This window comes from Glandiceps talaboti, chromosome 6, assembly GCF_964340395.1.
Source record: "Glandiceps talaboti chromosome 6, keGlaTala1.1, whole genome shotgun sequence".
NCBI classification, from domain to species: domain Eukaryota; kingdom Metazoa; phylum Hemichordata; class Enteropneusta; family Spengelidae; genus Glandiceps; species Glandiceps talaboti.
The window spans coordinates 10,601,581-10,720,815 of NC_135554.1; the positions used below are offsets into that span (position 1 = coordinate 10,601,581).

At 34.7% G+C, this 119,235-nt stretch overlaps 4 protein-coding genes across 4 annotated transcripts in view; 2 read left to right on the top strand and 2 right to left on the bottom strand.

Annotated features, from left to right (window-relative positions):
* LOC144436821 (receptor-type tyrosine-protein phosphatase T-like) overlaps positions 1-940 on the bottom strand; it is an 18,720-nt gene extending 17,780 nt beyond the window's left edge. Inside the window, exon 1 of the mRNA XM_078125680.1 lies at positions 592-940. Within this exon, the coding sequence (XP_077981806.1) occupies positions 592-940 (349 nt within the window). The remainder of the gene's footprint in view (positions 1-591) is intronic.
* A 2,191-nt stretch (positions 941-3,131) lies between these two features.
* Positions 3,132-5,951, top strand: LOC144436822 (uncharacterized). The gene has a single exon (XM_078125681.1). The coding sequence runs from the start codon at positions 3,132-3,134 to the stop codon at positions 5,949-5,951; it is 2,820 nt and encodes a 939-aa protein (XP_077981807.1).
* A 23,577-nt stretch (positions 5,952-29,528) lies between these two features.
* LOC144436823 (receptor-type tyrosine-protein phosphatase T-like) lies at positions 29,529-79,554 on the bottom strand. The gene is made up of 35 exons (XM_078125682.1): positions 79,203-79,554; positions 76,236-76,493; positions 71,140-71,271; positions 69,885-70,031; positions 68,757-68,885; positions 66,157-66,312; positions 65,413-65,709; positions 64,308-64,637; positions 62,937-63,007; positions 62,164-62,416; positions 61,124-61,347; positions 60,743-60,812; positions 58,715-58,821; positions 57,902-58,097; positions 57,001-57,130; positions 56,449-56,701; positions 55,904-55,949; positions 54,717-54,828; positions 53,990-54,138; positions 52,634-53,034; positions 52,121-52,208; positions 50,910-50,986; positions 49,396-49,432; positions 47,876-47,973; positions 38,569-38,688; positions 37,992-38,143; positions 37,165-37,300; positions 35,758-35,907; positions 34,820-34,919; positions 33,909-33,988; positions 32,748-32,882; positions 31,470-31,586; positions 31,046-31,203; positions 30,638-30,773; positions 29,529-30,074 (listed from the first exon to the last, which is right to left on the bottom strand). Exons 1-35 carry the CDS (start codon positions 79,552-79,554, stop codon positions 30,000-30,002), a joined length of 5,472 nt encoding a protein of 1,823 aa, XP_077981808.1. The 3' UTR covers positions 29,529-29,999.
* Positions 79,555-87,789: 8,235 nt separating this feature from the next.
* LOC144436824 (receptor-type tyrosine-protein phosphatase F-like) lies at positions 87,790-118,684 on the top strand. The gene is made up of 29 exons (XM_078125683.1): positions 87,790-87,865; positions 98,714-99,025; positions 99,809-100,060; positions 100,581-100,712; positions 102,613-102,759; positions 103,286-103,414; positions 104,392-104,547; positions 105,335-105,625; positions 106,092-106,421; positions 107,219-107,289; positions 108,438-108,690; positions 109,096-109,319; positions 109,969-110,038; positions 110,357-110,463; positions 110,853-111,048; positions 111,536-111,665; positions 111,920-112,172; positions 112,865-112,910; positions 113,188-113,299; positions 113,550-113,638; positions 114,810-114,922; positions 115,334-115,477; positions 115,665-115,764; positions 116,228-116,307; positions 116,672-116,806; positions 117,038-117,154; positions 117,301-117,458; positions 117,940-118,075; positions 118,604-118,684. The coding sequence occupies exons 1-29, from the start codon at positions 87,790-87,792 to the stop codon at positions 118,682-118,684; spliced, it is 4,440 nt and encodes a 1,479-aa protein (XP_077981809.1).
* Positions 118,685-119,235: the final 551 nt, after the last annotated feature.

Here is a 119,235-nt window from a genome sequence, read left to right on the forward strand (position 1 = left end):
GAAGCTGTACTAGCTGTAAATAGAGTATTATTTCTCTATCAGACAACCAGCAACAACATATTGACTGACAACTGTTAAAATGCCCAAATGACATTTTAGTTAATTAGGTGTTGATTTTATGCATAAATAGTACAATAATAGGTTACAATCATGATAATATTAGGAGCTTTGATTTTAGGGTACGGACCCAAAAATCTATTTGGCTGAATTTATTGTAATATATGCTGTGCACAGCTACTTAAATATGTTGACCCACAGTTGAATCAACACTGTTCAGGATGTAAATACTACTACTACTAAATAGTTTTTTTTTAAACTTTCCGGTTGCAGCTATATAAGAAATTAGATATGAAACTCTGTGTCTTAATCAACACGTTGATTTAAGCTATAAGTATATTATGTTGATTTAAGCTATCATATGTCAACATGAATCTATGTATCAGCGAGGAATTTCAAAATAGTGGAGGAATGCTTTAACTGAGGTCCATATCATTTGAAATATATTAGCACTTGATTCACAAACAGCAACATCATTTCTTGTGTTACAAATTTTAAATCCATTGTCAAAGTGGCTGAATCCACAATACTAACCATCACACAAAGTGGTTTCTGTTTGAATGTGTTTGATATCTTCTTCCATTTGCCCTTGGATTTTGACCGCCACTGCGAAATCATAACTAGTCGACCACAACAGTCCAGAAACAATTGTGTTGTAACTTGCTACTTCTGGATCTTGTACTGTGATATCTGGATGTCGAGTCCAATCATCATCTTCTGTCTGTTTGGAATACACTCTGTAAGCTTCTACTGGTCCATAACCAACATCAATTGATTTATCCCACTTCCGCCATTGTACAGTTGCTTGAGTAGCTTCAACCTCAACAGTTGGTAAATAATCTTGTGAAAATGTTGGCAGAACTAAGGTAAATAAAAATGACATATTACCAAGGTGATGTTTAGATAAAAATACTAACAAAAGTCATAGCACGCCATCATATTATTATGACGGAACTGCCATAACATGCGTCATGAGTGCAAGTGTGGGGAGGGTATGTAGGAGGCCATTTAGAGCCATACAATTACAAATCATACATATTTACAGGGATCAGCGAGCATTGACTGATTGATTGAATGATTGGTTGGTTGATTGATTGATTGATTGATTGATTGATTGATTGATTGATTGATTGATTGATTGATTGATTGAGTTGGTGAAATAAAACTTATTTTGTGTGTGATATTGATCAATTGACTCAGACATTTATTTTTATGGTGATATACAACTTTTTTTCTTCTTTCCCTGCTATTTTTTCTTTCTTTATTGACTAAATAAAGACACCTTGTCCATTCTTCTCCTCTTATCTAAATTAAAACACCCCTAATCTCATAATTAGCTGGGTTCAGTTACCACTTACAGACTAATTTTCGTGGTAACTGAGCCCAGGTAATTATGAGATTATGGGTGTTTTAATTTAGATAATAGGAGAGGAATGGACACGGTGTCTTTATTTAGTCGATAATGAGAATTATGTCCTATCACAACAAAATAAGTTTTACTTCACCACAAAATTAACCATTCAATCGATCAATATTAAATCAATCAATAAATTGATCGATCGATCAATCAATCGATTACATGATCACTGACCCCTGTGATACATTATTGAAAGTCACAGAGTACTGAAAAATTGTCCTGAATTCCCGAATGTGACTAATTACATTAAATGGCTATGTTGATTATTGTATAACCTATAGAGAGGCATTAAGGCAGACACACACATTCGCTTGCCTATCAACATCAAATCAGGTTCTAATCGCACATTCTTTAGCTTTTACCCAACTGCAGTCCACACTCTTAAAACGAATTAAATTAAGTTACGTTCTCTGAGAGCGCACCAATCTGTTGTTATTAGTTCTCTAGACTCTATGTTATTACAGCTATTAATATTGCGTTTTGTAAGTTTTTCATTGCCCGAAAATATATACACATTGTATATATATATATATATATATATATATATATATATATATATATATATATATATATATATATATATATATATATATATACATACATACATACATACATACATACATACATACATACATACATACATACATGATGAGTTGTCTGATGATCACACAATGTGTGAAACTCCGAGTTACAACCAAGAAAGAGTTCCAGTACTACCAAAAGTATTACGCTCTGTCACTGCGGTATAGAGCACTGTCTTAGCAGATTGATACTCACCGAGTTATATATATATATATATATATATATATATATATATATATATATATATATATATATATATATATATATATATATATATATATATATATATATATATATATAACTCGGTGAGTATCAATCTGCTAAGACTGTGCTCTTTACCGCAGTGGCAGAGCAATATAGTTTTGGTAGTTCTGGAACTCTTTCTTGGTTGTAACTCGGAGTTTCACGCATAGTGCGATCACCAGACAACTTTGTTGTAAATACATAATGTAATAATATACTCAATCATTTGTGTAATTAATGACTGTATATATGAGATGCGCTTTGATGCTGCACTCAAATTTTGCTCTACAGTTTTTGCCGATTTTTCTGCTAAAACTTACTTTTGGAACAGATTTTGATCAACCACACTGCCTATGAATATACTGTCTTTGGAAAAGCGGTTTCTAGAAGAAGTTTTATTCATTGCTTTGGAAGATTTGAACGCATTTTTGGATTCTCTGACCATTTCTTGGAATCTCCTGGTACATCACCCCCATTTAGGATGCAAGGTATGCCTTTACTGTCTTACAACAGATTCATGTTGACCAGCATTAGAAACAATGTAATCAACAATTCACTATTGTCTAGAGTGGATGCCAACACCTGGAAGAAACTCAACTCTCTTAATATATGCAAGACCTTAAATACCAAGAGAGGATGTGCTGCTGGACAATATCACAAACGTGCCATCCCAGTCAGAATAACAACCCGACATCTGCCACAAGTACATACATCAACCAATCAAGGAGCACGATATAGAAATCTTGTGAAGATTACCTCTTCATTTAGTGTCAAGCCAACTACACACAAAATAAATTGTTTGAAAAGCTGTCTTCTCAACTGCAGGTCAATCATGAATAAAACACTACAGATTACTGACTTTGTAACTGAAAACAAGTTTGATCTGGTACTACTGACTGAAACTTGGCTAACTGGAAATGAAACTGACCATTTCGCCATGGGTGAGGTCACTCCAAATGGCTATAAGCTACTCCACACTCCAAGATTGAAACGTACAGGTGGTGGTGTTGCAATGCTGTACAGAGACAATCTCAAGGTCACCAAAGTTCAACAACAACAGAGTTTCAAGTCTTTTGAATATATGGAATCTCTACTGAAATCTCCCTCTGATCAATGCCGGCTAATTGTTGTATATCGTCCCCCACCATCAACTAAGAATAAATCAACAACCTCCTCATTTCTTGAAGAATTCACTGATTTTCTGTCAACCAAATGTGTATCACCTGGTAAACTTTTGATAACAGGCGATTTCAACCTACACCTAGATGATGAAAACAACAGGGATACATGCCAGTTCAAAAACATGCTGGATTCTGTGAATCTTACTCAACATGTACAACAAGCAACTCACCAACGAGGACACATGCTGGACTTAGTCATCACAAGAACATCAGAGAACACTGTTGAAGACATTAAAATATCAGATCCAGTAATATCAGATCATTTTGCCGTATCATTTAAAATACCTGTCACCAAACCAAAGCCTACGAGAAAGATATTATCATCGAGAAAAATAACAGACATCAGTATTGAAGATGTTTGTACAGATATACAAAATTCACCATTGATCACTCGACCTTCTTCCGTCCTTACGTCACTTATTGACCAGTATGATGAATCGCTACGTAATATCCTTGATACCCATGCACCTATACGTCAACGAACTGTCATTATGAGACCAAACATAAAATGGTATAATGATGAAATAAGAGATGCAAAACGTAAGAGGGGACTGGCAGAGCGGAACTGGAGGAGGACAAAACTAACGATTCATCGCCAGATATATAAATCACAGTGTCTTACAGTCAACCAGTTAATTCACAGCGCTAAAATCAACTACTATTGCCATATCATTCAGGAAAATGGAAACAACCAGAAAGCCCTGTTTAATGTAGTTAATAAGCTGCTCCATAAATCAAAGGAAATGCAACTACCTTCACATACATCAACTGAAGAAATTGCTGAACGTTTCTCAAATTTCTTTGTGGATAAAATTAAGACAATACGAGTAAATCTACAAAATCAAGCATGTGGTAATTGCACAACCAACCAAAGTACAAACGATGCATCTACAAAGCTAGCCATCTTTGAACCCACTAATGAAGATGAACTGAGAAAAATAATCACAAGATCACCAAATAAAAGTTGCAATCTCAATCCAATACCAACGTCAATTCTCAAACAAGTTCTTGATGATCTACTACCATCCCTTGTCAACATTGTCAACTTATCACTCTCTACTGGATGTGTACCTGACAAGTTAAAAACTGCCATAGTCAAGCCACTACTAAAGAAACAAAATCTTGATCCAGAAATAATGAAGAACTACAGACCAGTATCCAACCTCTCATTCCTGTCGAAAACAATTGAGAAAGTCGTTGCGACGAGGATCAATGATCATCTACACTCTAACAAGTTAGATGAACCCATGCAATCTGCTTACAAGACACACCACAGTACAGAAACAGCACTTCTCCGGGTACAAAATGACATTCTTTCAGCACTTGACAATGGTAAAATCGTGATGATGGTACTGCTTGATCTCTCTGCAGCTTTCGATACTGTAGACCATTCTATCCTTATCTCTCGGCTACAAAATCATATGGGTATTACAGGAACTGCACTATCATGGATCGAGTCATACCTCAGAAATCGTCAACAGACAGTACAAGTAAATGATACATCATCAAAATGTCACACTCTCCAGTATGGTGTTCCCCAGGGATCAGTACTTGGCCCGATTCTGTTTACAATTTACACATCTCCACTTGGTGACTTACTAAGAGAGAACAACATAGATTTTCATTTCTATGCAGATGACTCCACACTCTATCTGTGTTTCAAGTTAAAAGACATGGACAATAACATATTGCGTATGGAACACTGTGTACTATGTATCCAAAGATGGATGAATGAAAACCTGCTGAAACTAAATCCGGATAAAACAGAGTTACTTTTCTTTGGTTCAAGTAAAAATATCAGTAAACTTGATAAACCAACCATGAAAATTGGAGGAATCCAGTTACAGTCATCCACTGCAGTTAGAAACCTTGGAACAACTCTTGACAGCCGAATGTCCATGGAAAATCAAGTCAACCAAGTCTGCAAGGCCGCATATTATCATTTAAGAAACATCAGTAAAATAACACCATATCTCTCTGAAGATGCAGTAAAGATGTTAATTCATGCATTTGTAACATCCAGACTTGACTATTGCAATGCCCTTTTACATGGTACACCACTCAAGTATCTGTGGAAATTACAGTGTGTTCAAAATACATGTGCGCGATTAATCACCAGGACCAAGAAGACAAACCACATAACACCCGTACTGTTCAAACTTCACTGGCTTCCAATACAGCAACGAATTAAGTTCAAGCTTCTTCTGATTACGTTCAAGGCACTGCATGGCTTAGCACCGCCATATCTATCAAATCTACTCAATCAGTATGAGCCTGTACGTGAACTTCGGTCAAAGGACAAATTTCTTCTCACAATTAACCCAGCTCAACATACTTATGGAAAACGTGCGTTTGTTACTGCTGCACCAGAACTATGGAATAAATTACCACAGGAAATCAAACAATGTCAAACAGTGTCATCTTTTAAAGGGAGTATCAAGACTTACCTTTTTAGAGAAGCGTATTTCTAAGCGTATTATCTGAACTAAAACTTATTTTTGATTTTTTTAGACATAAGGAACATTTGTGGAACATTTTCTTTTCCATTGCATAATTTAGACTTTGTGTATTTTATGGAAAGTTTCTTTTTTTTTCTTTTTTTTTTAAATATATTTTGTGAAGCGCCTCTGAACAATTTTTATTTTTGGATTTTGGCGCTATACAAATGTTTACTTTATCTTTATCTTATCTTATCTTTAAGTAATTATTCTAAATCTCAAAACTGCAAACTTCAAATTCCATTTGATTAGGTACATACGCCATCCACTACAAAGCGCACGTGTTCTATAAAGCCTGTTGATGTAACTAATTTGTAATTTTAATGTGTCATTTGCATAGTTAATGGTTTTCTGTAATATAAGGCAATAGCTTAAGTATTCCAGCTTCAAATTTCAAACAGTTTCAGATGTCATTATTAAATTGCCAATTAAGAGGTATAATCATGTATGGTAGCTATAGCTCAGATTTTTGAATTCCAACAATTGATGTACATGGGAGCAAAAATCTGAAGGCTTTCGGCCCTTTCGGCTCCCCAACCGTACATTCTGTTTGTCAATAAATTTAATTCATACATGTAAGAAATTGTATGCAAATATAAGAGCTGTTTTATTTCAACTTACCTCCTTGGCATTCATTAGTAGTTAAAGAAAACCATCCTGGAGCACATTCTCCATTTGGACATGCACCTGTATTCTTATTACATGCTGCATTGTCTTTACAGTGACAGTTGTAGTTACACAGTTCACCATACATACCAGCAGTACAGGTACGAGGTACTGAAAAGAAAAGAAAGTAATATAATGAAATATTGACTCACAGCTAAAAACAAAACAGTAGGTGGATAAATGCTTAGACAAAAAAGTGTTTGTTTCCGATAACAGACTTGAGAAAATAGGGCAGGTAGGTAGGTCGGGATTTTATTTTGTTTTAGTTTACTTTAAATTTTAAAAAAGAAAATATTTCGACCCCAAGATAATATAACTCCTCGGTCACTACTTTCTAGAGAGTTTGATGAGGTGTGGAAATTAGTAAATGGAGACAATTATAAGTTAACACGTAATATGAAAACTGTACGGTTATAGCCTTAACATACCAGTAGTTTCTCTCTGGAATACGGTTTTTTAAAGACGTTACCATATATGAAGCAGATGCATGAAAGTGTACACGAAAGTAAAGGTAAAGATAAATTGTGACATTTATTTTACCTTTTTTCATACAAGAAATGTTTAGGGTTGGCGGCTTAAACTACGCTCGGTCGGGTTATTTTTTTTATTTGGCATTATTTCCATCTTCATCCATTCCAGAATTGTTAATAATACACACTCTTCGGAACAATCACGTAAACTTACTTTCATGAGATTTTGATTTTGAATGAATATACATACAGTGAATGCTACAGAAACTTAACTGTAATAGTGACCTTTGGTGATAATGATGACATATATAGGTTAGGAAACATTTAGAGATGACAGGTTGCTAATTTATACATGTCGGTAGCTAGACATCTGCTAATGCTGGGTTTGTATGTCAGCATTAAGCAGACAATAATAACTCTTTCCTAAACCAGCGAACATGCGCACCCCTTCTAACCTCAATTAAGGGTTAACTTGTTTGCTACCTATTATACTAAATGTTGCTGCTTTGTTTTGTTTGCTATAATGTGCTGGGTACGTGGATTGATACGGCAGTTAACACGCCAACAGATACTAAGTAATGTCAATGTTTAATTTGATTCCAGACACGAACTGTACTCGGTTCATAGGCCAAGGAGTCTAATTTATTTGGTCGGTATGACTGCGTTCTCAGTCTGAGATCCAATATTTTTCGAAATTCAGGTAATAGATCAAATTAATCAAACAAATAATGAGGCCGTTGGCCCTCGATAATGATAACATCTCATTGTTACTCGCGATCCTGAAGTCGGGTTTTTAAAGATAAATAAGAAAAATCGCGGTTTTTTTAACTGCACCATTCAGAAAATTGCTTAGAAGGAAAGACAGACAGACAGACAGACAGACAGACAGACAGACAGACAGACAGACAGACAGACAGACAGACAGACAGACAGACAGACAGACAGACAGTATAACGATACAATCCAATACATTGGGAAAAAAGGGTGATGTTAACCTTTTCCAAACCATTTATGACAGCAGCGTCAACCATATGTAATACAAAATTGTACAATATATACGCTTTTTCATCCCGAAGCTTATCTGTGTCATTCAGCGGATACCTTCAGAGTTATAGAATGATATATACCTTAATACTTACTATAGCAATAGGTTCCACTCCATCCATTCTCACAGGTACTACCAGCTGAACATCCTTTGGCTTTATTACATCCTGATATACAGTGACATGTCTGTGTACATCCAGCACCATACATACCAGAAGGACAGACTGTGTGTGGTAAATGGTATTTAAATGTACAATCAAATAATCAATATTAACAATTAGAAGAAATTAATAGTTATTTAATTACAATAATGGTTATAATAAGGACATCATTGTACACAATGTCAGGTTATATGCTGAGCCGACGATACATTTACTCCACAACAATGTCTTTACATAGTCTTGGCACAAAAACTGATCATAACACAGACTTTGTTTTCATATCTTCTCAATCTGGTTATTTCTGAATGAATTTATCGACGAAAACTTAAATGCCTGTACAAGAGTATCTGTTCAAAACTTTATAAAACGTGACATTTCTTTTCATTGTCAATAGACGTTGGCTCGGTCGTTTACTCAATATGTAGGTAGACGAAAGAAGTAGTTGAGTGTCTTACGGGTTTCACAGTTGCTTGCAGTTAATGACGTAGCACAGGAACATCCATAGGGATCACCAGTACAGATACTTGATGCTTTACATTTTAGGGTATCGCCATTTATCGCTGAACATTCTCTACCACAGTCAGCTCCAAATTCATTTACACCACATGCTATATAATTGAATGAAAAATTAATTAGAACGATATATACCACTATAAGAAATTATGAAAGAAATAATACATTTTGAACAATGGATTTTGACTCAAATCATTGTATTGAGGAAAGTTATCAATATAGGGTTTGGTGAGACTAGAAAGGGTCTTTGATTGTAGACTACTAAATATATATTCGGAAGGTGAATTTGCTTATATGCTGTGAAAATAATGGTCGAACGAGAGCGAGCTCATAACTTGTGGCATATATACAAATTTCACCTCCCGGACATATATCTACAAGGAAAGACTAATTAGACTAAAATCTTTCAAAGTGGACGGCACAGCCATTGTTAGATAACATGAACATGATGAAACAGCTCTATATCTCTTTAAAGCGTACATTACGACAGAAGGTTATAGAGTTTGAACATTAACCAATATTACAGGGCTTATCATGGGGGATATGTTGCAAAATATTTCATACCTTGTTAACCAATCAAATTGTGTGTACCACATTTAATAAGTACGTTATATTCCATATCAACCTTATCAGGAGTTGACAGTGACTTCTTCGACTGTTATGTGTATACGTGCATGTTATATTTCATTTGGTAACGTTTAGAAATTGTAATCAATGGAACTCAAACCCAAGCTATCCATCACACTATGACATTTCATATATCTGTCAGGTCGGCGATTTTCACTTGCAAACCTATTCAATCATATGTGTCATATATCTGCTTTTACGTCTGGCATAATAATGTCACGTGACAAAACGATGATCGATGTCCCATGAAGTGTGTAATAATGTACGCCAATTATGAACATATAGTTCCACCTTACACAGAGGAGATAAATTATTATGACATGAAATTATATAAGGGGCAATTAAAGATGAATTAATATGGAGTACAAACACCTGTGAGACGTCTTAATAATCTGCAAAATGGTTGACAAAAATTAGTGATTCTTAATTCCTGTACTCACTCACTCACTAACTCACTCACTCACTCACTCACTCACTCACTCACTCACTCACTCACAGATACTTATATTCAGGATAAAAAAATAATGCAAAAGATCTCAGCTTTTTTCGGTGGATTCATATTCTATAAATTGAAATCTTGAAAGACGTAGACAATAGTAGTTCACTTACCAGTTTGACAGTTACCTCCCTTGAATCCAGGTGGACATATACACCCACCCGTGTCAGCATTGCACATTCCTCCATTGTAACAGGTTGGACATGCTGTCTGACAGCCTACACCGTATTTACCATTTGGACACCCTGAAACAAGACATTTCAAAGGGTAAGCTTATGTATTGTTGACTTAAAATATCATATGCGTTCCATAAATGTTTATAATATCAGATACGAACTTTAAAGGTTCTCAAAGGTGTTAAACTATTTGTGGAATGTTACATTGCATCATTCCATTCCCATTCCATTCCGTGTTTCCGAATATGTCAAATTTTAATTGCAAAAGGATTATAAATTGATACATGTCTAACAATGTCGATGTCAAATATTATTACATGGATATCTTTAAACTAACTTGACCGTTGACTCAGAAAATTTCAGAATGATGACATAAACAATCTATGTTTATATCTTGATTGAATAGTGACGTTACAAGTACTACTCCTTAAATGCTACAATAATAATTGATACTTAAAAATAACTGCACATGTACATAAAGCCTATATCTACGTACGTACTAGTCTATCTGCTAGACCTCGGATGTTCTTCCGATACAATACGACACACGACCGAACATCGCTATCGAGGATGGAACATCCAAGGTCTAGCAAATGTCATCATGATATAAATAACTGCCCATCAGAGAACCGCATTAGCGACAAGCACAAACAGAGGACAATAGCTAATTTTTCAGGCATATTCATCTTAAGGAGGGGGTTGTAAAAATAACCACCAATGCGTTAACTGACATGTGTGAATGACAACGTCTACACACTCATCAAACTCACAATTACCATAAACCGATAAGACATAGTAATGACGTAAGTGTGTTTGTCAACACCTGCATGCCGAGATTGAATATATTAAATTATATATATATATATATATATGCATACATGGCCCAACCCACCGCTTAATGTAATCTCAATGGAATGTCCGGTCTGAAAATGACATTTGCTAGACTGTTCGGGAAAGCCCGAACGTCTAGCAGCAAGACTCCGTACGTACGTACGTACGTACGTACGTACGTACATACATACACACATGTAACCAGCTATGTTCAGGTGTTTACCTAATATGTCTTGCCTGATAATACCTTTAGAAAGAATTGTTATCCGAAACGTCGGTCTATTTATTCGGACTGTCTCACAATTCCCTTACGCATTTCTACATACATACATACATACATACATACATACATACATACATACATACATACATACATACATACATACAATCAATGTATCTATGACATGAATTTCGATAGATCGTACGGATTTCATGCATGTGTCATTTGATTATGAAGTTATCTTGAAAAAACAGACATACCTCTGACGATGAGTCTCATGAAACCGCTTTTCCCATTTTGCCGTTGAGTCTGATCTTTATAACATTCGTAGACTCCTCCATCACTGATCTTAGCAAATGTTATTGTTACACTTTTAAGACCATTCCATTCTGGTTTGTCATTGCCATTATGTTTCCATTTCAACAATGACAGCTGTATGCTTGTTGTCATGGTTATTGTTACATCGTCTCCCAAACTGACTGTCATAGTTGTTTTCACCGGTTTTATTTCAGCTTAACGATAAATCATAATAACAAGCAAATAATTATGACCTAGAAATATTCCGGACTCTAACCAAAGCGACAGAACTCAATTAAGACAATAATATGAAGATACTAATATATGTTCATTACATTCATGCACTTAAATACCCAATTACTAGTTCACTCATTTCACATACAAGTATCGAGTTGTCTTCTGTTCACAAGGTTCTCAAAAAAATATAGGAAAGTTAATTGTAGTTGCTTATATGCTGTCGCGCTTATATGCTAGCCCTTTCACTCCTGGGCTACGTAGTATTATCTGTATCAGGCTTCAGTCATGTTGAAGCTACTTTTTTGTTTATAATAATGTTCATACATGTAGTTACACGTCAGGTTAGTCTTTATCTCCACAATCACAAAGTGCAAACATAAAGTATTTCACATCTCCTTATTAGTTTCGTTCACTATCGTATGGCTTGCAGTAGGCGACGCATTCATTCATTCATCCATTCATTCATTTCTTTGTTCTTTAATTCGTTCGTTTGTTCAATCAATCATTCTTGCACTTCCTCATCACATACATACATACATACATACATACATACATACATACATACATACATACATACATACATATGTGCGGATTGATTAAAATAATAATAACTCGGTTAATTGTTCAATTAATTATTATATTAATCAATTCAATTAATGCTTGTTAATTACAAATTTCGGCAATTTTATTACATTTTTTCTGAAATTTATTACAAATATCGGCAATTTTTATTACATTTGTCGTTCATAGAAATTATTACAAATTTCGGCAATTATTACAAATGTAGGTTTTATTACATGAAAAACGTAATTTTTTTTTTACAAATATCGGCGTTATTACAAATTTCGGCAATTATTACAAATTAATGTCGGTTGTACAACGCGTCAAACAGGTTAAGATGAAAATGTGATCGCGGATCACTTTTAATTCGCGAATATTAGTACATTAAGATCTACTACCCTTTATTTCATTGAACGAGGTTTTTGATGAAAAGGTCCTTGTTTAAAATGTTTCTTTTGTATTATCAATACAAGTGAACAGTGTCTAGTCATTATTATAATATATAAATTATTGCATAATACAAAAGCATATATACATCCTTACCCGCATTTGCCACCATCACAGTTTGTATTCGTTCTGTTTCTCCATCATTAGCAGTGGCTTCACAATAATACACACCAGGTTGTTCAGCACCTCCACCCAGGTGAAGTCTTCTACCGTAATCATTGAAGTCTTCGTAATGACTGTTAGTAGGCAACTCAATTCCTGTCCCTGTATCCACAACTCGACCAAATGTAAAATCTATATCTACGGTTGATACAGCATTGCCTGATGAGTATCCACCAATGTCTCGACTTGAGCCACCAGGTATTGCTCGGAAATTGTAAACACTGATGTCCAGTCTGGCAGCTGTAAATTAAAGACACACATACATTTTGTAATATCATTCAAACAATTTACTACAAAGAAGTCATTTTATATATTTCTTCGAGTGGTTATTTGGGGCTGTATAATCATCAAGGATGATAATAAACTCGTCTGTATTACTACTATTATTTATAGCATTAATAGCCCTTTGGGACTGATTATTTCTAATATTTAGCACTTGATTTGTGAATACATGCATGGGGGTAAAGATTGTATATGCATAACGCAAATGTAATGAAATCCATTTGGAAATGAATAAATAAGTAAATAAACAAATAAATAAATAAATAAATAAACAAATAAATGAATAAATCACGTCGTCTAGAGCAAAAAGACATTGCCAATGCCAACTTCTACTTCTACTTCTATACTGTGTAAACATCCGATAGGATTATCATCACACAGGCGTAACGCTGGTGGCGTCCTTCAGTTCTCACCCGTGTTCAGGTGAGCACGATATATGACTCGAGATGAGATCGGTGATATCAATACTAGAGAGGGCAGATTTGAAACTGTCTATCGTCTTTGCTTGTTGAATGGATAATGGTAAGAGATTCCATTCTGGAATTGTCCGAGGAATAAGTGAATATTTATAACAGTTTTTCCTAGCGATGATCGATATGAAAGAAGAACCAGGTACACTTCCCCTAGGAGCACGTGATGACGATGCTGGTAGTTTATCATCTTGAAAAGCAAGTAGATTATTTGTAGCTTTGTATAGAAAAGTTGGCCAAATTGGTACATTCCATTGTCTGGCTCGACAACAAAGTTCACTAACAGTGCTTCTTATCAAAGGGTCAGCCCCCGGGGAGAAACTAACTAACTAACTAACTAAATAAATAAATAACTAACTCACTCACTCACTCACTCACTAACTAACTAACTAACTAACTAACTAACTAACTAACTAACTAAATAACTAACTAACTAACTCACTCACTCACTCACTCACTCACTCACTCACTCACGCACGCACTCACTCACTCACTCACTCACTCACTCACTCACTCACTCACTCACTCACTCACTCACTAATCATTAACTAACAAACAGATGTTTGTGTGTTTTGTATTCTCATCTTTTTCTAGAGCTTTTCATTTTTAGGAGCCTGTATTTTAATGGGACGTGCTCCGGTTTGTATTCCATTGAATGAATGAATGAATGAATGAATGAATGGATGAATGAATGAAAATAAATAAATAAATAAATAAATAAATAAATAAATAAATAAATAAATAAATAAATAAATAAATAAATAAATAAATAAATAGACTGACTGACTGACTGACTGACTGACTGATTGATAGACTCACTCACCCACGCTTTATTCTATTCGTCACGCTGAAAGAGGTAGCAAAGTATTTATGTGTAACCTAGACATTCACAAAGCCTTTGATTCGATATGGTGGAATGGTCTATATCACAAATTGTACACTCTGGGAATAAATTCAAAACTTTGGAGAATCTTACAAAATGTGTTCTAAGGACAAACACGTCAAATCAACATCGACACGTCAGGTGAATATCGAATATTTCAGGGTGTACGACAAGGAAGTATTCTTTCAACAACTCTTTTCCTAACTTATGCAAACGACCTTTTCGTTCAACTAGAGAACAGTGGGGTCGGATGTTACATCTATTCGCTATTCTTTTGGTTCGCCTGCTTTAGCAAAATGCTTAATATTGTATGCAACTACTGTTCAATTTGGAGACTAAAAACTCTCAACCACAAAATGTAGATTATTAGCTTTTGGAGAAACAACAAGATAACACGTACGCTATCACTCATCGAAACTTGTCCTTGAACAATTGCCCTCTTATAGTACAGAAGTTGACTCAATTACAGTTGTCGGCATGCAAATTGCAAGTATATTATCGTCGATGGAACGAACACTCACTCTCGTTTGCAAAAAAAGCCAGGTGTGTGATAAAATCGTTACACTGTGTCGGTATTGGACCATATGGTCAAGATTAATCAAATCATCAGTACTGAAGTTTGGAAACGTATATGCCTCCCAGCAGCCTTTCATACCTGTCAACTTTGGACTCCTGCCAAAATTATTCATGGTTCACCCCCCCCCCCCAAAAAAAAAAAAAAACTCCGAGGGATCTAACTCTAACCGCCGCAGGTTTGATATCAATTGAGGCATACTGACAATTGCAAACTGCGATGGTTTGGAACTCTATGTAATTGTGATAATTTCTCAGCCAGGAAACATATTTTTATAAAGACTTTTTGAATTCAAGCTGTCATCAGTAAAGAAATGTTTGGGCTTTATACCCAATATTATGGATTTCTTTCTAAATACGGATTGTTTTGTTTTTTAGATGAATTCTGTACAAATGGTTATCTCCCCCCCCCCCCCCCCCAAGCTATTTGGAAAATTATTGTAAACGATGCTATATACGAGAAAGAGTACAATCTTTGGAGAGAAAGACTTGTAACTAGAGATGAATTGCTCCTCTTCTCTCAGTTACATAAACAATTATCGCCATTTCATTTGTATTCTTATTCATCTAACAACATCATGTCGCCAAACATCCATATCCAGAGATTATCTCAGGACAACTCTTTTCAACGAACTCCGTGTACACAATTCTGTGATTTTTTTCAACTTAAACGAGTCTGATTTCATAACCAGAATTTTAGGAGATGCCTTTTTGCGACGATAATTTGCAGCGATCTGAGTGACAAATACTTCTAGATGTTATTTTTCAACTTTATGCATATGTGCCTTGACTTCTAGTGTCGAACCCATTTGAACCGTGGATATTGTAATTATTTGTAATTATTTATATTTTTCCTCTGATTTGTGTAGTTTTTTATTTTGTGTTTATGTAACTCATCTCTTCACGAGGAATAAAGGAACAACACCATCAAGAACAACTGACTGACTGACTGACTGACTGACTGACTGACTCACCCACCCACCCACCCACCCACTCACTCACTCACTCACTCACTCACTCACTCACTCACTCACTCACTCACTCACTCACGCACTCACTCACTCAATCACTCACTAAATAAAGAAAACAAATACCAAAGCGCTACATGTTTGTAGCGTAGGAACATCAGTATCACCATAAATATTAACAGAACAATGTTACATCTACAAATAGTACATGTAATCCAGTATTTACAGGAATCACTGAAGTATAATGGTTTAGTGAGAGGCGTCATTTCACCAACAGGCAATCATATGTACGTACATTAATTGAAGCGTCAGTAAAGCCTACAGGTCAGGTCTGTACAATAGTATATCTATATATGACATATTAATAAATTATATAATTATGGGTCAAAAAGACTTCAATAACAGTTTGAGTCTATCCCTATTCATAACAAGCATCATCCTACTTCCATTCTATTCAAATATCTACAAATGTCACGACAGGTTACCACTGTGATTTATTAGTATTTAACTTTGTTTCCTTTTGAATGCGTTGTTATGGTTACCATTTCGTAAGGAAACAGCATACCCGTGAAGTTTTGACTTTCCCTTCCATATTTTATATGGCCTAATTAGCTTACATTGTTATTATTATTATTAGAAATCAACACGTTGTTCAAAAGTAGATTAGAATGAAAGCGTTTTAGAAAAAAAGATAAAAAAAATATTCAGTATAAATGTTATTAATATGGATGAGTTTTTGCTTGAGTTATTGTTGTTGTTTTGTCTACTTTTAAAAAAAAAACACCTTGCCAATTACAAGCGATTATTGTTAACTTAATTATCATGATCAATCACCATCAATTTTAATATACTTATACAATACATATACACAGCTATAGTACGTGGCAATGACAGTCACATGCCATACATAAGCTTACCGATCGCGATTGGGAATTCTATTGGCCTAAATCTCAACTTTGTTTCAGACAGTTTATATACTATTAGTATGTTAAAATTGGACCAGCTATACCCACTTCTACTCGCCCAACTGAATCATGATATGTGCAGTATACTTTGACCATCAACTTCTGAATCACAAATAGTGAATGGTGTGATGTTACAGTGGTAAAAAGTAGTAACATCCGCCATCGTCGATTTGACCTCGTCGGGTCAAGGATACATAGAGGTAAATAGGACGCGGCCTGTCTATTCATTGTATACGTACCGTATCGACAACCAACACTTATTGTTGTCAACCTCAAACCATAGTGTATGGAGTCATGAACGTGTGTAATCTATTCAAAATGTAGAGGGTGTTGGTACGTAGGTCGCTTAAATTCGTCAATACAGGACAGCTTAATACGGGTCGAGAAATATAATACCCGGTACGTATAGGGATAGAATGGTCTCCACAAGAGGCGATAGGAGCCTAGAATGCTTGAAGAGTGATAATGATGATATAATTGCCGAATTATCCCAGGGACTTATCAAACAGTGGATTTAGGTATAAGTTCAGATAAGGACGTTGTGTGTAATCTATGGCTCGACTGAATGAGACCACAAATGCTCGGCGGAAACCAGTTATGTTTAGTGATTTCCAAAAGCCGTTTCATATGAAACTGACATTATTTTATATGTTCTATTGACCTACAGCATCTTTGAAATCTATATAGGGCTAATACTTTCTCTTAGTGTTCAGTTACGAGACAAATTCTGTATCGTTTTCAACCTTCGTGAACAAGGAAGTAACTTTGAAAGAAATGGTGACCATGGCTCAGTACAAACCGTAAAATCGATTTGCAACCTTTCATGTCCCAGTTTTTATGTATGAATTGGAAAAAAAGCAACAACAGTATGACCTATAATAATGTACAACTCTTCTATACTTACCTACGTCAGCGATTCCTAAAATGACGAGCACTGCCAACGCTACACTTGAACTTTCCATGTCAAAATTTCTCAATGCGGTGGCCCACAGGCAAACATCTAATTTACATTGTATCACGTGATTAGAAGTTTCACTTCATGCGTCATCGCGGCGTGAGTCTACGACTTAATCGTCAAGCTTGCTTCGATACGCACGCTTTGTACACTGTAAAGTGGAGTTCGTCGGGAAACCAGTCTAAACTGTCGTAACGTTATACTATGCTTTTGTCTCTGTCTGTCTGTCTGTCTGTCTGTCTGTCTGTCTGTCTGTCTGTCTGTCTGTCTGTCTGTCTGTCTGTCTGCCTGTCTGTCTATGTATGTCTAGTCTATGTCTATCTGTCTATATGTTTGTCTGTCTGTCTGTCTGTCTGTCTGTCTGTCTGTCTATCTGTCCGTCCGTCCGTCCGTCTGTCTGTCCGTCTATGTATGTGTCTGTCTGTATGTCTATCTGTATGTCTGTCTGCCTGTCTGTCTTTGTCTAGTCTATGTCTATATGTCTATATGTCTGTCTGTCTGTCTGTCTGTCTGTCAGTCAGTCAGTCAGTCAGTCAGTCAGTCAGTCAGTCAGTCTCTCTCTCTCTCTCTCTCTCTCTCTCTCTCTCTCTCTCTCTCTCTCTCTCTCTCTCTCTCTCTCTCTCTCTCTCTCTCTCTCTCTCACTTTGTCTATGAACAACATATCTCAAAAACCACTCCATAAATTCTAACGAAACTTTCGCAACATCTTCCCGATGGCAATAACAAAAATTGCTTAGCTCGGTTTTGGTAATTTGTTTGTATATATTACTGAGTCAATTGCATAGTTAAAATATTTAAGTAAACTTCAAATTCCATATTATCATTTCGGTAAAAGTACATTGACTATAAAAAGACATACGTGTCCTGTAAAAATTGTAGCTTTTCATTCAAATGATTAATTTGCATAGTTAATTATTCTCAATTAGGTAATATCGTAAGAACGTAATCTTCAAATTTCACATAGTTATGTGCAAAGGTGCATGTAATTGACAGTACCTCGGTATGCTAACTATTTCGGACAACCACAGTATAGTCTTGTCCGTATTAAATCCATCTGTAACATCATACAATTACGGTAAAGTTTTATATATGTGTTCTTTTTTCCTGATAGTACGAAAAAAAGTGTCTTTTCCAATTATCCACCATGATCTTCTGTTTTGCTGGTCATTATTGTCACGGTTATATAATATATATACACACATATATATATATATATATATATATATATATATATATATATATATATATATATATATAGTTTTGGTAGTACTGGAACTCTTTCTTGGGTGTAACTCGGAGTTTCACGCATATATGCGTGAAACTCCGAGTTACACCCAAGAAAGAGTTCCAGTACTACCAAAACTATTACGCTCTGCCACTGCGGTATAGAGCACTGTCTTAGCAGATTGATACTCACCGAGTTATATATATATATATATATATATATATATATATATATATATATATATATATATATATATATATATATATATATATGTATATATATTATATATATTATATATATTTTGCTTAGTTGTAACTCACGCTCAATGCGTTCATCAAACAACTATCAAAACACATAGAGACGAGTTCCAGATATATAAACACACACACACACACACACACACACACACACACATATATATATATATATATATATATAATATGTGTGTATATATATGTCTGTGTGTGTGTGTGTGTGTGTGTATGTGTGTATGTGTGTATGTATGTGTGAGAGTGACGTGATGATATTGCGGTCGTGTGGGACACATGTGGTACACATTTACACATACAAAGCATGTTACATATATCTCCTGTATTCAAACGTGACGGTCACACCGTCATTGACACCGTGACCCCAGACGTTCCCGCCCCACTTTTTTTTGTTTTACTCCTGCAGGCAATATGACAGCGCCCCAATAAATAACCACAGATTCCATTTTGACCAAAACCCAATACCCCAATTTTAAGGTAAGTTTTTAGAAAACTCCCATTTTAGACCAAAATACATAATCACCGATATGAAAATGTCAACCAGCGAATTAGCGGGAGGAAATTCCGTCCCGGATATTCCGAACTAGTCGTGAATTTATTATGTGGTTCCTTCCAGGACCTCATTTTAGACCAAAAAATATTGTGTAAAGTGGACAGCATTTATCCCGGCATTTTAAACTCCTTATCTCTAAACATACAGTACCCATTTTAGACCTAACGGCGAACAACCAATCACAATGGGCGGCACATACGCATACACAATAGACGGCAGTAGCCCCCCCCCCCCCAGCTATTTAACAATCAGCAGTCTATATTAGTATTTAAATTAAAGCGAGCATTAAAGAGTATACACAAAAATGGTACACACATACACATACACGCACACATTCACAATCACTCACTCACTCACTCACTCACTCACTCACTCACACAGACAAATACACGGACAAACACCGACAGACAGACGCAAGCATGCACGCGCGCACACACACACACACACACACACACACACACACACATGTACTGCAATCCTGTGATGTTAACATACCGTTGATAAACTCATTAAAAAATAACACCTTGGTAACTTACTCAACTTTGAAATAGTGTGGCCAGTGCACGGTCTAACATGTATTCTACCATTTTGAAGATTTCAAGCAATAAGCAATACAGATACGTGCATTAAAAAACAGACATACACGTGACTGAACTTTACCTTTTTTCATTTTAAAGGTTTTTTTATACGTATAGGAATATACAAGAGGATATCACAATTACAACCGTGACAATATTTGCATACAATAATCCTGCAGTTGCTATCACTACTCTAAATATTATTTAAATTTATTTACATAATATACAAAACAAATCATCCTGCTGCAGTGACATGACATCTTACTTCCCGGTTCAAAGGCTATGGCTATAATTATATAAGTGGAATTATTTGACGGGACAGAGGAGATAATATAGTTATTATATTTCGTGAATGGTCCGGGATAGCTTCATTGGTTGATCTTGCTTATGCCATCAAATAACACCAGTAGTGATATTTAGTTAGGTTTGGAGTAGACCCGAGCTCGTCCCCCGAGCTGCTACGGGGATTAGATTGAGGTTCGCCGTTGAGGGCTTCAGCAAATACCATGTACATAGATATATATAGTGACACTCGTAACCGCAAGTCGTATTACATTAGTAATAGTCCTACATTTTCTATGAGAATGGCTAACGAATTCTATATAACTTTGGAGTGAGCATCAGTTTTCCACCAGTGATTTTGTTTTGTTTTGTTTTTTGAATATTTTGCCTGTGTATACTAATGAACTGTTTATTAGTATCTACGATGGTTTCCTTTTAATGACTCCATGGAGACTGAGCCTTATTCTCCCAAGCTACATTCACCAATTATCCATACCTTGCATCTGCATAAATGTAAAGCCATGCTTTGATGTATCATATATATGGTTATTTCGCACTAGTTTTTCTGTCGTTTTGAAGTTTCATGAGATTGGCAGTGAACACTACCACGTTATTGATCAAACAGTAGTACGTTATGGTACCTTCGGTTATATTATCTGATAAGTTCTCCTTTGGTGAAGCTATGGACGTTTCATGTTAATTTGAATACAATATTTACTCTTAGTACACTTAGTTTGATGTGTTCCCTTGTGTTGTAAGGTCAATGTCCACAGTGTTGTGAAGCCACATTTGGTGAAATGTAAACTTGTACTTCCGTCATGTCATGTCAGGTCTGTTTACTAAACACACCCTCAGGTATGTCCTTGCATAGTTCAAAGTAGGTTTTCTGACGTCTGCAGCCACGCAACTAAACCGGTGTCATTGCATGGAGCTTTGCTATAAATAAATCAATGGAAACGAAAAGAGAAGTAACGTATTCAGAGTGTATGTATATGCCAGGGATTGTCATGCAATATGGCATATGATAATTTATGTCTTCCCTCCGTCACACGGAATGAATAATTAATACCGATATTCACTTACATTTGTAAAAATAGACTTTGTGAAAAGGTTTAAACAGCTGATGTTACTCTTTTCGATGGGAAATATTTGTCTTTTGGGTGCAAAATTCGGTAGAACATAGTCATTGTCCGATATATTAACTTGGCAGTTTAGTCATGATCTACCCGTACTCTGAAATTGAAGCATATGGCGAGACAACAAAGATCCAATGTTAGCAGAAATGAACTGTGAATTCATCCTATTCACCGTAATGCATATAATATGCTATTTGACCGTGGACTATTTTTTTTTGATACACGACAGTCCGTCCAAATTATCATAAATGTATTGCAATAAAACATTATTTTACACATGAGTTCATTACACAGTTGTGTACATATAACGGTGTGATGTAAGTTTACAAAAATTGTAGTCAGCAACAGAGAGGGCGTACTCATTTGCTAGACTGATACACGCATACAGGGGCATGTATTATTGCTTAGATTGCCGTTTTCTTTGGAAAATATCGTACGAATCCTGCTGCTACAAATGTATCAATCTCTATACTCTCTTCCCCTTACAGGTAGGAATATATAGTCAAAAGATTGTTATATTTATTATGTAGACCCGGAAAACAACAATCTATGAAATATTACACGCCCCTATGCACACACACACACACACCCCTAGCCTGAAAGACCAAGTCCTTGTTTTCGCTTAGTAATATGCTCATGGGTAGCGAGTGGTTACATCAGTGCAAAGACCATGCGAACGACTGACCCTTTCAAGTTTCAAGCTAAGGCCCCAAAAAATATATCTGGTTCTGGTCAGCGCGCGTGCCCTGAATACCCTCGCGTCGATCCTTTTTTTCCGATAATTTTTGCTTTCCCGTTCCTTATTTATTCCTGATATCAGGAGAACAAGCAGCTGAACTCTACCCTACATGTACGAAGCCTAAACTGCTTCGAAGAAAAAGGAAGTTTTTCAAGAGATATATATGACAGAACAGAGTATGTAAAGTGTCAAAAAATGTGTATTTACTAATTTGCAAAAAAAAAAAAAAAAAAAAAAAAAAAAATTAGGAAATAAAAAAAAAAAAATTCGCGTCGTCGCACCACTTTAGAAAGTTTACCCTGACCATCAACCAGATATATATTTTTTAGGCCTAACAAATCCACGTATTGCGTCAAATGCAACAGCGCCCCCAACGACCTTTAATATAGAATACGTGCATTTGTCTTTCTCATAGTTACCTTTTTCGTCCGAGGGAAAAGCAAGTTTATCGAACGTCAACAATTCATTTCAATAGTCTGTAGTTTCATGTAAACAATATAATGTGAACATTTCAGGAAAAGAAAAAATATGTGTGAGCGTAACAAATGAACAGGTCGTGGAACCACCAAATTTGATTAAGTAAATTTTATTTCTTGTTTAATACTTTAAATATATCTATATATATGAACTGATTATCCTTAAGTCATGACTTTGTGCTTTCAGTAAATATATGTACTACATTTTGTAGTAAAGAAAGTCATAAAAATATGTTTTATACCATAAGAAAACATGACTTTTTTCAAGGTGGATATAATCAGAAATATATCGAAACTACATTTCAAGCCACTCTATTATGTTCTTTATTTCTGACAGAAATTTGATGAATAAAATGTCTTTAATACATACATTCACATTCCATTGATATATAGAGAGCTGGTAAAATAACAATGGTTGGCAAACCCTGGATTAGCACATACCTGCAGGACAGTGGGCCAATGCAGCCTAAGAGCAAATGACCAATCTGACATTCAATTTTTACAAATAAAAATATCACCAAATATTGCCTGTTTGCATCATATTGACATACAGCTGGTAAACCAACAAAAAACAACAGACACAACCATCTTAATCCTGATAAGCTTATTTCACTGACACCACATACGGCTTCATCAATTAAATACTTTGTTTGCCATCCTTGAATTTCACTAAAACCTACGAGGCAGACACAGAAAAAGACAAACACTGAGAAAATTTTTAACTTTTTTTTTTAGAAATATGTGTCGTTATTCGGAAGATACCTGAATGGTCTTTCCATTTACAATACTATGAAATATGGCCTTGCACGTATATTTTGAGCAAAAAACGAAAATATTTTTCTTCAAAATCTACTGACAAAGCTACATCAATTCGAATGCTGCGGGTGGTAAACAAAGAATTTAAATTGATTGGTGCCTCATGTGTTTTCAAACTAGTCTATTTGAGTGATATGGATAGCAAATCTATATGACCTAGGACTTTGTCCACTGAATTGCATCATATACACTTCTATTATCAGATTAAGTCTAGCACAGTGACTTGATTAGATCTCAGCCCCCTAACTATTTTTAGTGGTCTGAGATTAGATGTAGGAGTTCATTAACCTGCACACACTAATGAGTGAGTTGTAATAACATTTTAATCTCTCCTGCCTTTCAAAATAAAGAGGTACCAAAACGCTAATCTCCCCTGCCTTTCAAAATACAAAGGTACCAATACGCTAATCTCCCCTGGCTTTCAAAATACAAAGGTACCAATATGCTAATCTCCCCTGCCTTTCAAGAGGTATGCATTAAGATGTTAATTATTTGGAAGACAGATTTAATCATTTCTTTTGTACTCTATGTCTTTTAACCCAATTTATTTAATTGAAAAGTAAAAACTTGGAAGTGCAAAATCTTACCATATCCGTATTATCTCTAAAGTCTACAATAAAATATCGGCATATGAGAAAAATGTACAGAAAATATATATAATATATGAGTGCTTTTAATACCCTGTTTACTTATGTGAAAGAGAGGCAAACAATCTTCTTGTGAAAACTACTGTCAATACAGCAATCATGACCTTTGACCCCTTATATAAACCCTCATGTATATCTACAAGGTCTTCATGATAGGATCAACATAAACAGTGTAGTGACTGTTAGAAATTTCAGTTTCCTTTTGTTGTTGGAACAATAATTCAATACAAATCAAAATAAGTTGGATCACTTCAGGTAAAAGTATCCCCATACCATGGAAGCAGACTTACTGAAGTACCAGTACTACACACTGTGTTACATATACATGTACATTACATTCCAGGCCTATACTATAGCCCCAGGAATAGCTTAACCCCAATACTCTATTTCAGCTATCCTACCTGTAGTCTAGTTCCTAAAGGACACACTACGATTACTATGATCATCTCCACTTACATTAACTGCCATTTTGATGTTAGAAATGTTCACGAAAATTCAAAAACATTAAAACGTCAGTTACGATAGCTGAAATAATGTAGTCGAATATCAAGACGACAGCTAGGCTAACATTGTTAGGAGGCAATAAATTGTAATAGTGGCAAATCTGAATAAAGATATTCATTACCACAACATTCAGCGTTCAACATTAAGAAACATTTTATATATTTTTTTAAGTTTAGTCTGACAGACATTACTCCACCATTCAGTATCTAGTAAAATTGATACATGCACTGACTTGGTTTGGTATTAATTACTGTAATGTGATACAAAGAACACAAATTATAACTGTGTCTCCTGAGTACAAATGTTCCAAAATGTAAATAAAAGGATGTAAAAATGCATAAGATTGATATTAACAATTGAGGAAAATTACCATAACGTCGATGTTTTCGATACAAAACTGATCAAATTAAATGAATGAAAAGTAGAACCAATTATTGGATTATACTTTGGTGCTTGTATCAATTCTGATTATTTCTCATTTAAACAACAGAAGAAATGTTTAAGTTAATATCTGGATACTTGGGATGTGTTATCCTAACAAGACATCATCATGGAATCTGTAGCAATTTAGTCCTAGATATCACTACAAAGCATAATTTTGGAAATACAAAGTCTTACAGTTCTGACAAAATTAACATGAAAGTAGCAAATGACAAGTAACATAACTTGAATATGTGAATACTTATTAACATTTGTAGCATCCTACAACACTATTGGAATCTGTAGCGTATAGGAAGTCCAAGCTAAATGCTAATCATAGACCTATGTGCTAATGAATAAAGACAGCTATCAATATGCACTTACTATCTGGCTCTGCGGGAACTAGTAAATTGTCTACTAGTGCCCAAATAAGGCCAGGCAATAAGTGTTTTGTAGCATCACATTCTTAAGCACATATTCATTCCATGGTCAAAGCAAATCACTAGTAGGCCTTCCAGGCTATATGAATAGTGCCCTAGGGAACACAGAATACAACCAGTGCCTTGATTTATGCAAATTGAGGTCACTATAGGTCATTAAACTATACAACAGGAGATGATCTAAGCCAATCACTGAAGATTGTATGAAAATAATGTGTTATTAATAAAATTAATCATACAATTTCATTAAAATTGTATTAATTATTGTCTCGAAATTTATTGTATGAAAACCAAATCACAATCTATACTACTGATCTACTTAAGAATTCCATTACTGAAACTTCAAGTTTCACTTTTATTTGAGAAAATATAGAGTTTCAGTCAAGTTGATTTTGTAATATACATAGAAATTTCATTTCTTCTGTTCCCTACTTTAATACCTCAGTAACCATATTGTGCTACTACTGTCAGAACTGTCAGAAATATTGATATTGTAGTTATTAATTTCATCAAAATATGCAACAACACCTTACTAAGTAATATTAATGGAAGACTTCTTGTTTTTTTTTTACTGAACTTTGAAAGAGTAAATACTTTATGTTTGATTGTACAGAATTTCACAATAAACCTTATTCTACTGAAGATAAAACAATACAAATTCATGTAAACATTGTCAGTTTATCAAATCTCATACTTGAATTTAGGTGTGTTCACAAGTGCCACTTACTTTTGTGGATTGCACAGAAAAGATTGCATTATTATTATTAGCACACATTTCATTGAAATAGTCGATGGGTTCACAATGTGTATAGTATGGTGGATATCTCAAGTAACAAAATAACTTAATTGGATATGTGCAAGAAAAATGGTCAATTGCATTCCATTAATCCGTAGAGTTAGCTCTCTCACAGTAGTGTTAGCTCTCTCACAGAGATGTATGTGGGCTACAATTCACGATTTAAAACACCACTTCTGTTTAACATTGAAAATCAACATACTCATAGTGATCTTGCACATAACTGTATTGCTTTAATATAATCTGAAATTTTAAAGGGTGAAATAACTTCGTTTTTTCCAATTATTGCTGTAATGAATTCACAATCATGAGGTATTGACAACAGACTTAAAAGCTGACTAACTACTTCAGAATGGAGTTGACCACTAATTTGAACGTAATATTTGTAATTATTTTATTTTAACACTTTTCAGTGAATACATTATTGGTTGGCAGATGATAAAATAAAAAAAAATCTACTTGTTGCAGCTAGTGCAGCTTTAAGTCCTGAACTTTTGATCCATGTCAAATTGCACTGGAGTATCACTAATAGGTGACTGCCAAAAACTTACATTCAACATTGCCATGTGACTTTATTTATTACATAGCATATTGCACTATGGTGTGTTGTCACCATAGCTAAGTTTTCATTTGAATATTTTCATTTAATATCTTTTTAATAATGTGTTTACAAAAATACTGACTTGGAGGTTTATTTTTTATTTGACTATTAATTTTTTCCTCATTAATTTATTACTCAAACAGTGGCAGAATTCATATTGCAAACAAGTTATTATCAAATTATATTATCAATAATCTAAAGTATCAGCAATTTGACATTAGAGAGGTTTAGATACATGTCATAACGTATACACATACGGAAGTAATATCGCACATGCGTACAGGTACTGACGAGTACAAAGTTGTGTTTCGTTACGCGTTCAGAACACGAACGTGAAAGACAGTGGAATGTGCACGCACATGTTGACATCTTCTGTCCAAAAGGCCACACACATGACTTGTTTTCTAAACATGTTGGTATCTTTGCCATTTTCTCCACAAATACCCAAACGAAAAACCGAACTATTAGTTTACAGTCATGCTTTCTAACTTTGATATAAAAAATATGACATTTAATAGGAGAGAAATGACAAAAACATGTATATACAGTTATGTGTAGACTGCCATTTTGACGTAGCATCGTCTGATACAGAACACGTGGGTTGCCTCAAATCACGTGACTATGACACTACCCGTATAGAAGACAGTGTCACACAAATTCACGCATCTAAACCTCTCTATTATTCCCCAATATGTCTCTTTGGGTTTGCCATAGACTGTCGACAGTCACTCGCGCCTTTTTTTCCTACATTTTATCAGCCCGGCGCAACACCACTATAATCACATACTCGATATCAGTATGCGTAGTATTACGCCAGATCGGAACGCGGCAACGACTTAAGTTTAGATAAAACGTAGGGAAAAAAGGTGCGAGCGACTGCCAACAGTCTAGGTCTGCCAAGGAACATACCGATATGTCAAGATGAGTTGAAAGATGAGTGAATAACAAAACCTTTTAAGGTTGCTCACATTTTCCACCTCAGTGACTGAAGAGAAAAACATTGGGAAATGATATATATAGCCACTAGCATAATTTATGAAAATTTGGAAAAAATAATGATGATTTTAAACTCAATCTGAGTACTGCAATATATCAATTATGTAGCTCCATGACATGACATTGAACAAACAAGTGCACGGATGTGGCTTGTGTAAAAGTATTATAATTCGATATTACAATTAATGTATTCCCAAATATTAATCTTTGTTCTGGCAAGGAAAATATGAGTGAGTTGTGGACAATATATTGAGTTTGTCAAGTACTCATACATGTATTTCAAGCACTGTAGAACAAGTGACATGCACACAGGTTATAATGGCATACAAAATGACCAGGGTATATAATCCATATTTTCTGTTCAAAGACAATAACTTGGGTTGTGCATGGTGTAATCCATAACACGTTTCAGCACACTTGGATTTAATATATTACAGTTTTGGATATGATATGTCAACTTAATAAAAATTAGGCATGGAGGTTAAAAGGAAACATTCAATTTAATTGATAAATATATGCTTTTTTATCCTACACTATATCTCCTTTGATGAAATATCCATGCAAATATGTGATATTCTCGCTACAGAAATTGTTTATTTATAATATAGGTTTTGGAAGGCAGTATTTTGTTGCTAGATGGGACAAGTATGTAGACAACAATGTTAGTCTATACCACAACACTCATTCAACATATGCATAGAGTATTCACAATATCTCTAAATTTCATATAAAAATCAATCTATTTTGATTAACGATCAGCTGTATTTGGTCAGACTTTTTTCACATTATCAACTTACGACAAACTTTTTAAAAATATATTTATCCAGTTTAGACCGAGTGTTTTGGGATAATTTCAATTCATTATGTTTTTATTTTTTTTATCCCATGAGTTTAGTGTTTTGATTGTACATAATTGTGTACGTTAATTCATTACCTAATTACAATTTTTTTTTCATTACAAAATTATAAATTTAAAAGTGCAATTGATAAAATCTAAGATACAGTTGCATAGTTTAAGTTTTAAATGATATGTATCCGACTTTATGTAAATATACATTCAATTTGTCAACCAATAAACAAAATGACATGCAAGTTTAGAACTTGATCATTCCGATACAGAAATCAATGTTACAGTACAAAAAAAGTTTCATGTGCCTAAGGGCAAGCATAAGTCCATTTTAGCAATAATAATTTCATCAATTTGTTATGTACTCTTGATAATTTTAACATTTGCATACATCCTAGTCAGACCCTTCAGTTATAAATGAGACAGTCTTGCAAAGCTGTATTCAATATTTTAAGGGAGTGACAAATTATGCAAAATAGTGTGCATAAGGAATGAACGATGCAACATCGTAGAAGACAACTTTGCTGACTTTCTCTTTTTATTGTTGAAAGTGAAGGGATTGTGGCTCTGGTCTGCATACTGTTATCTACCTCAAAGGGAGTTCTTCTTCTTTATCTTCTCTTCATTGTCAGGATTGTCTAGATATGAAATTTGTACACATCATTTCTGATCACTGGAATTGTAATGGTTGGTTACTGGAAATTTGCGTATGTGTCAAAAGATTCAAAGTAGTCCAGGACAATCTCATAGCACAACCTGTATTGATCCTGTAATCAAATAAAAGGCTACAGTGTAAGAACGGAGAGGCACACAAACAGGAAAACAGACACAGACAGACAGACAGACAGACAGACAGACAGACACAGACACACACACACACACACACACACACACACTGAGATTACATGTACCTAATCTGACACTTGTGAGAATAAGGTTGAACATTGTCTATAAACTCAAAAACATAATTCAATGTGCCTAGTGACTGTAATCAACATACACTTGTAGCTTATCTTCACCCTAATAATTGAATGTTTACTTACAAAAGCAAAAATTAGTTAGCATTGCAATCACCTTCCCCAACCCCACCCCACCCCTATCCATTCTATGCCATGTACAGCTTGATCACTGACAGATCATATGTCATTCAGCAAACAGTAGAAAGACCAAAAACAAGTTTTTATATTATTTGAACATAAAATGAAAGTACCAAAATTCCAACAACTGACTTATTGGAGCCTGTGAATAAAAATCTGAGATTCACATTTCTGGCATACATCATATCATAATCTTTTGAAATGTTAATACTTTGAACTTAATATCCACTTACTTTTGTTTCCACCATATATGGTCTGCTGGCTCTGAGTGTCTTGACAGCTTGGAATACATCCACTATTTGTTCTACTTTGATTCTGTCACATGCTGACACTGCAGCACAGTATACACCACTACGACCAATACCATTTCTACAATAAACAAGTTTTGAGATCCTTAATAGATATTGTCAATTTTCTGACATGCATTGAGTTTCTCAAATAATTTAAAAAATCTATTTGACGTTATCAGCAAACTAGTAATTAATAAAACAAGAAAGCACAAAAAAGTTATTGTATATGAATAATCACTGTATGGCCACACATGATTGACCGGTATGATGCAGGTAAACATTTATTGGTACCATAGGGGCTCTGCAGATAACAATTGTTCACAAGGATTCAATTTGCAAAAATGTACTTACATGCAGTGTACTGTTACAGGTCCATTTCCTGTTTGTTGTTGCCATTTCTCAACCATCGTCATGATCTCTATGAATACACCTTTCTGTTTTGGCATGTTCTGGTCAGCAGGCCAACCTGTCACCTGATACTGCTGAATAGTACGAGTCTTGCCTCTATGCTGGAATGTGTCAATTTATGGGATAGAACTAATCTATTTAGCATTTCTTAGTATATCTATCAACAGTACAATTGTCAAATAACTGAAAGCCGTGTGAGTTCCATTATATTAACTTCATATGATTACATTGTGTAAAAACAAAATTCAAGTAATTTCCATTAGGTTATAACGCAAGCAGTTCAGAGTTTTTAGCATTATCAAATAATATAATGTAAATCATTTGATCTACCAAGCTGATGATTATTTTGGTCAAAAATTTAACTTACATCAGTGAGTTGTAGGGTCCTGATGATAAGGTTCCCTTTCACATCTCTGCTCAACATATCAATTTTGAATGGTCCAATATTCATGGCATCATCTTCAGGCCAGTACTTTCCGATACTCTATATTAAAAATGATCAGAAAGATATTTGATGAATATTTTACTTAGGACATAAATGGTATTGTTAAAAGTGTGCAAAGTTAATGCTGGTCTGTTGGTCCTAGACCAACACATGTCACTAAAGGACCAACAGTTTTGCAATTACAACAACAACTTGTTTGTGCTTATGGCCGATAAAAATTTGGAGTTAATGAATAACATTTATTGGACACCTCCAAATTTTACCAACACGAATTTGATCTTCTGTTACCTGTTTTATGTTTACTCGTTTGTTTGTAAGTCAAATTGTCCTGTTATGAGTGAGAGCATTGTTTTGACATAGCATACAACATACAACAATTACTACATTAATATGTTAGAACACAATGTGGTTGGTTGAATTTCTCATGAGCATGACAATCTTTATATCTACATTGTGTATACATGTATAATACATTGTGAATAACAGTTTCTAAAGAAATATGTACATGCAGATGAAATAAATTATTGTGGATATGAAACTATTTGTTGTCATCTCTTATTAATTATAGCAAAAGACAACATCTTGAATTATATTAAAATTCGCAATCATTTGATCTTTAGGGGGGGGGGGGTTAGCTGTAGATGTGATGTGATAAACTGCAGTTTGACATTAAAACCCAGCAGCTTTTGCTACCTATCAGGCCTAATGAAGAGCAGTCATTTACCAATGATTTCACACTCTGATTTTTAACATTTGCAATTATTTGAAGTAGAAGCCAAATATCTAGGAAAGAACTTTTCTACTTTAACTCAAGACACTTCACACAAAATCTGCAAGTGTAATGAGAATCAATTTCTCCACATGGAATATATACACTCTTCATTGTGTACGGTCATGACATAAAAAGTTATGGAAAGGACTTTGGTATTGCACTAATTACTGAAGGCACGAAACATATGTAATATTTTTAAGTTTGTAAACATTTTACAACGCCAATGGTATACAGATACAGGCATCACAAATTCATGTAAAACATTAGTTCTCCTACAAGAAATTGCTTAATTTTGACAATTGATAATGCATAATCCTTAGTGTTGTACATGTATATAGAAAACATAGCATTATACAAACAACCACTTGGTGCACATTTGAAGTAACAAGAGACCGACTCAAAGACATTTAATTATACTAATAACTTACCGTGTCATTGGAGTCCATATCATTCAACATAACTATGGAGTATGATTTGTAATCATACACCATCCTCCAAAAGTCAATCACTGTGTTTGGCATTGGCATTTGAGTCACCAGGAAGGCATTCTTTTGAATGTAAGCCTGTAAAAAGATTAATGCAATAAGTATTCTTGAAATGTGCATTTCTAGAGACTGGGGTCAAAGAAATACATGTTTGGTCATCATAAAGTCTCAATATGGAGTCTGATAGTACACAGAGTATCATACATGTACAATCTTAAAATCTCAATATGGTGTCTGGTAGTACACAGAGTATCATATATGTACAATCTTAAAATCTCAATATGGAGTCTGATAGTACACAGAGTATCATATATGTACAATCTTAAAATCTCAATATGGAGTCTGATAGTACACAGAGTATCATACATGTACAATCTTAAAATCTCAATATGGAGTCTGATAGTACACAGAGAATCATATATGCACAATCTTAAAATCTCAATATGGTGTCTAGCTGGTAGTACATAGAGTATCATACATGTACAATCTTAAAATCTCAATATGGTGTCTGGTAGTACATAGAGTATCATACATGTACAATCTTAAAATCTCAATATGGTGTCTGATAGTACACAGAGTATCATACATGTACAATCTTAAAATCTCAATATGGAGTCTGATAGTACACAGAGTATCATATATGTACAATCTTAAAATCTCAATATGGAGTCTGATAGTACACAGAGTATCATATATGTACAATCTTAAAATCTCAAAGTAGTACATCGAGTATCAACAAATATTTGATTACAAGAATCAACAAATTTTTAAAAAGAATAATTGCTTTCAAAATTGTACAGTCACATATTATATTTGCAATGGCTTCTATAATAATATGCTCTCAAGATTTGCAGGCCTTGAACTTGCTGTATGATCCAATGCCAGATATTGCTTCAAATCTAGTGAGAAATAGTGGTTTTCAGTTCCATAGCTTTCTATCACTTTTGGTTACAGTTTTTAATAATATTTGAATAAACAGGCTGGTTTTAAAATGTTTTTTTTTTTTTTTTTAAGTCTGACAGATTTGTGAATTTTATTTTTGCAGGTACTAACAACAGTTTTATCTGATAGATGTATGTATGAAATAATTAGTAATGTACTTACACTGACAAAGCTAGCATTGATATAACCATTGGAACCAGGCTCATTCACAGCAGTCATTAGATGTGGACGTTGCTTATTAACTGGATATATACAACAAGAAGATTATATACTTTAAAATTATAAATCAAGATGTATTCTGTCTATATATTGTAATTCTGTATCTCTTCATTGGGAAAAAAACCTGATTAATTCATATATTTATCATGATGGTGTGGTCTTAGTAAGTTTGTCTCCCAAGAAGTCATGTGAAGTCCAACCCTACTGAGTTCAAACAGGAGGAAACGACTAGTCTCGTAGTAATTTGACCTCCGATCTGTGCTTTGAGAGGTTGCTGAATAATGCTGAGTGTGATGACAGTATCTCCAGGCTAGCACTCTCAGTAGCAACAGTTGATCACTTTTACAGTAAGAAGAATTGTTCTAGGATTTAGCACTGAACAAGAGAAAACTGGTTAGGAGTATCTAGGGAAAACCTGTGTTGTTTGTTAGAGTCAAACTGAATGATACTCTTCACACTTATAGCATGAAAAATTTAATGTCACTATTACCAGGGTTCTAACCCCCAACCCACAGTGGTAAGAGGACAATGGTTAAACCAGTTATAGCTACCAACAACACTCTTGAAAGTACATGTACATGAATTGCACATAAATACTGATTATAATATTTGAAAATAATTGTTTTGCAGACATTACCTTCACACTCTGTTGATTTGTAATTGCCAAATATTTCCTTCTCATGAATCCGTGAAAATACATATTAATTATAATGGACTAGGACTTAAGGTGTTCTGTTACTGCTTGTCATTGACTCAAAAGTGGCAAGACCCCCTAGGTACATGTATATTGTTACTCTTATTCTGCTCAATATGAATGTATAAAGTAATGAAGAATCCATTATGTTTTGACTTACATGGTAAAACGTCAGGGAATCTGTTCTTGTCAGAATTCTCAGATGATGAACCATTAGCACATTCATCTTGTCTTGGTACACGACTAACCTTACGTAGATTCTGTTAGAAATTCAAAACATTATGAATTAGCACAAATTAGACATTGCTGCCTGGAACACAGCTATCTGTAAATACATGTAAATCCATTTCCCTGGGTTTCTTTTTCTTTACTTTTTGTTGTTGAATTTAGGGATCATAGATGAGGATGACTACCATCACAGACAAATTGACACATTGGATGTATACCCTCAGTTTTACATTCTTGGTGTTTTATCTGTACATGTGTATTGTCTTTTATTACTTTTGATGTTTGCCTGGTGCCGAGATGAATTTCCATGTTTTTTATGGACAATAAAGTATATCTAATCTAATCTAATCTAATCTAAACACCTGCTATAACGTTTTGATCAAAATGGTGGTGAAAGTGTGGTCTGCAAATATGTACCAAGTACTGTGAAACCATATTCTTTGAACATAATACTACATGTTTTTTTCAGTTTGATCAACACCTGGTGTCATGTACGTAGTACCTGCAAATTTGATCTTTATACCTTGTAGCAAGTATTTCATATTTATGTTTTCCTCCAGTTGTCTAAAAAATCATATGTAAGCAATAGACAATATATCTAACATGATAAATGTATACAGAAAATCATAAAGCCCTTCTCAACTTTTTCTTAACACTATGAATAGCAAATTAATGGTATATTCAATTGACTATTTTCAATCCATATTATGTAACGATGATGTCAAAAATATGGTATTTGATGAGTTCACAGTTAACCAATACAGCACTACATAATAAAATCCTGAAAACTAAACAGAAACCTGTAATAAGTTAACCCTGTAGTATTAAATGCATTCACATGTGTAGTTTGCCTATAATTAATATACTTGCCTCCCATTCAACTTCAAGAGGAGTGGTTTTAGTTTCCTTGTCCACTTTAAATAACTTGCCAAACACTTGTCTAAAATCTGTGGCTGGTATTGCTGTACTACCACAGACAGTTGCTTCCATCAGTGCAGTATGGATGAACTCATACTGATCCTACGGGGAAAAAAGGTTTTATATTAAATATATGAATATAAACCTTGCTAGCCAGAGCTAATGAAAAAAATCCATCGTTTTATCTTTGTTTGTGTTTATTTATTTATTTATCTTTCATATACAGAGAATCATTTCAGTGCAAAAGCAGTGTTCTTCCAATGATTTCTGTTGTACAAGATGTACAGACAAACAAACACAAAAAAAACGACAAACACTAAAAAAAAGAAAATGGGGTAAAAGGTAAGAAAACATTCAACAGCAAAAAGTGCAATAAAATGCAACAGTTAAAATAGATTTTAAATTAGAAATTTAGAACTAGATTTCAATGAGTAGTAACAAGCTAAAACTGACGAAAAAATGAGAGTGCATATGAGACCATACACATACATGTATACCGCCATCATAAATCTCATGATTGACTGAAACTACACCACAGTGTTTGCTATAATGAATTCCATGCAAATTCAGTATGTAGATTACTGGAAAATTCCATTTGAAACTTGTATTTGTAGAAACTGCTGTAGTTCAGATCATAGATGAGTCATATAATAAGGATATTCTCAGTATCGAAAGTTAAGTCATTTCAATAACATAACTTTTGGTTTAGCTATCATACAACATGTGTAACTTAGGAAGGAAGTGTGCACTCCATTACAGATAATTGATCATTTCTCAAAATATGAGCAATACATGTAAACAAGGATAGAAAGTCATTTTCCTCATATGAGTTAAAACTTGCATGTATAATTAAGGCCCCAAAAAATAGTTTGGTTCTGATTACCCGGCCCCCACCTAGTTTTTCACGCCAACGCTACATTTTTTGTTATGTATTCAAGAAAAAAATAATAAAATCACGAAAATTGTGAAGTCTCATAAAAAATAGTGGATGCGGAAACTGACATCAACTTATAAAGACAATATAAAACTGTTTTTCCAATCTGTAATGGCTGTACATCTGATGAGAAGAAACCAATAACACAGAGACCATATAGAAAACAACAGAAAACATAACTATCTGAACAAGACACTCACATATGGAAAAAAAATCTCATAAAAAAAAAGTAAATTAAAAAACCTACCTACCCCACCTAATCTAAAATTGAGTGTTATCGGAACTACACAGTTTTTTTGTTAGGCCTAAAAGTGTACCTTGTACTTCTTTACAACATTCAGAAGAAATGCAAATAAGAAGTTTTGTGTATCTCAGTCAATTCTCTTTTAGCAGCAGCTCAGTCTGACATATACCGGTATGCCTACCTCTACTTGAACAAAGTGCATCCTATTCTCTCTGGCCTTTTTCACAAAGTTAAAGATGTCAACCTTTCCTTCTTCTTTAGCCATTTGTAACATGACATCAATAGCTATGAAGGTACCAGTACGACCAACACCAGCACTATACATAAGAAAATTTGTTGCATTAAATATTATGTAAAGCCTTCAATGAAGTGATAGACGGATTTTATCACAAGACACAAAAATTGCATAATTAGATGTTATACCCCAATTATATTTTTCTTCGTTCAGCCAAGAAAAATATGAGTGACCTATGGGGCCTTTGTCACTACAAGTCGATAGACACATAATAATAACCCTGAGGTCATCATGAGTATTTTCTGGCTAATGAAGAAAAATATTGGAGAATAACATAATTATACCAGCGCCAGTAATATCAGTGAAAAATAGGGAAAAGTAATGATAATTTTGAACATTTTGACTCATACTTTGAACACGGCAGAACCAGTGACATAAGACGTGTTGTTGTGACATAGACACACGTTGTCATGACGTAGAACGACCAGAATAAATATTCCATATTTTTTATTCAACTTGGCCCTTGCATGGTATAGCACATGTAAAAATACAGATGTTATAGTCTACTGAGCTTACATGAATCAAAACCTCTTAAATTTGCTTCATTGCCAATCACAAAAATTTTCATCAAGACCTGTTTTAAACAATTTTTGGTACACTTAAATTGTAGTTGGAATCATCCTACATCATTTAACAAACACGTCTACAACTTTTGTTCAAAACTTTTGGATGAATTAAATTTCAAGGGAGACACTTGCTGTAATATTACATACCTGCAATGAATAAGTGGTGGCCCTGCATCCTCTTGGAGACTGTTTTTGAAATGTTCAAGAACATCAAGCACAGCTGTAGCATATATGGGAACTCCCATGTCTGGCCATACAGTAAAATGGAACTGCTTCACAACACGGCAATCAGTATTCTCCTGAAATGATATTTATGAGAGAAAAGATGCAGGAAATTTGCTTCATTAAATTTTGCATCTATAGAAGTATATGATGTTAGTCACTGACAGACTATTTTCTTAGATTCTCTTCTCTCACTTCAACACATGACAAGACATGGTTAGAAACTTGCAGATTTGTACAAAATAACACTAAGGACTACATGTAGTGGTCCCACACACAAAAACACCCATGGTGGCTACATATGCCTATTTTTGATTAGCTTTCAATCAGAACCACACCTACTGGTCTTTTTAAAGTTTAGACTTAACAGCTGTGTGTAAAAAGTGTAAAAACCAATGTGTGAGTTCCATAACACTAGTAACAGCATGAGGTATACAATTATCAAACAAACAGCTTTATAGACATGACAAGAATAGAAGTATTCAAGAATACATGTACTAACCATCTGAATATGAAAAGTTCTGATATTATAGTTGGCAAACATTTCAGTTTTCTCCAGAGACACGTAAATATCTCCATACCAAGTACCATCTTTCTCAGGCCAATACTGATGACATTTCACCTGTGATGAGAAAGAATATGATGTATTTCATTTGATAATGTTGCTATGTGAAGGATTTATAATCTGCATAATTATGTATTGTATGCTTCCACAGAAATTTGATGTTACATGTACATGTAGGCCATTGTGCCGGTATGAGTCTGTAACAAGGGGTATAAGCATAAATATGTACTATTATACCGATACACTTCTCATCTGGCTATGAGGGCGGATTCAACAATGAAGGTTGTTTTACGTAGCAACTATTTCAGGAGGCTGCATGAAAGCTGTGGGAAATATTTGCTACATAACAGCGACAAGGACTCTATAACATCTACTACTACAAGGCCACGCAATAGTTGTTTTATAACACATCACATCCTCACGCATATATTCTGTCCATAGTTGAAGCAAATCTCTGATAAGACTTTCGTGCTACATGTATGTGATTATTGTCCTATGGAAAATAGAATGTGAATAGTATTCCCATATGCAAATTAAGGTCGCTATGGGTCAACAATACAAGCTACAAAATCTAAGCCAACCACTGAAGGTTTTATGAATATGCTGTGTTATAATATTTTATCTTATATCATACAAGTCTTTACCTACATATGGTATGATGTAATGCACTTATATCTTGTGTATGTATATGGGAGAACAATGTACCACATGATTGGAGTTGATCAATATTACATGTAGATGTTGATGTATATAGACTGAAAGAGTAAACAAACTATAAATTATAATAGACTACCCCAATATAATTCCTCAATATTCTTCTTTGTTCAATCAAGGAAAGTATGAATGACCTACGATGGCCTTGTTACTACGAGTCGTTAGTTGTAGTTACTTGTTAAAAGTGTGAAATTTTACGCCAGCACATACAGGAAATTGTAAATTTGCAAGTAGTACTACTAATTACAATGTATTACTAACATGTAGCACAATGCAAATATTATAGTTCACACCTGTTACTTTAAGTCAATTGACAACAGTTCAAACACTCAGAGCTTATAAAAGTGATGTAGCCTTGGTGGGACATTATGTTTTTGACACAAACATATTTCAACTCTAAACTACACTGTAACAATAACAGAGACACAATAAACACAGCAGGATCCTTTACCCAATCACATTGAACACTGATAAGCATTGCTACTTCACAGTGCAGTAAAAACCAGACCTCTAATCAAAAACATTACACATGGACTTGATGATTTTAAGTCTGCAATTGGTTTTCTAACTGATATAATCAACATTTCATCTTTACTACATCTACATCCCCACTGTGCATGGCACCTAATAGTATGTAATTGCTTCTTTTGCATTAGAAGTTGTCGGGGGTGGGGGTGGGGTGGGGGTGGGGGGGGGGGGTGGGGGGTGGAATATATTATGAGCAACACCAAGCCTACATCATGTTAGCTGTATAGTCAATTCACAATTCAATGCTCCATGGTGGTGTCGAGTGCATGTAATCTGACTGTATTTGCTATATATATAGTTTACACATTTCCTGTTTCCCAAACCAGACTGGATTACATGTATCTAATGCAGCAATGAGATAATAGTATGAACATGTGAAGACAGGTATACATTAAAAGTATTATTGTGATGTGGTGACATTATTAGCAGCATAAGTGATAGCCGTCATGTGGTATATAGTTTATTTATAGCCATGAAGGATTATGGTTCAGTCTAAGGTAAATAAGAGTCATGTAGCATATTATAATTTAGTGCTGTAATTTTTTGTTGTCTGTGTTACCTGTTTCTTTCCAATTCAAAAGCCAATAAATATATTATTATCATTACTTTGTAGACCAAACCCCCAAACCAAAAACCTCCACATGCCTACATTTCTGTTAACTTCTAGTGTTTTCACTTTCACACATTACAGACCAAGTGTGATTACACACATGTGTATCAGCATCAACAAGCCACAAGTATCACATGTAACCTACATGTACTGAGTCATGTTGTACATGACACATATAGTTGAAACTTATTTGGCCACTGTCATAATTAGATGAAAGTGACAGATATGGCATGTCTATTTGTAGAATGTGACAGTGTTCAAACTATTTGGAATAGCTTAATTTCTGTAAGGGGTATTTCATTAGAGACCCCATAAACGTTTACTGCAAAAGAAATTATTCTAGGAGCTTAAGTACACGTTAACCCTGTTTTTTCAATACTGCTAAATCAGTTAATTAATGATTATTGGAAAAAATCTATTTACTAGACTAGTATGAGTGCAAGTTAAAGTGAGCACTCCCCCTCTTCTTTCAATTTACAACAGTTACACAGTTCAATGCTCTATGGTGGTGTTGAGTGTCATTTGACAGTATTTGCTATATATATATATATACACATTTCCTGTTTCCCAAGCCAGACTGGATTATATGTATCTATTGCAGCAATGAGATAATAGCGTGAACATGTGAAGGCAGGTATCGTAACATAACAGTATCAGTGTGATGTGTTGACATTATTAGCAGCATAAGTGATAGCCGTCATGTGGTATATAGTTTATTTATAGCCATGAAGGATTATGGTTCAGTCTAAGGGAATTGAGATTCATGCACAGGGTGCTCAGGCTCAGTTAGTTTTAAATACATACATACATACATACATACATACATACATACATAAATACATACATACATACATAAATACATACATACATATATACATACATACATAAATACATACATACATACATACATACATACATACATAAATACATACATACATACATACATACATACATACATACATACATACATACATACATACATATATACATACATACATACATACATACATACATACATACATACATACATACATACAAACATACATACATACATACAAACAAACAAGCAAACAAAAAAAATAAAAAAATAAAGTAAACAAACAAACAAACAAATAAATAGATAAATAAACACAAACAAACAAACAAACAAACAAACTACCCGACACATGAGTAGATACATACATGAATAAACGACAACAAACCAATGAACAAACACTGCCCCCCCCCCCCCCCCCTTGGGTTATTTGCATTTGTGACCATTTCGGAAGGGGGGGGGGGGGCAGTGTTTGTTCGTTGTCGTTTATTCATGTATGTATCTACTCATGTGTCGGGTAGTTTGTTTGTTTGTTTGTGTTTATTTATTTATTTATTTGTTTGTTTGTTTACTTGGTTTTTTTTGTTTACTTGTATGTATGTATGTATGTATGTATGTATGTATGTATGTATGTATGTATGTATGTATGTATGTATGTATGTATATTTGTATGTATGTATGTATGTATGTATGTATGTATGTATGTATGTATGTATGTATGTATGTATGTATGTATGTATGTATGTATGTATGTATGTAATGTATTTAAAACTAACTGAGCCTGAGCACCCTGTGATTCATGTAGCATATTATAATTTAGTGCTGTAATTTTTTGTAGTCTGTTACCTGTTTCTTTCTGATTTAATTAAAAGCCAATAAATATTATTATTATCATTACTTTGTAGACCAAACCCCCAAACCAAAATCCTCACATGCCTACATTTCTGTTTAAATTCTAGTGTTTTCACTTTAACCACACATTACAGACTGAGTGTGATTACACAATGTACATCAGCATCAACAAGCCACAAGTATCACCCATCTAGTGTATGTAACCTACTACATGTTTTACTTGACACATATAGTTTCAGGTTGAGTCTCTGTGTCTGTCTTAGCTTGTGGAAACTAATCTTGGCCACTGTCATAACTAGAGGAAAGTGACAGCTATTGCATATCTATTTGTAGAATACGACAGTGTTCAAACAATTTGGAATAGCTTTATTTCTCTAAGGGGTATTTCATTAGAGACCCCACAAATGTTTACTACAAAACAAATCATAAAGAGACCCTATTTTTTGCAATAATGTTAAATCATTTAATGATTATCGAAAAAAAAATTATGACTGCAAGTTACAGCAAGAACTCCCTTCTTTAAATATACTAATCACGAACATTAGGGATGCTAAAAAACTCATTGTCTCAAGCAATTTCCAAAAAAATACAACATATTAGAACAATTTGTGGAATAATTTTGATGTATAACTTTTGGTTCTTTTCTCTTTTTTTTATGAACTGGGGGATTGTTTCTTCTTTTTTGGTAAATGTTATCACTTTCTACAATGTATAAACTTACAATAAAAACAATTAAGTTAAAAATAACAAAAATAACAAAACATATGGCATATTTATAAATTGAAACTATACATGTACAGGGGTCATGAACTGAATGTTACTACACAGAACAAGCTGACCTCTCAATGTATCATGCTATTTGTGGACTTCCTTGTGACTATTTATTCAGTACACAGGGGCATGTAACCTTGTTTGTATTATGTTATGAATACATGTAACGTTGCTAATTTTACTCCATCTTGTTTGGGTGGATAAATAAAAATACCATTATGACACCATGCTGCTTCTATATATATATGTATAAAACTAATGAATGTATGCAGGGGAACACACAGATAAATAAAATACCATTACTATTCTGCTTCTATAAATGTATAAATTGAATTAATGTATGGGGGGGGGGGGGGGCGCAGATAAATAACATTCCACTATAAAACCAATGAATATACTGAGGGGGGGGGGGGGGAACACATATAATATAAAATAAATACCGCTACAATGCTGCTTCTATGTATGTACAAAACAAATGAATATACTGGGGAGGGGGGGACACATGAATAAAATACCACTACTATGCTGTCACACACATGTCAGTATGGCGGGGGGGGGGGGAGAATACACAGTGCACTCATTTGTTGCAACATATTAAAATCCATTACTCATATGCACATGAATCCTATTATCCAAGCAGATTATGTGTCAATGTGATTCAGTGTGATACTAAAAGCATGATGACCCATCATTTGCTGGAAAAGTATAGGTCATACTAAAAGTTGAAATACAATACAATTGCCCCTGACTGCTCTAGGGTGACTCAAAGTGCTGACATTTATTTCACACGATATCAGATTACTATTTTAATGGTATGTTGAATAAATACTGTTGACAGGATTTGTGATCTATGCTGTACTTTTGTAAAGAAATCACTGGAGGATAACAAGGGTTTTGTTTACACATTGTACATTTTTGTATCCTATTGAATAACAAGTTTTGCAACAAACACTATATTAAAGATAATGGCAGTGTTATCATTGTGCTAGTAGCAAGTACATGTAGTCAATAAAATGGTGACTACTCTAGAAAATGTAATGTTTCTGGTGCAACTTCAAACTGGTACAGATCTTGCCTTTATATCAATATAACATGGACTTGTAACAACTTGAAACAGTTACAGAATGAGTATATTCAACAATGTTCTGTAAATCTTTTAAATATGACCATTTTTCTGCGGGGAGCCCATAATTAGTTTAGAGAGAGCGCACATCCCTTAAGTATGTTATCTGGATTTCACATCACTATTAAGGATGGAGACCACACAAAACTAGAAAAAATTACAAAATTAACTTTTTGGGGGAAATGACTACCAACCATCTCAGCTATCATTGTATGCAACCTAAATGAATGTTGCACTTCTCAATCTTGAGATATGGGAAGAAATAAAAAACCAAAACAAATGCACATGGCTTTACAACCATTTGCACACTTTATTATAATATAGCGGGAAGTGTCAAGTACTAGGCAGCTCATTAGCATACATTTGACGAAATGTGTCAAGTACTTGTCAACTCATTTACATAAACTTGCTGATAGAGTAGTCTCAGACCAGTAAAAGAATTGCTATGGTCATGGGGTATGTGGTACAGTGTACCACAAGTATGAATAACAAGAGGACATCCTTCCAGTGTCAAAAAAGAGTTGCCCAATAATGTAATGAGCTCTCTCTCTCTCTCTCTCTCTCTCTCTCTCTCTCTCTCTCTCTCTCTCTCTCTCTCTCTCTCTCTCTCTCTCTCTCTCTCTCTCTCTCTCTTTTCAAGATATTGCTTATAACCGATTGTCTACTCAAAACTATTTAAATGGTGAAAACATTTCTCAATTTTAATGAAATTTTATTGTGCATAAAGGAATGTATTACGATAGGTGTCAAAATGCAAGTGAAAGTCAGCTTTGTTATAGTTTAGCACAGATGGTCTTTGCGAAGTCTTCCATTGATAAAACAAAGGCATCCTACAACAAAGAATGGTGGAAAGGTGTAATTGGAACCACAACATCAAATTTTAAACAAAAAAGGAAAAAAAAGTATTTATCAGCTGATTTATCAGCAACGCGTCGATCCTCTGGGGAATCCATTTTTGCTATCTAGGCGAAGTAATTATGCATAGCCTCGGTTTACAAAACATACTCGTCCTTGCGGTACAGTAGTAGTGATTATGTTTCAGCGAGTGAAGTCAAAACACACGATTTGGAAGTTATCTTTTCGTGAACCACATGCAAAAATAACGCACCATTCGTATCTCTCCCGTTATCTAGTAGTCTGTCTGCTAGACCTCGGATGTTCTTCCGATACAATACGATACACGACCTAACATCGCTATCGAGGATGTTCGGGCAAGCCCTCACTGCGAATTTCGTTCGCTTATACGAAAGAAAGCCCGAACGTCTACTAGTCTAGCAGTACTAGTTATCTAGTACAGATCAACAGATCGTTTCCATGTAAACATATACCGTCTCGTGTTGTTCATCGACACTACTTCACTTAGGTGACACTAAATAAAAAGTCACCGAAACGAACATCATTCCCAATTATTGAATTCTAATAAATAATCCGTTTTACGGGTACATGTCCTCAAAAATCTACGATTTTCAATGGCGCTATACAGATTTTCAGTATCGAACGCCAAGTCCCCCCCCCCCTTCCCTTCGTAGCACGCAGTACGTGTCATCACGCTACAGTCTTCGACATTCCAAATACGAAGTCGTCGTATACGCGTAGTAGAGCGAAGCTGTCGGAAAACTATCCCTCTTGAAAACTATGTACTCGCTTTATTTCATTTTCTTTTAATTGAGTTCATTACCAACCACAAATTGACATGAGGTGGTTTCGTCTTCTTTCTAAACACGGCCCGTGCTCACTGAAGCCCTCCCGTGGTGCCGTCTCGTCTCCGACTATTTTTGTTTTTGTCAAAAAAAATTAACATGCCGAAGAGCTAGAGACATGAGAGAGCTATATGGCTAGACATGTCTAACGTTTGCGTTTTGCATTGACGTGGAAGCGCGATGTGTTCAAATCATAGACCCTCCACCCATGGTTAAATGTACTGTGTATGCTGTGTCCAGATGAACCGGCGCAGTAATTTTCCTGGTAGACACAACAATGAAATTGCGACGATAGTGGTGCGTCTTTTGACGTTGATTTCGACACAGATACATGTTATGTATCAAAATAAAAACAATCGAATCTGAGTACGATGCTTCAAAGCAAAACATAGTACATGTACAATCGCGACCGGACTATGCATTGTTACTCCAAGAAAATACCATCATACTAAATATGTTTTATGAAGCTAACTAGCTTCTTTATTAGTTAAAATACCACTCTCAAAGCAATTGGTATATTTTCCGTCCTTTTAATGTTCACACAAGTGGGGAACTCCTCTAAATTGAACGAGAACCCAGGGAACATTTACCCTCTCACCGGAAACCACTACGTTTATTTTACATAAAACCTGAGACCGCTATATAACGTAGCTTGACACTCTGCTTTCCATAAAAGGAAGAAGGCTCCGCCCTCAATTCTTTCGCAAACATATGCAAATGAGGAAGTTAATTTTTAACCCCAATAGCCAAAATCGCATGTCGAATAGTGGGCGTTGGCTACATTTGAACTGACAGATTTCATATTTTTTGGCCAATAGAATGGTCATAACATGGAAAAAACAAATTTTCGAAGGTGATAAAGGATGTGACACTTACAACTTTTCTGTAAGGAATGTGTTAAACGTTTTTTGTTTGTCTCAACTCACAACACATGTTTTTGTTACTTTCTCAAGTTTACATTTTGTAAAGAATTGCGTTACTTTGTGGAAATTAGCAACCTCAAAGAGTACCCGACAATAACAAACACAGTAGGATCTTATTCACCACGTCAGTGGCTCCAAAACCGTGTCTCAGATTTGTGATTGCTTCTTTTGTTCGAAAGTAAGACGGATTTAAATGAGACATATATGGTTTATTTGGACACTATTTATTATTATTTATATATCTTCGTAACAAAAACAGACAGGACAAATCTGAGACACGGTTTTGTAGCCACTGACGTGGTGATAAACATTGTGCGTCGTTTTCTATTGTTGGTCGAAATTTGAAGGAGCTAATTTTTGTTGAACGAAAAATGCAAATTATCACGTATGTAGAGGTCACGTGACCGGAAGTACATAAAACCAAATTTTATTAATTTCATTGTAAAGAGTGGATCAAGAGCTTTCAGAAAATGTATAGTTATGGATGTGTGTAATCATTACTTTCTTAACTGCAAACCAATATCAACAAGGGAAATTTTGTGTGGTCTAATACCTTAAGACAGTGTATGAAAATCTATTAAAATTTTACCAGGTGTTTTTAGCTTAAATATTACAAGTTCCCAAGCCTTCACAAGAACACTGCTCTAATTTAGTCACATACTGTGGAAGCTCAATGTTAGAATACATCGGAAGGACACTATATTAAGTTTAATGATTATACCACATATGTGATGGGAATATAGCAGAGAGAAGAATGCTGTGGTAGTACAGCCAGTCTGAAAACTTCTTTTGGCATTTCCATGCATGAATGAGGAAATGACGGCGTGGGTGTACATCATAGATTAAGAAAATACAGAAGGAAGTCATAACAGTGAATCAACCTTTGGGGTTATAATTAGCATATTAACCATTTGAAGCCTATTTTTATTTGGGAAGCTTATATGGAATATTACGCAGTAGTCATGCAGGTATTAATGAGAGGAAATACCAAAAATAGTAGCCTTTTAGAAACTCTACAGTACACCTAGACACTGATTAAAGTGCAACAGAAAACTTTGTCATATCCTACACATTGGGATGATTACATGCATGTGTACACTATTCAATACACTGAGTCATGTAATCAAGCTACGACTTAATAGTTACATCCTGAAGCGGAGAAAAATGACAAAACGTCATCTAATAGTAAACACTTCTTAGAATTCTTACCTTGCCATTTTCAACTAAATTTGTAGCCATCAGAATAGAAGTGATATTCTTTTGCCATATCATTCTCCATAAATCATCAACAGTCAGAGGATTTGGTCCTGGATAGAAAAAAATTTAGGTGACTGAGTAATAATTTTTAACAATTAGCTAACATAGATATAGAAAAAAATGGCCCCCAAGAAAACAATTATAATTGTATTTAATTTGTATGGTTCCACTGATAAGACAATGATAATGTATGGATACGGGATTGAAACCCTAGCCTTCACGTACAGATACTCTCACATAGTCATACAATATATATATCAAAAGTACTGTATGAATGAAAACTTGCAATGTCATACATTTTGTATCAGGGGTCACATTAGACATTAAGCTGAAAGCTATTTCCGGACTTCCCATTTACCCTTCTCTTGTTACCATTACTTTATTTTACCACTCTTTCCTGTATGTTTGGGTAAATAAACCACTGTTACAACAAGATATCATGATCATACAAACATGGATCTGAAGTTCTTTCATGTCACTTGCTGCATAACAAAGATATCACTATTTTATGTTAACTAATTTAATAGCAAGCTCAAGTTTTGAAATTGGTGGTTATGTGTGACAATTCGTCACTGTATTTTCTGTCAGTTTACCATTGCTTGTTCCACATAATTCTCCTAGCCCTGATAACTATAGCTATATTTAAAGAGGGGTCTGTCTTTGAAATGTGTGTTTGTTTGTGTGTGTGAGGAGGGGGGGGGGGGGGGGGGTGTTTTAGGAACCTTTTCTACAGGGACAAGTTTAAAGTGGCCATATGGATGAGGATTGTGTATTTATTTTGGATTTCTAATTTCTAATTCAATTTTATCATGGTGTCCTACTTGAAAAATCAACATATGCAGTGTCCCCCTTGTTTGTAACTCAATAAACTGCAAAAGCCTAACAAAAAAACTGTGTAAAATATTTGTTATTGTATGTACGTGTACAATGTACAATGACAAACTTTTAACACGTTTTTTAGCTTTTTGCAATGTATTGAGTTACAAACACAGACTTAGTCAATGTTGTTTCACATTCCTTTTTCAAGTAGGAAGAGAAGTAGACTGTCGATAGTCGCTCGCACCATTTTTTCCTACGTTATCAGTATGCGATTATAGTAGTATTGTGTCGAATCGGAGCATGGCGACGACTTAAGTTAAGATAAAACATAGGAAAAAAAGGCGCGAGTGACTGTCGACAGTCTAGGAGAGAAGATCAAATAGTTTTATAGAATAAAAATCCACTACATCTTCATCCATATGGCCATATTAACTTACATGTATGTTAAACCCAATATAGATAATGATATCAGAACATCAAAACCAGCTATTAGTATTAGGTTTAATGACAGCAAAATTCAATCAATTCTGACTTTTGTGAAAGATTGATTTAAAGTTAACCCTATAAAGGTTGACACCTTCTTTTTAGTGTGCAATTATATAAATTTATAAGGAACAAAGTCCTTGAAAGGTTAAAAGGAGTGTAATAATTACCTTGAGTAGCGATGTAAGCCTTTTCTTTCTTGTAACCCTTGAGAAATGAAAGTGATAGAATTTGTGAGTAAAATGTTGTATAACATGTCCTTAAAAGTACAGAATGAGTGTTTCACAGTAGTAATTACATAGAATAATCTCAAAATATAGGACTGAATTACTGTTGCAAACATTAGGACATCAAATCCAGGTTGGTTGTAAATGTGGATCAAGATTACTATTTCATATTTTAGTGCAGTCAAAATCAAATCAAATCAAATCAATTCAATTTAATTTAATATAATTTTTTATTTTATTTTATTCAATTTAATTCAATTCAAATCAATTCAAATCAATTCAATAATTCAATTCAATTCAATTCAATTCAATTCAAATCAATTCAATTCAAAAACGTCCATTACATGAAAAACAAATACCTATACATGAAAAGAATGCTATCCACAGACAACACATATCAAAACTGATACAGTAGGAGTAACTGATGACACAATGAAGTGATAGTAGGGGAATTATCATAAAATCAAATCAAATATCTGAAACATATCTGAAATACTCATAACATGAATCTCTTTTATCTGATCTTGTGATTTTGTGTTCTTATTTCCTGGTTGCATATGTGTATTTGTGTGACGAATAAAAAGACACAATATTAGCTGTAATCAAGTACAAAATACAGATTGAATCTTTGGCTAATTTTGCAACTGAGTGGTCTTTTTTAAGAAGTTTGAATTAAAATCAATGGCACTGTGAATATTCTAAAGAATATTTTAAGTACATCCACAAAGCAAGCACACATAAATTTTTACAACTAGAAAATTGCAATATAAATAGCATTATACTATATCATACATTGAATTAAAAGATTCATTCTGCCTTCAACAGTTTCGAAAGCAGTTTGAAAACTTACCTTTTTATATTTCATATGTTTTACCTTATAAGTATTTTCCTAATATCGGGATATTTTTAAGTCTTTCAAATAGCGTATTTGTGTTGCTTTTATGTATTTTTTTGGCATTTCCTGTCAATTGTACAGTGCATTGTGACTATTTTTTTTGGCATTTCCTGTCAATTGTACAGTGCATTGTGACTATTTTTCTAATGTAATCCACTTTACGACTGTCAACATCAGACAAACAGCACCTGTTACAAAATAGGGAAGTAAACAACTGATAGACTTATATCACATCATCATTTGATAGGAACAGCTGTAAGGTCTCTTTACATAATACTTCACATTCAAAAAACAAATTAGAAGTTCCCAAGGCATTTCATGCACAGATAAAGAGGCCCTAAAACTGTTCCTATGAAACCATGAAATGGAATACTCCTGTTCCACTGCTGTGTCAAGTGTTATAAATTCAATATATTTGTTTACTTTCCTTGTTTCTGTTTGTCCAAAGTCTGGTGTCTGGCAGTAGTATAAGAAATAAAGATTACGATTAAGGTTAGGATTATTTTTTTTTTTAATTTGTTATTAGCCCCATAGATATTATTTTGTAAACTTTTAAACTTACATCAATGTAGCTGGCATTAATGTAGTCAGAATTTGGGTCACCTTCCTTTGGTTCCAACACTACTCTTGAATGGTCATCTGTACAATGGTAAGCAAAACAGAAAAAGAAAAATTATTAGTTGTCAAAAGCCATGTTCAGGAAAGTTAATAATATCACTATAACACAAGCAAATATTATCATCAAGATAAACTTTATAAATAATAAACAGTCTCCCATTTCTAGGTAAAAGGGGGTGTTAATCTAGCCCTCTGGTGATTTCAGAGAACTTTGAAGTGAACTCAATTAATACTACATTTGTATGTATGTTATTTGTATGTATGTAAGTATGTATGTATGTATGTATGTATGTACATGTATGTATGTATGTATGTATGTATGTATGTATGTATGTATGTATGTATGCACGCACGCACACACGTACGTATGTACGTACGTACGTATGTACGTACGTACGTATGTGATTCTAACTGGTGACAATATATTGTATAGAATCCTAAACTCAAAACACAATGATTTCACATCTAGTTTCTACAAACAACAAAGTCCCATCATCATGAAGGAATTTCTCCTGGTTCCTGACATCAAAAATGGTATTTGGTCTCTGGACTGTCTTGTGAGCAAATTCTAGCAATAACACTGGCATTAATCATTAATTCAGCCATATATTAGGATAGTGTAGTGACCATTGAGGAATGTGAGAATAAACAATAGATAACGATAATAATTAAATAAAATAAATGTAATATTCATCATTGTAAATCACAGCCTCTTTTACAACACAGTCCAAAATGCTCTGTCTTGACATTTCGTAGTGTCATGGAATATATACAATATCAGCTATTATATCAAGAATGTGTGATATCATATATTAATAATCATTCATTGATAAATAGAAGTCTTAGTCTAATAGACATTTCATTTGAAAATTTACATTTATTGTCATATTATTAAATGTTATCCCTAACAGTTTTCTTTGTTCAGCCAAGGAAAAGACGATTTGACCTAATTGAAGATTAACGAGCAACTGTCGTAATGAAGTAACCAATTACAATTGCTTGTCAGTTTGTGATGGATTACTACTGACATGGACTGTACAGCATTTCCAAAGCAGGAGGTTTAGCTAGATTTTCGGTAAAATTTGTCTGTTTGACTATACGTGCGAAGATAGTGATTGTAGAAAATGTCAACAGGCTTAGGACTAGACTACTTACATGCAAGAATGTTACGGAATCTGTTCTTCTTTACATTCTCTGGTATCTTGGCAGCATCAACTGATTTAATCTGGCCTTGTGGTAATGCCTGGAATAAACAAATTAAAAATTATTGGTTAAACTTTCTACAACATTGATCACAGAATTTCTAGGAATATCTGAAAAGAGAACTGATGTACCAGAATCCTATGTGATTTGAGTGCAAGTATTGTGTACACTCATATATGGAGTTCTGTTATTTCCATATTTCATATTTACCTACAATAGTATATATATGAATAAAACAGTCACATCCACATGATTTCACGTACATGTATGCATTGATTGCACTCTCTCATTTGCATACAGATACAGGTAATCAATATTATTTATTGTATTGCTCTCCAGTATAAATACCTAGCGTATGAACATGTTACATAAGTCATAATCTAAAATAACCATTAAATTTTATAATATAAAATAGTTTTTTTTTAATTCAAGTTATGGTGATTTTCACACTATTTTTTCTTTTACCTTGTATTCAGTCTTAAACTCATCAGCACCTCTCTTCTTCATGATATACTCAGACAGATCCTCTACCTTAATAACATGTTCAGTGTCTTGTATTCCAGTTGGTTTGGGGGCAGGTTCAGGTTTGGCAGACCTTCCTTGTTGAGAATCTTGCAGAGGTTTGACAGTCAAAGTTGGCTTTCCTGACTGAGGTTTAGCAGCAACATTAGGTTTTCCAGTAACTGATTTTCTGAACTTTGGTGGCTTTTCTTGATCTGGTATTTCAACAACAATGTTTTCACTTGATGTTGGCTCCGGTTGAAGGTTGGTAGCTCCATTTGTTCTACTTTTCTTATCTGTCTTAAGTTCATTGACATTGGCATAGGGTTGTGCATCATCACTCTCATTCAGTTTGGAGTTCATATCTAAAGTAAACAAACAAAATACAGTGTACAAGGTATGTGGTAGAGTGAATGTATTTAGCAATAAGAAATTTTACAATATTACTGTTTACACGAAAATTTCTATTGTTATCAAATGGACATGATCTGGATCTTGTACATAAACAGTTATGTACTTTTTGTTATCTTATATTTCAGAACGAAAACTCCCTTACATGTAATGATGTGCACCTTAATGAAACATGTCGATTAAGCACCAGTAATCACTGGCAGAACTCATATGTTATAGGCTGGTATAACATCATATTAATATATGAAATCTTTTCACATTTTTCGCATGTCTTTCTATTCAAAGTGCTTGATGCTGATTCAAGTTAAAATAAGACTAAGCAGGCATTATGCACTGAAAGGGCTGCAATGGGTGGTTATGCTCCCCGGGTAGTTGAGGAAGACTAAAGGGCCATTGTGTCATTCTGATCCAAGCCAGGGGTAATAATTGTAAAGCTTGGGAAAGCGCTATATAAGAACCCAACAACACTATTATTATTATTATTAACTTTAAATCATACATGTATTGTCATCTCAGCCAACAAAAGTTCCAAGTATTTCTTTGATAATTCCCTTCACTCAATTTTGTACACATTTATTTCAAACCCTACAGCAAAATTAACTTTTGAAATGCCGTTGCTTTAGATCATAGCTGGTCATTCGTTCTTCACCAATTACGGTCATACACCCAAACTTTGTACAATGCAGTTTGGAAATAACATGATGTGATGTATTTTAATGCAATTCAGGGCATGCATCCTCATTAAACCAATACTTGATTAAATGTATTGATTACAGAAGTATTTAATGTGCATTAAATTATGGAAAACATGTTCAGTTCGAGCACATGTAACTTTAAGCAAAATCAGCATGAGTACATATGATAAATGGTGGTATATAAAAATGAGAGACGGTGGTATTTCTTTCTTACCTTCCTGTGTATTGTAGTATACGTTCTGATATCCTGAGTCACCAGTAGTTTGTGGATAGCCAGAGTCACTTGTGTTTTGGTCATTGAACTCTTCCTGGTGAAGATGACCATTACCCTTAGAGTCTTTTGTGTGTTGGAAGCCATTATATCTAAAATAGATGAAAAGCGAAACAAAGATTGTTATCTGGCTATTTTAACATTTGTTCACACTAGGACTACCATTCTGTGATATTCACACCAAGGTATAATTCACATACATGCAAATCATGAACAAACCAATGTGAGTAATGGAAACATAATATTCACAGCAGGGCAATTTTTTTTCCATATCAGTCATCAATATCATGTTAAATCAATCAATCAATCAATCCAATTTATATAGTGCCAATCTCTACAGGAATGTCCTGTTCAGTAGAACTAAATGGTAGCACAACATACATGTAGGCGTTGGTAAACAAATAAGCTTTCACTTTTGTTTTGACATGTACAAATACATGCACCAAACTTAAACCATTCAGTTCATGATTCAGTTGATATGCGAGTTAAAACCCACATGGCACATCAAAACATACAAATTACTAAATATGTTAAACAATTCTTTCCAAATAATTCACTGTGTTAATGCCATTAGTTTCAGCATATGTATCTCTCTTTTTCTATAGTGTTTACTTATTAGAATAAGTTCATAGCTATTGGTGCTTCTGATTACATTTGTATCCTATCTTACCTTCGGAGAAAGAAGATTGCTACGATAATGATAGCACAAAGTAGCAACGCCCCAATAACTCCTCCAACTATGGCTCCTGTTGATGAACCTGGTTGATCAGTAGATCTATCAGCTAAATGCACACACAAACAAAAATGTGAGATTAGATGGAACAATTACAAGTTTTCTCAAATTAACAGCTGAATATATTTCTGTATGTAGTAGCTTAAACTTTAACACAAGATAAATCCTAGACTAATTCTGACAGTAGATGTACATATTTTAACACTTACTTCGTTAAGTTTCAAGTCAAATGGTGAATATTTTTCTATGATACAGAAATCTCAGATGTATATGCTATGTTAGCAGGAGACAGGGAACAAATTATAATATCACACATGTATGTATTGTAACTAGGTAAAGTGGAAGAAACTAAATTAAGCATTGTAACTCTACTTTTCAAATAAACTGCAGGAAGAAAATTGTTTTCAAAGTACATGTAGTTGTTCATTCACCATATATAAAGTAATTGTACAGAAAAAATATTTATTTAGTAAATCACTATGAGATGAATAGTATTAAAGTGGCCATATGGATGAGGATTGGGTATTTATTTTGGATGTTTAAATTATAAACTTAAACAAATTTATCATGACTTCCTACTTGACAAGTCAATGTGAAACAACATGAAACAAGTATGTGTAAAAAGTATATTGTACGGGGGGGGGGGGGGGGGGGGGGTATATGTACAATAACAAACATTTTACACATTTATTAATCTTTTGCAATTTATTGACTTACAAACAAGGATTTTGTATATGTTGTCTCACAATGATTTTTCAAGTAGGAAGCCATTTCAAAATCATTTTATACATTAAAAATCCAAAATAAATACCCAATCCTCGGCCATGGATGTATACATTCCCTTATGAAAATTAAATAATGCGGCACTGAGCACAGCATTTAACTAGTTCGCAAAATGAGCTAGGCCGTATCAAGCAGACAATTTCAGAAGTATGTATTTGTTATGTATATTATACAGCTGTATACATGATAAATTTCCTAAATTACGATGTAAAAGTCTTTCCATTATACCGAACCATCCAAAATACCTTGTAAAAAATTTCAGAATTACATTGCATAAAACAAATTTCGACAAATGTATGTAGTGTAGAGTTTTACAACAAACATATTAAGCATATTATTACCTGGAATTTGTGTGTTTGGTGTGCTATCTAACGAATACGAAGTTTCCTTGAAAGAAAGAAAACATCAAAATATTACATTATTAATAATATGATAAAAGTGAGCATTGTCCAATATGTTCATCATAGATTTACAAGTATATGAGATTTGATCAAAGTCATATACATGTATATAATTATATATATTGAAATTCTGCAATTTTTTAAAATGTCACTGCTGCAACTAAATATGAAATATTGTGAGACAGATACGCTCAGGATTGTGACATCTGATGATTTAGTAAATATTTGTATGTTACTCAACTGTTAACATAACACCCATGGTTCTGACGTAACATCACATGGTCCTAAGAATGTCAAGAGCGTTTAGATTGTCAAGATGCTAGATTCAAATCCACATTGCTGTTTTGTGTCAGTTTCCTGTCCCTCTCTTCCGTGATGTTTACAATACTTATAGACACCATGCAATTTATTTTAAAGTTTCATCTCTTAAATGACTGGTGAAATATGGAAAACATGGAATTATCAATTTACTCAAAGCTTCTTACCCCAGAAATATCACTTGCAAATCCATAATAAATATAATAGAGTCTTCCTGGTGTCAGTGGTGCATTGAGATAACCACCATACACACCACCATCTCCAATTATAAAAGTCAGTGGTAAGTCTTCCAGTGGAATAGATGCAGTGATGTAGTATGGCACATTACTATCATTATAACTGGATAGTTGGTCAGGATCTACTTCTCGTTTCCTTCTCCTTGCAGACGGCTCATCGTACTCGGCAACAATAATGTAATCACTGAAAATGAATGTTTGTATTGCACAATTATTAACAATCCCGAACTTAAAACAATTCAATGTGATATTAATGTTTGTGGCCAGGGTATGGACATTGCTATCACGGCTGTGCAGCAAAAGAGCCCAACTTTAGACAGGCCTGTAAGCCATACTATCAAGTTTCATTATTATCATATACTGAGGTTAAATCATGCAACACGTATGATTATCAAACACATAGATATATCATAAATGTAGATATATTTACAAAAGGATATGCACAGCTTAGTGCGACATTAAAAAGTTAGACAAGATACTTACAGAGGAGTAGAATCACTTGATAGAGAAGACTCTTCTGAAAGTTGTGGCAGCGTAACCGCAGCAGTTGTGTCAGTAAAAGAAGTTGGTTGATTGTGGTCTTCTGTGTAGGACAGTTCTTCTGACACATCAACTGCAATGTAAAGATTGCAATGTTCTTTCATATTTTGACTTACATGAACAGAAGCTCACACAGAAGTTATGTTTTTGACTATACCTAGGTAAATTTAAAGCCATGTGCATTTGTTTTTGTTTTTCATTCCTTCTGATATCTCAAGATTGAGAAGTGCTACATTCATTTGGGTTTCATACAATGATAGCTCAGATGGTTGGAAGTCATTTCCCCCAAAAAAAATTAATTTTGTAATTTTTTCTAGTTTTTGCGTGGTCTCAAACCTTAATGGTGATTTTCCCAACTTGTAATTTTTTGTGTACAAGAAATACCCCTCTGGTAGAAAGAGGATTAATTAATGCACGCCTACAATGGCATTAACAATTCTCTTCTGGAATGGAAAGGTTTAATATTAAGTAACTCATCAATGCATGTCATAAATGATAGTCTGGCAGTTCTTACATTTCACAGCAGTCCGGCTATATGCATGAACATGTTAATTTTACCCTTTTCTCACTTTCCACCTCTTTGCACACATTTTGTGATGTAAGCTTTGACCCCATCATTCCAAACTTTTGATAACTGTTCCTGCTTTTACTACACATGCTCACCTGATGCTATAATTCATCACTTTGTCACAAATTTGAAACCTATTTTTATTTTCATATTTTTCATATCATTATATTTTTTTGTTAATCAATCCACTTTCCTTTTTTGTAATAGTCATGATGTCCATCTAGTATGTCTAAAATGTTACTGCACGTACACAAGCAAAGTCTTTTTTATCCATACCTGTAAAAGTTGTACCAGTAACTACTGTATTAGGTTCTCCAAATCCTTTGGAAGTACTTGCATTCACTTTTATCTCATATGTGGTTCCTGCACTTAAGTCTGTGAGTGTGTAGGTAAATATGTCTCCATCAAAAAGAAAAGACTTAGAATCTGCCTTGGTATTTGTGAAGACAGAATCCCCAGATATATATTCCACCTGAAAGCAAAATGAGTCATGTCATTTCTGTAATTATAATTTTACAAATTAATCAATACATAATTATAACTAAGTACAAAAATGGCTGGAATTTCCAGACTACCGGTAGTTGTGCATCTGTTATATTCTTATTAGTATTGTCTAATTGTGTAAACCTTGTGATTCCTTTGACCTGACATGTGATCAATAATCTACACAGGCGCCATATCAAATTTTGGCACCCAGGGTACAAGTGTTTCAGTGACCCCAACAACTGAATGAATTCTTTTGATACAAGAAACTTTTTCAGAAATTGTAAAATCTTTGATAATGCCTTAAACATTTGGACAGATGTATATATGACATCAGATTATGAAGCAGCTGACTGAAATCATTCCTATTCACTGATGAACAGCAAGTAGATAAGATTTTAAATCTCCATGGTTACTTCTAATTGTGGAGGATTATGAGAAATTTTGATGATTTGCTTGATGAATTTTCTTGACCCATTCATTAAATTACCATTTGACAATAGTTGTAATTGCAATTATAAAGAAATGAATTGTGTGGTAAAAAATAGTACAAAGATCATATATCAAAAGGTATGAACCAACAAGTGTCACTATGGTATCACCTACCCCATAGTGTTTAATGTCACCACTAAATACTGCAGGTTCTGTCCATGACACTTCCATGCTATTTTCTGTAATCTTGCTGACGATAACAGTTTCAGGCATACCAGGGACTAAATAAGAGAATAATATAAAGACAGAAACAACATTTGATCTTTGCATTAATGCGATGTCATACTTTGAACAACCAAAATATTTATTACTAGTACAACTGCTGACATCAAAGCATTGACAAATGGAACCAGTTGCAAACAGGGAAAGTACACAAATGAATTGGATTATATAACACTTGGAAGTTGGAACAGCATGTTGGAAGTATGGAGACATTTGTATAGCCTCTTCACGTGTACATATAATAGTTCACATACACAAACAAATTTGAGGTTACCCTGCCTTTTCTTGTACACATAAAGAGGCCATAAAACTGTTTGTATCAATGCATGAAATGTAACCATACAAGTCTTTGTTGTTCCAACATGTTGTGCCAATTAGTGTTATTAATCCAATTCAGTTGTTTACTTTTCCTGTTTGTTACTGGTTCTGTTCATCAATGCTTCAATGTTGGCAGTTGTAGAGTAAACATAAAGAAGAAAGATATAACCAGTGTTTATTCAGGACACTGCCGGAGCAAACTCCTACAAATCAATGCTATCCACCACTGCCTTCAATGTCAGTCACTTTTGCTCTAGCGATCACAAAGTTTACATCATATTGTTCACTACCTTCTTTAACTGCACACAACATTCAGGGTGTCAATAATAATCAATTATTGAATAGAATATATTGAAATTCAGAAATATATTCCATTACATTGTGATTATATTCAATTACACCAAAATCACATACCGGTATACATGACTGTATACAAATCTAGTAGTTGTATGTGTAGTTGTATGTAGGTTCCAGTACCTGTACATACAATGTACTTGAAGTTCCCAAAAATATTTCTATTAATATGGAAATTTCACCAAACAGAAAAATTTATTCATATGTTAATTGTTTATGAACAAATTTGCCCTTAAATACAATTTTTAGCATTAGCATTTGCATGCTATGGTCTTGTGATGAATCCAATATGGCCCCTACTGATGCAGCATTGCCTATCACCCTTATACAAGGCATAGTTGTTTGGTTGTTGCTGTAGGTGTGGATATGGTTTCTATGCTGTGGATGTGGCCATTGTTTCTATGCTGTGGGTGTGGCCATGGTTTCTATGCTGTGGATGTGGCCATGGTTTCTATGCTGTGGGTGTGGCCATGGTTTCTATACTGTGGGTGTGACCATGGTTGATATGCTGTGGGTGTGGCCATGGTTTCTATGCTGTGGATGTGGCCATGGCTTCTATGCTGTGGGTGTGGCCATGGTTTCTATGCTGTGGCCCATGGTTTCTATGCTCTTTACCATTGTAAAAAGATAGTCATCTAGCTGTTGCTATGGGTGTACTCTTTACTGCGAGCCATAGTTGTGTCCATGTTTTGAATGTGTGCTGTGTCTACCATGTGCAACCACTGTTGTCGTCTAAAATACTAGGATACTGTCATTTGCCCATTTCTATGGAGGTTTTTCTTCTTTCTAGACATATCTATATGAATTTAGTTTTTATTGTTATGTTCAATTGACTTCCAATAACTGGCATCTGTGAACTTGAAAGTTCAATTTGCTGTTGCTATGGTCCTGCACTTGGTTGCTAGATACATTGTGTATATCTGTGTCCATTCTGTTAATGTTTGTTCAATTGTGTACCATGCATTCATCACTGTTGTTAGACAGAAAAATACTTTTTCTGTTAGACAGAAAAATACTTTATCCAGTGCCTACAGCACTACTGAACATTATAGTTCAGCTGCACTAAAAACATGGTAATTCATCTCTGGCACCAAACAAATACTGTACAAAATACAAAGGCAATACAAAATATAATATTACATAATAGTGAACAATTAATAAAATATTTGACAATCATGGATGAGTAACATTCACAAGTATCTTACTCTTAAATACATTGCCTAAATTAATTGGTTTAAAGCATCTTACTTGTTGACATAGTTGTTGCCATAGTTGCTTCACTGTATTCTCCAAGTCCAGCTCCTGTGACAGCCCCAACCTATTTGACATCAAGACCATAAATTTAATTTAACAACATGAATACTATTATTATAAGAAGAAAAATGTGAAAATCTCTTTTAAAAAATGATGGGTTAGTCAGAAGATGCGGAAAAAGTGTACATTTTGGCAATGCTTTTATTTCATAATAATTGTAATTTTAAAAGTCTGGGTGCCTTAGGAATAAAAAAATTCAAAGTTTAATCAAAGCACACAATGAACTATCAATGTAAGTGCACTTCAAGCTAGCCTACATGTGTCAGTTGATGAATTCTTTCAAAATCAAAATGAAAAGTCAAATAGATGGTTTACCTGGACATAATAAGATTCTTCATATTGTAGACCATGAATTCTATATATATTGATGTCTTGTAGATTATCAGTTACATTTATCATTTCATTGTTCTCATCTTCTACTTTCCAGTATTTGATGATATACTGGTTTATCACTCCATTTACTGGTTCAGGTATCAACCATTGGACATCTATGGTAGATGCTTGAGCATCCAATGTAACATTTCTTGGTTCTGAAGGTACTATTATCAAAGAGATAAAGAAATAATGTAATTAACAATGCTCTTTCTTAGCAATGAAACAGGGTTATGTCAACTAGAAATTAACATTTATAATTTTATCATTGTTTCTAAATATCTTGTTTCTAATACCAAACATCATTAACAATCTTAAAGTGGCCATAAGGATGACAAAGTGGTATTTATTTTAGATTTTTAATTCTTATGACAACTCTACTATGTTTACCTAATTGAAAAAAACCCAGTGTGAAACAGCATCGACAAAATCCATGACTGTTTGTAACTCCATAATTTACAAACAGCTAAAAAGAGCATAAAAGGTTTGTAATTATACGTACAATAACAACAACTTTAAACATTTCAAAAATACAACAAGGATTTAGTATATGATATTTCATTGTTTTCTCAAGTATAACTGTATAGTTGAGTTGTTTTATAAATCAAATAGCTAAAATAAATACTCCTTTGTCATCCACATGATATGGCCACTTTAATTTCAAGATGCAACACCCCCCCCCCCAACCCTGACCCCCTGTAACCCCCCACCCCCATCCCCATCCATTACAATGAGGGTTAATAACCTAATCATTTCTTATATCAATCCAGATACCCACGGTTGGGAATGCAATGAGAAATACTTACAATTATGGTGATATCATATCTTCCCTTCAACATTCTACTAACTAAGGTAGATTACAATGACTTAATTATTTGACATGCACTTAAAATACACAAAGTAAATTATATGTATGAGAATACAACTTATCAAGCAATCACAATCTGCTACAGGTACAGAGACATCATTACTTCACTACTTACCATCCTCATCTGTTCTTTCTGTTTCAGGTGAACTCCATGGACTTTGTTCATCTTTGTTGTTGAATAAGATTTCTATTTCATATTCAGTGTAAGCTAACAATCCATCTATGCGAAAGGAAGTTGCAGTACCAATATTTCCTGTGGTCATCTCATAATCATCTCTACTATTTGCCTTTTTGTATCTGATTACAAAGCTTTCAATGTATCCATCTGTACCTCCATAGTTACATTTGATCTCGGGTGATGAAGGCACCTATATAAAAGGATAACAAATGAATTAAACGCAAGGACATGTAACTATTACTACTTAACTTATACCTTAATTAAGTGTGTAATTAAGTTAACAATATATCTGTGTCAAAGGATCAAGATTTACCACCAATTTTGTATTGCTCCTCATAATTATCAGCACAATTTGCCTTTCTGATATCTGACTTCAAAGCTCTTACAATGAGTAACACTGAAGTAAAGCACTTTCTCTATGTGCTACACTCATTTACAGCATTCACAGCAAGTGTAAAAGTATACTTTTTCAATTGGTATATTTACAAGCCTAGCATGTGGCCTTTCTAATGTGGTCAATAAGCAAATGAACCAGTATACTTTTAGTTACACTTGATATGGATGCTATAAACGATAGTGGTACATACAGATAATGCTTTACTTTGGTGTTATGGGTTGTAATGTATCCATCTGTTTCTCCATGGTTACATTGATCTCAAATTCACATAAACTATATAATCATTCTCAGTGTTTTGAAATGATTAACCTACCTTAATATTAAACTGTATTGCATTGGGACTTAATGCATTGGTACTGGTAATAGTAGGTCCTTCTGTTGGCTCTACAATGAAAAACAATTAAAATACAATACAAATTAATACATACATTGCCATTAAGTATGTACATGTACAGTTCTATATTTTTAACTTTGACAATATTATTTGCTATTCTTTTCAAAACAATGCAACAGACAAACGGCAATACATGTATGTGTGTGACACTGTGTACTCATGTATGTATATTGACCAATGTGCAAAATGGGGACAATTTGTTTAAATTAAAAAACATTTCTACTCACAAAATCAAAAAAAAAAATTGGGATTCTCTTCCAAGTAATGTTTTGACTCTGTGAGTAGAAATGTAATTATTTAAATTTACTTTGGCTCATAAAATAGTGAACACAAAAGAATGACATATCTAAATTCTTATCCCATTGGCTTTAGAATTACATTCTTGTCTAAAAGAAATACCCAAACACTGTTCTGAACTTCAAGAAAATATACAATGTACATGATGTCATGTACTTATTTGTTCACCTCTGTTATTCAAAGCAGTTCTATTTATTTATTTTCCATACATGTACAAATTATGTTGATGGGCAATTAATTAATTACTCTGGTCAGTGATTCTAACCTCTATATTATTATTATTTAATATTCATAGTTGTGTCCATCAAAAATGTACAATCACATGTATGGTGAACAGGTTTGGAATTTCATTATGCAAGCCTCCCTATCATAAAACATTTACATGTATTTCTGCAAGTGAAACACACTGCTACACTTTTAGTGAATACAGTATGGTGAAAAACAGCAACAATAAGAATTGTAACAGCAACAAATTTACTGTTAAAAAGTAACAATGCAAGAAATGCTCTGAGAACTAAATAATGAAATTATAATAAACAATTTGTCTTGTCAAAAAGTATGCATACAATGTAGACCATGATGAGTCCCTGCATTGAGACTGTTTCTCTAAATTGTCATAATCTTCAACTTTACTAGTATTTGTAAGTAGATTTTTGTCTGATTGTCGATTTTGATGTATGAGGGCCTCAATGGAAAGAAGCCAACCCTGCAACGCTCTGCATTGTTTAATGCTTATTGAGATATTTTATAAAGATATTTTATAATTATAACACTAAATTATTAATTAAATATAAATTTTTCAACTAAGTAGCCAACAGAAATAGCCTGTCTGGTCTCATCATTTTCCTTTACATCTGCAAGTTTGTTTTGATACTGACATACAATGTACATGTATACCATTTGGACACATGTATCCTTCAAAGTAAAATGTGTCATCTTGACTTTCAAAAGTAGTTATTATATATTTTGCAATCGTTTTAATTCTGTACTTACCATCACATAATGTAATCTCTGTTATATATGCGTCTTTGCTTCCTTCTCCATTTGGTCCTGGTCTCTTGACAGTCACTGTGAAATCATAACTAGTTGACCACTGTAGTCCAGTAATGGTGGTACTGTAACTTGTCTTACTAGGGTCTTGTACAGTGAAATCTTCATGCAAAGTCCAGTCATTTTCTCCTGTCTGTTTGTAATAGACTGTGTAAGCTTCTACTGGTCCATCACCAATGTCAGTTGATTCATCCCATTTCTGCCAGCTGATAGTTGCTTCAGTAGCTTCAACCATGACAGTTGGAGTATTGGTAGACGCAAACCTTGGCAGGTCTAATATACATACAGTGAGATATGATATTTAGTAATATTTTATTTTATTATAGGAAGTTTTGTCAACAAAGGTGAATTTTGGCAAGTCTATTTAATAATATGTTATTTTTAAACAAACACACACACACACACACACATACATACCGTATACATACATTTTATCATATACCTATTACACTAAAATGAATCTCAGTTCAGTTGTGCTAAAAACAGAATACCAGTGACCACACATATATTTGTAATAACAGGCACAAATGTAATAATATGCCATATTCTGGTTATTACTGAATTTGTGGCCATTTCTCAGGTAAGTGCCACAAGATCTGGCAAAGTAAGGGCTAAAATTTTTGTCATGGCAGCTGGTTGCATGGAGCAATGAATGGAATGTGTGTTTTGATTACTGGTAGTCTCTGATGAAATAGTATTGTGGGAACAACATACAGAATGAGTTGTTGTTCCAATACGCAACTATTGTGGCCCTCACTTCCTGTCACCAAACGGCTTGCGAACATGAAGTGCTGCTAGTGGCCAAACTATGAATTTCAAACCTTTTATCTTTCCTATAACTGGAATATGGTGTATTGAACACTGACATGTTAGATCTCATCAAAGGAAAATTACATGCTTGATAACATAGTTTCTTTCTTTCCTTTGATTGACTATTCTTGACAAACACAACAACAGTCAGGGTATTTCAATAGCATTTAATTTCTCATCTCAGTTCTCATTGTAAAATCTCATTTCTTTCATGAAATCTTTATTATAGCTCACTTACCATACACATCAACAGTTATAGTCTGTGATGATGCACGAAATGGATAGATCTGAAGAAAACAAAAATACTGTTCACCAGCATTCACTGTAACATCATTAAAAGTTGCAGCATACAGATAACTTGACTCTTCTTGGATATTATTAGGAGTCAACCATGATGAAGACCCTATGAGTTGAACTTGGATTTCATTTGAACCAGATGCAGGTCCTGGATTACCATAACTTTCACAGGTAAAGGAGGTTTCCTCACCAGGATTTACTTTATCATTGTAAAATTCTGTAACCTTCGGAATGCCCTCTGTAATTGAAAGGCAATGTGACAAATTATTCAAAACATGCAAGACACAACCGAACACAATTAGCTGAAATATACTAGGTATATTATTTACACTCTGAATTCAGAACTAAAACAAACATACATGTATAATACACATGTTATACACAGATTATGAAGGAATGCCAGTCATTATATCGATGTTTAAGTTTTGCTGTGTGGCATATACTGTTCAAGTGAACAATCATGAAAATGAAGGGTTTGTACATAATTTTACAGGTTATAAAAATCTATCTCTTCATTTAATTTGATGGTGATATCTTCTGATATAAATAGTAATTCTATTTGATGATATGCCACATACAGAGAGACTTAGAATTTAAGTCTACCCAGTCATATGCAAATTATGTTAAGTTTTATTTTGGCACTTAACATGATAGATGAAAGTTTCATTTTTTTATTTGAACTTACTTCCTTGACATTCGTTATTACTAAGAGGAATCCATCCTGGAGCACATTCTCCATTCGGACAGACACCTGTATTCTTATCACATGCTGCATTGTCTTTACAGTGACAGTTGTAGTTACACAGAGCACCATACATACCATCTGAACAAGAGACAGGTACTGAAAAGGAGGACATTAGTTAGGTAATGGCATCAATTACACTTAGAAATATAGGTCATATATTGTGTTTGACTCTCTTGCCAGTCATTCCACTCCAACCAGGATATGTTCTTTTTAAACATCTCATCAATGTTTGTTTGTGCTATATCTTCTTTTTTTCATAATTCATTAATTTATTGATTTCTTTTATTGTTGAACAAGCCTCTATTGAAGACATGCCCCCCCCCCCCCCAATTCAATCTGAATTTTCGTTCTACAAGGTCATGTGGTGAGGAATCTTCATCATTCAAGGTACATGTATTGTTGAACAAGTCTCATTGAAGACATACAAATGTACTCCCCCCCCCCCCCCAACACACACATTTAAACTTACCAATTCATACTTTGATTTAAATCTTTAAGTACCCTATAGTGATGTGCATTATTGGGATATAGTATCTGAAATTTGTGTAATGTTTGGTTTGCAGACTAGCTATAAAGCTTCCAGAGTAAATGGAATAAATGTGAAATTTTGTGATAAAAGTAGTCACCATTTCATCACTAGTGTTAATACCACATAGCACACGTGATATATGCTGATCTCAGTCTCTAACATTAGAACCATATTTGTTTGATATCAACCAAAGAATGCAAGTGTGCATAAACACTGAAAATTATTTGACCTTAAACTTAAAGGTCAAGGACAAAGATCAGTCTCTCATCAGAAAGCTGTTGATATATATAAACATGGGTGTAGATACTCACATGAAGCCTCTACTGTGCTTCCAGTGTGAGAGATCGAAATGAATTTTTATGACAAAAATGGCTGCATCAAGACATTACAGCAAACATAACAGAATGAAGTGATGCACACATATGAACTACTATACCTGATTTTAACAAGGTTAAGTACAAACAAGTCTTCATGAAAGACACAGCCCTCAAAAAAGTATTTCTTGTTGTGACTACAACAAGTTCTTTAGTTTGTACACTATGTCGCAGGTTTTCAGTTCAAAAGGGACAACAACTATGGCATGGCCTTTAAGGCAATCAAAAAGATACACTGACAACACCTGAAAGGGTTGTGCATATCTTATCTATTATGTGTAGATCCTCAACAATTTCAGGTACATTAGCATTAATATTTATATTATCTTAATGATTTCAAAATAGGAAGACATAGCTATTTTATCCTGAAGATGAAGGGCTAGGTCAAGGTCAAAAGTCAGTGTGTCATAGAAAGCTCATCATTGATAACCATAACGAAGGCACTTGAATAGGGTCTCTATCTGTTAAGCGTCAAGAGTTATTGGCCAAAATGTGAATATCCATGACAAATATGGCCACTATTTTGCTGTTATCGTGGGAGTTGCGAAACGAACTGATGTGTATATGCAGACTATACATGTAGCATCTGACATTTGTACAAAGTTTGGTTGAAATCAGTCCATGCATATCAGAGATATACATGTACATACACACTTTGATAATAATATTATAGCTATATGACCTTGAAGATGGAGGTCAAGGTCAAAAGTCAATGTGCCATTCAAAAGCTCATGAATGATAACATGGGTGAAGACACTTAAATGAGGTTTCTATCTGTTAAACTTCTAGATTTATTGGGCAAAGTGTGATTATTTACGACAAATATGGCCAACATTTCGATGTTGTCGTGAGGGTTGTAAAACCAAGTGACGTGCATACGCCCTCCATAACATCTGAAATTTGTACCAGGTTTGGTTGAAATTGGCACATGCATATTGGAGATAGAGGTGGACACGGAATGACGGATGGACTGACGGGACCCAACATAGTAGCCCCTGTTGGGTTTTGCCCTTTGGAGGCTAATTAAAGATACAATGTATGTAACCAGGTAGTCTCTTATATACAGTCACATAATTACATGCATGTGTATGTATGTATCACATGCCTTAGCATGGTCTAATGTACAAATGTACGCAGGTTTGACTTTTACGTGTACAAGCATAGTCTTGGTGCATAGCTGAATAAATTTGAGAAACCAACAATGACACCTGTATGTTGCCTAGTACATGTAATATTGTATCTGATATACTTGGGTATTATGTGACAAGGTGAATTTCTTGCCCCAAGTTTTAAAGTAAACAGTTTCAATGTGACTGGCACACCTTTCTCAACCTAAACCTGTAGATTTTGTAGGTATTTCTAAAATCTGTTGAGATCAAATTTGATTAGGGCTGAAAATGGAACAATTATCTTTAATGTTTGAACATTAGAAACTAAAGAATATATACAATTAGTTTTCCTCCTTCCCCTGCATACATGTATTTATATACCGGTATTCATGGTCATTCTATTTGTCATTTTTTAGCATCACTGAATTTTAGTTCTGTTGTGCTGAAAAGTCATCATCATTCATTGATAAGGTATTGTTGAATTCTGGGCAATCTATTAAGGTCTGAAGATAAAGTGACAGAACTTACCATTGCAATAGTCTCCACTCCATCCAAATGCACAGGCATTCCCAGCTTGACATCCTGTGGCTGCATTACATCCTGATACACAATGACATGTCTGTGTACATCCAGCACCATACATACCACTTGGACAAGCTGAGCATAGAATGATGCCAATTATAATATACTTTAAAATTTGTCGATTTTGAAACAATTCAAGATTTAATTATTCTTATCAATAGAGATTTAGTGCTGATCATAAATAATGTAAAGAGTATGAGATACAAGTTGAAATGTGTGTTTAAAGTTGTTTATTTTGATAATACTTGTAAAATTCTACTAGCACATCTGTATGCACAGTGATACCATAAAATAAACACATTTACAAGAACATTACATAAGAAATTTAATTTAAGAACTTTCTATAGAACTATGACCAGAATATGACTTTGTGCATAATGGTACACAACCTGCAACATTAACAACAAACAAGCAATTAGCATGGTCACTTTTGTACAGTTCTAATCTGACCCAAGACAAGGTCGCCATACATATTCCTGTACACGTACATGTGTAAATATGACTGACAGACTCAGGAAATATAAAACAATAGATGTTATTCAACAATATTTTTCTTCGTTCAGCCAAGGAAAATACAAGTGACCTAAGTGGCCTTTGTCAGTACTCATCTACCGACTTGTAGTGACAACCCTTGGGTCAAAAGTATTTTCTGGTTGAATGAAGAAAAATATCGGTGAATAACATAATTATACCAGCGCCAGTAATATCAAAGAAAAATAAGAAAATAGTGCTAGTGTAACATCAATTTATGAATTGCACCTTGATGACACTGCACTTTCCAAGGCACACCATGATGTTAGTATTTTCCACTGCGTCAACAGAAAAATATACCATGGCTTGTGAAAATGAATATTACTGTATTTGCCATTTACAGAATAGAAATGTGACCTAGTGCTACTAAAAATACGCTACAACCCATTTGGAAATTGTAGGAAAATATGAGTTGTCAGTAGTGGGTAGTTTTCTTTGTAGTATAATAGTACATGATGTACCGGATTTTGATACTTTATTACCTTTGTATAGAGTTCAACCCTTTTCATGAGGTACTACAGCGTAATATTTTGTGGTACCTACTTTTTTCACAGTCCAGATCGGTATATGATGTGCTACAGGAGCAGCCATAGGGATCAGCAACACAGAACATCTTTCCTTTGCAAGCATTATCGTTTCCACTTGAACATTTTCTGCCACATTCTGCTCCCCATCGATTTTTACCACATGCTGAACACACATAAATTTCAAATTCTTATTAACTGCTATTTATAGCACAAATTAAATAGAAAAGATATACATTTGTGCATATTAATGTGCCAATGGCATACATTAAATATTATAATTTAATGAATTCAATGAAAACAAGTTTTCAATTGGCAAAGATACTATTGTATACATGAACATTGTACTTCCCCATCACTTAAATGTGCTGTCAATACACTATTCTTTGATTACCAAACGTTCCAGGCATATGACATGTAAGGATTGAAAGAACATGGCTCAACAGTTTGTTGAATGATTAAAACACTGCCCATATGATGAATATTTCAGTTTAAAGGTTTGCAGCACAAGTGAATTGAGGTTCCATAGCAGTTGTGCTGCAGTGCCACTGATACTATATTTGGTAATAACAACAACAAAGCATGTACACAACCAGGTACAAATATAAGTCTTAGTATAGGAACACAACCAGTTTGTGGTAGTGATATAGCAACATTATGGCAGTAAAGGGTGGCTCAGATTTGGTAAATTTAAATTTGAAATGTGGTCGTGGTTGCTTATTGTATGGCAATGTACTCAGCTGCATGTGAATTGATGACATTCATATTCATACACGTATATCTAATTAGGAAGAACATCATACATTTTCTCAAAATCAGCTTACGAGAGGGGGAGGGGAGAGAACCCCTCTTGTACTCTACTCCACCAGGCTATAGGCCTGGTGCAGGGCCATTGTAGCGCTGTTCTCCCCACCTCATATAATTAGTTCTCAACTGAAAGAAAAGTTAGTGAAAACCTTGATGAATGTATGATGCAACCATTTTCAATTGAACATATCTTTTCAAATAAAAATGACATATCCTAAATAATATCCTTAAATTTTACCAAGCAATACAGCCTGCAGGTTGCTTACTTTAGGAATTGTTTACACACAGAGAAACACATACCGGTACATGCAGACGATGATGATGATACAGACACAAAAACAGCCACACACTTCATGATGCCTTATATCACTACTTGTACTGATCAACCTCAGTTCAGTTGTAGTCTTATGCAACAATAACAGTCTGTTGTACCACTATGACACAAATATCTGTGTACATGTACTTACCTGTTTGACAATTATCTCCTTGAAACCCAGGGGGACATATACATACACCTATGGTAGCATTACATACTCCTCCATTATAACAAGTTGGACATGATAACTGACAGGTTTCACCATGCTTACCATTCGGACATTCTAGACAGGATTCAAAAACAAATTTACATATCAACATCAATGTTATGTACAGTTCTAACAGTATAGTCTTCACAGAAGACATACGACACCCCCCCTCCCCCTCCCCCTATTCTTTACTTCTGTGTGACAGATTGGTGGAATGTCTGTGGATAAATGGATGAATTTATTATTTTTGTTAAGTTGTGACTAAGGAAGTAAAGTTCAGGTCAAATATATAGATACTGAGTAATAGAAATGTCATCTTAAAATAAAGAGAAAGATAATTGAATACAATTACAAGTCTTTTTTTATTCTTGCCCTATACATGTATATGTAGTGGAAAATTAGCCATGATTCTGTAAGGTTCTATAACTTATAAGCAGCGACATAAATAATGCAGCCGCATGGGACTTAGCAGACAAATGTATTCATTAGATAAACATGAATATTCATGATTTGTAAGTGCTTATTCACGACTCCTTATACGGAACTTGCAAACAGCCATATTGCATGTTGGATCATGGGAAATGTGATAATAAATACATGTACTAATCAATTAGTATTGTAAACAATATTGTTGCATTTTTTATAACCACGAATGATCAATTCATATTTAGCCTGACCAGTGTGGGAGGTTTATTTCATCAGTAGCTCCAGATAAGTTATAACGATAACCACAGATAATCCCATAGTCCTTTGCGTCTGAGCATGCTCAGTCTGGATTGCAAGTTCCCTACTGTTGTAACGTTTAGATAAATGGTCATAAATATTCAGTGTATATCTAACAAGTCTTCACAGAAGATACACCCTCAAACACTACAATGTGTCTGTGATAGGCATAAATTGGCTTGATTTTGATAATTGGCACTTAAAGGGCAATGCCAAGGTCAAAGGTCAATGTCTAAAAGAAAGCTTGCATCTGATAATAAGAGGTTAGACACTTGAATGGAGTCTCTATGTATTACAGTTTTTGAGTTATGCAGTAAATAATGATTTTCAACTACAAATATGGCTGCCATTCAGTAACAGTGATATGAGCACCAAAAATAATGCTTGAATACCGTATAATATGCATAAAAATAATGTGTATACATGTAGTTACTTTCTTCAATATACGTGTTAACATAATTTAAAAGAAATTGGCAATATGTATGTACTTCAATGTGTCTGTGACAGCCAGAAATTGGCTTGAGTTTGATAATTGACCCTGAAGGTCAAGGTCAAATTAATGTAGCGAGAGTTAAGATCGAAGCGGAATATTTAAGAGATGCACACTGACTAGAAACAATTCTTTTTTTTTGGCCTTAAAAACTCCTACCATGAGATCTATGCTATAAAGTTTCATGAAAGTTTCACATTATTACATGTTGTGGTTGGTCATAAGATCGCATCTGCAGGCAATCATGCTAGAGAATTCGCCTACATAACTTCATACAATCTCTTCACTATAATATTTCAAAATTGAAAATCTGTTTTTACTTCATTTGATACTCCCACATCTGAGCAGCCTAGGAAGTTGCCAGTGAAAAATGTGCCAATGCCTGTGAATTCTATAAATATCAGCATTTAGCAGGTGACATTCTAAATTAAGTGGTATATAAACTGTGAAATTTCAAATATACCGTCATTTTTAATATCGGCAATTTTGAAGGTCGCACTTGCAAGTAATTTATACGTCGCATTGTAGACAAAATATCCTGACTGACATACTCTGACTCCACCAGAACATACGAAGACAGACAACATAGTTGACATTAGTTTTGACTAACACTTCCATTAATTAGATAACAATTGCCGACCATTCACATGAGCAGTGTACACAAATTGAAGCACTGGGCAAGTGATTTGGACAGTAGAATTTCACATGGTTTTCGATTTTTCGATTATAAAACCCATCCTTGCTCATTCTAATATAAGTAAAACTTTCCTATACCTGCAGAAACCTTCAAAGTGATATTTTAACATTTGAATAGAAGCATACAAATTATTAGTCTCAGACAATCTAATTAGATTTCTTGAGTTTACTCAAACGGATGTAACATTCAGGAAACTTGTTTGGTAACAAAAACTGATCAAAAGAGTCATCTTAATAAAACACCTCCAAGTCAAAAAAATTTACAAACAAAAAAATATTTACTTTGTGAACAAATACTGTCCACTACACGAAAAGTCCAATTTCTTCACCTTTAACCAACCTTTACCCTACCTGTGACCCACCTAACCACCATCTCTGGTCCAGGGGTAGTACGAGACACAGTACCACTTTTGACTGTCTACAGCCCCCAGGGGAGAGATCACGGGGGGGGGGGGGGGGGGGTAAATTAAGTCAAATGTGGAACTTCGTCTCATACTCAACACATTTACACATCCTCTGCTCAAGATTGACCCCATTGGAAAGATATGGTCAAATATGGCTTTTCATATAGTGTTCTGAATTGGACAAGTGGTTTTTTAATTTCTACATGTCAAGCAGACAAGAAAACAATTTTTTCATTATTTCAAGCCCTGTGCATGAAAGGATATACCAACCAGTGGTTCAACTATGCTAATAACAGTGTGTTACATGTTAATCTTGGTGTTATTAACAAGTAGGTGAGAGATCCCCATGGTTCCATTAAGACCTAGGTGGGAATTACCCCATGAATGATTTACGAATTTCATGTACAACTGTTCACAGCAAACTTTTAATTTTCTGTAATGATTGTTTGGTCTAGTTGCTACGCATATTTGCATACATTTGTTGAAGATGGCATTGTTGCCCAACTGTACAGTTTTTAAAAATGTTTACTGCATACATGTACATTTCGGAGTTCATTTGCTAAATGACTATCCAGTTGCCTATCCAACCCTGTTGTTGAAAATGGAAATTAGTTGTCTAGCAACTAGTCAACTAGATTCCTACCAACAGTTCATTGCATTCACCCCACTCACTAGTCTATCAGCTAGCCCTCGGATGTTCTTCCGATACAATACGACACACAGCCGAACAACGCTATCGAGGATGGAACATGCGAGGTCTAGCGAATGTCATCAGGATATAAATAACTGCCAATCAGAGAACCGTATTAGCGACAAGCACAAACAGAGGACAATAGCTAAATTTTCATGCATATTCATCTTAAGGAGGGACTTGTATAAATAACCACCAATGCGTTAACTGAAATGTGTGAATGACAACGTCTACACACTCATCAAACTCACAATTACCATAAACCGATAAGCCATAGTAATGACGTTAATGTGTTTGTCAACACTTGCATGCAGAGATTCCCTGAGGTCATAGGTTATTGAATATATATATGCATAGATGGCCCAACCCACCACTCAAAGTAATCTCAATGGAATGACGGGTCTGAAAATGACATTCGCTAGACTGTTCGGGCAGGCCCTCACATGCGAACTTCATTCACTTATAGTTATAGTATCGAAAGAAAGCCCAAACGTCTAGCAGCAAGACTACCCACTCACTTGACTTATGTCAAAACCATACATGTGTTCATTACTCATGGTCCAACAATGAGTGTTAAGTAGTATGGAGGGTACTGAAGATGCCGTTAGTCAAGGACATAATGCTTGATAAATTGAAAATTACCAATGTGATGTGATGATCAGTCCCAATACTCATTAATATATTTAATTTTTTTTTCATAAAATACAATAAAACAGAAAATTCCATACACTGACTTGAAATTAAGGCCTCTGAGTAAGCTACCCTCTGTGCATCTACATACCAGATATCAAAGCAATCTGACAAGAAGTATTTGAGTAGAAGTTGAAAATATCACTTTTTGACAAAAAATTCCTAAAAATTAAAAATGGCACAGATCAACTTGCCATGAACAAATCTGAAAAGCCTGCCCCTAGGAACATGCAGACCAAATATCAATTTAAAGTGTACTGACTTGGAGAAGAAGATAAAAATAAAAAAGTTGACGTACTGATGACAGAGAATCAACCTACATTTGTAACGAGTAAGCTCTGCTCAGCTATGCTGACAGCAGCATTAAAAAAATACACATTTTTAGACCTAATTTGCATATCACTGATGGGATCATCATAACATGACCAATTCTTAATATACACACCCCGAAGAACGTTCCAACCAAATTTCAGTCTAATCTGCTCAGTAGTATTGAAATTAAAGATTTTTAACTAAAAAGACACATTTCTATACATAATTTGCATATCACTGATGGGATCATCATGTCATGATAAATTCTTAATTTAAACTCCTCTAAGAACGTTCCAATCAAATTTCAAATCAATCTGCTGAGTAATTTTCAGATTAAGTTTTTTGACCAAAAATCACATTGTTTTACACAAACCACACACCAGTGGTAGGATCATTTTTGATTTGGACAATTTCCCAACTAGACACTCAAGGTAATATACCCACCAAATATCATGGCAGTCGGTCCAGAGGTATGTGACTATAACACACACACTTACACACGCACACAGACAGAAAGACAAACAGACAGACACTTTGCCATGCCTATAGCACTACTGAACCTTATCAGTTCAGTTGTGCTAAAAACGTTATCATTTGACTATTGCTAAGGGCAAAGTCATGGTTGCCAATTACGTATGTGTGACACACTCACAATTTGAAGACTAACACTTTTAGAATCAAATTGATAAAAGGACTCTACTAGAGACGTATTCACCAAATTTCAGACCAATCTGCTCAGTAGTTTTGAGTTTAAATTTTTTGACCAAATATCATATATTTTTTTACACAAACCACACACCTATGATGCGATAATTTTCCTCTGAACAATTTCCAAACTAGACATAATACTAGCAATGTCACCACCAAATTACAAAACAATGGTCCAGCGGTTTTTGAGTTTAAGTTGACCACACACACACATACACACAGATACTCCACCATGCCTATAGCACTCCTGAAACGTATCAGTTCAGTTGTGTTAAAAAATTGGCTGAAATGAAGTGATGTCTGATTTCCAGGTAAAAATACTTACCACTTACTATAAGTTTCATCATTCCATGCTTTCCTTGACTTCGTTGACTAGTACTTTCACTACTGTAACATTCATAGACTCCTCCATCACTGGTCTCAGCAAATGTTATTGTTATACTTTTAAGACCATTCCATTCTGATATATCATCGCCATTATGTTTCCATCTCAATGATGACTGTTGTATACTTGTTGTCATTGACAATGTTACAGCTTCTCCCCAGCTGACTGTCTTGGTATGTCCTTCTGCTTTTATATCAGCTGAAGTTGGAAAGAAATATAACACCTGCTGTGATGATGCATGTTGTACATTGTAGTTTATTCAAAATGCCTAGCAATAAGACCACGCCAATAACAACAGCCAAATGATGGCCAGGTGTATATCACCAAGATAACTACTGGGCTGGATAGGCAATCAGATAAATATAAATGAAACAAGTCATTGAAAATGACATAGTACCAGCTATGATTGGGTTTTAAGGAACTGGCATTTTCAAACATGTTGTTTGGCCTCATATGGTTGTTTTTGATATCACTACTCTGTTCAAGCATGTCTGAGTTATGGCTTTGGACATGAAAACTGTGCCAACAAAATGGCTGCCAGGCAGCCATATCGGACTGTATCACGACAACAATGAATATGCACATGTATGTCATAGAACACTGTCCTAATACCAACTTTGAATGAGATCTGTTCAAGCATGTCTGAGTTATGGCTTTGGACAGGGAAAATTTGCAAACAAAATGGCTGCTAGGTGGCCATATTGGCTCATATCATAAAACAAATTGACGTGCATATGTATGCCATAGTATGGTGCCCCTGTACCAAGTATGAAAAAAATCGGTCAAGCCATCTCCATGAAATGGCTCTGGACGGACGGACAGACGCACGCACGCACGCACAGACAGACGGAACCCAATCCATAAGTCCCTGTCCAGACGTACATGTAGCGTCCGGACTACGTCCAGAGGGGACTTAAAAGTATACAGTTGTGCTACAATGCCATTGGCACTAATTTTTATATTCTGTGATGATCGTATACCACCTTTATTGCCATTGTGATATAGTTTCCCCACTACATGTCAGTTGTACGTCAAATTTTAGCCCATACATTTATTCAAAGGTGATCAGTACTTTTTTGGTTGTCCTAAAATTCTGTCTTCTGCCTGTACTTTCACTGTTACATCTATTGTACTGTTTGATCATAACATCTGCTTTGGATATTCTTGTTGCTTATGAACAAGCTCTTCATTTTTCCTTGGTCAAAATTACAATTAGCCTGAAATTTTCCCAGTTTTGTATGCAATTTATGACTAACATGAGAACACGCTTTAGAAGCCTGTGCTTATCATTAGAACAACCAAACTGGAAGTCACACTTACTGATCACAGAAAAGTATGCGCAGCAAATTATTGCATTAAAACTAATAGGACATTTGTGTATATATACATGTATACATGTATTCACTATTTAAAGCAGTGTATAGTGTTTCAAATGTATAAGGTGGTATACGGTCATCATAGAATATGACCAGATGTAAACTGAATGCTTTCCGTAAACTAGTATTGCAATGTCATGATTTATGCAAGAAATTTAGCTCTACATCTGTGAGTTTTTCAAGGGTCAGTGAAAGTTAGTTGTCAAAAATGTTGTTCGAATGCCCGCTTCCTATTCTCAACACAGGAAAGCTTGCCATCCTTGACTTCACTCGGTTTTCATGATCCCCTACATACATGTAACTGAGATATGTACACCCATTTCCACGGCAAATAATAAACAAAATTCAAACCTGCACAACATTGCTATTACCCATCGGAAAGTTTACATTCGAATTGATCAAGCCATTTTTTAGCAAATGGTGACACACACACACACACACACACAGACTTTTCACCCCTAATAGATATCCTTCCTTAAGATGGAAAAATATTTACTAGTATTCACTTGTTTATTAATGCCCGTTATCTTTGCAATAGACACCACCATTTGTTTGCTGTTATGGGAATGGGCGTGTTGCTGGGCATATTCGCATACATTTTTTGGAATCTTTTAACTTACACATGTACCTACCCCCTTCCTAGTTTTCGTCTTTGCAATATACATTGTACACCATCATTTAACTGGTGATATGGGCGTGCTCTTGTTGCAAGGGATATTTGTGTACATGTTTTGATCTTTATTCACTTACCTACCCATCCCTGTTGTTACCTTTGTACATGTAATACATGTATGTATCATTTCACTGTTGCTTAGTGCATGGTCATGATTGATAGGGCCATTATGTTGTTAACAATAACTGCAGAATAACACCTCCAGAACATCCACACCAAGTTTCAGCCCCATAATTCCCTAATTTGCATATTACAGTCATTATGTTGCGAATTCACCTTCATCTACACATCCCATGATGCATCGTCATTAAATTTGAGCTCAATCTGTTCAGTAAATTTGGAATAATAGCTTTTTTACCCACCTGACACATTTTAACCCCCACCCCCTGAGGAGATACTATTACAATGTGCTCCTTCTGTCTATCCATCTGTGCATGCGTGTGTGCGTGCATGTGTGTCTACATGCTTGTGTCAATCCATATGTCCGTCCATAAGACAACGTTTCTTAGACATGCAATATTTCCATTTCTTTCAAACCTTACAAATGTCTGAGAAATGATGTATTACAACAGACGGAGCCCATTGCAATAGCCCTGCCTTCAGGGGCTAAAAATACATGTACATGAACTTGAAATTAGGCACTCACAGCAAATAAAGAGCAGGCAAAGTCAAAGTCAAGAAGATAGTAGGTCAAGATGTTATGGAGATGTTTGTTGGAATGTGGAAGCTAAATACATGTACATGAGTCAAACAGTCCCAAGATTAAAGTTTAGCTCTACCTCATTACATTTTAATCCCTGGACTGTTTCATATATATATACATCATTTACATGTCTACAACATTAATACAATCCTTACCATCTGATCTTATCACCACCGTATGCAATCTCTCTGTTTCTCCATTGGTGGCAATGGCTTCACAATAGTACACACCAGGTTGTTGATCACCACCACGCAAGAATAGTCTTCTTGCATAGTCATTGAAGTCTCGTTCATAACTGTTATCAGGTAAATCAGTACCTGTCCCTGTATCTAGAACTCTACCATAAGTAAAACTGTTACCCACACTTGTTACACTATCACCTGCTGAGTATCCCGCAATGAAGTGGTCAGTATCAGAACTTGTTGGCTCTGCATGAAGATTGAAGAAAGTGATGTCTAGTCTTGCATCTATAAGAAAGCAGGGAAAGAAGAGAAATCTAATTATCATTTGTAACTCTACATGTACAGACTGTGATCTTGGAAAAAGGTTGCAACAAATAAATCATGTACTGAAAACACGATTTGCCTACATGGACATGTCAAAAAAAATGGACATGTCAAAAAGCACCAGATTTATATTAATTTATTATCTGGGTACATTTGCATACATGTACATTTTTACAGTTGTCTATTAATGCCTAATGTTATCTTTGCAAAAAAGCCCTAATTTGCATAGCACTGATGGGATCATCACATCATGAACGATTCTTAAACTAACCACCCCTAAGAACGCTGTCACTCCCACCAAATTTCAGTCAAATTTGCAATATAGTTTTGGAATTATAGATTTTTGACCAAAAAAACACACTTTTAGCCCTAATTTGCATATCACTGATGTGTTCATCATATCAAGAATACATCTTAATGATCTGAACACCCCTTAGAATGTTCCCACCAAATCTCAGCCCCCATGTGCTAAGTAATTTTGGAATTTATAGACTTTTGACAAAAAAACCACATATTTACCCTTCTTTGCAAATTGCATATCACTGATGGGATCATCATGTCATATGAACACATCATCGCAAACCACAGCCTCTTTTATGGCACAGTTCAAAACGTGTCGTTATTTCACAGTGTCACAGAAAAAATAACAGCTTTGGTTTGCAAGAATGTATGAACACTTCTTAAACTACATGTAAACACCCACAAGATCATTCCCACCTAATTTCAGGCCAATCTGCCCAGCAGGTTTGGGCTTTAAGTTTTATGACCACAAATTACATTTCTTTACCCAAAACGCAAGTACTTGTCTGGAAGAGTTGATCCAGAATGAAAGAATTACCCAATGTAATCCTTATAAGTTATATGGCTAATCCATTAATAAGATAACACTAATGCATAATCTGGGATTGAATTTCTGGCCTTTAACACCTACAAATACAAAGCCACAACCATAGACAGTATTGTAATGCTTCTTGTCGGCAAATGATAAAAAATAGCGCAAATATTGCGTTGCCGCACAACTTCATGTTCAGGGCAATGATAGATACATGTATATAATTTTTTGAAGATTTAAAGTTGTAACCAAAACAAAATTTTCATACCTAATTTCCATCATCATAATCCAGCCATCCTATGTTGGAAGTGTACAAGACAAGTATAGCAACATCCTAATCAAACTTTAAAGGGATGTGTCTACAAGGTTTTGTACTTCTTTATTTTTTAAAATCAATTTGGAACCAAGTCATACCAATGTAACAGGTTTATCTTTCTTGGTTGTCTTATTGTAATATTGTAAAAGCCAGCTACATTCAGTTTATATGGGTAGGTGATGAAACAGCTATCTACAATATATTACATAATCCAGTCATAAACCAAACTGGCCATGCTACAGGCTTTACCACCCAAGGAAATAGTAAAGTAAACATTATAGTTAATTAACAATGTACTGTTCTCACTGTGTCAGCTATTAATGAGGACAAATCTACACATTCTCAACAAAGTTAAGCTCAATCTACTGGGTAATTTCAGAGTTGAAGATTTTTGAGGAAAAGCAATGACAAAGAATAACACTTCTAGAAACATCTCACCAAGTTTCAAACTCATTCACTTAGTATTTTTTGAGATATAAGTTTTTGACCAAAATTCACATTTTTACACCTTAATTCCATATCACTCATGGAATCATGGTATGCTTAACATATCTTCGTCCATACATCCCTAAATGCATTTCCATTAAATTTCAGCCCAATTATTATTATTAATCTGCTCAGTGGTTTTGGAATTATAGATTTTCAACCAAAAAGACACATTTTCAGCCCTAATTTGCATATCACTGATGGAATCATCATGTCATGAACAAATCTTACTTTACACCCCCTAAAGAATGTTCCCACCAAATTTTGCACCAATCTGCCCAGTAGTTTCTGAGTTTAAGTTTTTTGACCAAAAATCACATTTTTTGACCCAAAACCCACATCCCTGATGCAATCACTTTCATTTGAACAATTTCCCAACTAGACACCAGAAGTAACATGACCACCAAATATCAAAGCAATCGGTCCAGCAGTTTTTGACTTTAAGTTGTTTACACACATACACACAGACAGACAGACAGACAGACAGACACTTTGCCATGCCTATAGCACTACTGAACCTTCAGTTCAGTTGTGCTAAAAATCAGATAAATGAAAGTCACTGAATGTGAAACACCCGACATTACAAGTGTTTATGTACATTTTGTCTAGCCACACCATTTTGATTTATTTTGCCATAAGTTGGGGACATAATATTTTGTTCAGTAAATATCGGTAAGTGTTGGTTAATAAGACATGTGGATTGTAGTTTTTGTTTATTGATGTCTATTACAACCATCAGCAATGTATTTTTTCACAACGCTGTTGAGTTTTATTCACCTGTTGACTACGATCGTCATAGCCTGAGTGCTAAACGATGTCCCTCTATAATGTCACAAAATCGCGTGGTCTAGGTGGGACCGGAAATACCCGAAAACTCTTGAGGTAAGACCGAAGGGAACTCACTGAAAAAAAGGTCATTTTAAGGTGTTTGCAGATGCTTTTTTTAAAGTTTTAAAACCAGAATACGTTTCACCAACATGTCGTCTAGCAAAATAGCAATAGTGAATGTGAGCATTTTGAATCACCTTTAAGCAACTGGTGACAGGTGGTGAGATTCATTGTTGTGTACACTTCTTAAAAACTTGTTAGCTTACACAGTGATGAAGTTTACTTATCTGTAACTAGCAGTAGGGTCAGTACATCAATATATGTACATGACATGTATAGCTAGTGTAACTTAAAGCCAAAGGGAAAAAACTAATGGTATAAGGAGTTAAAAAAAAATATTGTGTGGTTCCGATTACATTCAATTTTAAAATAGGTGGGGTAAGTAGATTTTGTACTAAATTATTTTATTTTTTCATACGTGAATGTCTAGTTCAGGTAATTAAATTTTCCGTTGTTTTCCATATGGTCTCTGTGTTATTGGTTTCTTCTCATCATATGTACAGCCATTACAGATTGGAAGAACAGCTTTATATTGTCTTTTTAAGTTGATTTCAGTTTCCGGCATCCACTTTTTCTTGCAAGATTTCATGATTTTCTCGATTTTTTTTCTCGAATACTTGTGTGTGGGGGGAGGAGGGGGGGGGGAGCCATTTAGTTCCCATGTTCTCATCCTACAATTTTGATTTTACTTTTATTGAATTTTTTGAACCCTAAATACAAATACTTCATTGTAAAATACCACCAATGGCATTGTAGCACAACTGTACAGTTTTTAAAAATGTTTATCCATATGTTAGTCCATGCTAACAATAAGTGTTCATTTGTTGAATGACTATCCAGTTGCCTATCCAACCATGTTGCTATCTTTACGATATATGCTATCATGTGGCTGTTGCTATGGGTGTGGTCTTGTTGCTAGGCATATTTACATACATTTTTTCAATGTTTATTCAATTGTCTATTAATCCCCGTTGTTATCTTTGCAATATACATGATCATTTGGCTGTTGCTATGGGCGTGGTCTTATTGCTAGGTAAATTAACATACATTTTTTGAATGTTTATTCAGTTGTCTATTAATCCCTGTTGTTATCTTTGTGAAATACTCAACCATTCGGCTGTTGCTATGGGTGTGGTCATGGTTGCTAGGGTATTTGCATACATTTTTTGAATGTTTACTCATTTGCCTACCAGATGATGTTGTTATTTGACCAAAATATACTGCAATTTGGTTGTTGCTAAGGGCGTGGTCATGGTCGCGTGGGCCAATTTTGTAAAAATGTTTTGAAGAAAATCTGCAGAATAACACTTTCAGAAACATCTCACCAAGTTTCAGACTCAGTGACCAAGTACTTTTTGAGATATAAGTTTTTGACCAAAAATGAACATTTTTACACCTAATTTGCATATCACTCATGAAATCATTGCATGCTTAATATTTATTCATCCATACATCCCTAGATGCATTCTCATTAAATTTCAGCCCAATCTACTCAGTAGTTTTGGAATTATAGATTTTTAATCAAAAAGACACATTTTTAGCCCTAATTTGCATATCACTGATGGAATCATCATGTCATGAACAAATCTTACTTTACACCCCCTTAAGAATGTTCCCACCAAATGTCACACCAATCAGCCCAGTAGTTTCTGAGTTTAAGTTTTTTGGCCAAAAATCACATTTTTTTACCCAAATCACACACCTGTGATGCGATCATTTTGATTTGAACAATTTCCCAACTAGACACCCAAGGTAATGGACCCACCAAATATTATGGCAATCGGTTCAGCAGTTTTTGACTTTAAGTTGTTTACACACACACACACACACACACACACACACAGACAGAAGCCAGGCAATCCCTATAGCGCTACTGAACCTCAGTTCAGTTGTGCTAATAAAAATGTCAAATTGAGAAATGGAAGAATTTTTGCCATATACATGTATAGTAAATGCATGGCATTACAATAAAGTGTCAGCAAAAGAACTATTTACATGTACATGTAACTATTTTTTACTCACTATTATGCTGCCTCTATATTCATACCACTACATACTACTACATACTGATTTGAAATTGATTGTGTGGGTTGAAGCAATTTTCAATTTTGGCCAATTTAGTTAGAGGGGAGTGGGGGGTCTGAGGCTATTGATCTCACCCTTAACATTATACACAATGTAATTATTTGACTTTAAGTTTTCCCTAACATTAAGAAAATCCCACGAAACAGGCATTAATATACAATGTAAACAATCTCAGAGAAATACATTCATATGTACTCTGTTATTGTACATCATAACCACTATAAATAAAGACACAAAGTGTCCAAATACTGGTACATATATACATGTCATGTATATCAGTAACAACTCATAGTACATGTACATGTAAACCAATCAGTGGTTGAATTCTATGTCAGTTAGACAATTCTTACTCTTAGAGCTCAATAAAAAGTAATCTTTTATTCAGTTATTATATTGCATTATGAAATTAAAATTTATCCTAGCTTACCTGTAGATTTGAGAATGGCTATTGCTACACTATTCTGCTATCCTAAAAATTTGAATTTTTGAGTTTGCCATCGGAAATTCAAAAATTCAAAATGTCAGTCAGGATAGTGAAATAGTGTAGTGATTATCCGTTCTCATATATATACATGTAGGTCTAAGGCTAAATTCATTCACATGAAGAGTTCACATATCAAACACAAAAAAGCAAACTAATGTAATTGTATACTTGTAATTTGAGCCATATCTATGTATAGGCCATATACTTTATAGTAATTTAAAACATGGTTGGTCAAGTATCTCTATGTCTCTCCTTTCTCTATCTGTGTACACACTTCTAATTCTGTACAAGGACAAAAGGAGGGCATGGTGTATCACAAGGAATTTTAAATGGCCAGTTAAAGTACATGTACTGAATACAGATCAAAGTGCACTCCCCCCCCCCCCCATACATTGAAACTTACGTTAGAGTCACAACTTTGCTATGCTTTTTTGAAGTGCATGTCCAGTATGTGATTTGATGTTGACTAGAGTAGCCATAAATAGATATTCCAATATGATATAAAACTATTAAAACTTAAGTAGATGTAGACTATTGGTACTTGGGTTGCCATGGTGACATGTAACATGGTCATCATGATGTTTGTTATGAACATAAACTGGAACTGACTAGAAATGAGGACAAATAAACACTGGGTCTATACAATGATAAAATAAATAGAACCAAATAAATTCACATCCTGGTGTGGCTGTTAAAGTCACTTAGTGTTCAGACTCTAATTGTTTTATTAGGAAAGATGTTGAATTTCCTGGAATGAGTATATGTGTTGAGGTCTAACATTTTAACCAATACAACACAATTTAATATTTTAATGTCCAACCAGATTGTATTATTATTTTATGTAGCCATGGTAAACAGTGTTTTTAGTTACTGTATTGTTTGCTGGGGGGGGGGGGGGGTATCTTGAAACAAGATAAAGTTTACAGATGGGGTAAAATGGTCAGAAACGCAGGAACAGTCATCAGTAACAATCAGTTGTCAGTGGATTCAGTCTACCATGAGCGACTAGCAGACAAGCACGCACATACTGACAGACAAGACATCCACGCTTGGACAGTACATATATGATAGACGAATTGACAGATGTGAACTTGTAGGCTGAGGTAGCTGGCCATTCGCACTATAGCCGTTGTATTAACTATTTTACTAACCAAGCTATCGCTGTGTACATGTGGCTATTTAAGAGAACAATATCAGACTTTACCATTAGTTTTCTTTTCACACATTTTTTTACCCCAAAGTGGCTCTAAGTCAGCTAAATTGCATTTGGCTGTTGCTATGGGTGTGTCATGGTTGCTATGGGTATTTGCATACATTTTTTGAATGTTTACTCACTTGTCTACCTGATGTTATTTGACCAAAACAGACTGTCATTTGGTTATTGCTATGGGCGTGTTTATTGTTGCCAAGGCCACAATGTTTTACAGAAAATCTGCAGAATAACACTTCTAAGAACATTCCCACCAAATTTCAGGCCAATCTGCCCAGTAGTTTTGGAGTTTATTTTTTTTGACCAAACATCACATTTTTTACCCAAAAATGGCTCTCTAAGTTGGCAAAATTGCATCATATCCAAAAAACTGACATGCATATGTAAGTTATAGTTCATTATCCATTTACTAAGTTTGAAAGAAATCGGTCAATGAATGTCCATGAAACGGCACCCAATCTATAAGCACCTGTCGTAGTCTGGGACAGGCTAAGAACAAAGTGCGAAACACCCTCCCCATAAACAATGTTCACAAGTGTGACATCGATATGTTTATAAACAAAGTGCAAAACACCCTCACCATAAACAAACGTTTACACATGTGACATCGACACATTTATATACCATGATAAAAATTGTAGTGGTCACACCACTAAAATCAATCATTCAATGTAAAAAACACAGTAAACACATTAAAATAGGGAAACCCAGTACTGTAGTGTATATGGTGTATATATCAGCAGAAATTGTAATCAACTTACATTGTATCAACACCTTGATAGTAATTTAGTAAATACAGAACCTGTTATCATTGAAGGTACGAAAGTTTCTTAAATCTGTACTGGCTAGATGTGCAAAAATGAAGTTCAGCAATCACATTGGCACCAGATGCCTCCCCTCCACCACCACTACCCCCATCACCTTCATCCTCACCCCCACCCCAATGAGTGTTTTAATATTGAGGTGTGGCATCTTGTAATCATCACAGGGAATGTCACTGTCAGTGAAGCGACTGCTGAGGATGTGTTGTGTGTACATATCCATGCAGTCCTACACTTTTACTCAGGCATTATTTACATTTCCTGTCCCTTCCATGATCCAAATACAACAGAAAAGCATGGAATCCAACACTATGAGTGTTTTAAAGTTCAAAGTATAAATTGTACATTGCTCAGTTTATAGAAGTAATGTGTGATCACCATGAAACTATAAAGGAGAAGGGAGTATTCAGCTGGCACAGAGCCACACACTGTATGAAATCATAAATCATATGAAATAACAGTTTAAACATATTAATCATTCATGAATCACAGGAAATAATTTTACAGACACAAATAAACTAATTTTATTATAATCATTAGCATGTCTACAGTGTCATCATTCTCTATCAATCAGAAACAATTTCATTCAGGACAATAACTATGTAAAATCTAGACAGTGCCTTTAGGACAATATGTGTACAAGTATGTAAATCATACACAGTGAAAAGAGACGGTATGTGGATGTGATGAGATATACCTAGACTCCCTAAGCAGGGTTTGAATTGACATGTAACAACAATTCTATTAATAGTACTTAGGGATGGTCATACATGCACAATGTCGCACAAGCTCAACAATTGTACAGACGAACATCATTCATTTAGGTTAAGGCCCCCTCCCTCCTCCCCCTAAGCGAACATTCATAAGGACGACATCAAATGTGAACAGTAAACCATGATAAAAACTGTGACCACTATGATTGATGTAATGACAGTAAAAGCATGATTGTAAACACATTAAAATACTACCAGAAACCCAGCACCATATCTCACATTAGAAGTTAGAACAAGAAGTAAAATTTTATCAACTTATCAACATATTAGTAGTAAATATAAAAGCTGTGATCATTGAAGGCCTGACAATCTTCCACCGAAAATTGATTAGAAGTGCAAAAATGAAGTTCACCAATCGCACTGATGCCAGACCCCCTCTACTTTTCAATCAGGGATTTAATGAGGAAACAGAAACAAGTAGATGTACATATAGTACTAATAAACAAGAACAGAGTACTGCTATCAACAATGTACCGATTAAAGTAAAATATTTCTATCCACAGAGAAGTTAATAACCCTAAAGTTATACATGAAAGGTTTTGGGTTATTGTGATGCCGTACGTCAGTCCGAAAACAGGGACAGACGGCCTGGCCTCACTGACTCGCTACTCCGCGGCTCCGTAGCTAGCCATTATCGGTCTAACTGTCGGAGTTCTCTAGCCACTATACACTAGCAACTTCACAAGCACCTGACCTGTGGCCTCGTGGTCGCTGACCTACCTAGTTTCATGTACTTAGCGCGAATGGGTTACGTTATTTTATTACAAAGTTTGTATGTAATAATAATATGCTCGTTAAACCGTGACGTTGTCACGTACGATCGAAGCAAATCGTTCTAACTTAATACGTTCGCTGCAGCACCATGGCTGCACTAAAGACAAATGCTTGAAAACAAATCATGACCCACTGGCACAGACATAGAGTTGAACTTGAAACCTGGTCGATTGATTATTGTGTACATTACGTAATATTTCTTTATCCACCCTCTGCAGAAACGTAACCACCATGCAAATACGTTCCTATGATCATACGGTAGTGTTTATATATTGGGAATATACGCAACGTTGCTCGACCACTGGTGTACAATATTTTGACATTATTAACTTGAACCAAAGGATGGGCGATGGTCCATATCCTGACGATTTCCCAGAACAACGCAAACGGATCCGAGGAAATCGTAACGCAACATTTAACACGGAAGTAAAGTGCTCAAAAATCAACCCGGAACTTGAACATTCGTTTTTGTTTCGACATTTGTCCGCGCAAACGTTTTCGATACTTTTGTCAATTTTCGCTACAACTATTCAGGAAGTTTTTGTTCACTCACCTGTACTACAGATCGTGAAAAAAGTTATCACTACGGCATATAAGCGATCCATTATAAGACGTCGAGCGTCTTCCGTTCCACTGTCCTCGAAGTTGTAATGGCACTGAAGTTGCACTCGACTCGTCTCGTCTCGTCTCTCAAATTTGCATTTAGTCACGTGTCAAGAACTTTCTGATTCACCCCTAAGTTATCATGTACACATCAGGACTTGTAAGCCTATAAGATCTGAAAACTGAGATGTGTATGACTGATTTTACTAATTTTCGCTTTTATAACACTGTTCAATGTTCAACAACTAGAAACTATTATATAGTACTAACGCTGTGATGTATCTGACGTAATCACGGCCTATGACTACACGGCCCAGCTCTGACACGTGACCACGTCCATGGTGACTATGTTACACGTTTAGGACTGAAAATATTTCCTATTGGCCTTGTTGTCCGAGTCCATGCTAGTTTGGCAGTGGGGAGGGCCGAGGTTAAAAAATTGCAACTCCAGAATTATTTTGGTGTTGAGCTTATTCAGATTTGTTAGATTTGAACTTTAGTTTCGACTGCAAACAGCGGAAAAGGCATGCTCAAAACAAAAATAACGTTAATTATATTGCATCTGTATTAGACTGCATATCATTATCCCAGTCATGATATTAATGGCAGTCTATTTTGTTATCAATGTTCTTCACTAATTTTTATTTGCAAGCATTTTTACACTTGTTTGCCTGTTATTTTTGTTTCCTAAACTCAGTGGTGAAGTGCTCTCTTTGCTACACCTAATGTTAACAGATACTGAAAACATATAACAATCAGCCCAGAAATCCGATGCACTGGGGGCGAGTTGAAAATATCATATATGGATAGTTGAAATGGGACGAGTTGCCGCTATGTATGATCGATCAATGGGCTGTAAATAGTGTATCACGGATGTCACAGTGGACACACAGGGCACCCAGGCTCAGTTAGTTTTGTTTACGAAAACAAACAAACAAACAAACAAACAAACAAACAAACAAACAAACAAACAAACAAACAAACAAACAAACAAGATATATAATAAACCCGCAAACATAAATAAATAATTGATAGATAGATAGATAGATAGATAGATAGATAGATAGATAGATAGATAGATAGATAGATAGATAGATAGATAGATAGATAGATAGATAGATAGATAGATAGATAGATAGATAGATTTTCGTAAACATGACTAACTAAGCCTGAGTGCTCTTTGGTATACGTTGTCATCTTCACTCACACACAGTTACCTGTGACCTAATGCTCTATTCCAGAATGATATAATATTCTATTTTATTCTATTCTATTCTATTCTATTCTATTCTATTCTATTCTATTCTATTCTATTCTATTCTATGATCGCAATACAAAATAATGATGCTATTATCATATATATTTACGATGTTCAAAAAAATACCATTGTCGACGACGGTATATTTTTATTGTCGTAAATAACGTTTGGGGTGGTCTCGTAGGTAGCGTCCCTAGCGGCGAGAGGCTGGGTCACTAACCGAGACTAACAACGTCATAATTTTGTATTATGATCATCCTAGAATAGAATATTATCGCCCTGTAGCCTGGAATATAATATTAGCTCACGAGTGACTGTGGGGCAACCACAGATTTACAAGTAATTATCAGACACCGTGACGCAAAGCCATACCAAACCAAATCTGGCCAAACGTGACAAGTATACGAATATGTGCACAGCTGGACAGTTACCGTAGGGTAACAGGTCTGAGTATAGTCTTAATCCGGTGTTGATTTCGTGTCGCTATAGCTACGAATCGCAGAGCACAATCGAGGTGAAGGGCAAAAGTCACCGTGGATGCACAAACATGAAGGATGAACGCTTTCGATGTTAGGGGGCGTGAGAAGATTTTGTAGGCGTTAAATTTGACAGGGAATACAAAACATGAAAGATGTAGCATGTGAGACTTGGATGTAGCCACTGTGCTAGGGACTTGGCTTTTAAGATGATGAACAAATATCAATAATATATATATATATATATATATATATATATATATATATATAATATATATATATATATATATATATATATATATATATATATATATATATATATATATATATATATATATATATATATATATATATATATATATATATACCTCCACAAATTGGGCAACAGATCACACGTTTTTTTTAACACCAGAAGTTCAGGGTAGTGCAAAATCATCGGGTATGATATTTACAATATTCTCTGTTTTCATTATTAACTTATATCGTGATCAAAAGTGTACATTTTCAACCAGTTTAAAACACCATGGTAGCAACTTCTTGTATCAACATTAAGGCATTAGCATCAATATATAGTGGGTGCGGGTGTCTGTGATTGTTTGTAATTTGTATGTGCATACAACTGTAAGACGTCACGTGAAAAGTACTTGACAGCTGTTTTTACATAAGGCCCAAAATTTCCGATTACACTCAATTTTAGAATAGGCGGGTAGATTTTTTTTTTTTTTTTTTTTTTTTTTTTTGGGGGGGGGGTGGAATTTGTTTTCCATGTGTGAGTTTCTAGTTCAGGTAGTTATGCTTTCCGTTGTTTGCTATATAGTCTCTGTGTTATTTTGTGTTTTTGTGTTGTTTATTTCTTCTCATCAGATGTACAGCCATTTACAGATTGGAAGAACAGTTTCGCATCCATTATTTGTCATGAGATGTCACAATTTTCGCGATTTTTTTTCTCAAAAACATTAAAAAAAGTTTAGGATCGGCAGTGAAAAAACTAGGTGGAGTTGGGTTACCGAAATTAAACATTTTCTTAGGCTTTAGTATACATTAGCATATACAAGTTGTTTTTTTAATTTGATCGACATACACTAGATTGGTAATGGAAACTAATTCGCTAAATGTGTGTGGACAGTAGTCCAATTTAAAACACACTTCTTAAAATTTGATTCCAAGTATTAAACCTCGATTAGCACTGAGCTTATTGATAGAGAAAATGATAACGTAGTGACCGAAAATAGTTTGTGGATCCATTTTTTTCCACCCCCTAGAAATCCAAAATTGAAACCACATTGAGTATCACAGTGAACACTATTACAACTACCGACATCAGACCGTGGACGAACAGAACCTTTTACGGAAAGTAAAGAAGTGAATTGGATCGGATAATGCTTGGCTAAACAGTAGTAGGTGTATCAGAACATCACTCTATCGGTATGTACATACTTTTCGGAGAGCTCTGTCATTACAGTGATGGAAATTGGTCAAAAGGTGGAATGGTCAATGGAACGGAATATCATGTAAATAGACGTGAAAAATAAAGTTTACATTTCGGATGGATAAAGTATCCAAAAGTAATTGTGTTTCCTGATATCTCTACTATTGCATTTATGTAATGGACAAAACTTGTTATTTATTAAGAATAGGCCAAATGGTAGTGCACGTTTCTTTTGTCTATAAATGCCCTCGAGCTCCCTTTCAGTGTTTCCGCATTAACCGTTAATTCCGCGAGTAGTGAAGTACGGCTTTCCATGTCGAATTTCGAATTCCGCCAATTCAAACAATTGCAAGGTACGCACTTTTTATTGTACGTTGTGATTAATTCACACTTCAATTCGATCACAGGCACTCGAATCAACCTGTATGATTTTTTAAAAGCCTTATCTACTATACAGGCGTTTTTAAACTAGTGAACTTTTCAGTCGCATCGGTTTATACAAAGAGATGTTGACAATTAACATATATATATCTTGGTGACATCATCGAGTCATGCTTGTCAACATTACGTAATAGCTCAGACTGCTATTGTCATGGTACAGGCCAGAGGTACAGTAACAGTAATGTCATGAATGTATAGAAATAAAAAATTGACACTACAGTGAACACTATTACAACTACGGACATCAGACCGTGGACTAACAGAACCTGTTACAAACAGTGAAAGTAAACAAGTGAATTTATAATACTTTGCCCAGCATGTTTGACAGCAGAGACTTGTATAACACACTATTATTTGATAAGAATAATGTTATTGCCTCTTTTAAAAGGACATTAAATACCAAGGGAACTGGAAATTTGTTTTGTGAATGTAAACTTGCATGTAAAGTGGTCATAATACTGTTCTTATCAAATATGGAGTGTAATACAAGTCTCTGTACTAAAAACATGCTGTGCCAAGCAGAGTGCCAAGTGTCATTAATTAAAACCAGTTGTTTACTTTGCCCACTTGTAACAGGTTCCGTTCATCTATGGTCTGATGTCGGCAGGTGTAGATAAATCTGACACTGCTGTTCCAACCCGGAACTTAACCCGGAACTCGAAATTGATCTGCTCTCTTTACCCACTCGGTAAGTATCTGTGTAATCCGACCTCAGCATAATAATACATGTACCACAGTTAGACGTAAATAACCAGCCCCCCCCCCCCCCTTGAACCGCGAAATTAGCTAGTTTATCTTTTTTTTCAATCCTTTCCTTTAATGCATGGGGAAGTATGAATGTTCAAAAAATAACCATATAGTTACGCTTTGTAAAGTAACTTCAAAAGTAGACAACCCAGGTCAACAAGAGGCTCTTTACGGAAACGTTCTGCTTCCATGGTTATACTCACACGTCTTTGTTTGTTTGTTTGTTTGTTTATTTTATTAGAAATATCAATTCGTACAATATATGTGGCACTTACGTAACGCCGGGTATATGTTGACATACTACGACGACTCCATGAATCCCAGCATATATGGCAAGCATTGTTTAATATCGGAAACAGACAACAGTCACTTGTGAACTAATATTCCATTCCAGGGATGGTAATATTCTAGTCTAGGATGATCATAATACAAAAATGACGCTAGGCAGACACTGCTAAAGGTATCGGTAATTTTTGACTATCGTAAATACCTATAATAACGTCATTATTTTGTATTATGATCATCCTAGACTAGAATATCACCATCCCTGGAATGGCATATTAGTTCACAAGTGACTGTGGAAACATACTATAAAGAGACAGACAGACAGACAGACAGACAGACAGACAGGCAGGCAGGCAGGCAGGCAGGCAGGCAGGCAGGCAGGCAGGCAGGCAGGCAGACAGACAGACAGACAGACAGACAGACAGACAGACAGACAGACAGACAGACAGACAGACAGACAGACAGACAGACAGACAGAACAAAGTTTACACAGATCGAGAGAACAAATAAATAATAATGACTGTGGCATAATTAATACACACGTCATGATTCCGAATTGTGGGACTCCCTCTATCGGTATGTATATACTTTTCTGAGAGCTCTGTCATATTACAGTGATGGAAATCGGTCAAAGGCGTGGAATAGTCAATGGAACGGAATAGCATAGGCGTGAACAATAAAGCTTACATTTCGGATGGATAAAGTATCCAAGAGTAATGTGTTTCCTGATATTGCACTTGAATATGTAATGGCCAAAACTTGTTATTAAGAATAGGCCAAATGGTAGTGCAGTTTTCTTTTGTCTAAAATGCCCTCGAGCTCCCTTTCAGTGTTTCCGCATTAACCGTTAATTCCGCGAGTGGTGAAGTACGGCTTTCCATGTCGAATTTCAACTTCCGCCAATTCAAACAATTGCAAGGTACGCTCTTTTTATTGTTGTGAGTAATTCACACTTCAATTCGATCACAGGCACTCGAAACAATCTGTACGGGGTTTTTTGAAAGCCTTATGCCTACTATACATTTCTTTTACATCATGCAGATTGATTCGAGTGCCTGTGAATTCGATGCGTCAGAAATTTCCCTCAATTTATCTTCGACCCAAATTTTCACTAAGAGGGGAGTTGCCATAGTTACTTTTTAAATCTTTTCTCGGAAAGAAATAGATCGCAGGCGTGTATAAACTAGTGAACTGTTCAGTTGTATCGGTTGAATACAAAGAGACGTTGATAATTAACATATTTTGATGACGTCATGCTTGTCTGCATTACGTAACAGCTTAGACTGCTATTGTCATGGTATGGTACAGGCCGGAGGTAACAGTAATGAATAGAAATCAAACATTGAAACCAAATTGCAATGCATTGAGTATCAGAGTGAAAACTATTACAACTGCCGACACCAGACCGTTGACTAACAGAACCTGTTACAAACAGTGAAAGTGTAACAAATTGGGGGGTAACCTCTATTAACGTAACCCCCTTCAATGTTACTGTCTCTCTCTCCACTCTGTACACGGGATCGACTTGGACTTTTAGTGAATTAGCTCAGACTATACACAATGTTCATGGTTAACCTGGATCATTTGGAAGTTGCCACGGAGCAGATCGAAGCTCCTGATCTCGGACCGTCTCTTCCAAAAGACTGAATCCATCATTTATTTCACTAAATTCTTATAAACATAAAATATACAATACTCAAATGATTGGGTGATAAAGTAATCAGCACCATAAATGACTAAAACGGAAGTATTGTTGTTGCCTTAATTCAATGCAAATGATATTGACAAATATGAAAACTAGCTAAACAATGTGATCACGTCATTGTTCTTCCAACTGTCTGTAATTAGTCATTATTTGACACCAACGATCTTTTAATAACTTAATGTTGTCATCTTAGAAGCCTTCGCGAAATGCAAACATTTGTTCTAAGTGTTAATTCATGACAGCTGAGAGTTCACGGTGACCTCGCAAAACATCAAAACTTAGCGAATATCAAAAAGTTGTATTCTGTCATCCCTAACAACAGTAAACAAGTGAATTGATAATACTTTGCTCTGCATGTTGGACAGCAGAGACTTGTATAACACACTATTATTTGATAAGAATAATGTTATTGCCTCTTTTAAAAGGACATTAAATACCAAGGGAACTGGAAATTTGTTTTGTGAATGTAAACTTGCATGTAAAGTGGTAATAACATTGTTCTTATCAAATATGGAGTGTAATACAAGTCTCTGTACTTAAAACATGCTGTGCCAAGCAGAGTGTCATTAATTAAATCCAGTTGTTTACTTTGCCCACTTGTAACAGGTTCCGTTCCTCCACTGTCTGATGTCGGCAGTTGTAGATAATCTGACACTGCTGTTCCAACCCGGAACTTAACCCGGAACTCGGTCTGCTCTCTTTACCCAGTAAGTACATGTACCTGAGTAATCCGACATCAACATAATATTACCACCGTTAGACGAAGCGTAACTACGATTTCATTAGAAATATCAATTCGTACGTACAGTATACGTGGCAATTGCGTATCGCCGGGATACTACGACGACTCTCTGAATCCCCATCGTCGAAAACCACGGCCTGTTTCACGGCAACGTTCTTAACGAGCCTCCCACAGGTCGACACGAGGCTCTTTACAGAAACGTTCTGGTATACCCACACGTCTTTGTTTGTTTGTTTGTTTGTTTGTTTGTTTGTTTGTTTGTTTGTTTTTGAACATTCATAACAAACTTCCCAATGCATTAAAGGAAAGGATTGACTTCCGCCAATTCAAACAATTGCAAGGTACGCTCTTTTTATTGCTGTGAGTAATTCACACTTTAATTCGATTACAGGCACTCGAATCAATCTGTACGGGGTTTTTTAAAAGCAATATTTACTATACATTTTTAAAAATCATACAGATTGATTCGAGTGTCTTTGAATTCGATGCTTCAGAAATATCTTCGATCCAAATTTTCATAAGAAGCCATAGTTACTTTCTTAATTTTTTCTCGAAAAAAATAGATCACAGGCGTTAGTCGTATCGGTTTAATACAAAGAGACGTTAACAATTAACATATATATTGATGACATCATGCTTGTCTGCATTACGTAACAGCTCAGACTGCTATTGTCATGGTACGAGGCCGAAGGTAACACGAATAGTGAAGTTTCTTCACGGCACCTTGTCAGTTTTTTTCTGTAAAATGGTTTAACTTCAGCCGAAATTGTCAAAATCAAACTAAAATTTCGAAATCTTAACGTAATCGTTTACAGCTATAAACGGTCAGATACACGGATGAGTACAGACAGACATCTGTCAATTCCATGGCAGATACGAAAACATTCGTGATCACATGTCAAAATGTAAATTAGAGAGACGAGTCGAGCTGTCAACACCAGGAAGAAGCTTTAAGTTGATGAGGTCTGGCAATGAAAACCTTTCGCGTTGCAGTGTTTGTTATTTTCATAATTGGTAATGCCGGTAGGTAGAAAAACGCTTCCCTAAAATATTATAGACATTAAGGCTCTCAGAAAATAATGTGACGAGTTAACTTGAACATGGAATTGTTCATCTTTAGACGGAATTTCAAGTTTGGTTTCCTGGTTTCATGTTTGTGATTCAGTGGTTTCTTTAACAGCCGAGATATTTTTTATATCTCAATGTCGATCATCTCCCAACCAGGTCGATCGTTTGCGGTTAGGTAGTTTGGTGTTAATATAAGCACAGACAAGTAAGTTTTCTTACAGACCAGTACAGACAAGCTAAGTAAGTTTTCTTACTTGTCTGTTATACAGGTAATCATTTACAGCATGTACATACATGTAATGTAGTATGCAGTAGTATAAGGAAGTTTATTTCACACCGTCAAATTGCATGTACACTTTAAACGACGTTGGTTATGCATGTTAACACGAGTTTTCTCATCCCTTCTCTCCCATTTTATACATAATGAAAAACAACAAAACTGTGGCCTCCTCATCCACCATGCTTTACAGTATAACCCCCCCCCCCCCCCTAGCTGCAATAATTGTAGCGTTTTGTTGCGGTTTTGAGGGTGTTTTGGTCTGTTTTGGTGATGTGTGTTAAACACAAAAACTTAACTTGAAAAGTCACCAAAACAGACCAAAACACCCTCAAAACCGCAACAAAACGCTACAATTATTGCAGCTACCCCCCACCCCAAGCTACACCACAGCCATATCCACAAACAGGCAAGTATCTGTTTCCAGTGAAGCCGCCATGATGACCATTTTTAAATTAAGTATTATTAATTCCGAAGATATAAGCACATAGAGATCCTGGTTCAGTTACATCGGAATGTGATAGATGTTTATTTAGTGGATATCTGACAGTACACGTATACTATACTATAGATAAGATAACAAGATAACATGATGAGCAAATGTCAAGTGCCTGTCACCGATGGACTTCGTGCTAACCGAAGTCAAACTTATAGACACGTACCGATCGACGGAATATGCATTAATTAAACTGAATGTAAAATTGTCGTAATTCGGACGCTCTGTCTACATCATCGTCGTGAAATAGGATCGTCTCTTTGTAGCAACTGTAGAACATGCCAGAGCTTACCTTTTTTGTCACTGTCTTATCTGACATAAATGACTGATAGTAAAACAATGTTTGAATATTGACTTGACATTATATAATATTGACAAGTGTCTGGTAAACATGAAGTGACGTAGTTCTTTAGTTCCGCGTGCGTAAAGAGTACACATATATTCTACTGTTGGCAAGTCTCTCCAAGGGGGAGGGGGGGACTATTACAATGGGTTCAATCCCTGGGTCAGTCCTTCTGTCCATCCGGCCGTGATACGTAAGTCATTTCTCAGACAAACAATATCCGATTATTCATGGGTTAAACTATCTTAAAAGTATTCGTTTTGTGTCTCACAAAGTAAATTTAAGATGTTTCAGAAAAAGGGACAATTTGAAAATAGTATGTATCAAAATATTTATCTGTGACAACATGCATGTGATAGTGCCCATAAGTTCCTAGGATTCATCTTTGCACGTGGAAGATTATTATGTTATTACTATAATGTAGAGTATTCGGCTATGGGTTTATAGCACAGTTGAGGAGAGACATTTTTGTACGGGGATGATCCTTTAACCAGCTTGAATATTCACGAATATGTATTTGCATGTTATTTGTGTAATCCCAAATCTTGGAAACGCATTGTTATAAAAAAAAAAAGCATGCCATGAAAAACATAAATTAGTACCATTCCACTTTACTTGCAGATGCAAGACTAGACATTACTTTCTTCAACCAATATGCAGAACCACAAGTTTCTAGTATTGATTACTTTATTGGAGGATACTCGGGTAGTGATGCTATGTCAACTGTGGGTAACAGTTTTACTTTTGGTAGAGTACTGGATACAGGGACAGGCATTAATTTACCTGATAGCAGTTATCAAGAAAACACGTATGTCCATGCAAGAAGACTCTACTTGGGTGGTGGTAATCAACAACCTGGTGTGTATTATTGTGAAGCCACTGCCAACAATGGAGAAACAGAAAGATTACATACTGTGGTAATAAGAGCAGATGGTAATTCAGACATTATCACATTATCCTCGTATATTATTCTGACACATGTATGAATATCATGTGACTATTGGCGAACATTGTGTGTTGCATGCAATTTCATGTAATCATTTGCATCGCAAATATATGTAAATATTTCTGTTTCTGGTGATGAGGATCGATTGAGGTTGGAGGAGGAGGAGGAAATTGTTTTCAGTCTCTGAACGCTGGAACCCCATGGAATTGATACACTATATACTTCTTTCCCTAATATCTAACTACGGTTATTCTATCTTTCAGGCGCGTTCTTTAGGGTTCTTTTTGGTGCGCGTGACTTTTAGATCTTTTTGCGCATATTCAACCGTTGATCGATCTATGCCATAACATTTAGCTATATAGTCAAGTTGTGACCTACTATATAGCTTGCCTCGATATGATATCCTATGATAAAGAATATTGATTCGAAACTTCAGGATTTAATTTATTGATTGCTACTTTCACTCGTTCGTTATCCATATCGTTGTGTGTGTGTGTGTGTGTGTGTGTAGTTTCGTAAATGTTGAAATAATTTATTAAGATTTGTAAAATGCACTGACAATCCTTATAACAAAATGCGACACATCTAGCAGCTGTCACTCAATAGTTTGTTTTCAATAGTATAGAAGCCAGGGTTGATGATTGAGCATAGAATTTCCAAAGTGAAGTCCAATGGTGAAGATCTCTCACTCATATTTAAATTACACAAAGCTATTTTAGGATATTTCAACGATTACCGACACTAGCATTATGTAAATTATTTATTTTCAGCTGACATAAAACCAGAAAGTCACACCAAGACAGTCAGCTGGGGAGAAGATGTAACATTGTCAATGACAACAAGTATACAAGAGTCATCATTGAGATGGAAACATAATGGCAATGATAAACCAGAATGGAATGGTCTTAAAACTATAACAATAAGATATGCTGAGACCAGTGATGGAGGAGTCTATGAATGTTACAGTAGTGAAAGTCAACGAAGTCAAGGAAAGCATGGAATGATGAAACTTATAGTAAATGGTAAGTATTATTATTCAAATAAGTTTGTTTTTAAAAAATCAATATTGACTTATCAATGTGTAACTAACATTCATACGTTTTAATCCTATTGATGTCACCTTTTATCATTTGTAGAATGATTTCATTTACACTTGTAGAAGTTTTCAATTATATGTTAATGTGTGATGGTGTGAAATATTATAATCATCTCGTATCAAGTCACGACACCCATTCAATAATAGACAAGTCTAATATAACATCAAGGAATTGGACCCTCTCTGTATAATCTTTCTAACTATAAAGACTTTCATTCTTTGTTGTTGCATCTTAGATGCATTTCTCATTTGATATGATTCAGTTCGCCAGTTTATCTGCAAGGTACCAAGGCCTTTTGTTTAAGTGCTGACAATAGTGCTGAAAATGATCGTAGTATTAAGTTGTCCTTGGTAATCCATTTTCTTGTAAGTAAGAAAATACTACTATTCTTGTTAAGTTTCTCCACATTGATGTTGAAGTTTGACTCTCTACGTTGTTTGTCTAGAGTGTCCAAATGGTAAACATGGTGAAAACTGTACGTTATCATGTCCAACCTGTTATAATGGAGGAGTATGTAATGCTACCATAGGTGAATGTATATGTCCACCTGGGTTTCAAGGCACTAATTGTCAAACTGGTAAGTACAACAATAGGTATGTCGTTTATGATACAACGAAGACTTATTCGACAAGGATAACGAGCTCACATTGGGATGACATGGTATTTATTGGTTGATTTCGAGACCTGTGCAAATTTTGTCTTTTGTATTTGTTACTCAAAATGACAATGACGACACACGATGATTATTATGATATCCACGTAACAATCACTTGACAACCATCTGAGAATGATGATGACGATATTGCCAATCGTTATGGGATATAGATTAAACCATGTGACAAGTATCATTTTACTTTGGACTATAGATATACTGCAACCTATGGAGCTTAAGCTCAAGATACACAATTTAATGATTTTTAGGTTGGGTCCTGCATGTTATTTCAGTGTGTACAATATCATGCCAAGGATCCAATATGGAATAAATGAATCTGATATAGTAATACATTATTTTCATTAAAGTGGCTATGTGGATTAGAATTGGATTTGTAATTAAAAAAACCCTTTAGTATTGTTTTCTACTAAATTTCGACATAGAGAAAGCCCCTATTCATAACTCAATAATTAGAAATCTGTGTAAAATTTTTTAGTGTGTTCATGTAGTATGAATGTGATTTGTAAACAAATATTGTCAACACAAGAAATCAGTCTGTCCCATCAAGTCTGTGAATGTCATTTGTTACTTCCCACTTTGTGATTTGTATGTTTAACCTCTATGTTTACCAAGCACTGCCTCTATGTATAATACCACAATACTTAGTCTACCGAAGTGGGACTATTACAAATTGTTCCGTCCGTGCATCCGCCCACCCTTCAATCCGTAACATGTCATTTCTCTGAGATATAAATTTGACACGATGAAGACAACATTTGCAGTTGCAAAGCATTATTTACTGCACAAACATAAAACTATCGACAGACACTCCATTCAAATGTCTATCCCCAGTTTATCAGACATAAACCTTTGTTAAAGACCCTGACCTTTAACATTGAGCTTCACAGTCAATTGTCAAAATTAAGCCACATCTTGCATATCATAGACTCTTTGTAGTATTTAAATGATGCCAATTCCTTTTATGTCACGTTCACAGGAAATCTAAGAGAGGAGATCTAGATAATTATACTTAAGCATTACTTTTGATACTCATGTCACTTTTTACTGCATACTGTGCATACTTGTATTACAAAATTATGGCTTACCATGTACCTCAAAATTGTTAGAACATAAGCCTCCATTCAAGTGTATATCTCAATATTACCAGATGTAAACTCGACTTTCGTCCGTAACCAATGTGGTCAACAATCAAAATCAGGTCGATTGTTGCATATTGCAGATACTTTGTGGTATTTAAAGTGTGGTCATATTTTATAAGATCTCGTGCACAGGTAATAAATAACAAGAGAGATACACACATACATCACGTTTGGTGCTAACATCAATTCTTTTACTGAATGGCTGCCATAATTGGCGTTAAAATCGACAATTTGTTGCAAGAGCTAAGGACCATACCATACGACATAGAGACTTCCTTCAAATGGTTACTGCTATGGTATATGTATTACATTTCTGTTGATATTACCTTTCTTTTAGTATCTTTAAATTCGACTCTAAACCTTACCTTTTGAGTAAAAAAATTACAAAAAAATTCAACTTCATTTGTTAGTTTCACAGATGTGTTTGCGATGTATACGACGACTTGTTTTTATTTACCTTTTAATATTTCTTTGATACAATCGGGTTGTGGTCTATGTCGATTCACATTATTTTTAAGTAGGAAATATTGTACAATTGTTGTTTTAACTATAGCTCGAATGTAACTACTATTTTTTCGTTCATATGGCAATTTTAAGTGTGTAAACAGCTGTTACCGTTAGTAAATACTGGTATGGGTTACATTGTGCATTCTTTTTGTGTTCAGCATGTGGTAAAAATGCATGGGGTGCAGAGTGTGATAGACTGTGTTCGAGTGCCAACAGTGATTCTTGCAGAGGAAAGATGTTCTGTCTTGCTGACCCCTATGGCTGTTCCTGTAGTACGTCATATACAGATCTAGACTGTCAAGCAGGTAAGGTGCAATATATTGCCTCAACTAAGCATATAAATAAAACAACCTACTTCTGTTCTCTTACTATTTTTATCCTGACTGTTTACAACAACAAATTCCTGGTATATGCTATGGGTATTTGGCCCCCGATCCATTTCTTACGACAAATTAAGCATTTCATCGTGCGTCCTTGTCCCTGTCCGTGCGTCTTTGTAAACATGCACTCATGTTGTTTTAAGCATATTGCGTCCTAACCATATCTCCATACGTCCTTGTTCAATATGTCCTACTCAAATCATCTCATACATGATGATGCTAGTCCATTATTAGTGATCCCATCATTGCCCTCATTGCTCTATTCAATTGAACTCGTCTGTGACATTTGCAGAGAAGAACATAAAAACCCCACTATCGACGTGCCTGTGACACTATCTGAAATGTCACTATTTTTTATCTTGTTTTTTATAGCTTATTTTAAATATTTTATTAGCTTGTTTCTTAAATATTGGCATTTAGAATTATTTTATATTTTTAAATATGCATGCAGACTGTCCAACTGGTATGTATGGTGCTGGATGTACACAAACATGTCATTGCACATCAGGATGTAATGCAGCCATAGGATGCCCAGCTGCTAGTACCTGTGAATCAGGATGGAGTGGAACCTATTGCAACAGTAAGTACCCTTACCAAATTTTGTGCCCGGTTTCTGTCTTTTTATTCCCAAAACGCTTTTCAAATTAACGTTTTGGCAATGTTGATCTTACAAAATGCATACCTAAAATGTTCGGTTAACGTCCGTTAATAGTCCGGACATCCGGTTCTTGCCCAGCAGAGAAAAGTGTCCGGAAAGTATCCGTTTATGGACTGAAATGGGCAAAAATGGACATCCGATTTTTACCCGTCACAGAAATGTCCAGAAAATGTCCGGTTATGGCCTTAAACGGGGACATGATATTGGTCATTTTTTTAGGGCAGCGATGAATGTGTCTAAAAGTGTCCGGTTTTGGGTTAAAAACGTTCGAAAACAGGACGTTCGATAGTCAGACACCACTTGTTGCCATAGCTATTTCAATCATCATTCAGGTACACATAGTTACATTGCTGCTGGTCTGGATAAATCACTTTCATCCTATTACAATGGACAATGGCATTTTCAATATGTTTGGCAAATTTCTAAATTCTGCTGAATGTCACAGGATTAATATACTTTTAGAAATGCAATTATGCAGAACTATAATTAGAGATTTTCACTGTCATTCCTCACAACAAATAGCAGAATTTGAAAGCTCATCACTTCTGTTTGCATCTTATCTGTATACATATACTACTATGTTTGCTTGTCGTTTTCATTTCAAATTAAGATCACCATTCACCATTGCCTAAGGCACTCAACATTATTTGTTGAGGAATTATCATGGTAGGGATATTAACACATACATTTTCCCGATTCCACATCTGTTACCCTGATTCAATATCAGTCCTTATACAAAATAAATTAATGAAACATTGTATTCATTACTATCGCAAACCAACAATACCATGGCAATATCCATATATATATATATGTAAGTTCTGGCTAGGAAGCGAAAAGCAAATCTCAAAATATGATTTTACAAATGTCATAATTGTAAGTGGTATCCTCCTTTTCAGTACCCGATTCCTGTCCTGACGGTTTTTATGGTGACCTATGTAACTACAACTGTCACTGTAAAGACAATGCAGCATGTGATCAGAATACAGGCGTCTGCCCAAATGGGGAATGTGCTCCAGGATGGATTACCCTTAATAGTAATGAATGCCAAGGAAGTAAGTTGACACATAATCGACATTATCATCAATTTTGTTTTTGATTTTGAGACCTTTTGCAATCAATTTCTCCAACTCAATACATGAGTTTCTATCACGGGATTTTCTTTTAGTACGTATGATTATTTATGAAACTACCAAAGTTTTTGTTAAAATGGTGATTTAACAAAGAGAGAAAAGAATGCCACCAGCACGTTTGGGATTGAGAGTGAATAGAATGACTAATCACAGGACATAGCATAGCAAATTATGAGACTCTACTTATTTCATTTATCTTAACAACACTTAGCGTAATCATAATTCATAAGGTTAATTTGCCCTGTCAAATATACAGTAATATGTTTGTATAAACACCATAAAGTGTCTATTTTAACGCATTGGTCTCCCTATGTGTGTGTTTTTTATAATGATAAAGTTCACGTGTTTATCTGTCGGGTTTGGCATATTAAAGGGCTTTAGATTCAGTACAGGGTTTTCAAATCGATTTGTTATATCCCTGAAGCCATATGCATAACGATGAAATTAGATTATTCTTTTGTTCTGGACCAACTTTCTACAACTCTACCAAATAACTATTATTCACATCTAAAGTTTACTATTAATCCAAGTTGAACTTTTAAGTTGCTTTTAAATATTCTGCAATTGTATAGTGTCATATATAAACAGCGTTACACCAGTGTTGAATAATATAAATATAGTGTATGCTATAAAATATATAATACAGAATGATTATTACAGTAATTTTACTTTGAGGTTTGTATAATTCGACTTGTTTTATTCATTTCAGAGGGAGTTCCCATGATAGTTACCTTCTTCAATAACAAGGTAAATCCAGGTGAAGAAACGTCATTTATCTGTAAAAGCTATGGTAATCCTGGACCTGGGTCAAATGAAATCCATGTTCAACTCCTGGGGTCTTCGTCATGGTCGTCAGCCAATGATATCCAAGAGGAATCAAGTTATTTGTATGCCGCAATTTTCACTGGTATTACAGTGAATGCCAACGAACAGTATATTTGTGTACTACAGATCTCTCAATTTGATTCATCGTCAAAGACTATTAATGTAGATTTGTATGGTAAGTGATTGAGGGAGCCTGCAATCAAAGTTATATTTTTATCACATATAAACCACAGTGATTGCAATCAATAAACTATAATCATAGGCATATCAAGACAATATGTTTATGTCATTTGGGAAATATCACATATGAAATGTGTTTCTAATGGGAAATAAGCAGTCATAATATTTCGTTTATACATATACAGCAATACCCCCCAACTTTAATCAATAAAATAAACACATTATATAACCTGCTAAAGGCCTTTAGGGGCGTGACATAAAACAGGCATCTAAACAGACCTAATTTCAAAGGCCAATTTATGCAAGTCGTATCATTGCGTTTCCAATGAATTGTAAAAGTGCAATATAAGTTGTTTGCTTGCAATTATACAACCCTGGTTGCCGTCATGAATTGACAGTGCGATATCAAAAAGTCATAATGTGATGGTATCAATATGTGTATATTACTCTGTGTATATTAGACCTGCCAAGGTTTGCGTCTACCAATACTCCAACTGTCATGGTTGAAGCTACTCAAACAACTATCAGCTGGCAGAAATGGGATGAATCAACTGATATTGGTGATGGACCAGTAGAAGCTTACAGAGTGTATTACAAACAGACAGGAGAAAATAACTGGACTTTGTATCAACATTTCACTGTACAAAACCCTAGTAAGACAAGTTACAGTACAATCATTACTGGACTACAGTGGTCAACTAGTTATGATTTCACAGTGACTGTCAAGAGACCAGGACCAAAGGGAGAAGGAAGCAAAGACACGTACATAACAGCGATTACTTTGTGTGATGGTGAGTGATCAGTGTAAGAATAGTAATAATGCATAGGCTTAGCTTTAGCTGAAAAGTAAAGGATGCATTTGATTTGTATTAAGACATATCAACAACGTATTTATCGGTAAACTATCTACCTGTTACTAACAATGAAAATGAACTACACGAGAACGGGGTTTAATTGTCAGACAATGTAAACAATGGAAACGTCGTTGCTAATCATGCTGTATATCTATTTATCCATGAACTTTAAATTTGTTCAGGAGTAGCCCAAATATAGTTCATTGACTTAAAATAATTTTGGAGTAACATATGGACACAGGACCAATCAACAGTAAATTGATTTGTTCACATTGTTCACCTTAATATGGTGCTTCCTTAAAGTTATTCTGTAATGCTGTAACAGTTGTGATAATCTTTTCAAAAAGGTACAGGTGTTAAGAAGTGGTGCTTCTATTACTTTACTTCTATACTTATTAGCTTCTTAATCCGTGGCATTAAATATATACATTACGCTAATATGCTGTTTAGCACTTTGCTTATCAAATGGTAATGAAACGACATTTGTTGTATATGTTGACATAGAATAAGAAGTTCAGACGGACTAACATTTAAATATGCTATACGACGTCCAGTATTGCTCAAAGAATCTATTCTGACAATATTTATTAAAGAGAAACACTTGGAAAAGTCAATTGATAGAAATACATTTTGTCTTCCTTTACTGCACACCTTCGAAGTCTTTATAAACATTATTCATGTATATCAATGGATATATTCATAGAAGTATTAATACATATATGGATTTCTTTCAGAACCATCAGTAGGGCCATCAATTATCAGTGCTACATCAACAGATCCCAATGAAATGCAGATTAATATTCAGGTGAGAATAAATAATAATGATAAAATGGAAATGTGTATGTATGTATCTTTAACTATTCTTAGCAAAACTATCTTTCACTTTTAAAATGAATTTCAATAGTAACAACTGTTTAGCTCAGACTAACATACCACATTTGAGTCCAATGCTGTATCATATTTACAAAAAGTGTTTAGTTTATATCCAGGTAATAGGGAACTTGCAAACCTGCCATGTTGAATGTTGCATAATGGGAAATGTGATAATAAAAATACTAATCGATTAGCATTGTAAACAATATTGATACACTGTTTGCAACCACAAATAATCGATTCAGATTTACCCTGACCAGCGTAGGAGGTTTATTTTATCAGTAGCTCCAGATTCGATATTACGATAACCACAGATAATCCCACAGTCCTTCGCGTCTGAGCATGCTCAGTCTGGATTGCAAGTTCCCTATTGCATATACATCTAAGCAAGGCTTCAATATTAATCAAAAATCCATCATAGTGTACTGATTTATCACACACAGTCTTTCCAGGGTTTCTGTATTTTTTTAATATCGATGTAAATAATTGGTGTTTGTTGCAATATTGCTAGACTATCAATGTCTCGAATGAAGGCGTTCAACGGAGGACCGGATGTTATTTTGATTATGGCCTAACGTGAATATATGGCCTTAGTATTCTATTTCAAGTTGCATCATAAAATTCATCGTTGTTACCCAAAACCACTTTTTGAAAAGTATTTCTGGTGGTATACTTTGAAATTAGTATGCCACCCAACACAACATACATACCTATTATAAAGGCTATTTTCTTTGTTATCCTACATACAGAGTATACTACAAATCTCAGGTATTCAGTTTTACGAATTTGTTGACAATTATAGACCTGTCAAGATTGTTGGGATTTCATAAAAGTACTGCTCTATTTATTTTAGATGAGCATTTGGGTTACATTATACACAATTAATATTATCAGAATTTCATTTATAAATGTAACTAATGTAACAGAAATGCTTTGAAATGAGATACATAACGGCAAATTGTAGTGATTAGTATTCGTATCGACAAGCTGTTCTCGATCCTGTGTCATAGATGGATTGTTAGTTTACTGTGGATATGAAATATATGATGATGTTTAAATTACACAATTATTATATTACAGGTACCTTCATCGTCTGAGATCAAATGTAACTATGGAGGAACAGACGGATACATTGAAAGCTTTGTAATCAGATACAGACAGGCAAATAGTGGAGACAGTTATGAGGAGCAACACGAACTTAATGGAACGTCACGTTCGTTCATCATATATGGCTTGATAGCTTACACTGAATATGAAATAGGAAGTTTATTCAACAACAAAGATGAACAAAGTCCATGGAGTTTAGCATACACAGAAAGAACGGCTGAGGATGGTGAGTTGTATACTGTAATTTAAAAACATATATAATGTATATCCTACAAGTGATCACTATTTCCTTTCAGTTTGTTAACTTTTTGTTTCGCTTAATAAAAACTCTAATAATTGATTACTGAATAAACTTAAGTAATTTTGTACAGATAACAAAGCTTACAAAGGACAGTATAAATTTCCTCAAACAAAAAATGAAGTACTAGTGTAGATCATGTAATCGTAAAATGGATGTAGTCAACTTTGCAACTTTATTCCATGTTAGTTTTTTCTTCATGTTTTGTGTAAAATGCGCGCCACTCACGAAATATTTCCCCAATACTTAAATTATGGGATATCTTACTGACGGTAGACTCAGTCACAGGGTAAAGTGGTATCAATTTCGAATAACCCTTTATCTTATTTGTAGTTCCTTCTGAACCTAGAAATGTTACGTTGAGTGCTGGAGTATACACCATAGACGTCCAGTGGTTGATACCTGAACCAGTAAATGGAGTGATTAACCAGTATATCATCAAATACTGGGAAGTAGGAGATCAGAACAAAGAAATGTTAAGTGTAACTGAGGACCTACAAGATATCAATACATACCAAATCCCTGGTCTTAAATTCGATGTATCTTACAGTGTCCAGGTAAGCTATAGAGCAAACATGGTACTAGTACGAGTTATAAAAAAAATCTATGTAACATGCATTCCATATTTATAGGAATGTGATAATGTAATAATATGAATAGAAGGAAATATTCAAATATTAATATTTCTTTATAAATAATAAACTATTGAAATTAGATTTAAACTTACACAAGTTTATAAAGACGAAAGATTCGGTGTGCAGTATGCAAATTAGATAAGACTTATCCTGGATCAAAAATCTTAATTTCCCAAAATGCAGATGAAAATCTATTATTTTTTTAACAGTTACCTGATGTACAAATTATGTAAATAAGCGTACTAAATTATATTAAGATAAAACAGGTATTGTAAACATTACATATCGTACCATACTTGACAATGGCCATAACAAACACTGAGTATGATGTTTAGGTCTAACTAATTGAAATGTTGAACCTCCTCCCAAGGTACCCCAAAAATGGTACCAATAACTGCCAGCAAAGTTAATTTTTAAAACGAGTGAGAATGGACCGAATTGCTACCTGTCTCAATCGTCATCAGAAATATGTCTATCAAATAGCTCATCACTAAGTATTCTGGGGCATACTATCGTAGTGAAGGTAGAGTAAGGTTTTAAGACTCATTTTCCACCATTGTATATTGTATAGGTTGGCGCGGCTACAGGAGCTGGACTTGGAGATTTCAGTGACGTAACAACCACTAGGACAACAGAAACAGGTAAAATTATTGATTAAATATGTGTACACTGGTGATCCAAGGAGAAATACCAAGGAATTAGTATTCACGTTATGGGGGTGGGGATGGGGGGGGGGGTAATATAAAAGTTGTCCTCTACTACCGGTTCTAATGTACTATTATATCTTTATAGCTACTCTTATACAATTTCATTTCAAGTATTTAATATGAATAATTTAAGCTGTACAGTATACCTTGATTTTAGGGGATGTGTCCTTCTAAAATAGTTCTTTTGTGATTACCACATTTATCTAAATGTACAGTGACGTCACATGGTATTTATATTTCTCAATCATTTAGTTCCCGGGATGCCTGAATCCTTGCAAGTCAAAGAAATAACTGACAGTAGTGTAGACTTAGCATGGAAAGAACCTGCAATATTTAGTGGAGATATTAAACACTATGGGGTAGGTGATTTTATTATTGGTGAGACTATTTCAGTCAAGTTGTTAAATGTCACAATTGTGGTTTTACTAACTTTTCATTTTAAAACTTGTTTTCAAACTCGTATGCCTGTAGCCAAAAACCTGAGGTCATAAAAGTGATTTCATTGTTAAAACAAATAGAGCATTACTGTAATGCGTATTGTCTCCAAAGCAAACAAATTGGTTTGTTTGGTGAATGAAATATTCAATTATTATCAAAGAAAATTGGCCATTACTAGCAATACATTATATATCTATGTTAATCATAATACGAGCAGTTTCCCTTTATACCATACAGTTCTATGCTATATTTCAATGAATAATATTATCTATAATAGTTTATGAAATATCGATCTGCTCATGTTTCGTAGGTGGAGTACTTTTCTGGCGAATCTGTCTTCACAAATACCGAGGTAGAGGCCAAGTCTTTTCTTGTTGATGCAAATGTATACTCTTTCACTCTCACTAATTTAAGTGCTGGAACCACATATGAAATAAAGGTGAATGCAAGCACTTCCAAAGGATTTGGAGAACCTAATATCATAAATACTGGTACCACTTTTACAGGTATGGGATGGCTAGGTATATTTTATCATTTACAATTTGTTAGGGGAATTCTTAGCTACGAAAATATCGAAAATGATAATTAAACTGACGATATTCAATATCGTACAAGGCAAAATGAGAAATGGTGGTAGGAATTGCAACCAAGCTTACAGTTGGAATATGCCATGGCAAATATTACATTCACATGATTCTACCGTATTTTGTATTTACATATATAGAAAATTTCATTCATTTCGCAAACGTTAGATTATATTCAAAGTTATTACTCTCCGTCAAGATAATAAATAACCATAAGAATAATGACCAATGCAGTATTTGTTAATGAAGGCAATTTTTCTAAAACCCCACAATACATATTATATCATATAATTTGCATGTACAGTATCGTCTTATTTCTACTCCTAGTTTGTTGTTAACATTTTGCTTGCAACAATGTTACATTGGAAACGTTGGCAAAATTATTATACCATATACATTTCCTTTTCAGTTGATGTGTCAGAAGAACTGTCCTTCTCAGAAGACCAATCAGAACCAAGGTCTATCACTGATTCTACTGTAGTTGTTACATTGCCTCAACTGTCAGAAGATACCACACTATCGAGTGATTCTACCCTTCTGTAAGTAGTTATAGAAACATGTACAAGTGAGGGACATCTTTAAAAGTATACGTAAGGCATTTTGAACAAAGGGTTGCCACAATGTTCTATAGTATTGACCATAACGTTGTTATGGGACTTGGAGAAAAGGAATTTGACAAAATTAAACTAGAGGGGTCATTTAGAATACTAATTCCATGAAACAGAGTAGAGGGATCAAGCTTAAATCAATTTATCTACGGTCATAGGTTTACTCTTCAAATAATTTATTTCAGTGATTATGTTATTGTTGTTGAATACGATGAGATATCTGCAAAGAGAAGGAAACGAGAAGTAGATCCTGATCAACTATCCAGCTACAATAACAGTAACTTACCATACTACATTACTGCATCAATTCCACTGGCAGACTTACCAGATACTTTTATAATTGGAGATGGTGGTGTGTATGGTGGTTACTTCAATGCTCCACTGATACGAGGAATACACTATTACATCTACTATGGTTTTGAAAGTTATGTCACAGGGGTGAGGATTGAACTGTTTAATATAAAATTATACTTATTATTTAATTATACTGTAGCAAAATGTATTTTGAATTGGCAAAATGCAACCCGTTGTCATGTTAATAATAATAATAATAATAATAATAATAATAATTTATTCCCACGTACAAAAAAAAATGTGATACAGAACAGAACTAAATATCCTTATGTATATACATAAACGTGTTATTCGGGAAAAGGGTGTGGAAGTAGTTGTTACACAACTAATCGAGTCCTCCCCTCACAAAACATATGACACTTATCATTTAATTTTGCCCTGTTTCAATCAAGACTATTTAACGTGGTAGATGATACATGGAAATACACTGAAATTACAAAATAAATTAAACATGAGCTCTAGATCCCGAAACAACCAGACTGTAGACATTTTTTAAATTCCCGCTTAAACTCTGACCTGCATTGTATAGTCCTAATATGCACTGGTATTTTATTCCATAGTTTCGCACCTGCATATTTTATGCTGAATTGGCCCGACCTATGTTTTGTTCTTGGAATATTCAAATCGCTTCTCCTGCTTTGCCGTGTTGAATAAGAATGGCTAATTGTAGTGAAGTAATCGTGGAAGATGCTTGGTAGTCTTTTATGTAAAACATCATGGACAAACATCGCTAATTAATATTCATGTTATCATTTTTGATTTCCATTGTATGTCAGGAAACCTTCTATACTCTGGATAATGAACCAAGAACATCGTTTAAAGGTATAGTCTTGTTTATTATTATTACTGTGAAAACGATTTGTACAATACATCATTCTGTTTGGATACTCTTTGAACTTTGCAACACACTTTTTTTTTTATTATTAGATCAAATTAGATTATTTTGATTTGAGCTGGGCAAACTTCTACACTATGTATATCTTCTTTGACAAACAACAGAAATAATAGTTTCTTAGAAGGGATTTAATGAAAGTGGTAAGATAATGGACTCTGAATCTAATAACATAATAAATTTACTTTTATTATAACACATTTATAGCAGGCGGGTCTGCCAGTGGAACAAGTTCACCAATTGGAGCAATAATTGGAGGAATTTTGGCGGCTTTACTCATTGTTGGTATTTTAATTGGTGTTGTTTTCTATAAACGAAGGTAAGTCACCAATAAATTATGCAAAGTCTAATGATAACGTATTTCAAGCATTATCACCGAGATGCAATTTTTTTTATAAAGCTATGTACTTGTGAAACATTTACCATCATTGTAAACCTTGTCATCAGTTGTAACAGTTATTAATATTCAAGAAAGGAAATAATGAAATTTCACTATTCATTGTATAATGATTACACAAACATATAACGCATAAAGTATTGGGATTAACATAAGACATTTTACTGAACAGACTAAATAGCAGACAAAAAGAGAAATATACGCAAGAAGCACCAATACCATGTACCGAAATGGAACAGAATGATGTCAATGCTGAACAAGGTATGTACTTGGTGCAAATCAATTATGACAGCATAAACGTTCAGGTTTAAAGTAATGGTGAGTCCATACATTGTCATGTAGATAAGCAAAAAATAGACGAGAAAGAATAAAATGAAAAAGGAGATGTGATACGAGAGAACATTGGCTGTGTGAATGTTTTGTGTGGTTTATAAGAAAGAGACCATATATACTTTCTATTCCTATAACTATACCAGTACCAAGAGACCATATATACTTTCTATTCCTATAACTATACCAGTACCAAGAGACCATATATACTTTCTATTCCTATAACTATACCAGTACCAAGAGACCGTATATACTTTCTATTCTTATAACTATACCAGTGCCAAGAGACCATATATACTTTCTATTCCTATAACTATACCAGTACCAAGAGACCATATATACTTTCTATTCCTATAACTATACCAGTACCAAGAGACCGTATATACTTTCTATTCTTATAACTATACCAGTACCAAGAGACCATATATACTTTCTATTCCTATAACTATACCAGTACCAAGAGACCATATATACTTTCTATTCTTATAACTATACCAGTACCAAGATACCATATATACTTTCTATTCCTATAACTATACCAGTACCAAGAGACCGTATATACTTACTATTCCTATAACTATACCAGTACCAAGAGACCATATATACTTTCTATTCTTATAACTATACCAGTACCAAGAGACCATATATACTTTCTATTCTTATAACTATACCAGTACCAAGAGACCATATATACTTTCTATTCCTTTAACTATACCAGTACCAAGAGACCATATATACTTTCTATTCCTATAACTATACCAGTACCAAGAGACCATATATACTTTCTATTCCTATAACTATACCAGTACCAAGAGACCATATATACTTTCTATTCCTATAACTATACCAGTACCAAGAGACCATATATACTTTCTATTCCTATAACTATACCAGTACCAAGAGACCATACATACTTTCTATTCTTATAACTATACCAGTACCAAGAGACCATATATGCTTTCTATTCCTATAACTATACCAGTGCCAAGAGACCATATATACTTTCTATTCCTATAACTATACCAGTACCAAGAGACCATATATACTTTCTATTCTTATAACTATACCAGTATTTCTTCGTTATGTTATTTAACCCCTTCAGGTGAAATTCCTCAGTATGTAAACACCATGTCGAACTCTAGGTTTGGACATGACAAAGTAGTTAATCTTGAGTCTGAGAATCCATATGAACCTATTCAATCGGACTCTGATGAGGTAGGAATGACATCTGACCACAATATCAAAATAAAGAACGAAGTATACACCACCATCGAAAAAGAGGTAATTACGATAAATATGTTATTACCATTTAAGCACAATGTTGTTCTTCCAAACAGCTTTGGTATGTGGATGTACGAGATTAATTAAACTCAATACATCACATACATACATACATACATACATACATACATACATACATACATACATCTATTTATTTAGCCGTGTACACACGAGTGAGATTGGCAAAAAACTTAAAGAATGTAACATTAATGTTCAATTGAATACATACATACATACATACATACATACATACATACATACATACATACATACATACATACCATTACAGACAACAGCCACATAAGATCCTTGGTTCTCACCTGGGTCATTCTATTTCGTTTCTAGTCAACATCTACTTACATCTCTCTGGATAAAACAACACGATTGTTGGACACAACTATTGCAGTCGCGAACATCAAACGAGTTTTTGAGAAACTGACGGCCATTAAATTCAAGAACAAGAAGACACCATTGCAGTCAGAATGGGAGGTCTGAATATTATGTTGTTTGTTTCCATTCCACTATGTCAAACATATACTCAATTAACATGGTTAAATCGGTGACACAATTCTCGTATATGTTTACATCTCAATGACAATTTTCATTACAATTTCAAGAGTAAATATTGAGATATGTGATTTCATATAAAAAATTCACATTATGAACTTTGTTGTAGAAATTGAATGAGGAAAGTCCACAGCCAAAACCAGCAGAATGTAAGAATGGGCGACTTCCTAAAAACATGAAGAAGAATAGATATATGGATATATTACCAAGTAAGTATCAATATGACACAAACATTTGATGAAAGGTTATAAAAGTGTAAAATGATGAACGAATTAATGTACAGGTCGCTTCAGTATCGTTTGCTTCCCGGGTGTTGAACGTATAAAGCGACTTAGTTACTGTGTAGGTAGGAGTTAAAGTTTCCAAAGTACTCTGAAGACAGCAAGGAAAAGCGCTAATATGGTACTAGTAACGTCTCCCTTCAGCTTGTTTTCATTAAAAGCTGAAAATAGTTATTTATGCCTTCAATATGTATGCCTTACTGATCTGATGATGCCCTGTTGACAGGGCGAAAGCTAGTCAGACATTTTGGAAACCCTTTGAGATGAGTTTTAATATTGAGACCATCCAATTCTCCTTTGTGTCTTTATGCCTTCAATAGACAAGAAAAAAAGTAATTTCTTTGTGATGCCTCGAAGACATAATTCACATTGTTTTCCTTAACTTTTCCAGTTGATAAATATAGACCAAAGTTACTGACTAGTGTCAGGAATACGAATACTACGGATTACATCAATGCCAGCTTTGTTGACGTGAGTATAATACAATTTAGATGAGGAAAAAAACGTCACGAGGTGCAGTGTATTGTCTACATACTAATTTACCTTCAGTGAGATTTATCGTGGTTGATTATGTAATGTGTATGCAATCTGAATGTTGTCATAATGTATGAAATATGTTAATTGAATGAATTGGTTCATATGGATGAAGGAATCGCTGAGAAATTTCTTTTCTTAGAAGTCCTTCCAATTTATTGTATTTTGATTGAAACTGTGTGATATTTCGTTTGCATAAACGACATGAGTACAGGTATGTGTACATAGCAAATTGTTGAGCATGGTAAGATAGTAAACGTTATAATGATTGTATCAGTGCGGTTTTTATATTTCATTTCAGGCTTACACAAGAAAGGATGCCTTCCTGGTAACACAAATGCCACTCCCTGACACTGTGGTTGACTTCTGGAGAATGGTTTACGACCACAAGTCATATACAATTGTTATGTTGAATGACATGGACAACAAAACTAACGTGAGTTTGGGGTTACAATCGCGATACAGGAAATATACTTTTGTGTAAACCATATGACTTATGATGCAAATCCGCCATTATTTCAGCATATAGTTATAGTTAGTACGGTTGTATATATAGGACAACAAGAAGGCTCTCGTGGATTAAACTGCCTTCATCTTTTTATGAAATAGTATAGTATGTTAGCATCAGAGTGTCACGGTGTCAATTATCCTGTGTATTTAATTTCAGGTGGATGGACAGTATTGGCCAAGCACCTCGGTCCAACATTATGGACCATTTGAAGTGGAAATGTTGAGTACAAAGAAAACAGATAATATTATCTGCAGAGTGTTCCAACTTTCACTTGTAAGTACTTGATATCATTTAAAGCTGTTAAATTGCAGTGTAATTGGTGCTTACTGAAAGTGACATTTCTTTCTTGACATTGATTTTATTTAAATCATCTTACAATACAACTTGAATGATAATTTTTCCCTTTGTTTTTGTACTAGGATAATAACGAATCCATCTTGATAAAGCAGTTTCAGTTACTGATATGGCCTTCTGATGTGGAAAATCAAACTTTCAAACAAGCAATCATTGAAGTGATGGAGATGGTTGAAAAATGGCAAAACCAATCTGGAAAAGGACCTGTCACTGTGCACTGTTTGTGAGTACATTACTTGTTACTATTGCACGTGAGTACGTGACCTGTTGCTGTGCATTTTATGTAATTAGACATGTCTTAAAGCCATTCGTCGAGGTTATAGATTGGTGTACACAATATGACTTATATCGAGTATGTTGGAACAGAATCGTCAACAGCACAATGTATGTGACAAAACAGACCACACTTGAGTAAACAATTAACGCACTCTCCCTGATTAATAAATGTATTCAGTAATAATATTAAAGTTCGGGATGACAAATAAGGAAGAAACAGCTCTTCTATATATGAATGTTCAAAATGAAAATTCAGTCCTGGAAAAAATGAACAAAACGAGTGGTTTTTTTTAATCAACAGTAATTGTATTGTTACAATATTCTTCGAGCGAATATGGATGACCTCTCAACATGTTACAGGTCGACTAAATTCATGTTTTCTCATTTGATACGCAAATGAATAATTTAAAGTACATTTTTATTCATAGAAATGGTATTGGTCGTAGTGGTGTCTACTGTGCTGCAGTGTCAGCTTGTGAACGAGCTAAAGAAGAACAAATTGTAGACGTATTCCAGGCTGTGAAAACTGCCAGAATGAAACGACCTAAAATGGTTGAAACAATGGTGAGAACATTGTAATTTCTCATTTAAGTTGCCTAGCATACCTCTAGCATTCTGAATATGTTCAAATATATGTTTGGAGGTTGTGTTCCATATAATCTTGATACCTATTGAAAACATGTTATGTTTACAAACATAGTGATTTTTGTTTATTGACAGAATATAGTGCATTCTCAGATAACAAAATAAACGAATCATATGACTGCAATAAGAATGTTTATCAGTTGGCCATTCCAGACTGCAAATAGGAGAATATAGCACCATCGCTCAATTGGGGGTATCATCACCTCATAGTACAGTTTCTTAAGAGCTTTTTCCCTTGGTATCCTTCTGCAGAAGTGTAAATCGGGAATGTTGTTTGTATTGCTCAGACATCGAGGAAAGCAGAAGCACTCTATGGTTAACCGAGTAACTTATACCATGTATACTCCCAAGGTACACAGTCAGGAAGGAGAGCGCCAACACGGCAAATATTGGAAAGGCCTATTGGGATGTCACATCTTAATCATACTTGTACTTTCTGTATTACAGGATGAATACCAACTCTGTTATGAAGTGGTCGTCCAATACTGTGATGTGAAGTTTCCAGCTTATGAAAATTTTCCAAAATAACACCACAATAACCAAAAACAAACCACTCACAAAATAATGTACATAGACTACCTAGAATACAATGGTACCTTTTAAAATCACATTCACAGAGACAGTGGGCACTTTATCATATTTCGAAAGCATCCACATTCATTAGCATTTATAACTTGGCTATTTACTTGGTTGAAATAATTTGAACTTACTAAGCAAACAGAATGTTGTTGTTTTTAAAACAATGTTTTTTTTTTTAAAATGCCAATTTTAATTCCTAGAAGCACACATATTTCCATTTTCCATGATATTTTGATTAATATCCACACATTTAGATCTAATAACGCTCAAATCTTCTAACAATAAAAAATAGTGCTAATACCTTTTCGCTTCATGCCTTGTCCACTAATCAGCTGAAATATAAGTTGCCATCTGATATAAAGGCCGTTTTCTCCTCCTATTGACCAAGATGCAAAAGAAACTATACCACAACAATATCTAGTGTGCCTGGCTTTTGGCACGAACAACTTCAATGGACCAGTAGCTGATTATATGCGTCAATGTAAATCTCGATATAAATA

What these genes read in the sequence shown, in the direction of transcription:
- LOC144436824 (XM_078125683.1), top strand. Translation starts at nt 87,790, where the DNA reads ATGAAGTTCACCAATCGCACTGATGCCAGACCCCCTCTACTTTTCAAT. An exon ending in AGATCTAGACTGTCAAGCAG is followed by an intron (nt 102,760 to 103,285) that starts GTAAGGTGCAAT and finishes ATATGCATGCAG; the next exon opens with ACTGTCCAACTGGTATGTAT. An exon ending in CCTGTCACTGTGCACTGTTT is followed by an intron (nt 117,459 to 117,939) that starts GTGAGTACATTA and finishes TTTTATTCATAG; the next exon opens with AAATGGTATTGGTCGTAGTG.
- LOC144436823 (XM_078125682.1), bottom strand. Translation starts at nt 79,554, where the DNA reads ATGATAATTAGATTTCTCTTCTTTCCCTGCTTTCTTATAGATGCAAGA. An exon ending in ATTCCGTAACATTCTTGCAT is followed by an intron (nt 50,987 to 52,120) that starts GTAAGTAGTCTA and finishes ACCATTGTACAG; the next exon opens with ATGACCATTCAAGAGTAGTG. An exon ending in GGCTTACATCGCTACTCAAG is followed by an intron (nt 47,974 to 49,395) that starts GTAATTATTACA and finishes TTTTCTATCCAG; the next exon opens with GACCAAATCCTCTGACTGTT.
- LOC144436822 (XM_078125681.1), top strand. Translation starts at nt 3,132, where the DNA reads ATGAATAAAACACTACAGATTACTGACTTTGTAACTGAAAACAAGTTT.